The 144179-nt window shown below is 41.9% G+C and overlaps 7 protein-coding genes, 2 long non-coding RNA genes and 1 pseudogene across 9 annotated transcripts; 4 read left to right on the top strand and 6 right to left on the bottom strand.

Moving 5' to 3' along the window:
* Positions 1–11913: 11913 nt before the first annotated feature.
* Positions 11914–18839, bottom strand: LOC125787603 (protein ZBED8-like). The gene is made up of 2 exons (XM_049472021.1): positions 18668–18839; positions 11914–13367 (listed from the first exon to the last, which is right to left on the bottom strand). Exons 1-2 carry the CDS (start codon positions 18837–18839, stop codon positions 11914–11916), a joined length of 1626 nt encoding a protein of 541 aa, XP_049327978.1.
* Positions 18840–41728: 22889 nt separating this feature from the next.
* Positions 41729–43092, top strand: LOC125787680 (uncharacterized). Its single transcript, XR_007429472.1, has 2 exons — positions 41729–41937; positions 42448–43092. It is a non-coding gene; the product is annotated as an uncharacterized LOC125787680 (long non-coding RNA).
* A 5189-nt stretch (positions 43093–48281) lies between these two features.
* Positions 48282–51373, top strand: LOC125787667 (uncharacterized). Its single transcript, XM_049472236.1, has 2 exons — positions 48282–50218; positions 50729–51373. Exon 1 carries the CDS (start codon positions 48407–48409, stop codon positions 49688–49690), a length of 1284 nt encoding a protein of 427 aa, XP_049328193.1. The 5' UTR covers positions 48282–48406; the 3' UTR covers positions 49691–50218; positions 50729–51373.
* A 1276-nt stretch (positions 51374–52649) lies between these two features.
* LOC125787679 (CD209 antigen-like protein D) lies at positions 52650–58932 on the bottom strand. Its single transcript, XM_049472251.1, has 3 exons — positions 58698–58932; positions 52880–52989; positions 52650–52785 (listed from the first exon to the last, which is right to left on the bottom strand). Exons 1-3 carry the CDS (start codon positions 58866–58868, stop codon positions 52650–52652), a joined length of 417 nt encoding a protein of 138 aa, XP_049328208.1. The 5' UTR covers positions 58869–58932.
* A 10213-nt stretch (positions 58933–69145) lies between these two features.
* LOC125787602 (CD209 antigen-like) lies at positions 69146–112090 on the bottom strand. The gene is made up of 6 exons (XM_049472020.1): positions 111865–112090; positions 105591–105853; positions 70849–70972; positions 70144–70277; positions 69385–69491; positions 69146–69284 (listed from the first exon to the last, which is right to left on the bottom strand). The coding sequence occupies exons 1-6, from the start codon at positions 112034–112036 to the stop codon at positions 69146–69148; spliced, it is 939 nt and encodes a 312-aa protein (XP_049327977.1). The 5' UTR covers positions 112037–112090.
* On the top strand, positions 74978–86278 carry LOC125787671 (uncharacterized). The gene is made up of 2 exons (XM_049472242.1): positions 74978–75577; positions 84749–86278. Exons 1-2 carry the CDS (start codon positions 75025–75027, stop codon positions 85039–85041), a joined length of 846 nt encoding a protein of 281 aa, XP_049328199.1. The 5' UTR covers positions 74978–75024; the 3' UTR covers positions 85042–86278.
* LOC125787685 (uncharacterized) lies at positions 76703–84622 on the bottom strand. The gene is made up of 2 exons (XR_007429477.1): positions 84539–84622; positions 76703–77220 (listed from the first exon to the last, which is right to left on the bottom strand). It is a non-coding gene; the product is annotated as an uncharacterized LOC125787685 (long non-coding RNA).
* Positions 89624–89693, top strand: LOC125787896 (U6 spliceosomal RNA; annotated as a pseudogene).
* Positions 112091–113859: 1769 nt separating the features above from the next.
* On the bottom strand, positions 113860–119899 carry LOC125787601 (CD209 antigen-like). The gene is made up of 6 exons (XM_049472019.1): positions 119728–119899; positions 118178–118262; positions 115377–116164; positions 114867–115009; positions 114099–114205; positions 113860–113998 (listed from the first exon to the last, which is right to left on the bottom strand). The coding sequence occupies exons 1-6, from the start codon at positions 119897–119899 to the stop codon at positions 113860–113862; spliced, it is 1434 nt and encodes a 477-aa protein (XP_049327976.1).
* A 5419-nt stretch (positions 119900–125318) lies between these two features.
* On the bottom strand, positions 125319–139378 carry LOC125787668 (CD209 antigen-like protein E). Its single transcript, XM_049472238.1, has 5 exons — positions 139207–139378; positions 127032–127418; positions 126322–126458; positions 125830–125936; positions 125319–125472 (listed from the first exon to the last, which is right to left on the bottom strand). Exons 1-5 carry the CDS (start codon positions 139376–139378, stop codon positions 125334–125336), a joined length of 942 nt encoding a protein of 313 aa, XP_049328195.1. The 3' UTR covers positions 125319–125333.
* Positions 139379–144179: the final 4801 nt, after the last annotated feature.

Raw genomic sequence — 144179 nt, 5'->3', positions numbered from 1 at the left:
AAACGCACGCGATCACCACCGATCATTTCGTACAGAACTGAGAGGCAGATCCAGGGGCGAGGGTCAAAATTAATAGCCAACAGTCGGCAAATTATCGCCCTTGGAAATAAATACCCAAAACCGACAAACAGAGCGGCGCTCGCACCGAGCGCAGCCGAAGAAACGGCGCCGAGGAGAACAATGAGAAATACCGGACCACAACCAAGAAAGCGAGACTAGAAAAGCCACGAACGACACAGCAAACAGAGAACACACGAAAGCACCCAAGCGAAATCGCGAACCCAGAGACAGATAAAGATACAGATACATAGATATGAAATAGCCCTAAGGAAATGTAGACATCCAGCAGCAACAGCACGATTCATAAGAAATAAAGAACAGTAAGAATAAAGAAACACACTATATACGGATCAAAACACAGAAGAACAGAAAAGATAAGAAGATTAAATAGAAAAGAAAAGGTAAGAAGAAGATAAGCCGGGAAGCAGGTCAGCAGCAAACAGTTTTAAAACGCAGAGGAAGACATATTCCTTTAAACTAAGCTTTAACAACTCCATTTTACAGGTACAATAATTCGTAAGAGTATCAGCATTACCATTATTATTATTATTATCATTATGTATGGTTTATATAAATAAATATACCAATAAATAATATACTACAGTTGGACAATTCATTGTACATCAGTTCGTATTCTAGCATTATGTCTAATTAGTACTAGCACCACTAGCATTATTATGAACCATTACATAATTATTTTTCGTGCTTATTCCATGTACAGCACACGATGAGCTGCATTGAAACGTATGAAGGTGCTACAAAATAAAGAGTAACATCGGCATCATTATTATCAATATCACTATTATTAGTACTAATATTACTACCATTACCACTATTAGTACTATCAATATTATTACCATTATGAATACCGTAAACAAGGCAGAGCAGTAGATGTTGCCAACTGCCATCAATAATTTACGGAGCAAAGTGCAAGGAGCAATGACATGGAACGCAAGAGACTGAAAGCACTGAGAAACACGAACATGCACATGATACAAAATATGACGAAGAAGCGAATACGTGAAAACCCAATCATGAGTAACTGCACGTGACAGTAAGGGAGGCGAGGTCGGGGAAGAGACGACGGAAGAAGGAAGCAGTGAGCGGTAGAATGTTAGAATGTAGTCAAAAGTCCGGAAAATCAACAGAACAGCGAACAGAAGACAGAACAGAAAAAAGAAAAAGAAAAGAGGTAGAAGAGCGGCCAGCCATAAGGTCAAAAGACCGCGAAGAGGACCATCCACGCGCCGGGGGCAAACGGGCTTCGGAAGGAAGGCAAAAGAAGAATCTTACCTTGTAGGATGACAGCACGCAAGCGCGGGGAAAACCATAGCAGCATCAGCAGAAACAAACGGCCTACCAAAAGCCGGGCCAGGCACGGCAGTAGCTAAACAGGAGGAGGAAGAGGCCAAGCAGCAGAGGACCCAGGCAGAAACACACGCGGCAGCGCAGCAGCAGATCCAGCAGAAGCGCCAGGTAGGGCAGTAGCAGCAGCAGCAGCAGAGCTGGCAGAAGCGCCAGGTAGGGCAGTAGCAGCAGCAGCAGATCCGGCAGAAGCTCCAGGTAGGGCAGTAGCAGCAGCAGCAGCAGATCCGGCAGAAGCTCCAGGTAGGGCAGTAGCAGCAGCAGCAGCAGCAGCAGATCCGATAGAAGCGCACCAGCAGCGCAGTAGCAGCAGCAGCAGATCCGACAGAAGCGCACCAGCAGCGCAGTAGCGGCGAACGAACCAGGAGCGCGCTAGGCAGCACAGCAACATTAGAAGATCCAGGCAGGAGCGCGCCAGTCAGCTCAGCAAAAGTCAAAGTTCCAGGGAGAGCGCGCCAGAGGAGAAAGATACGGGCAGGTCCGCGCCAGCCGCAGCAGCAGCAGAGGCCAGGGGAGGCGGAGCGAAGGCAGAGGGGCCGGGTGAACCGGTGCTCAGTTACAACTTGCCACCCTATCGAACCGCGCTATTCTAGTACACAAATAAAGTAAAAACGCTAGAAAAAGCCCCATATTCAAACATGCTTCAGCAGGAATACAATAAAGTCGAAACAAAATATCGGAGGACAGTTAAGAGTAAGGAGGGGAGACCACAACTTAACAGAAAACCACGAAATAAGAAAACAAACAAAGGCCCCGCGCATGGGCACTGGCGTCGAGAAGCACATCACGACGGGTTGCACAATACGACAGAACACTGCGTTACAGGGAGAGGCAACCCGGAAGCAGATCCACAGCGCTCTTCGACAGCGACCAAACCAGAGTCCGAACTCCACGCCGAGACAGCGACCGCCTGAAGGACCGGGACAGCCGGGGCTTATCTCCGACAGTGGGCTGGGGCGGCGGCGGGACAGAGCAGGAGGGGGTAGAGTAGCGGGCCGCCAGCCAACGGCGCGGCGCGTGGCAAGCAGATTGCGTCTTCCGTGCACAGCCGACCGGACGTGGGGAGCAGCAGCCGTCAGTAGGAGCGGGAGGCGTCCGACGACAAAGCGGCCAGCAGTAGGAGGTTAGCAACAGGAGGCCAACACGAGACGCCGGTCGGACACACTAGAAGCGAGAACGGGACATAAGCGAGAGAACTGCGGACAACGTCAGGAAGAGCGACCAACAGCGTCTGAAATGCAGCAAGGTACTGAATGAGTGATCGTTATTTAAAGCAGAAGAGAATATCTGATTGGATAGGTAATTAGGTGACGTAGCATTGGAGTCTATAGTAGAACTTACGCTGCGCTTTCATTTCTCATCTCCTTTACTGTTGGGTTCTCCAGTTTTCCAGAACCTATCAGAGAGAAGGAGAGTATCAGAGTGTTTATCAGAGCAGTGAGGAGTGAGAGTCAGTAACTGCATCATGATCAGAGTTCAGTTCAGGAGTCTCTTACCCAGTGATCAGTTCTGATCCGTCCACCCATTTCCAGACCCCCTCTGTTTCACCGTCACTCAGACCAATCCAAACCCACTGACCTTTTCTCAATGTGTTAATGAAGTCCTGTTGAAGACATGTCATCATTTGAGCATTTAAAATTATTCTATAAGAACCAGCACTCTTCCACCTGTAGGAAACCTGTGAGATCAACAGCACTTAACTGTGCTCTTCTAACTGTGTTCAATTGTGTTCTTCTAATCATATTCTTCTAACTCAGTTCTTCTGACTGGACTCTTCTTCACTGAATTTGTGTTTTAAACACAGTCCACAGTCCGTCTTATTAGCTGCACTGATCATATAGGACACTGTAGTTCTATAATTACAGACAGTAGTCCCTCTATTTCTCTACATAATTTATTATCCTACTTTCACCCTGTTCTTCAATCTTCACAGAAAGTGGATGAGGCTATGATTTCAGTGGTTGTTTTTATTTTGTTCTCAACTAATTACACAATTTATATCAGTAAAGATTTTTAACTTCTCTTCTCAACCTTTCTTTCATCGAGATCCGGTGCGTGATTTACGTTTTCCCAGTGTTTATGATCAGTGGAGATAAAAAAATGAACAGAGGGAGTAGAAACAAAAAACTGTCAGAAAATGTATGTAGTTTTACAGTGCTTTACAGGTAAATAAACTCTTACTGCTGTGATAAACATTACTAAACAGTTTTAAACATATCTCTCTCTCTCTCTCTCTCTCTCTCTCTCTCTCTCTCTCTCTCTCTCACCTGTTCTTCTCTGCTGTTGATGATCACCAGGTCTGATCCTCTCTCTCTGCAGTCGTTTCTGCTCTCAGTCCAGCTCTTCCTCTCAGTAGAGACGTAGTAAAGACTGGAGCTGAAGTAGATCCACCCGTCTCTAACTGCTTTATCTATAGATAAAACACAAAAGAAATGCATTATGAGAAAACACCTGTGGTCACTTCTGGTCACGATTGCTTGATGCTCTTCACAGAAAAATACTTTTTAACTCTCTTCTCTGGTTTATATGATTACGATTCTGAGAGATGTGAAACAGAGCTGCCAGAAAGAAATGAGATGTAACAGATGTAAAAAAAAAAAAAAAAAAGATTCCTAAAATATTTTATTTGTTTATTATTATTATTTCATTTTATTTCATTTCATATAAATCTGCATCATGATTAGTAGTTCATAGTTTTTGTTCACAAATGTTTAAAAATGTCAAGGCAGAGAAAAAAAAAGAGAAATGTTAAAAACATTTAAAAACGGTGCTGCCCCTTTAAGAGAAGTGCGGGTAAAAAGAGCAGGGTCTCCGTTCCCTCCTTTAGTCTGCGCTGATGGCTGAAGTGAGAGGTACGTAGAGCAACTTGTGAAAAGCAAAACCCACATGAGGTCTAAAATAACGAGTGAAAGTGTTCTGTTTTAGTGTCAATTGATTATAGTAGTGCTGGAAAATATTAAAAATATGTTCTCTGTTGAGCTTGTAGTTGTAAAAGGGGATTTCTGTTGAGTGTTGGGGATGGGTGAAGCTAGTGTATTTGTAGGTCACAGCTAGCTAACTAAAGCACTGATTATATGGTCTAGCTACTGAAATGTTAAGATTTTTGCTCTCTTTATATTATTTTAGGAGTTTTGATGCTGTGTCCTCTCACTAACAAGAAATACTGATCTCTTTTGCAACTCAGGTATGTTGTAATTGTGCGTTACTAGTTTTGGACAGTAGGGGGTAGTGTTTAACTTATAATGTCACCTCTTTGTATAGTGCTTGTTTTATAGACTAGCTGATGCTCTGACTGCATGGTCAGATGTACTAAATATGGCTCCGTATGAGCTTTTATGTATTTTTGGTTTGAATATAACTATTTGGGAATTTGTTTTATTATTTGTTATTTTGAGAAATTTGATTTTTTTTATATATATATGAACAGAATCACTGATTGTTTGGAAATATTGAAAAATAGTTTTGTTTTCTTTTTTATTTTGCTATATATATGTAAATATGTAAACTGAGTCTGCGCTGATGGCTGAAGTGAGAGGAGTTTTGATGCTGTGTCCTCTCACTAACAAGAAATACTGATCTCTTTTGCAACTCAGAAAAATAAAGAGAAAGAGGTGACAGTTCCGACTCCTGTGACGTTATTGGAACACAACGCAGGGGGGTAGCTGGATCGGCAGTCCAGGGGTGGCGCGGAACCGTTCCAGTTACAGAGACACAAATGTGTGAGTTAACCTGAAAGAACGTACCATTCAGACTTTACAGGTAAGATACAGATTTAAAGGAACACTTAAGATTTAAGGCTGTGATTCTGGTTTCAGTGCAACAGCACTGATAAAAGTTTGAACGTAGAAAACTAAAAAATGATCGGAATGAATAAAAAGTGCAAGTGTAGACAAAAAACAAATTACTGCATCTGAATATGGAACTGAATGCACTTAGACTGTTTTTATATTTGCACTTGATGAACACCTTCAAATAGCTCTTTGTGAGTACAACACACTGTGGCTTAAATGTAACTCCATAGTGTAACGATGTGGAATGATTTAGTGGCACAACTCTGTACCAGTTTAACCTCAAACCAGTGTTAGAATGGTGTTCCTAATAAAATGATTAAAAACGGCAATTAATCACTAACCCAGTTCAGAAAACCTTCTCTGGAGCCCGTCTCTCTCTGCGTGTAACTGGTCTCTCTCTGCAGTCAGGTTGGTGTAACTGGTCTGTAACTGGTCTCTCTCTGCAGTCAGGTTGGTGTTACTGGTCTGTAACTGGTCTCTCTCTGCAGTCAGGTGGTTGAACTGGATCCACAGCACTGTGATGGCAGTCAGCAGGAGAACACACAGCAGACCCAGACCCACTGCAGCCAGTCTGTAGCGTCTGCTTCCTGCAGAGCGACTCTCTATGAGGAAACACAGATACATGAACTTTACTCATAGAAACAATAAGTACACTGAGTTGACAAAAGTCATGGGACAGCAGTATGTAAATTGATCATGAAGGGTTGTCTTAGGGAACAGTTTGGGAATGCCCACACCTGTATAAGTGGTGAAACTGAACACTGCTCAGTGTGCTCATGACAAGCTGATGTGAATTATGGGAGTTGGAGTGAAGTCTGATGAGGAATGGGACATTCCATATCTGAAGCTGTTTACAGACATTTAACACGTGTGTGCAGAGAATACATCATAGATGGCAGTAGGGTCGGCCAGTATCCATTTTATTTATATCGTCACAGCGTATCTCAGATTTTCCATTTCCATTTTACTAGACCTTTTAATGTGCATGTCTGGGAGGGACTGGCGACCAACACACTCCAACACATGAGGACGAGAGTGGCTGGCCAGGAGTCAGGTGTTCGCGTCACCCGGTCCAGCCTGAGACTCCTGCTAGCTTCAGAATCTGGACGAGGCTGAAGTTGGTTTGATATTCGCAGCTCCAGATTCGTTTGGCTCGATATTCGTAGCCTCGTATTCCCCGGCTGAAGTTGGTTTGATATTCGCAGCTCCCGCTTCACTGAACCACCGTGAACTAAAGGGAGCGTTCACAAACACCCGCTGTTTATATTAAACACCTCACAGATCAACACTGAAGGAGATAGAATGAAGAAAAGCAGTACAGCTGTTTATTAACAATGTAAATATACAATATCTTATTAAATGTAATTTTATATACACGACCTTTCATCACTTTTTTTCTCCAGTTTTACTTACAACATGAATTTGCTGTTCTAGTGTAATTCATTCATTTCCTGAGTCAAAAATATCTGAAATAGAGATTTAGCCTCCTACTTTCAAGAAAACCTGGCATTATCCTGTCCGGAGCTAATTGTATATTGTAAAATATTTACAGGATTAGAAACAGGTTGAGTTTGGGTGTGATGTCATGATAAATCCACTAGAGGGAGCCAATCAGCAGCTTAAATGCTGGATCTGAGAATGTGAGTGCTAAAGAATGCATTTATATTTAGTAACTGCATCACCCTCACAAAATTTGTAATTGAGATTTTTCACTAAAAGTAAAAACTGTGTATGACTAAGATTAATCAGAATGAATAACAGTGAAATGAGTCTTTATAGAACACTCCTGTTTTCAGCAGATTCTTGTTTTTGTCTTTATTTAATTAAACACTTTTAAAAAGAGAAGTTATTCAGGAGTAACAAAAAGGTAATATTACACACTTCTCACACAATATCTACTCTTTATATTCTCTTTTCACAGATCCAAACAAACTGACGATTACAAGGATAATCATTCCAGTTATTCACAGGATCAGAACTAATGTCAGTTGTAACACAGTCCTCCTCTCCGTAATTGTTGGGTTCTCCAGTTTTCCAGAACCTATCAGAGAGAAGGAGAGTATCAGAGTGTTTATCAGAGCAGTGAGGAGTGAGAGTCAGTAACTGCATCATGATCAGAGTTCAGTTCAGGAGTCTCTTACCCAGTGATCTGTTCTGATCCGTCCACCCATTTCCAGACTCCCTCTGTTTCACCGTCACTCAGACCAATCCAAACCCACTGATCTTTTCTCAATGTGTTAATGAAGACCTGTTGAAGAACAATAACTGCTTACACATTTCCAACAACCCACCTCTCACAAACACACACACACACTTACAACACACGTGATCATTTGATCATTTGAAACTATTCCATAACAAGAACCAGAACTCTTCCACCTGCAGGAAGCCTGTGAGATCAACAGCACTGAACTGTGCTCTTCTAACATATTCTTACAACTCTGTTCTTCTGACTGGACTCTTCAACTCAATACACTCAGTATATTATGACCAGCTCCTTGTCGCTGTCCACCCACTGATTATATAGGAACACTGTAATTCTATAATAGACTGTAGTCCTTCTGTTTCTCTTCATACTTTATTATACTACCTTGACCTTGTTCTTAAATGATCAGGACCACACAGGATAGACCTCCACAGAGCAGCTATTGTTGGTTGGTGGGTCATTTATTCTCAGCACTGCAGTGACTGTGCTGGTATGGTGGTGGTGTATGAGGTGTGTGTTGTGTTGAGTTGATATGAAAGGATCAGACGCAGCAGTGCTGCTGGAGTTTTTAAACCCCTTAGTGTTACTTCTGCACTGAAAATAGTTCATCAACCAGAAACAGATGGACTATTCAGGTCTAAGGAGCAGCTGTTTGAGCTGTCCCCACTTGCCTAAAGATTGCCACCATCATCTCGATCCCCAAGAGCTCCGCAGTGGGGGTCTGAATGACTACCGGCCAGTAGCCCTCACTCCGATAGTCACAAAGTGCTTTGAAAGACTGGTTCAGATCCACATCAAAGCCACCATCAACATCACTGTGGATCCACACCAGTACGCATACAGGAAGAACCAATCCACAGAGGATGCCATTTCCTCCGTGGTCCACACTGCCCTCACCCACCTGGAGCAGAAGGATTCCTACGTCCGTGGACTTTACATCTGTTTCAACACAATGATTCCTCAGACCCTGATAACTAAACTCTCCTCACTTGGAATGAGCTCTTCTTCCCTGTGCAACTGGGTCCTAGACTTCCTGACCAACAGGCCGCGGTCTGTGAGGATTCACAACATCTCCTCCCCCACCATAATCCTCAGCACTGGCTCCCCTCAGGGCTGTGTGTTAAGCCCCCTCCTGTTCACACTGCTCACATATGACTGCTCATCTATCCATCCAGGCTGTCATATTGTGAATCTTGCAGACGACATGGCAGTGGTTGGATGTATCACGAACAGAGATGAGTCCAGCTAAAGGCAGGAGGTGGAACACCTGGAGGGTTGGTGCAGAGAGAACAACCTCTGCATGAATGTAAAGAAGACGAAGGAGATGATTGTGGACTTGAGAAGGGGCCAGCATGCCCACCTCCCCCTGCACACTGGAGGATCCGCGGTGGAAGTGGTAGACAGCTACAGGTACTTGGGTGTGCACCTGAGCAGCAACCTCACACTTCCACTCTGGTCAGGAAGGCACATCAGCGGCTCTACTTCCTCAGGAGGCTGAGACGAGCTGGACTCGGGAGCACAGTCCTCACCTCCTTCTATAGATGTGTGGTGGAGAGCGTTGTTCTCCGGCACCAACATGTAGCATGGAAGCTGCTCTGCTGCAGACAGGAAAGCTCTGCAGAGGGTGGTCAAGGCTGCAAAGAGGATTGTTGGAGTCAGCCTCCCCAGCACCATTGACATCTACACCTCCAGATGCAGGAAAAGGGCCACCTGTATGAGGAAGGACCCCACCCACCCAGCACATGCACTTTTTGCCCCTCTCCTATCAGGCTGGAGTCTGCGGAGCATCAAGTGCAAAACAACCAGACTGAGAAACAGCTTCATTCCAGAAGCTGTAAGACTCTTAAACTCCACCTAAACAACACACTGCACTGTCACTTTACGAGGACAATTACTTTTTTAAATAAAAAATTATATTCTCCATCTTAATTGGGACACGTTGTCATTTTACATCATAATAACAAACCCAACTGCACCATTAAGATAAAACTGCTTTGGTGAGGAAGCTGAAGATAAAGGTGATGGACTGGTCAAGTATGTCTCTGGATCTAAACCCAGTTGAGCACCCGTGGGACATCCTCAAACAGACGGAGGAGGAGTACATGGTCTCTAACATACACCAGCTCCATGATGTCATCATGGAGGAGAGAAAGAGAATTCCTGTGGCAACTCTCTCTCTCTCTCTCGCTCACTCTCACCTGTTCTTCTCTGCTGTTGATGATCACCAGGTCTGATCCTCTCTTTCTGCAGTCGTTTCTGCTCTCAGTCCAGATCTTATTCTCAGTAGAGACGTAGTAAAGACTGGAGCTGAAGTAGATCCACCCGTCTCTAACTGCTTTATCTATGGATGAAACACAAAAGCAATGCATTATGAGAAAACACCTGTGGTCACTTCTGGGTCACAAATGTTTGATGCTCTTCACAGTAAAACATTTTAACTCTTTTCTCTGGTTTATATGATTACGATTCTGAGAGATGTGAAACAGAGCTGGCAGAAAGAAATGAGACACAAATGTGTGAGTTAACCTGAAAGAACGTACAATTCAGACTTTACAGGTAAGATACAGATTTAATGGAACACGTAAGAATTAAGGCAAAATACTGCATCTGAATATGGAACTGAATGCACTGTTTTTATATTTGCACTTGATGAACACCTTCAAATAGCTCCTTACGAGTACAACACGTTGTGGATTAAATGTAACTCCATAGTGTAACAATGTGGAATGATTTAGTGGCACAACTCTGTACCAGTTTAACCTGAAACCAGTGTTAGAATGATGTTCCTAATAAAGTGATTAAGAACTGCAATTAATCACTAACCCAGTTCAGAAAACCTTCTGTGGAGCCCGTCTCTCTCTGCAGTCAGGTTGGTGTAACTGGTCTGTAACTGGTCTCTCTCTGCAGTCAGCTTGGTGTAACTGGTCTGTAACTGGTCTCTCTCTGCAGTCAGGTGGTTGAACTGGATCCACAGCACTGTGATGGCAGTCAGCAGGAGAACACACAGCAGACCCAGACCCACTGCAGCCAGTCTGTAGCGTCTGCTTCCTGCAGAGCGACTCTCTATGAGGAAACACAGATACATGAACTTTACTCATAGAAACAGCAAGTACACTGTTATTGGATAGCATTATGTAAACTGATCATGAAGGGTTGTCTCAGGGAACAGCTTGGGCCCACACCTGTATAAGTGGTGAACCTGAACACTGGTCTGTGTGCTCATGACAAGGTGGTGTAAATTATGGGAGTTGGAGTGAGGTCTAATAGTAGTGCAGATGAATGGGACATTCCATATCTGAAGCTGTTTACAGACATTTAACATTCCTCAGTCCACAGTGTCACGTGTGTGCAGAGAATACATCAAAAAACGCTGCAGAGCTATAATGCTCTTTTAAGTTTGTTTGGGTGTGGTGGAGGGCAACTTGTGTGCCTCTCTACTGCTTCCTGATTATCAGATCCACAGGGGTGCACGCCTTTCCCCTTACAGAAAAAAAATAAATAAACTGTATAATTTAACAAGTTATCAAGTTCACCTTCCTCACACCAACATTTCACTGGTTTCTGACACAAGAACCCCTATTGGCTGAAATTCTTTCTTTTGTAGGCTTTTCTTAACCATGCACTGACACTGATACTGGTGTCTGATACACATGTTTCAGCACCACACACACACACACACACATACACACACATACACATTCTTACTCCACTACCATACATGTGTCACTGCTGTCAAGTACACTTTTATCAGTATGAGATACCTGAGTTTACTGAGAACTTCCCAAGAACCTGTGATTTACTGATATTCTCTACAACAGTGGTTCCCAACCTTTTTCTTCAGGGACCCATATTTTTACCATTGTAAGCTTTGGTGACCCAACATATCAAGCCCCCCCCCCCCCCCCCCCCCCAAAAAAAAATATATACACTTACGTCTTTTACATTTATTACTTTAATACATTTCAATAATTCACCCTAAAATGAACTTCATTATAACATTGCCTGCTCAGACAATACAGACCAATAAGAAAAACTTTGAAATTAGGCTTTTACATAAACTTAAGAAAATAGGCTATTTGTAAAACACATGTCTCTTCAAAAGTAATATAGGCCTACTTCCATATGAAAGAAGCAACAACAAAGAAAATGAGGAATAACTTATAAAATAAAATAAAAATAAATAAAATAAAAATAATATCAGAAAAACAGAATTTCACTGTTTTTCCTTCTTCACCTATTCATTTACCTATTGTAAACACTTCGGCAGGCAACAACACAAACTGAGTAGGCCTAATAATTTGTAATATTACCACAGTATTAATTTCACTGTTTTTTTTATCTCCTTGTTATTTGACTGTTGTAAACACAACTTAACCCAGGCAACAACACAAAAAATGAGGAACGTATGATATTACCAATTTCAGTTTTTTTTTTTTTTTTATCTCGTTTTCATTTGACTGTAAACACAACCTAAGCCAGGCAACCTAGCTTTTAATGAGAGCTCTGCCACTGTATTTCTTTAGCCAGTGATTCGATGTCTGGCGTGACTTTGGTAACAGCCAAACGAAAGTCGCTGTGCACATCCAGTCTGTTGCGTGCCTTTGTTTTGATGGTGACCAGAGCGCTGAAAGCCGTCTCTGACAGGTACGTTGTGGCGAATGGCAAGATTAATCTGGTGATCGCATGATTAGCAAGCCTAGGAGCGACACCTGGTCCTTTTGCCAACCAAAACTGCTTGAATCCATGCTCATCATAGAACCGCTTGCAGACGGAATTGGACTTTATATCCATGAGCTCATCCTCTGCCTGGAGGTGCTCCACATCATCTTCTTTTGCGAGAAATGGGTCCATCACCCATGCGTCTTTTGAGACAAGTTCATGAATATCCGAAAAGCGAGAGTGCATCTCTTCTTGAAGTCGATCCATGTGGCAGGCGAATTGTGTCGTCAAAGCATCAGGTAACACCCCGCCTGATTGTTGTAGTAACAAAGGAAAATGTTGTAGGTCCCCCTTTTTCAGTTTATTTCTTCTGAACTCCACTTTGCGCACAAACGCATCCACTGTTTCTTTGCACTCAATGACGGTTCCGTCTGCGCCCTGCATACGTTTGTTCGCCTCGTTGTACAGACTGAATATATCAGCAAGATATGCAGTCTTGATTAGAAACTCGTCTTTCATTTCGTCTGCTAATTTCTGGTTGTGAATGGCCAAGAATTCCTGTATTTGGTCTTTCAGTTCCATGAATCGCGTCAGCACTTTCCCCCGGGAAAGCCAGCGAACTTCGGTGTGAAGTAGGAGTGTCTGGTGCGTCTCGTCCTCACACAGCTGTGCAAAGATTCTTCTGTTGACCGGACGAGCTTTTATAAAGTTCACTATTTTGACCACAGTCTTTAATGTTTCGTTCAGGTCTTCGCAGAGATGTTTGCCTGCCAGTGCGTGCCTGTGTACCATGCAGTGAAACACCAAGCAGTGCGGGGCCTTTTCTTTCAAACGGCTATTGAAGCCCTTATTTTTCCCCATCATTGAGGCAGCTCCATCAGTGCAGCATGCCACTATATTTTTGTAGGGTATGTTGTGGCTTGTGATGTACGTGTCAACTGCACTGAAAATATCCTCTCCTCTTGGGGTGGATTTCAGATTGACAGACATAAGAATGTCCTGTTTTACCTCGGTCCCCGCGATGTATTGTGCGTAAACAATGAGGATTGCTTCCTCGGCCACAGTGGTGGTTTCATCCAGCTGGATGGAAAAGGGACTGGTCTTCAGTTTTTCGACTAGTGTGTTCTCGACGTTCCCTGCCATTCTGTCGATTTTGTCTTTCACTGTGTTGTTGGACAGTGGAACAATCTTAAATTTGTTAGCCACCTGAGGTCCACACATTCTCTCGGCCATTTTAATGCACGCAGGTTTAATCAGTGTCTCGCCAATGGTGTGTGGCTTTTTGTCTTTGGCAATTAGAAGAGAACATTCAAAAGATGCAATCGTTGCCTGCTTGTGGTCGCTGCCAGCCCTCAACAAGCTGTCTTTAATGTTCTGTGGCCTGTTAGCAACAAGGCGCTTTTTTTTCTTAGAAAAAACTCCTTCGGTTTTCCCACCGTCTCCGGATGTTTTGTGGTCTGGTGTCGCTTTAACTTGCATGGCTTCAAACTTTCGTTCGCTAGTTTGTCACGGCAAAATATACATTCAGCTCGAACTTTATCCATTGCTTCTATGAATCCATACTCTATAAAACTTTCTTGGTACCCCCTCTTTGACCTTTTCTTTTTGACACATTCCTCCTCTGTCTCTCCTACCTGTGGCGTAGCCATCTTTCCCTCCCTCAGGCCTACTCAGTAAGTCACAATGCAACAGCGCCCGCACGAGAGGGAGTCACGTGGTACGCTCTGTTTCCTGCGAAAACTCATTTTAGTTATCATTTTATTTCTCCGACTCGGAGATGGAGTGCATATAGCGCCAGATTATGATTACTGCATTACTCCAGTGACAGATGCTTTAGCAAACAAGTACGAAGCACTGGAACACCATTAAAAATATAAATATATTATTTGAAACGGAAAAATTTAAAATACACTTAAAACTAAAAACATTATTTGAAAGGGAGGATTATAAAATGCACTTAAAACAAAAAATATATATTATTTGAAAGGGTGAATTATAAAAAACACATAAAACGAATTATATTATTTGAAGGGAGAATTAGAAAATGCACTTAAAACTAAACATATTATTTGAAAGGGAGAATTAGAAAATACACTTAAAACGAAATATATTATTTGAAGGGAGAATTAGAAAATGCACTTAAAACTAAACATTATTTGAAGGGAGAATTAGAAAATGCGTTTAAAACGAAAAATATTATTTGAAAAGGAGAATTATAAAATGCACTTAAAACTAAAAATATTATTTGAAAGGGAGAATTATAAAATGCACTTAAAACAAAATGTATTATTTGAAGGGAGAATTAGAAAATGCGTTTAAAACGAAAAATATTATTTGAAAGGGAGAATTATAAAATGCACTTAAAACAAAATATATTATTTGAAGGGAGCATAGGCGTAGGAACCGGGGGGGATGGGTGGGACATGTCCCACCCAATATTAGAAACAGGTGGATTTGTCCCCCCCAAAAATGACATCTTTTCGCTCAGATCAGGTGTACTATTAATGAGAAGACAGACCGGACCAATCACGGAGCCGGTTCAGGTATTAAGTCCCGCCTCTCAGTAGAAACAGCCAATCAGCTTGCTGGTTTTGCGGCGCGCGGAGCAGAGGCAGTTTGCTGTTGGGGAAGCCCCTCCCCCTCGCTGTGAGATTTAGCAGCGGGATCGGGACGCAGCAGCTTCAGCTGATTTTAAAACAGATCTGGATATACGGAGATTTTTCTAAAAAGGTAACGATAGGTTAACCACGTAAACTGTGATGATATGTTTCTGCTAGCTGGTTAAAAATACACGTCTCTGAATTAGCCCACAGATTAAACACACTGTGATTAATAAACTGCAGCTGTGTGAGTGAGTTAGCTTAACTTTGGAATTAGCTAGATTGGGAGTCAAGGTTAAAGAAAAAAAATATATATATATGTAATGTTCAACTTGCCCTGTACCTGATCAGCTAATCACTGTTTCATTTTAAATTAATTTAGGATTACAGGATTTAGTGTGAGCTATAATGAACGAATATTCATTTAGCTAACTAGTTAACTAGAAGCCAGATGTAGTGGATAGCCAGAATTTAGTACAGTACTTTGTGTTTGTAGTTTAAAGCAGTTTCTTAACCCCGATCACTGCCCCAAAAATTTTCCACCTGATCCAGCTGATCAGCTAATAAACAGTAATTTACTGAGTTTACCTGTTAAAATCCTTTAAAGTCAAAGTCAAAGTGGTTTTTATTGTCATTTCAGCTATATACAGAGTACACAGTGAAACGAAACAACGTTCCTCCAGGGACCATGGTGCACATAAACACAGTGTAGACAGAACAATAGTGCAACAGTACAAAAGTGCAGACAGACAATACAACACAATACAGACAAAGAATAATAAATAACAAGACAGTGTGCAAATTTAGCCCCCTATGGAGCCTAAATTAATCATTATGTATATCCAGCAGTGTATTAGACACATCATACCACCACTAACTTTATTAAATGCCTTTAAACAGAGGAAGCTGTAGAATATGCAGAACAGTGTTAATATGCAGTAGAATATGTAAGAACAGGATTGATAAACACTGCTGTAACGTGACTTCTGTTCATTAGTTCACAGTAAGACCACATGTCCTGACGTTTATAAAAGTCTCTATGAAACTTAAAGTTACATTCTTTTACAAAAAAGGACACCATCTTAAGAAGAGCTCTCAGTAAAAAAAAAAGCGCAGGAGAAAATGTAAATATACGACAGAATTGACATGACATAATAATAATAATAATAATAATAATAATAATAATAATAATAATAATAATAATAATAATAATAAACAAATCTGTTATATTATTTTAAATATTAGGTGATAACTGATTATTTTTGTCGTATGTATATTATTCAGACATTGCATGCATAATTTTTTCTAACAACAGTAAATGTAACGTGGAGTAACATGTTTAGGTTGTTAAATCACCTTATAATAATAATTTACTTTTAGAGTGGGCTTGGGTTCATATTGGCAAATGTGTCCCACCCCAATATCAAGTCCGCTCCTACGCCCTTGGAAGGGAGTATTAGAAAATGCACTTAAAACGAAAAATATTATTTGAAAGGGGGAATTAGAAAATAGACTTTAAAAAATGTTATTTAAAAGAGAGAATTAGAAAATACACAAATTAAAAACAACGTTTATTATTAGACCAATAGGCATCCACATGCTGCAGCATTTCCCACCACCAGCGGAGTTTCATACAATGTTTTTATTTATTTTTTTACATGAGGAATGAATAATAATAACTATAATAATAATACATAATAATAATAACATCGTATGGAGCTCCAGCGGCCTGAAATGCTGCAGTGCGCGGCGTTATTCAGCGCGAAGATTCACAGATTCGATCTTGAAGCTCTTCTCTGGATTACTCCTGGGTGCTGCGGTGGAAGCTTGAATGATGTGCTGAATATTTATTATTATTTTATTGTTATTTTTTTAAATCCTGAAGACATCGCGTATAGAAAGCCATACTGCCTGCTGACCGGAGTCAGAAAGCAGAAATGCTTCTGCCATAGACGAAACCGGCAGCGTCGTCTTATACAACTATTAGTCTTCGTTCAAAAACAGAATAAATGTTTAATGTAGCACTTAAATTTTGTTGCTTCTATGCATATATTTAATTATTTAATAATTTTATAATTAAATGCTTTGTCATTTATTCAACATGGGCTATATATGGTATTAAAATCAAACCCCTCAAAATCAAGAGGTCTTCGCGACCCTCTGTGAATCTTTGGCGACCCATAGGTTGGGTCGCGACCCATAGGTTGGGAACCACTGCTATAGTGTATCTGTATTTCATACAATATCAGTAGTGCAATAAAAGAGAAGGTGTGTAGTTTGAGAAATGGGACGTAGCTGCCATCTCCTGGTTAAAATATTAATTTATCTGTCCTGTTGTTGAGACGTGGGTCTCTGCAGCTCGGAGTTGTGGGCGTGTCGAAAGGTGGTCGTCTATTGGTCTATTGGAGCTGGCGTGTCAGCGTGGCCGCCATTTTAGAGTCGGCAACCATGCGCCCCCCTGTGGATTTATTTACACTGAGGAAGGAGTTTAATAAACCTATAGACCGTTTCAGATGAATATTCATGAGCGTAGGAAGTGACGTAGCTGTTCCTGGGACACCTCCGTTTAGCGGTAAACAGCGTTCAAAACAGTGGACGTAATTTAATTTAAACCTTCCCTTACACACTGTTCCACAGCCACAATAACTGCTGCAACATGACTGCAAACTTCACCTAATCTGAGAGTCACAAACATTGAAAATCAGGTCATTAAGAAGCAGATTTTCAAATTGTTCTTCAAACAAGTAAACTATGGAGGACCAAAAATTACATAAGTATAAATAAATAAATGCACATATAAATAAATATATAATTAAATAAATAAATAAATAAATGTTGAAATAAAAAAATACATGCATAAATAATTGTATAGGTTAATAAATACATTTCTTAATTATGTATTTATTTATTTATATGTGCATTTATTTATTTCAACATTTATTTATTTATTCATTTATTTATTTTAACATTTCTACATTTATTTATTCATTTATTTCCACATTTCCACATATTTATTCATTTATTTATTTACCTATACAATTATTTACACGTGCATTTATTTATGTATATATTTATTTATTTCAACATTTATATATTTATTAATTCATTTATTTATTTCTACATTTATTGCATTTATTTATTTATAAATATGTCCTTTTTGGTTCTCCATAGTAAATACGCGTGCTTTCGTTTATCACACTGCTAACCTGCCATGCAGTTACAGTGTCCGCTCACAACTTCTCCCTCCTTCTGAGCTACAAACCATGCAGAGTGCGTGTTGGATAGCGTTTGACTTGCTACAACTTCACCATACACTCTAGTGATGCCTTTTCTTCTATAGGAACAAATATTCCCAACTTTTCCACTAAGAAGGTAATTATATGCGTCCAAAGTGCGGTACGCTTTCACTGCCTCCCTGGTGTAAACACACTCTGTTTCAGCAAGGTAGTGATACACATCTGGGTAGGTCACTTCCCTCTTCAATCCTTATCAAAATGATCAGGAGAAGAGGTTTGATCATTAATTATTCATTTCTGACCATAGCGTGTTTGCTCTGTGTTCTGGAGATTTGCGAAATATGCGTTCGTCATTTTGACAGCTGAATATTTGAAAACAGCTCCACCGCAAGCATCGAAGGAACAGACATGTGCAGTAGCTTTGCTAGTGTTTTCCCTCATCGAAACGGTCTATAATAATCACAACTCTACCAAAATTGCACACGGCTTTTTTTTTTTTTTTTTTTTTTACAAACAGCAGAGATGTAGTAATGATTCAGGACGCTGTGAAACATTACAAATACGTGCTTTCATGCTTAAATACTTTACATTATGCTCTTTAACAAAGACAGACATATGGTATGGCATAGTAATAAGTGCATATATATATATATATAGAGAGAGAGAGAGAGAGAGAGAGAGAGAGAGAGAGATTCTATAGAGTACAGCTCAGTCTTTTACTATTATACAAAATTCAATTAGTAATGGTACCTGCTTTTTGTCTCTTCAGGATCCTCATCATGTTGGCGTCCACCACCTCAGTGTCAGGGTCGAAGCCTCTAACAGAGTCTGAACTCTCATATATAACCACCGTTATCTCGTCTCGATCTGCTCTGTTCAGCTCCTCAAAGTAGATCAGATCCTCATAAACACTCAGAGACATGTCTAATCTCTAAAAGACTGAAACACTGAATTACTGCGTCTCTGTAGAAACACTACAGCAGTGCTGCACCGGTCGCCTACTTTAACTACAACAGTGGTTTTAATAAAGGAAGTGCCCAAGTGCCATCAAATATGTACAGTTTCCTGTCTGAGCTGAAGGTGAAGCTGATCTTAATCTCTCATACACTACTACATTTATGAGATTACCAAATAATCTGAATAGAAGTTCTTTATGTATGTTTACATGTGTTTATATTTCCATGCATGGTTCTAAACATCCAGGTGACTGGAATGGAAAAAACTGGAGGCAACGAGAGGTTCCGTCCCAAGGCTATTAAAGCAGTCCAGGTCAGCAGAGCTTTCCCTATGGTGGAGTTGGCAGGAACTGAAGGACCTCTGCTGGTCAATCGGTACTGGACTGATAATGACATTATGGATGCAGCCTCTGGCCAATCCGACCCAACAATTTGGAGAAAGAAAGTTTAGAGAACTTGAGGACTTTATGTCATGTCTTGTCGCCCAACCTTGAACGAAATGCGGGCAGACATGTTGGATTACACCATGTTGACGATGGTGGAGCAAGGGGTCAAGGCAGTGGCAGAGGCCCTGGGAGAGATAGATTTGCTGGCAATGGGCCAGCTTCCCAGCCAAGCCAGCAGCAGCAACAAGTCTTTGAAGAAGGAGAAGACTGTACTAACCGATGCTACACCTGTGGAAAATATGGACATTTTGCTTGGAACTGCCAAGATCAGGCCCAGGGCTCCGGAAAGACAACCGACCAGTATGTCAAGTGATCTCCCTGGCCAGAAGTAGATGCACCGTCCCATGGAAGGACCTTGGTCCATGGGCTAAACGGAGTGCCCTGACATGCAGTACAGGGCCTCCACCAGAACATGGAGGCACCCCTTTAATTACCATTTGAGGGCAGAGCCCACTGTGGAGCTTTTTTGGCCAGCTCCACTCGTGCAGGCAGCCTCACTCACAGAAGAAGAGGAACAAGACCTAGTTTCACTTCCTCCTCAGCGGTGGGCCACTAGCAAGCATGATGTGGGTCTAATAAAAGATTGTGAACCAGTGTCTATTTCACCAAAGTCTTCCTTTAGGACTAGACAAGCTCAGTATCCTTTAAAACCTGAGGCAATCGAAGGCATTGGACCCGTGTTTCCAGCTCTCCTTGAGGCAGGGGTCATAGTGCCATGCCCAGATTCACCAATCCGAACACCAATCTTCCCAGTAATAAAACCCGGCTATCTAAGGCTTATGCACCTGGAATCTATAATCTCACTCAAAATATTTCTAAAATCTATAATCTCACTCAAATTTTTTGTTCATCCTGCCTGATTTCTGCCCAAAACACACACAGACAGACCAAACCACGGTCTGACATACCAGTGGGACATCCCCCACCCACAGAACCAGTTCAACACTGGCAGATAAACTTCATAGAGCTTACACCAGCTGATAGGAAAAAAAGTTTCTCTTGGTCTTGCAGGTGTATGTTCAGCAAATGGATTGAAGCTTTCCTTACAGGTACACAGAATGGAGTAGCAGTAGCCAAGCTGTTCCTACAGGAAACTATCCCAAGATGGGGTCTGCCTTAACGAATCTCAAGCTAAAGTGGCAAGACAAACTGGGTTAAATTGGGTTAAGGTATTGCCTTTGGTTTTGAGGTAGAGCAGGACCAAAATCCAAGCCAGAACATGCCTGAGCGCTCTTGAGATTGTTTTTGGCAGACCACCAAATGTAGAGATAGGGCCCCCGCTCCTCGATAATCACCTCCTTGACCACCCACTTGTAACACAATTTGTCGATCTCCACGACACACTCTCTTTTGTGTCTAAACAGGTGGAAGCAGCACTTCCGGAAGCAGCCGACCAGGCTTTCCACGAGATCCCGCCAGGGGAGCTGGGTGCTGGTGAAGGACCACACCAAGTCCTCCTAACCACCCACACGGCGGTAAAAGACAGAGGGAAGAGGCACTTGCGTTCACCACACACTCCAAGCGACCTAGTATAGGGACCACACTCGTTTAAGGTATCCTCAAGCCTGACAGGTGTAGGACGAGTGCGATAGGGCGTGCTCGCACTCCAAATACCGAAGGGTCAAGAAAAGGCTAAGGTTACCTGCCCCGAGGTGTGGAAACCAGGGATTCTAGGCGAGTCTGTATGGCCTGGATCACACCCTAAGAAACAGCTCCAGCATGCGGATCATCATACTTCGTGCCTGCCTGGGTTCCTCGCTAGGAGCCTGGGAGGCTGCTGAAATGCAAGGTGACAGTGGCGATGGCAAACACCGTCCACCCAGACAGACACTGCTTGGTGTCTCATTCATTGCTATCCCATGGATTCCATTCCACACCACCCTCCCCCCCCCCACCCAGATAACACCACAGCTGTTCTACTGATATAGAATAGGTCAGACTGTGAATTGAATCTGGGGATAGAACATATGTTGAATTTTTCCCAAGAATATTTGTTAACAGGACAGCTGCCCCGATGGTATAGAAGCTTTCAAGTCTCTAAGCCCCATCGCCTGGATTGTGACCCATCGGGACCCAGGTTTAATCCAAAGATAAGCAATATGTATTTAACTGTAGTTTCTCCATCAGGATCTACTATGTGCTTGGTTCCTTGTGTTCTTAACTGCAGCAATACTTACACGTTCATTCACTGCTCAGTACCAGCTGTTACAGGTGAATTATAAAGATGACAGCTTCCTCTCTGTGGAAAGAGGAAGTGAGAGTAGTGGCAGACAGCCTAGGCCCTTTTCTTAGACAGGAAAACAGTTGTTGTTGAACTCAAACTATGTGTTGCAGTAGAAATAGTAAATGTGTTGAGTGCGATTGCCATATAAGGGAAGTCTATGATATATCTCTGAATGCTGATTCATGTTTGTAACCATGAAAGGATGCTGAGGGAAGATATAAAAAAAAAACTGCTACTCAGCTCACAGAGCTCTGAGCTAGGAATCACAGACCTTTGTATCTCTGTGTATCTAACTCTCAATAAAGCTTGTTACTCATTTCGACATACGACTCAGAGGTTTGATTTTATTCTGTCTATCACCAATTTTCACCACAATTGTAAATAATATTAAACTAGAATTATATACATACTGTACTATATATACTATATAGAGTTTTATATACTGGTCTAAGCTAGGGTGACCAGATGTCCTCTTTTTCCCGGACATGTCCTACTTTTGAGACCTACAAAAATGTTCCGGGGGGATTTCAATATTGTCCAGGATTTTGTTTGACTGCCCACTGTACAGTGCATTGTGATTAGAATTGCCACGCCGTTCCATTCCACTCCATTCCAGGTTTCTCTGTATCGCAAATTAGTCACGCCCTTCTCCTCAAATCTATCTACTTTGCATTGTGTGTGTGAAGAAGAAAGCGTGGGCTTGCCATTCTACCCCTAGTGTTTACAAGCGAAAGCACGTCTGTGTCCACTGGTTCTACACCTTTTCTCTGGGTGGTACTGTCAGTGTTGAGCATCAGACCAAGAGAGCAGGCTTGTGACAGAGAAACCGAGGGACAGACTGAGCAGGAATGTGTAGCACATAAACAGGTAGTAACGTTAGTAAAGTGTAAAAAATTTAAAAGTAATATTAGCAAAAGGTATGCCCACACTGAATAAGAGTAAAACAGTGTCAAATGCTTTTAAGACATAGTTGCATTGCATGAATTCATAAAGCAGCCCTGTTTGTAGCCTGATACAAATGCATGTTATAGCTGTTTAAAGGAGGAAGTACCTTTAAGATGAAGAATTAGAATTGAACTGTTATATTAGAGAAATTCAGAAAATACCAAAAAAAAGGTGTCCTCCTTTTCAGAAACCCAAATCTGGTCACCCTAATCTGAGCTAAATCATTAAAGAAATCCACAGTTATGATCAGTATTTGCTCAGAGTTTCATAATCCTGTCAGGATCTTCAGTCAGGATTAGAAACAGGTTGAGTTTGGGTGTGATGTCATGATAAATCCACTAGAGGGAGCCAATCAGCAGCTTAAATTCTGGATCTGAGGCTGTGAGGCTGATCAGTGATTTACAGTCTGCAGTAAAATTACAGATTAAAATATTTTATTAATCTTGGTGGTGTCTCTGGACAGGTCTAGATAATAAAAATAAAGGAGTAATTTATTGTAAAAATAATTAACATTGAAATATTGTAGAATTAAATACAGATTAGAGGGTGAATAAGTGTTTCTGCTGGTGGAGCCGCCACGATTCTCTGTGTAACAGTGAGAAAAACACAGTCTCAGATACGTCTCAGCTCCATCCTCTAACCAGCGCTGTTTACTCAGAAACTGAAAACTTCATAAAGCTTTGTCTCGATCGTTCAGTCTGAGACGCTTCATCTGAAAGAGGGTTCTCTGCTCTGCGTCTCTGAAAACCTGTTTATTATTATAATCACACATCCAGCACATGAGCACAGTTACAGTTTGTACAGTTTGGATATTGATGCTCTAATGAAGGTTTACAGAAGCTCCACCCTGAGATAAAGGCTGGGTTTGGGGTTTAGTGAGGACCTGGACCAGTTCAGCTGCAGAGAGACGGTAGGATAATGGTTTGTGCTGCTGCTGTGCTGAGTGTGTGGCTCCATGTTAATTAGCTTGTGTATAATAGGATGTTTTTGTAGTTGTTATTGGAAGTTATACAGGTTTTAAGGGTCTGACCTAAAGCAGAGTGTTAAGGAGGGTATTTACATTCAGTCGCTGTATCACCATCAGCTGCCGGAGTCCGAGAGAGGACAATTGTCTGTGTTTTCAGCTCAGGTGTCTGTTGGCTGATGTATCAGATCTGGGGATCTGGTGCTTTCTTCTGAGTGTGTTGACTGCCTAGTGATTGGGTATTGGACTTACAAATTGCGAAGAAATTGGAGTAAAATGTGGAATAAATTATTAAGTTCAGTTGCTGTGCACTTACCGAGTGTTTGCATTTGCACGTCTGTGTCAGCAGTTTAAAGTAAGTCAATGCATTCATTAGGAGGGATGTCCAAAAACATTTTAACATAACGGGTTGGTTTCCCAAAAAGAGGTTAAGCATATTCTTGTACTACACAACATTTGTGATTGAGATTTTTCACTAAAAGTAAAAACTGTGTATGACTAAGATTAATCAGAATGAATAACAGTGAAATGAGTCTTTATAGAACACTCCTGTTTTCAGCAGATTCTTGTTTTTGTCTTTATTTAATTAAACACTTTTAAAAAGAGAAGTTATTCAGGAGTAACAAAAAGGTAATATTACACACTTCTCACAAAATATCTACTCTTTATATTCTCTTTTCACAGATCCAAAAATACTGGTTATTACAGGGATAATCAGCCCAGTTTTTCACAGGATCAAACCCAAAGCCGTATAAACCACAGTCCTCATCTCCGTAACTGTTGGGTTCTCCAGGGTACCAGAACCTATCAGAGAGAAGGAGAGTATCAGAGTGTTTATCAGAGCAGTGAGGAGTGAGAGTCAGTAACTGCATCATGATCAGAGTTCAGTTCAGGAGTCTCTTACCCAGTGATCAGTTCTGATCCGTCCACCCATTTCCAGACCCCCTCTGTTTCACCGTCACTCAGACCAATCCAAACCCACTGACGTTTTCTCAATGTGTTAATGAAGACCTGTTGAAGTACAATAACTGCTTACACAATTCCAACAAGCCACCACACACACACACACACACACTTAAGACATGTCATCATTTGAGCATTTAAAATTATTCTATAAGAACCAGCACTCTTCCACCTGTAGGAAACCTGTGAGATCAACAGCACTTAACTGTGCTCTTCTAACTGTGTTCAATTGTGTTCTTCTAATCATATTCTTCTAACTCAGTTCTACTGACTGGACTCTTCTTCACTGAATTTGTGTTTTAAACACAGTCCACAGTCCGTCTTATTAGCTGCACTGATCATATAGGACACTGTAGTTCTATAATTACAGACAGTAGTCCCTCTATTTCTCTACATAATTTATTATCCTACTTTCACCCTGTTCTTCAATCTTCACAGAAAGTGGATGAGGCTATGATTTCAGTGGTTGTTTTTATTTTGTTCTCAACTAATTACACAATTTATATCAGTAAAGATTTTTAACTTCTCTTCTCAACCTTTCTTTCATCGAGATCCGATGCGTGATTTACGTTTTCCCAGTGTTTATGATCAGTGGAGCTAAAAAAATGAACAGAGGGAGTAGAAACAAAAAACTGTCAGAAAATGTATGTAGTTTTACTGTGCTTTACAGGTAAATAAACTCTTACTGCTGCGATAAACATTACTAAACAGTTTAATACATCTCTCTCTCTCTCTCTCTCTCTCTCTCTCTCTCTCTCTCTCTCTCTCTCTCTCTCTCACCTGTTCTTCTCTGCTGTTGATGATCACCAGGTCTGATCCTCTCTTTCTGCAGTCGTTTCTGCTCTCACTCCAGTTCTTCTTCTCAGTAGAGACGTAGTAAAGACTGGAGCTGAAGTAGATCCACCCGTCTCTAACTGCTTTATCTATAGATAAAACACAAAAGAAATGCATTATGAGAAAACACCTGTGGTCACTTCTGGGTCACAAATGTTTGATGCTTTTCACCATAAAACATTTTAACTCTTTTCTCTGGTTTATATGATTACAATTCTGAGAGATGTGAAACAGAGCAGCCAGAAAGAAATGAGACAGAAATGTGTGAGTTAACCTGAAAGAACGTACAATTCAGACTTTACAGGTAAGATACAGATTTAAAGGAACACTTAAGATTTAAGGCTGTGATTCTGGTTTCAGTGCAACAATACTGATAAAAGTTTGAACATAGAAAACTAAAAAATTATCCGAATGAATAAAAAGGGCAAGTGTAGACAAATTGCAAATTACTGCATCTGAATATGGAACTGAATGCACTTAGACTGTTTTTATATTTGCACTTGATGAACCTTCAAATAGCTCTTTACGAGTACAACACGTTGTGGCTTAAGTGTAACTCCATAGTGCCACAACTCTGTACCAGTTTAACCTCAAACCAGTGTTAGAATGGTGTTCCTAATAAAGTGATTAAAAACTGCAATTAATCACTAACCCAGTTCAGAACACCTTCTCTGGAGCCCGTCTCTCTCTGCAGTCAGGTTGGTGTTACTGGTCTGTAACTGGTCTCTCTCTGCAGTCAGGTTGGTGTAACTGGTCTGTAACTGGTCTCTCTCTGCAGTCAGGTTGGTGTAACTGGTCTGTAACTGGTCTCTCTCTGCAGTCAGGTGGTTGAACTGGATCCACAGCACTGTGATGGCAGTCAGCAGGAGAACACACAGCAGACCCAGACCCACTGCAGCCAGTCTGTAGCGTCTGCTTCCTGCAGAGCGACTCTCTATGAGGAAACACAGATACATGAACTTTAATCATAGAAGTAATAAGTACACTGAGTTGACAAAAGTCATGGGAAGGCAGTATGTAAATTGATCATGAAGGGTTGTCTCAGGGAACAGTTTGGGAATGCCCACACCTGTATAAGTGGTGAAACTGAACACTGGTAAGTGTGCTCATGACAAGGTGATGTGAATTATGGGAGTTGGAGTGAGGTCTAATAGTAGTGCAGATGAATGGGACATTCCATATCTAAAGCTGTTTACAGACATTTAACACGTGTGTGCAGAGAATACATCATAGATGGCAGTAGGGTTGGCCAGTATCCATTTTATTTATATCGTCATAGCGTATCTCTTACAGATTTTCCATTTTACTGGACCTTTTAATGTGCATGTCTGGGAGGGACTGGCGACCAACACAGTCCAACACATGAGGACGAGAGCAGCTAACCAGGAACCAGGTGTTCACTTCACCCGGTCCAGCCTGAGACTCCTGCTAGCTTTAGAATCTGGGACAAATGGGACAATAGGCTCAACCTGTGGTGTTTCAGCCAACAGCTTCCTAAGTCACTGCCCCTAGTGACCAATGACTAATTGGAGGCGTGTTACGTGCACCTGCATGTAGCGCTCTCTGTCTCTCTCTCTCTCTCTCTCTCTCTTTCTCTTGCTGACTACTAGGTCTGGTGGCGTCATGTTGGTGGGAGGAGCTTTGCCACGCTTTCCAGTCTGATGCCACGGCTGTCAGCCAATGACGTGCGGATGGGGCGGGCACTTCCGCTTAAAAGAGGCCCCATTCATTCAGTCGGCAGATGAGAGTCAGGAGAGAACTGATCAGAGTGTTTTGTTGTGCTGCTTCCCAGTGTGTGTAAATATATTGTGGCGTCTGTGTGTGTGTGTGTGTGCCAGCTCTTAGCGTGCCTGTGGGGGCGGGGTATGGTAATACGGGGCCAGCGGGGCATTATCGGGGTATGTTTTGGGTGGGTTAAGGGGACCTACCATCTTTGTGTTAGATAGCTGGGTTGGTGGCCTCAGGGCTGTTTGAGCTGTGGTGGCAGTGGGGTTTCGCTCTCCTAGCCTTGTTAAAGGCTATAAGCGAGTGGCAAGCCTGTTAAATAAAGAGCTGTTGAGTACTTGCAATGAGTCTCACGAGTCCTCCTTCCTCGTCCATGCCACATTTGGTGTCAGAAGTGGCCCTGCTGGATGATATGGAACTGCTGGCAGGGGAAAACGAACGGCTGGAGAGGATAACGGCGGACCAGCGGACGAGGGGCAAGACTCACCAGCGGAGTGGACCCAGACCGGACGGCGCTAGCAGGCTGTCCGAAGGTCGAGCCCGCAGAACGGATGGCGCGAGGACGGCGGCGCCGGCTCCCAGAGTGGACGGCGCGCTGACGGCGAGCTTGACGGCTCATCCCCGCCTGTCGTTCTATGACGGCAACGCTGACTGGACGACCTTCGAAGCCCAGCTGGAGATCGTGGCGGGCCGTGCGGGCTGGACGGATGCTGAGACGGCGGCCAACCTCTGTCTGGCGCTGCAGGGAGACACACTGAGGGTGCTGATCGAGCTCCCCGCGGAGTGCCGCTGCGAGCTGCCTGACTTGACGCGGGCGCTGAGAACCCGTTTCAGCCGTCAACCTTCCGAGGCGGCCGCCAAAATGCTAGTGGCGGACCGGCGCCGGCAGCGGGGAGAGACTTTGGGCGTGCTGGCATCTGAGATGGCTTTGCTAACCCGCCAAGCTTATCCGGCATTTCCGCGAGCGGCTCAGAGAAGTCTCGCGCTGGATAATTTCCTGCGCGCCAGACGAGCTGCGCAAACATGTGAGACTGGCCGACCCACAGACCCTGGAGGCCACGGTGGAGGTGGCTGAGCGGTCCGAACTCATCCTGTCCAGCCATCCGGAACCGTGGGGGGCGTCGCCCGGAGCCCATGATCCACTGAGATGGAGGCGGAGCCGGCCTGAGGTGCAACTGGAGTGCTGGCATTGCGGGGGGCGTGGGCACAAGCGAGCGCAGTGCGGCCGGCCGGGAAACGGAGCCGGGACCACCAAGTGAGGGTTACGGTGGCCCCAGGGATTCTAGACTTACCCTCGGAACCTGATCACGGAGCTGTCAGACCCGGCGGCTATTTTCTGAAGTGCACGCTGAATGGAGTGACTTTGGACGCCCTGGTGGACACGGGCTCGTCAGTCTCGCTGATTAAGCCTGAGCTCGCGAGGAGTGTGGCAGGCGAGTTTGTGGTGGACTACAGCCGGCGCACCGCGCTCTCTTCAGTCACCGGAGATCCTATCGCTCTCCTGGGATTAACGGAGCTGACAATTGATGTTGGCAATGGCCCCTTTCAGCAGGAGTTCTGGGTTGGGCACATCAATGATCCGTGCATTCTGGGCAAGGACCTGCTCGCACGCGTTGGAGCCGTCATTGATTGTGCACGGGGCTCGGTTCTGGTGACTGGACTCCCCGTAGAGGAACATGACGAGTGCGGGGTAAGTGAGCCGTTGGGGGGGATGCGTGTGACTCGGTGCACGTTATGTTCGAGGGTCCGTTAGATGCGGGGTTAATTATCAATCCGATAGAAGAGATGCTGGAGCGCAGTTGTGTGGGCTTATCAGAGCCCCAACAACTGCGCTTACGCGACCTGATTGAGCGTTTTCGCGCTAGCTTCGCTGTGTCTGAGCATGAGTGTACTAGGACTAGCCTGGCATTTCATTCTATAAACACCGGTGACGCCCAGCCCATCAGGCTGAGACCGCACCGTCTGGCATTAGCAAAACGCGTAGCGGCTGAGCAGTTAGTCCGTGATATGGCGAGTGTGGGCGTTATTGAGCCTTCGAGCAGCCTGTGGTCGGCCCCGGTGGTCCTTGCAAAAAAGAAGGACGGGAACTGGCGTTTTTGCGTCGATTATCGCCGACTTAACGCCGTCACGAAGCTCGACTCTTATCCGCTTCCCAGGAACGACGATACGCTAGATCAGCACGGTGCTCCCGTTTGGGTTGTGTAACTCACCGGCTACTTTCAAGCGTCTTATGGAGCGCGTGTTAAGCGGGATCCCGCGTTCGTGCTGCGTTGTTTACCTGGATGACGTCATGGCGCACGGGACCGACTTCGACTCCGCGCTCTCTCACCTCGAGGTGGTGCTCGGCGCGATTCAGGCGGCTAACCTGAAGCTCAACCCGGCAAAGCGTAACCTGCTGAGGCAGCGCGTGAACTTTCTGGGCCATGTCGTGAGCGGTGCTGGTGTGGAAACCGACCCTAAAAAGACGGAGGCTGTCCGTGACTGGCCTGTCCCACGTAACACGAAAATGGTTCGTAGTTTCGTGGGGCTCGCATCGTATTACAGGCGGTTTATTAGGGGGTTCGCGGACGTGGCGGCGCCGCTTCACAATTTAACTAGACCGGGTGTGACATTCCGCTGGTCTGACGAGGCAGAGCGAGCGTTCGAGGAGCTAAAAAGCCGTCTATGCAATGCTCCAGTTCTAGCGTATCCGAATATGTCGGAGAGTTTCATTGTGGATACTGATGCGAGCGATCGTGGCCTCGGAGCGGTCCTGTCACAGGTTCAGGATGGCTCAGAGCGCGTGATAGCGTACTATAGCCGCCGCCTGGACAAGGCGGAGCGTATCTATTGCGTAACGCGCCGGGAGCTACTCGCGGTGGTCGAGAGCCTTAAGCATTTCCGAACGTATGTGCATGGGGTCCCATTTCTGCTGCGCACCGACTACGCCTCGCTACAGTGGCTCATGCGTTTCCGCGAGCCCGAGGGCCAGCTTGCGCGCTGGATATCTAGACTCCAGGAGTTTAGCTTCGAGGTTGTGCACCGACCAGGCCGTAGCCATGGTAACGCGGACGCTTTGTCTCGCTGGCCGTGTGCGGCCATTGACTGTAAGCATTGCGCTCGTGCGGAGGAGAAATCCGCTGAGACTGCTCGTTGCGCTGCAGTCACAGCGGATGTGGCCGACAGTGTAGCGGTGGTCCAGGTGACCGTAGAACAGATCCGAGAAGCGCAAAACATCTACCGCTCGTGCTGCTGGCCTGCCGCTCGGCCGTGCAGGAGACGACAGGGTTCACGCCGGCCCTGCTTATGTTTGGTCGCGAGCTGAGGACGCCGGTGGCTCTGGCTTTCGGGGCACCTCCTGATGGGGGCGAGCACGCTAAGGACGCACCGACTTTCGTTTCGCATCTTCTGTCCTCACTGGATTTAGCGCACGGGCTCGCGTGCTCGAACCAGACGCGCGTGGGGAGCCTTTATCTGTGGGGGCGAGGGTTTGGCTGTACAACCCTCAGCGTAAAAAGGGACTGTGCCCGAAGCTTCAGTCGGCATGGGTGGGTCCGTGCTGGGTGCTGTCCAGGCTTGGGGAGGTGGTGTACAGGATCCAGTGGGGCAGGCGCAGAATGATTGTGCACCGGGACAGGCTGGCCCCATATAGGCCGAAACTGCTGGACACTGGGGACGGCGGTGCAGAACCTGCCGGCCCTGCACCTGAGCCTGACCAGAACTCTGACTCTGTGGGACCACTGGCGGGTGGCGCTTTGCCCGGCCCCTCCAGGCTGCCGCGGGTGAGGAGGCCGCCCGCCCGTCTTCAGGACTTTGTGTGTGACTGATTGTAAAAAAATTAAAAAATAAAATGTTTTGTTGTTCAGGGGGTTCTTGTTGGGTTTGTGGGGTCGCCGGGACGGCTGACCCTTAAGGGGGGGGCTATGTGGCGTCTGTGTGTGTGTGTGTGTGTGTGCCAGCTCTTAGCGTGCCTGTGGGGGCGGGGTATGGTAATACGGGGCCAGCGGGGCATTATGGGGGTATGTTTTGGGTGGGTTAAGGGGACCTACCATCTTTGTGTTAGATAGCTGGGTTGGTGGCCTCAGGGCTGTTTGAGCTGTGGTGGCAGTGGGGTTTCGCTCTCCTAGCCTTGTTAAAGGCTATAAGCGAGTGGCAAGCCTGTTAAATAAAGAGCTGTTGAGTACTTGCAATGAGTCTCAAGAGTCCTCGTCCACGCCACAATATTGTCTGTTGGTTGTGTGATTGGTAAAGGCTGGGAGAAGTATAGAGTTGAAGTTATTGTTTGTTGTGAGCGTGAGGTGTGTGTGTGTGTTCCTCCCGTCACCCTCGCCTGCTGCTCCCTCCTTATAGTCCTCTGTCACTGGGTTTCTGGTGGACAGCTAGTTGGGCCCATCACATTTTGCACCACGTAGGTATTTTTGCTTGTATTAGTGATGGGCAGATGAAGCCTCATTGGGTGTATGGCACATTTCCCAAACTGTATCGACACTGTGTTGAAACTGTGTTGCTGTATCACTTAATGGCGACATCTGCTGGACTAAGAAAGTCATTGCAAGCAATTGCGCGAGGAAATGCATCGGTCACGTGGTTTTCCTTAAAATGATACGCGGTCCGACACAGGGGTTCGCCTTGTTTGCTCGGTGCATGCGCTGAAGTTTCAGTGTCGTCAGACCCATCGCTACCAAACGATACAGGAAGTGTATCGGTCACGTGGTTTTCCTTAACTTGATACGCGCACCGACACGGGGTTTCGCCTTGACAGCTCGGCACATGTGTCGAGGTTTTAGGGTCGTCAGACCCATCACTAGCTTGTATATACACACTAGGTTAGGGGCGGGTGCCATTTTGTATGTTTGGTTAGTTTAGTTTGGGTTAGGCAGTTTAGTACACTTTTATTATTTTCCTTTCTTTGGCACCGTCCTTTGTCCACCTTAAACCTTTAAGTTAAAAGAGCAGCTGATTTATTTAATTATTGTTTTGTGGTTTTGTCATATTATTGTCCATTTGTGTTTGTAAATATGTTAATATATTGTTTTCTGAAAATTAAGTAAAAGCTCTGGCTTTTCTTTTCACCACATCCACTGTTTCCAGTCTTTCATTTTGTTAACGTCCTAATACTCCCTAGACCTAAAATATTTGGGAAATAATTGGGAACATAACAAGGCTGTATTGAGAACATTGGAGCCTCTCCATGTGCAGCACCATTGGCCATTGGCCATCCAAGAGTCTCATCCATGTCCCTGGTGGGTAAAATCCTAGAAGAGGGGAGTGTCATGGGGCAAGGCAAGAGGGCTTACCCTGACGCCACAGCCCTGGTCAGTGGTGCCCAGCAAAGCGAAATAGACTGAATACCCGAACTGGGCTCATTTATAGGCCGGGACTGTTTTACTTTCTGGTTAAAAAACGCTGAAGAGCTATAATGCTCTTTTAAGTTTGTTTGGGTGTGATGGAGGGCATCTTGTGTGCCTCTCTACTGCTTCCTGATTATCAGATCCACAGGGGTGCACGCCTTTCCCCTTACAGAACAAAATAAATTAAGTGTATAATTTAATAAGTTATCAAGTTCACCTTCCTCACACCAACATTTCACTGGTTTCTGACACAAGAACCCCTATTGGCTGGAATTCTTTCTTTTGTAGGCTTTTCTTAACCAAGCAGTGACACTGACACTGGTGTCTGATACACTTGTTCCAGCACCACACACACACACACACACACACACACACACTTACACCACTACCATACATGTGTCACTGCTATCAAGTACACTTTTATCAGTATGAGATACCTGAGTTTACTGAGAACTTCCCAAGAACCTGTGATTTACTGATATTCTCTACAACACAATACAGTGGTGATCTGATAGCTACAGTGTAGTAATTCTGCTGCTTGTTCTTTATTATCACCAGTAAAACACTTCTGTAAAAAGTACAGTTTCTACAGAGTTCAGCTCAGTTATTATACAACATTATACAACAAATTTAGTTACAGTACCTGCTTGTTGTGTCTTCAGGATCCTCATCATGTTGGCGTCCTCCACCTCAGTGTCGGGGTCGAGGCCTCTAACAGCGTCTGAACTCTCATATATAACCACCGTTATCTCGTCTCGATCTGCTCTGTTCAGCTCCTCAAAGTAGATCAGATCCTCATAAACACTCAGAGACATGTCTAATCTCTAAAAGACTGAAACACTGAATTACTGCGTCTCTGTAGAAACACTACAGCAGTGCTGCACCGCTCGGCTACTTTAACTAAAATAAAGGAAGTGCCCAAGTGGCTCGTATAGTTTCCTGTCTGAGCTGAAGGTGTGAAAACAGCAGAGCCCACCTGCTCTTTAGTAAAGGTGATCTTATTCTCTCATACACTACTGCATTTATGAGATCACAACACATAACTTCTTTATGTATGTTTGTGTTTATAGTTCCATACACAGTTCTGAATGTCCAGTTCATCCATCACTCCACATTTCTAATGAGTGTTTCTCACACTGATCAGCAGCAGTTTGATTCTCTCTCATAGATGAACTGAAGACATCAACTGTTCCATTCAGAAAACTGAGAGAAACATATTCACTAAACTGAGCTCTGAAAATCCAGTATTTGCTTAGAGTTTCATAATCCTGTCAGGATCTTCAGTCAGGATTAGAAACAGGTTGAGTTTGGGTGTGATGTCATGATAAATCCACTAGAGGGAGCCAATCAGCAGCTTAAATGCTGGATCTGAGAATGTATGGAGTGAATTTTGTGCCAAAAGTTTTACACAAAAAAAATAAATCCGCAATCAAAATGTTAGGAATCAAAAGCAAAAATTGTATGTTACAAATTCAAAAGAGAAAAAATATATAGCAAATATATATTTTTAAATATACTTGGTTATTTTATTATCCTTTGCAGTTATTTGAAAATTATTTCAGTTTGGTCTTTGCTTTTATTTTTGTGTTTTTGTGAATTTTCTGTGGATTTTTTTGGATTTTTCTGTTAAAGACTTTTGCTTCTGGAATCCCTCTTTTGCTTCTGCTTCAGTTTTTTGCTTCTGAGTTTTGGCACAGTTTTCACGGGTGGGCGGGGCTTAGAAGAAGGGGTTCCCCTTGAATCTCCATTGGTCAGCTGGTTCTGGACTGGCGGGTTCCCTGAACCCTCGTCTGAGACCACGCCCCCAAACACCCGCCAGCTTCAAGCGTTCTTCCAAACACGGAGTGAACAGCAGCTTCCAGCAAACAGCAACAGCAGCAGATACTTTTACAATTAAATATTATACAAACGTTATGTTTAATGTTATATTATGTTATATTATTCTCTGTTTCACTCCATTTAAAAGCTCACATTAGCAAGATGTGCTAAATATTCACGCGCAAATTATGATAGTTACCTAGTCAATGAGCTAGTGAGTTAGCTAATTACCTAATCAGTGAACTAGTCAGTTATCTTAGTCAATGAGCTAGTGAGTTAGCTAGTTACCTAATCAGTGAACTAGTCAGTTATCTTAGTCAATGAGCTAGTGAGTTAGCTAGTTACCTAATCAGTGAACTAGTCAGTTATCTTAGTCAATGAGCTAGTGAGTTAGCTAGTTACCTAATCAGTGAACTAGTCAGTTATCATAGTCAATGAGCTAGTGAGTTAGCTAGTTACCTAATCAGTGAACTAGTCAGTTATCATAGTCAATGAGCTAGTGAGTTAGCTTACCTAATCAGTGAACTAGTCAGTTATCATAGTCAATGAGCTAGTGAGTTAGCTAGTTACCTAATCAGTGAACTAGTCAGTTATCATAGTCAATGAGCTAGTGAGTTAGCTTACCTAATCAGTGAACTAGTCAGTTATCATAGTCAATGAGCTAGTGAGTTAGCTAGTTACCTACTCAGTGAGCTAGTGAGCAACCTAGCCAGCAAACTAGTGAGTTATCTAGCCAGTGAACTAGTGAGTTAGTTACCTACTCAGTGAGCTAGTGAATTACTTAGTCAGTGAACTAGTGAGTTACCTACTCAGTGAGCTAATGAGTTAGCAGGTTACTTACTCAGTGAGCAAGTGAGTTACCTAGTCAGTGAACCAGTGAGTTACATAGTAAGTGTGCTACTGAGTTAGCTACTTACCTACTGTAACCCAGGTTATAAAAGTCTGAATTATTTAAAAAGTACATTTTATTATTAAAAAGGGCACGTAATTAATATATAGTCTATTACAATTAAGAATAGCTAATTCTTAATAAAAACACAATAAATAAAATAAGTCAATTAAATAAGGAGCTGGGAAAATAATGTAAATAAATACAGACACAAATATTAGAGTAAAATAAACTTTATTTAATCCATAAATAATTATTTTTCATATTTTTGGGAATACTTTGTTGTTTTAGTAGCACGTCACCTATTGCAGCCAATAGGGTGATCGTATTACGCTGACATGAGTGGGAAATACTGTTGACCCTGACCCAGCACTTCTAGTCTAGATGGAAACAGGGGTCCACGAGCACATAGTGGATTTTTTTTCGCCACCTGTTTTTTCTTAATCTTTGAAGTGTCTATTTTAAGATTCTGACAGGTAACAGGATGAAATAATGTCCCATGACATTTATTTTTAACCCTTTAATGCATCTATGCTAATTCTGAACGGGAAAAAAAATATGAAGAAAATGGCATAGCTCCTTGAGTTAACAACCTATACAGACAAATGAGCACACTTTTCCATACAATTCTGGGCCAAGGAATTTAACCGAATGGTTATTTTTAAGTTTTTTACACATTTTGACTTGATTTTGGGACAAAAATATAAAAAAAATGCAAAAAAATGTAAATTTGCCTGTATGTTTTCACATTACACTAAAATCATGTGCATTAAATATAAACATCTTGGGGTTTTTCTTAAACTTTGAAGTGTCTACTTTAAGATTATGACAAGTAACAGGACAAAAAATGTCCTGTGGGGCTTATTTTTAACCCTTTACTACACCTGTCCCAATTTCGAACCTGAAAAAAATATTAATTAATTGGCATAGCTCCTTAAGTTAACAACCTATACAGACAAATGAGCACACTTTTCCACACAATTCTGGGCCAAGGAATTTAATGGAATGGTTATTTTTAAGTTTTTTACACATTTTGACTTAATTCTAGGACAAAAATATCAAAAATTAGCAGAAAATGTTAATTTGCCTGTATGTTTTCACATTACACTAAAATCATGCGCATTAAATAAAAACATCCTGATATTTTTCTTAATCATTAAAGTGTCTTCTTTAAGATTCTGACAGGTAACAGGACAAAAAATGTCCTGTGGGGCTTATTTTTAACTTTTTACTACATCTATCCCAATGCCGAACCTGAAAAATAATCAAGAAATTGGCATAGCTCCTTGAGTTTACAACCTATACAGACAAATGAGCACACTTTTCCATACAATTCTGGGCCAAGGAATTCAATAAAATGGTTATTTTTAAGATTTTGACACATTTTGACTTAATTCTGGGACAAAGAGATAAAAAAAATAGCAGAAAATGTTAAGGTCGCATGTAGGTTTTTACATTATACTAAAATCCTGTGCACTGGATAAAAACATTCTGAGATTTTTCTTAATCCTTGAAGTGTCTACTTTAAGATTCTGACAGGTAACAGGACAAAAAATGTCCCGTGGGGCTTATTTTTAACCCTTTACTACACCTATACCAAATCCGAACCTAAAAAAATATGTAGAAATTGGCATAGCTCCTTCAGCTAAAGCCCTATACAGTCAAATGAGCACACTTTTCCATACAATTATGGGCCAATGAATTCCATAGAATGGTTATTTTGAAGTTTTTGACACACTTTGATTCAATTCTGGGACAAAAAGATAAAAAAAAAATAGCAGAAAATGTTATGGTCGCCTGTATGTTTTTTTACATTATACATTATATTTACATTAAGAAAAGTCTACTTTTAGATCCTGACAGGTACTAGGATGAAAAATGTAATAAGCTGCAGAACTAATTGATGATAAAATCCAACAATGTACTAAAAATAAAGTATTAGTATAGTGTGGTACTAATAATTTTAATCCTCATTATCACCATTGAAGAGATCATAAAATCTCTGTCCCTTCCTCCTGAACATCTGTCCCCTCTACAATCAATCCTGTCTCTTCTGCTCTTGCAAAAATGTCAAGAGAAGGAGGGAAGATGGGGCAAACTGACCAGACCGGCTCCAACACCCCCTCTTCCATTGTCTTCTCCCAACCCGTGCCCTGATCGTAAGGGTTTGGCCTTTCAGATTTTGGCTGATCTGTCCTTTTTTAGCTGGAAACCCTGTAGTTTACTCTGTCTACTTTAAAACCTGCATCCAGGGCTCTGTTAACACCCACCATCTTTTGCAGCATCTTGGTTCTCACGGCATTAATGGAGGTCAGTTGGCTAATAGACATACATAACATTATCTCCTGCTGGAGCTCATTGCTGTCCTGCCACAATGTACCAAGCTGCAGCTTCTTCAAGGGAGCTACTTCGACTTTGCTCTTAAAAGAACACTGGTGCAGCATAGTGTCCCAGAAGAGTGCTCCAGTATTTAGATCCCAGAGCTCCAGCTAGCTCAGAGACATTCACTAGCTCACTATGCAAGCCAGTTCTGTGGTCAAGAAACATGGTAAGGTTGACACTGCTGACATGGTAAAGGAGGTTCAGTAATGTGTCGGTGTTCAGGGTCCTCATCACACTAGACTTGTACCCCCACTTTACAGCTTGGTGGAGGTACAGGACAACATGGGTCTCCTGGTTTGACTGCAGGGCGTGGATCTCTGAACCCTGAACCCTTAACAAAATGTAAAAAAAAATTACACATACCTGTATATTGAAGACTCCATTCAAATGTTTTTATAGCATTTGGATATGTGATGACTAATGTTAAGCACCGATAACTATAGTCAACTTACTTGGACATTTGTTAAAGTTAGGCAATTGGATCTCATATACCCATACCACTGCCCTCACTTCTCTAGCCCAGATGCTGCCTCATTGCTCCCCCAGACCTTGAGAAGCAGATCACATAGCTGCTTCTTATTTACCTTATTACTAAGAAAGCATTTAAAGTCACAAGATTTGTGGGTGTATGGGCCACCAATTATGACTTTCTCAGTGGAGAATCATCTGACCCTCTCCTGGGCTTTAACAGAGTCTGTCTGGTAGCAATCTGTGGAGATTAAGTCCTGCTTGAGAATCAAATGGTTTAAGAGCTGCATACAAATCTCTCCACATGTTGGCTGAAGGTTAGTCATCATATGGAAAAGAGCATTGACATCTAGTATGAAGAGTGCATCCTTAGGGTAGGTGACCTCCTCATCTCTATCTTGAAGGAGACGGTGGCCTTGATTGCTTTGTGTGCACACATTAGTGCCAGAAGACTTCAGAAAACTTCATGAAAGTTTTCTCCATGATCTTGTCCAGTACTGAGAGAGCCCCTGGGATTAGAGATAGCTCCTAGCTTGATGTAGGTGGGAGAGGTCAATGTTGGCAAGAAATGCCTCAAACCATGTTAGGTATCTGTATGGATATGGCTTTAAGCCAGCTTTACATAGTGGCAGGTCAACAATGAGCTCCAACAGGAGATAATGTTATGTATGTCCATGGTCAACTGACCTCCATTGATGCTGGAAACTTTCATGAAGTTTGTGAAGTCTTCTAGCACTAATGTGTGCACACAAAGCAATCAAGGCCACCACTGAGGCAGCATCTGGGCTAGAGAAGTGAGGGCAGTGGTATGGGTATATGAGATCCTATTGCCTAACTTTAACAAATGTAAGTAAGTTGAAAAAGGCTCAGACCTTAGTTATCGGTGCTTAACATTAGCTGTCATCACATATCCAAATGCTATAAAAACATTTGAATGGAACGCTAGAATTGTAGAGTCTTCAATATACAGGTATGTGTAAAAAAAAAATACATTTTGTTAAGGGTTCAGGGTTCAGAGATCCACACCCTGCAGTCAAACCAGGAGGAGACAGACACCCGTGTTGTCCTGTACCTCCACCAAGCTGTAAAGTGGGGGTACAAGTACAGTGTGATGAGGACCCTGAACACCGACACATTACTGAACCTCCTTTACCATGTCAGCAGTGTCAACCTTACCATGATTCTTGACCACGGAACTGGCTTGCATAGTGAGCTAGTGAATGTCTCTGATCTCAATACAGTTTTACATTGTACTCAGATTTGATTAAAAAAAACAGTAATAGTTTACTAAATACAGAAAAGCTTAAAGCTCACCTTCCGCGAAAATCCGATTTTTCTTGTTTTTTGTGGAATACAGTAGGTCTCTCCGAGTTGAATGTGTACACCTGCACATTAAACTGTTTTGCAGCCCCCATTGTCTGCAGGAGCTAAGCAAAGAAATCCCCCCTCCCCCCCTCCGAAAAACGGGTGAATTTTGAATTATCTTTCTGCCTACATAGGCAGAAACTCACAGACCAGCCCACCTTGGCTCGAGAAACTCCCAGAGGCGGAGCTGAAGCGACGCAACATCACCGCTCATCAGTTAGGAGGTGGGAGGCAGTGAGCGGCAGAGCGGTGGAGGGGCGTCGCAGTGCTCCTAGCCAATCAGAGGAGAGATATTTGCATGCTGTTTGCATGTATGAATATTCATGAGCAAAGCTGGAATCCGGTCATTTTGGACACACGCCTAAAACAGTCCATTAAAAAAGAGCTATACAGAGACACCTGAGCACTTTTTTTTTTACAAAAACGGCTCACATGTCATTCATTCATACTAGAGACCACAACTAGACATTTTAAAATGAAAGAAAAAACGACATTGTGGCAGGACAGCAATGAGCTCCAGCAGGAGATAATGTTATGTATGTCTATTAGCCAACTGACCTCCATTGATGCTGTGAGAACCAAGATGCTGCAAAAGATGGTGGGTGTTAACAGAGCCCTGGATGCACGTTTTAAAGTAGACAGAGTAAACTACAGGGTTTCCAGCTAAAAAAGGACAGATCAGCCAAAATCTGAAAGGCCAAACCCTTACGATCAGGGCACGGGTTGGGAGAAGACAATGGAAGAGGGGGTGTTGGAGCCGGTCTGGTCAGTTTGCCCCATCTTCCCTCCTTCTCTTGACATTTTTGCAAGAGCAGAAGAGACAGGATTGATTGTAGAGGGGACAGATGTTCAGGAGGAAGGGACAGAGGGACAGAGATTTTATGATCTCTTCAATGGTGATAATGAGGATTAAAATTATTAGTACCACACTATACTAATACTTTATTTTTAGTACATTGTTGGATTTTATCATCAATTAGTTCTGCAGCTTATTACATTTTTCATCCTAGTACCTGTCAGGATCTAAAAGTAGACTTTTCTTAATGTAAATATAATGTATAATGTAAAAAAACATACAGGCGACCATAACATTTTCTGCTATTTTTTTTTATCTTTTTGTCCCAGAATTGAATCAAAGTGTGTCAAAAACTTCAAAATAACCATTCTATGGAATTCACTGGCCCATAATTGTATGGAAAAGTGTGCTCATTTGACTGTATAGGGCTTTAGCTGAAGGAGCTATGCCAATTTCTACATATTTTTTTAGGTTCGGATTTTGTATAGGTGTAGTAAAGGGTTAAAAATAAGCCCCACGGGACATTTTTTGTCCTGTTACCTGTCAGAATCTTAAAGTAGACACTTCAAGGATTAAGAAAAATCTCAGAATGTTTTTATCCAGTGCACAGGATTTTAGTATAATGTAAAAACCTACATGCGACCTTAACATTTTCTGCTATTTTTTTTATCTCTTTGTCCCAGAATTAAGTCAAAATGTGTCAAAATCTTAAAAATAACCATTTTATTGAATTCCTTGGCCCAGAATTGTATGGAAAAGTGTGCTCATTTGTCTGTATAGGTTGTAAACTCAAGGAGCTATGCCAATTTCTTGATTATTTTTCAGGTTCGGCATTGGGATAGATGTAGTAAAAAGTTAAAAATAAGCCCCACAGGAAATTTTTTGTCCTGTTACCTGTCAGAATCTTAAAGAAGACACTTTAATGATTAAGAAAAATATCAGGATGTTTTTATTTAATGCGCATGATTTTAGTGTAATGTGAAAACATACAGGCAAATTAACATTTTCTGCTAATTTTTGATATTTTTGTCCTAGAATTAAGTCAAAATGTGTAAAAAACTTAAAAATAACCATTCCATTAAATTCCTTGGCCCAGAATTGTGTGGAAAAGTGTGCTCATTTGTCTGTATAGGTTGTTAACTTAAGGAGCTATGCCAATTAATTAATATTTTTTTCAGGTTCGAAATTGGGACAGGTGTAGTAAAGGGTTAAAAATAAGCCCCACAGGACATTTTTTGTCCTGTTACTTGTCATAATCTTAAAGTAGACACTTCAAAGTTTAAGAAAAACCCCAAGATGTTTATATTTAATGCACATGATTTTAGTGTAATGTGAAAACATACAGGCAAATTTACATTTTTTTGCATTTTTTTTATATTTTTGTCCCAAAATCAAGTCAAAATGTGTAAAAAACTTAAAAATAACCATTCGGTTAAATTCCTTGGCCCAGAATTGTATGGAAAAGTGTGCTCATTTGTCTGTATAGGTTGTTAACTCAAGGAGCTATGCCATTTTCTTCATATTTTTTTTCCCGTTCAGAATTAGCATAGATGCATTAAAGGGTTAAAAATAAATGTCATGGGACATTATTTCATCCTGTTACCTGTCAGAATCTTAAAATAGACACTTCAAAGATTAAGAAAAAACAGGTGGCGAAAAAAAATCCACTATGTGCTCGTGGACCCCTGTTTCCATCTAGACTATTCCTTTTGGGTCAAGCAGCCGTCAGGAGCAGGTGAATGCTGGAAGAAAGTTGACAGAAAGCTAGATACAAGCCAAACTTAGGTGATAGAAACCTTATTATTATCAGTAATAACTCTCATCTACTCTAAAACGCTGAGCTGGTGGAGCCAAGACGCAGTTTGTGGTGAATGAGGAGCTTATTAGCCTGATACACAGAGGTTTTTCTGCATCGGTGAGTTACTTTAATACTTACGGCGCTAGCCGACTATGCTAAGCTAACGACTATGCTAAGCTAACGACTATGCTAAGCTAACAATGTATTTTCTATGGAATTCTAGCGATGCCAGCGCTTAAACGAGTCAATATAACTGTTTAAAATTATCTTTGACTCTTATAACTGAAACTATGCAAGGAGTGGGATCTGTAGAGGTAGAGAGTGCGTATTTATACACTTTTCGGGTATTTTTCAGCCTGTTTAGCCACAGGCTGGGCCGTGTGTGGCCGAGAGAAGTGGGCGCCACAAATTCGCGCGCAGTACAGACCCGCGCTGCAGAAATTTAACCCCTTGTGTGACAAGCGGTGCATTTATCTTTATTTCTCTGTACATAAATCCTAAAATGTTGTAAATGTGTTCAGTTATATTGTGAATGTGTAGTTAAGTGTGAATTATTGTGTTTAGAGCTGATATCTGTTCATATAGAGCTAAACTTTGATATTGACTGAGTTTTATGACCTATTATAGGTCAGGTTTTTTGACTAGAGTTCGAATTGGATTCCCTCGTTCCTACGTTTGATGGCGAGCCTCCCTGGACTTCGACCCTGAAAGCTGTTTGCAAGTACTGTGGACAACTCTGATCTGTGAAACCCCTTTTTTCCTTTATTGCTGAACCTTTATTCATCTTCAGAGCGGTAGGAGAAATACTCACCATGCCATAGACTGGACTCTTTGCACATACCCACACTTCAACTCCAACTCCCACCTGTGAAACAAAAGAAAAAAAAGAACTTTATATTGTTGTGGTTTTGATATATGTATATTGTGTTATTATTTTAATTGAACTTAATTCTTGAATTTACACAATCTAACTAATATTCTTGTTATTTTATTTTGGTATTCTGGTGAAAAAGGGATATTCTGATATTGATACTGAGGTTGATATTGATATTTTGCATATATAAATATATTATTATTATAGATTTTCCTACCCGGGTAGTAGTAATATAAATAGTATCACATACAACAACATCAGGGAAAGTTAATATTGGTATTATTCATATTGAATTCTATATCTTTTGTTTATTATTTTCTTTTATTATAATAGTATTATAATAGTATTCGTACTTACCTTTTCAATAAATGGAGGCTTCCATTAAGCTCCAAATTCCAGAGACGTGGTGCAGTGTTGTTTCTCACGTGGTGTTGTCCTGGGCTCCGTAGACGATCCTGGTATCTTCTGACCGGCCTATAGTTATCCTTTCTATTGCTCAGCATATTAGTGCTTGATATTAAAATATTGAAAACTAGCTAACACATTACTACTCTGTAGTAATCGTTACAAAAAACTTGGCGAGCTCAGCCAGGAGCCTATCTCCATTAAACACACACTCGAGAGCCACACTGCACAACTGTCTAATCAAGCTAAGTTGATTCACACCCTAAAAATGGAGTTCATTGAACGTAATGGTGTAAAAGTTCCTAATTCTGTGGTCGTTAGTGGATTAACTGGGTCAGACTGTGATGAAGAGATGTTTACATTCTTGAGAGAAAATGGTGCCATAAATAGGACACTAAAAGTAGATGACACTAGTTCTGAATTACATTCACAAGTAATTGTAGAATACAGTTCCGGTTCTGCTTTGCAGACATTACAACCCCTTCTACCCTACCGTTGTACGCTTGCCAACGATTCAAATACTGTATGCTGCGTAAGAGCATTAGCGGACGTTTACTGTCAGGGGGCGGGTAGTAAGATCACTCACACTTATGTAGGTGAGCTACAGAGAGTAGCTAAACTAAGTGGGAGGGATTTAGAAGCAGTCCTGAAAGAAGCCCTGGATCACATTGGTGAAATCATTGACTCATCTGAGCCTGTTGAACAGAAAAGTCCTGCAGCAAGCCCCGACCAAACGTCAGAGCTAAACCTGTCTGCATCTCAATCCCAAGCCCTATTTGGTGCTCACCTGAAACCTACCTCTGATGACAGCAGGAGCCATCATTCTGCAAATTCCTTGTCGCCCCCTAAGCACAGATCAGTTCCACTGCTTGATTCTAGGACACTCAATCCACCTGAAGTGCAGAAAGTAATAGTGGAGCACATCGTGAGAAGTGAAGATAAATCTCCCTTCGCTGGTTCATCTGTGAGATTGAGAATCTTTTCTGGCAAAGTTCCAAAGCCATACAGCGAGGTCGACTACGACACATGGCGTTCTCAGGTCGGGCTGATGCTCAGCGATCCATCAGTCCATGATAGAGAAGTAACACGCAGGATTCTTGAAAGTCTTCTGTCCCCTGCTGCTGACATAATCAAGCACATCAGTCCAGAGTCTGCAGCCACAACATACTTGCAGCTATTAGATTCAGCCTATGGTATTGTAGAGGATGGAGAAGAATTGTTTGCACAGTTCATGAGTACTCTTCAAGATGCAGGAGAAAAGCCTTCAGCGTACCTGCAGCGTCTTCAGTCTGCACTGAGTCAAGCTGAAAGAGCAGGTGGTGTTTTGGCTCGTGACATGAACCAGCATCTCCTCAAGCAGTTTTGTAGGGGCTGCTGGAATGATAGTTTACTGGCAGACCTGCAGTTAGAACACAAGATAAAACACCCCCCGCCATTCGCTGAGTTGCTGCTGTTACTGCGCACAGCGGAAAACAAGCATGAAGCTAAAGTTGCAAGAAGGAAACAGCACTTAAGCGTAGCTAAACAGAAAACTTCAGTGCACTCACACACTATGTGCAACCGTGGTGTAGTCAGTAGTGTAGTTCCAGTTGAGCCAGTTTCCACTGAAATGAGCGAACTGAGGAAAGAACTAGCTCAAATTAAAAGCCAACTAACCTCCATTCTGAAACTGAAAAGTGAAAGAAAAACCTGTGTGAAGCCTGAATCTTCATCAGAACCACTGAGACAACCTAGACCTACAAAACCTGACCATGCACAGAAGAAAGAGAGAAAGACTTTGGCTAAGAAAAACACCAGTGAAAAGCCCAAGCCCTGGTATTGTTTTCGCTGTGGAGAAGATGGACACATTGTGGCTAATTGTGAGGCTGAAGCTAACCCTGCTCTAGTCGCTGCCAAGAGAAGAGAGTTAAGAGAGAAACAAAGAGCATGGGAAGATGAACAAAACCCTTTAAACTGAAGCCAGTTTCTGTCATGGGACAGCCAGGAACTGAAGATCATTCTCGTCCCACCACCAAGAAAGCTGAAAAACCACATACTCAGCGAGCTTCACTAAAATGTGCACAAACAAGACAACCCTGTTTTATACCTAAAGGATTGATAGGAACCAAATGCACAGCTCAAGTGAAAATTGGAAAAATTCAGACAAACTGTCTACTTGATACTGGTTCCCAGGTAACCACAATCTCCCAATCATTCTTCAACCAACAACTACCAGCACACCAGATGAACCCACTTGGTGACCTGTTGGAAGTGGAAGGAGCTAATGGACAGACGGTGCCTTACCTGGGGTATGTAGACCTGAGTATCACTTTTCCTGAAGAATTTGCTGGAGCAGAGGTGGAAGTACCAACACTAGCCTTGGTTGTTCCAGACCTAAATTCTGACACTCAACCCCAAGTCCTCATTGGCACAAACACTTTGGATGTCTTGTATATGACCATCAATGAAAAGAATGTGAGAGAGTACAATTCCAGTTCGTACGGTTATAAAGCCGTATTGAAAATACTCAAAGCAAGACTTGAACAACAACAAAACCTCACTCATGGGTTAGTCAAACTCCACAGCAAGAACTCTCAAGTCATTGCTGCTGGAGAAGATGTGGTCTTAGAAGGCTGTATTTCAGTCAAGCAGCAGATGTTTGGAACTATGGCTGTTTTAGAACATCCCACATGTTCCACTTTGCCTGGAGGACTATTAGTAAAGCCCTGTTTGATGAGCATCCCTAGTAGGTCATACCAAAAAGTACCTGTGATGTTAAAGAATGAGTCTGGACATGATATAGTAATGCCCCAGAAATGCATCATTGCTGAACTTAATGCAGTTCAGGCTTTATTACCCCAGCCGTCCAGGTCAGCTGAATCTGAATCAGTCAGTCCTGAATTGAGCTTTAACTTTGAAGGTTCTCCTATCTCTACTGAGTGGAAAGAGCGTGTCACACAAAAGCTGAGCAGCTTGCCTGAAGTCTTTGCGCATAATGACCTAGATTATGGAAGAACTAATAGAGTCAAGCATCACATAAAACTCTCTGATGAGACTCCATTCAAGCATCGAGCTCGACCTATTCACCCACAAGATCTAGAAGCTGTCCGCAAACATCTTCAAGAGCTCCTGCAGGCTGGTATAATCAGAGAGTCTGAATCACCTTTCTCATCTCCCATAGTAGTGGTGCGGAAGAAGAATGGAGATGTTCGCTTATGCATAGACTACAGGAAGCTGAACCTTCAGACAGTTAAAGACGCGTATGCTCTTCCAAACTTAGAGGAGACCTTTTCCACACTCACAGGGTCAAAATGGTTCTCGGTGTTGGACTTAAAATCTGGGTACTACCAAATTGAGGTTGAAGAGACTGACAAACCAAAGACTGCCTTTGTGTGTCCCCTTGGATTCTGGGAATTCAATCGAATGCCACAAGGGATCACAAACGCACCAAGCACATTCCAACGCTTGATGGAAAAATGTATGAGCGGCATGAACCTGAAAGAAGTCCTTGTATTTCTTGACGACTTGATTGTTTTCTCCAAGACTCTAGAGGAGCATGAAGTGAGGTTGCTGAAAGTCCTAAATCGTCTCAAAGAATATGGTTTGAAGCTTTCTCCAACTAAATGTAAGTTTTTTCAAACTTCTGTCCGATACTTAGGCCACATAGTATCGCAGGATGGAGTTGAGACTGATCCCAACAAAGTAGAAGCCCTAAAAACATGGCCAAGACCCAAAGGATTAAAAGAATTGAGATCCTTCCTTGGTTTTTCAGGCTACTACAGACGTTTCATAAAAAACTACTCTAGTGTTGTCAGACCACTCACCAACCTAACTGTTGGATACCCACCTTTGAGGAGAAGTAGCCAACTCAAGAAGGAGCCAAAACAGTATCATGATCCGAAACAACCATTTGGTAGCCGCTGGACTCCTGAGTGTGAATGCTCATTCCAGGCAATCATTGAAAAACTCACCTCAGCACCTGTCCTAGGATTTGCGAACCCCCAGCTTCCATATGTCCTTCACACTGACGCCAGTACTACTGGACTGGGAGCCGCATTGTACCAAGAGCAAGAAGGAAAAATGAGGGTTATCTCCTATGCAAGCAGAGGGTTATCAAGAAGTGAATCTAAGTACCCTGCACACAAGCTTGAATTTTTGGCACTCAAGTGGGCGGTCACCGAAAAATTCAATGACTATTTGTATGGAAGTCCATTTACTGTCGTGACTGATAGTAACCCACTTACATACATCCTCACTACTGCTAAGATGGATGCCACAAGCTACCGGTGGCTAGCTACGCTGTCAACCTTCAACTTCAAGCTTAAATACAGGGCTGGGAAACAAAATGGAGATGCTGATGGTCTTTCCAGAAGGCCCCATGGTGAGTTGACCAATGATGCTGTTTCCAGGAAAGAGCAAGAACGAATCCAGCAGTTTGCTAATACTCACCTGGAGGGTTCAGATGTTTGCGTGAGCCAAGATGTCGTGAAAGCTATCTGTGAAAAGCATTTTGTCAGACATACATTGGACGAATGTCAGCAAGACAATGACATGGTGGCACATATACATTCTCTGGTCGTTTCTTCAGGTTCCATTCCAGATGGTTTCGTTGACGAAGAACAAAGTGGGTTGCCCGTAATTCCACAAATGTCCGAAGAAGAGATCCAGAACCAACAAAGAGCCGATCCATGTTTGAGGGAAATCATTCACCAGATGGAGACAGGAGAGACAATTTCTCCAGCGGTCAGAAAAGAGCTGCCACAAGTCACCCATTTCCTAAAACAATGGAAAAAGCTAAGATTGTACAACAAAATCTTATATCGTCAGCGCTTGGACGGAGACAACCCTACTTACCAACTGGTCTTACCTGAACCATCAAGAGCTGTTGTTCTCAAAAGTCTACACGATGACATGGGTCACATGGGAATGGAACGGACACTTAATTTGGCAAGGTCTAGATTCTACTGGCCGAAAATGTCTGATGATGTAGAGAGAAAAATCAAGACCTGTGACAGATGTGTCCGAAGGAAGACTTTACCAGAAAGAGCAGCACCCTTGATGAACATCACTTCGACTAGACCCCTTGAACTTGTGTGTATGGACTTCTTGTCCATAGAGCCTGACCGAAGCAACACCAAGGATGTTCTCGTGATTACAGACCATTTCACGAAGTACGCGGTAGCAATTCCCACACCAAACCAAAAAGCTCAGACTGTTGCGAAATGCCTCTGGGAAAACTTTATAGTTCATTATGGCATCCCTGAATGTCTACATAGTGACCAAGGTCCAGATTTTGAATCACATGTCATTAAGGAATTATGTCAGATTATGGGAATTCGCAAGTCACGTACTACGCCATATCACCCTCGCGGGAATCCTGTGGAACGCTTCAACCGAACTCTGCTAAATCTCCTTGGAGTTCTTAGCGAGGAAGACAAGTCAAAGTGGAAACAATTCGTCAAGCCCTTGGTGCACGCATACAACTGCACAAAGAATGATGTGACTGGGCATACCCCATATGAATTAATGTTTGGAAGACAGCCAAAACTACCTGTAGACCTAGCATTTGGTTTGCCCTTGAGGGATAAGCGTTATAAGTCACATTCCCAGTACGTCCAAGATCTCAAGTCACGTCTTGACGAAAGCTTCAAGTTAGCCCAGCAAAGTGCAGAGAAAATTGCAAAAGCTAACAAGACCAGATTTGACCGGCATGTCACTGCCTCTAAACTAGAAGTTGGTGACCGAGTCCTTGTAAGGGCAGTCAGACTCCGTGGAAAGCACAAACTTGCTGATAAGTGGGAGCCAGACATCCACATAGTGGTTAAACAGGCCGAAAACTTCCCAGTCTACACAGTCAAGCCGGAAACTACAGATGGTCCGCTGAGAACTCTGCATAGAGATCTGCTTCTTCCTTGCAATTTCTTGCCAGATGCTGCTGCGGAGCCACCTGTTCCGAAACCCCAACAAAAACCCAGAACACGACAATCTGTTGAACAAGAACCAGTAGACCAAGATTTGGCCTTTGATGATGAATTTCTACACTACAGAGTCACAGATCGACCAGTAGTCAGACCCACCAGTTTCACTACTATTTATGAGGTACCTGTGAGAAGAGAAACACAAGAAAACTCACCTGAAAAGAACTCACCTGAAGAAAACTCACCTGAAAAGAACTCTCCTGATGAGAACTTTTCTGTTAATAACTTACCTGCAAATGATGTACCTGTAATGTCATTCCAATTCCTAGACCAAGATTCAAGTACACAAATGGAAGCTGAAAGAGAAACTGAAGATGTTCTGCCTGGAGCTGAGCAAAGTGAATCGAGTGAAGACACTGACTCTGGCGAATCAGATTGTGTCAGACGGTCTAACCGTAAAAGAGAGCAACCTGAGCGCCTGCACTATGCTCAGTTTGGAAACCCAGTTGTCTCCATGGTTCAGTCTTTATTCCATGGCCTAAGCACAGCTTTTACCGAAGCTTTGAGAGACATTCCAGAACCTGATTACTTACCTTGTTCCCATTCCAAACCTGTTACTGCACAGCCATACAGATGCACCGGGACGTGCATACGTTCAAGCGGGGAGGGTGTAACCCAGGTTATAAAAGTCTGAATTATTTAAAAAGTACATTTTATTATTAAAAAGGGCACGTAATTAATATATAGTCTATTACAATTAAGAATAGCTAATTCTTAATAAAAACACAATAAATAAAATAAGTCAATTAAATAAGGAGCTGGGAAAATAATGTAAATAAATACAGACACAAATATTAGAGTAAAATAAACTTTATTTAATCCATAAATAATTATTTTTCATATTTTTGGGAATACTTTGTTGTTTTAGTAGCACGTCACCTATTGCAGCCAATAGGGTGATCGTATTACGCTGACATGAGTGGGAAATACTGTTGACCCTGACCCAGCACTTCCTTTTGGGTCAAGCAGCCGTCAGGAGCAGGTGAATGCTGGAAGAAAGTTGACAGAAAGCTAGATACAAGCCAAACTTAGGTGATAGAAACCTTATTATTATCAGTAATAACTCTCATCTACTCTAAAACGCTGAGCTGGTGGAGCCAAGACGCAGTTTGTGGTGAATGAGGAGCTTATTAGCCTGATACACAGAGGTTTTTCTGCATCGGTGAGTTACTTTAATACTTACGGCGCTAGCCGACTATGCTAAGCTAACGACTATGCTAAGCTAACGACTATGCTAAGCTAACAATGTATTTTCTATGGAATTCTAGCGATGCCAGCGCTTAAACGAGTCAATATAACTGTTTAAAATTATCTTTGACTCTTATAACTGAAACTATGCAAGGAGTGGGATCTGTAGAGGTAGAGAGTGCGTATTTATACACTTTTCGGGTATTTTTCAGCCTGTTTAGCCACAGGCTGGGCCGTGTGTGGCCGAGAGAAGTGGGCGCCACAAATTCGCGCGCAGTACAGACCCGCGCTGCAGAAATTTAACCCCTTGTGTGACAAGCGGTGCATTTATCTTTATTTCTCTGTACATAAATCCTAAAATGTTGTAAATGTGTTCAGTTATATTGTGAATGTGTAGTTAAGTGTGAATTATTGTGTTTAGAGCTGATATCTGTTCATATAGAGCTAAACTTTGATATTGACTGAGTTTTATGACCTATTATAGGTCAGGTTTTTTGACTAGAGTTCGAATTGGATTCCCTCGTTCCTACGTTTGATGGCGAGCCTCCCTGGACTTCGACCCTGAAAGCTGTTTGCAAGTACTGTGGACAACTCTGATCTGTGAAACCCCTTTTTTCCTTTATTGCTGAACCTTTATTCATCTTCAGAGCGGTAGGAGAAATACTCACCATGCCATAGACTGGACTCTTTGCACATACCCACACTTCAACTCCAACTCCCACCTGTGAAACAAAAGAAAAAAAAGAACTTTATATTGTTGTGGTTTTGATATATGTATATTGTGTTATTATTTTAATTGAACTTAATTCTTGAATTTACACAATCTAACTAATATTCTTGTTATTTTATTTTGGTATTCTGGTGAAAAAGGGATATTCTGATATTGATACTGAGGTTGATATTGATATTTTGCATATATAAATATATTATTATTATAGATTTTCCTACCCGGGTAGTAGTAATATAAATAGTATCACATACAACAACATCAGGGAAAGTTAATATTGGTATTATTCATATTGAATTCTATATCTTTTGTTTATTATTTTCTTTTATTATAATAGTATTATAATAGTATTCGTACTTACCTTTTCAATAAATGGAGGCTTCCATTAAGCTCCAAATTCCAGAGACGTGGTGCAGTGTTGTTTCTCACGTGGTGTTGTCCTGGGCTCCGTAGACGATCCTGGTATCTTCTGACCGGCCTATAGTTATCCTTTCTATTGCTCAGCATATTAGTGCTTGATATTAAAATATTGAAAACTAGCTAACACATTACTACTCTGTAGTAATCGTTACACTACTCAATGAGCTAATGAATTAGAATGCTACCTAGTCAGTGAACTAGTGAGTTACATAGTCAGAGAACTAGTGAGTTAGCTAGTCAGTGAACTAGTGGGTTAGCTATTCAGTGAACTAGTGAGTTACCTAGTCAGAGAACTAGTGAGTTAGCTAGTCAGTGAACTAGTGAGTTACCTAGTCAGTGAACTAGTGAGTTACCTACTCAGTGAGCTAGTGAGTTACCTAGTCATTGAGCTAGTGAGTTAGGTAGTTACCTACTTTCAGCATGAATATTTAGCACTCTCGCTAATGTGACTTGTGAACATAACGTTTGTATAATATTTAATTGTAAAAGTATCTGTTGCTGTTTGCTGGAAGCTGCTGTTCACTCCGTGTTTGGAAGGACGCTTGAAGCTGGCGGGTGTTTGGGGGCGTGGTCAGTCTCAGACGAGGGTTCAGGGAACCCGCCAGTTCAGAACCAGCTGACCAATGGAGATTCAAGGGAAACCCCTTCTTCTAAGCCCCGCCCACCCGTGAAAACTGTGCCAAAACTCAGAAGCAAAAAACTGAAGCAGAAGCAAAAGAGGGATTCCAGAAGCAAAAGTCTTTAACAGAAAAATCCAAAAAATCCACAGAAAATTCACAAAAACACAAAAATAAAAGCAAAGACCAAACTGAAATAATTTTCAAATAACTGCAAAGGATAATAAAATAACCAAGTATATTTAAAAATATATATTCGCTATATATTTTTTCTCTTGAATTTGTAACATACAATTTTTGCTTTTGATTCCTAACATTTTGATTGGGGATTTATTTTTTTTGTGTAAAACTTTTGGCACAAAATTCACTCCATAAGAATGTGAGTGCTAAAGAATGCATTTATATTTAGTAACTGCATCACCCTCACAAAATTTGTAATTGAGATTTTTCACTAAAAGTAAAAACTGTGTATGACTAAGATTAATCAGAATGAATAACAGTGAAATGAGTCTTTATAGAACACTCCTGTTTTCAGCAGATTGTTGTTTTTGTCTTTATTTAATTAAACACTTTTAAAAAGAGAAGTTATTCAGGAGTAACAAAAAGGTAATATTACACACTTTTCACACAATATCTACTCTTTATATTCTCTTTTCACAGATCCAAAAGAACTGACGATTACAGGGATAGTCATTCCAGTTATTCACAGGATCAGAACCAATGTCAGTTATAACACAGTCCTCCTCTCCATTGCTGTTGGGTTCTCCTGGTCCCCAGAAAGAGAGAAGGAGAGTATCAGAGTGTTTATCAGAGCAGTGAGGAGTGAGAGTCAGTAACTGCATCATGATCAGAGTTCAGTTCAGGAGTCTCTTACCCAGTGATCAGTTCTGATCCGTCCACCCATTTCCAGACCCCCTCTGTTTCAGCATCACTCAGACCAATCCAAACCCGCTGACCTTTTCTCAATGTGTTAATGAAGACCTGTTGAAGTACAATAACTGTTTACACATTTCCAACAACCCACCTCTCTCCCCTCTGTAAACTATTTTATAAGAACCAGAACTCTGTTAGGTCAACAGCACTGAACTGTGCTCTTCTAGCTGTGTTCAACTTTGTTCTTCTAAACATATTCTTTTAACTATGTTCTTCTCACTGGACTCTTCTTCACTGTGTGTATGATCAATAGAGCTAATAAAATTAACAGTGGTGAAACAAGGAACTGTCATATTATTTTGACAGGACTAAGAAGTCATACAGTGCTTTAGAGGTAAATACACTCTTACTGCTGAGATAAACAGTATTGAACATCTCTCTCTCTCTCTCTCTCTCTCTCTCTCTCTCTCTCTCTCTCTCTCTCTCTCTCTCCTGTTATTCTCTGCTGTTGATGATCACCAGGTCTGCTCCTCTCTCTCTGCAGTCGTTTCTGCTCTCAGTCCAAAAAACTGAAAAATGATCTGAATAAATGAAAAGTGCAAGCGTAGACAAAATGCTAATTTCTGTTGCTGAATATGGAACTGAATGCACTATTGACTATTTTTATATTTGCACTTGATGAACACCTTCAAATAAACTATGAGTACAACACGTTGTGGCCTAAATATAACTCCATAGTGTAACGATGTGGAATGATTTAGATGTACAATTCTGTACCAGTTTAACCTCAAACCAGTGTTAGAATGGTGTTCCTAATAAAGTGATTAAGAACTGCAATTAATCACTAACCCAGTTCAGAAAACCTTCTGTGGAGCCCGTCTCTCTCTGCCTGTAACTGGTCTCTCTCTGCAGTCAGGTTGGTGTAACTGGTCTGTAACTGGTCTCTCTCTGCAGTCAGGTGGGTGTTACTGGTCTGTAACTGGTCTCTCTCTGCAGTCAGGTGGTTGAACTGGATCCACAGCACTGTGATGGCAGTCAGCAGGAGAACACACAGCAGACCCAGACCCACTGCAGCCAGTCTGTAGCGTCTGCTTCCTGCAGAGCGACTCTCTATGAGGAAAACACAGATACATAACTCATTTAAACAATAAGGATACTAAAATGGCAAGTCATAGGACAGAAATATGTAAACTGATCATGAAGGTGTGCCTCAAGGAAAGGCTTCAGTACGCCCACACTTGTATAAGTTGTGAAGTTGAACACTGGTCAGTGTTCTCATGGCAAGGTGAAATGAATTTATGCGAGTTGGCATGAGGTCTGGTAGTAGTGCAGATGGATGGAAACATCCTTCCATTTCTGTAGATCTCTATACAGATATTTAACATTCCTCAGTCCACAGTGTCACAAGTGTAAATTAAAGTCGGGGGGAGTTTGGAAAGGACAAGAGAAGGATATAACTGGAGAAGGGACCAGTGTGGCATCACATCAATGTCAAATGTTGGGGGCGCAAAAAAGGTGAAAAAATCTATCCTGCGAAAAAATTATTGAAAAAAAAAATTGCCTGTGTAAATTTCTGGTGAACAGCTCGTTCCAGGCGCTAAAGCCGGTCTGACGATCCTCGCGAGTGGCTCGTTCCACTTGCTGAAGCTGGGCTGACAGTGTTTGGCTTTTAGCATAGCTAGCTAACTGTCCTGCTGTCCTTCTTCCTCGCCCTCCTCTGGCTTTGCTTCTAAAAGAGGTTATTCGTAGAAGGCAGTGACTCACAAAACCTGAAGATATCAATCAATAGTAATGGCTGAGGAAGTTGACCATGACCCTGCTCCCAAGCTGTCAAAACCACCCCTTTCTACACTTGTGCACAAAAGCTTCACTTGAAATTGTTCAGGTGTGCCTGTCTAATTCCCAAACAACAGAATGCTTAAATCTGCTGTGTTTTTTTGCTTGGGGCACCCACATGCCTAAAACCACCCTGGATAGAGGCTTGGTGGAAAGTGGGCTGTTTAAAAGACAACAAATGCTGCCCCAAATGCCGGCTCAACGCCACTGGCCACATGTGCAACCACTTTTCCTCCACCCAACAGCCTCTGTGAACATGCAGTCAAATTAACGTCCCAGGCTGCACGGGAGAGTGGACCAGGACTAACGAATAGGAACAGGAATAACGAGAGAACCGCAGACCCACTTCCACACCACTCCACCAGCTAAGCAAAATGAACTGATTAACCCAGCTGGGCACATTTATAAGCTGTGATATTATGCAGATCAGTCAATCAATAATACTACCCCTGCTGACATTCAACCATCTGCATGCCCTGCCTCTATAACCATACATCACCCAGTGCCCGTCACAAACTACCCCTCCCATTTTTAGTCTTTTTCAAATATGAGCTTAGGGCTAAGTCAACTGAACTCAGGGAGGTTAGTTACCCTATAAATTTGCTTGGGTGTGGTGGAGGGCAACTTTATTCAATAAACGTATGTTTTAGTCTACAGCTTCCTGTTTATCAGGTCCACAGGGATGCACATCTATCCCCATAAGGTACAAAATAAACAATGCTAAAGTATATAATTTAACAAGTTAATAGGTCCAACTTTCTCACACCCACATTTCACTGGTTTCTGACCTAAGAAGGCCTCTTGGTTGGAAACCTTTCTTTTGTAGGCTTTTCTTAACCAAGCAGTGACACTGGTGTCTGACACACTTGTTCCAGCACCACACACACTCTTACACCACTACCATACATACCTGCTGTCAAGTACACTTATCAGTAATCAGTAATTAGTAATGGTACCTGCTTGTTGTGTCTTCAGGATCCTCATTGTGTTGGTGTCCTCCATCTCTGTGTTGGGGTCATGACCTCTAACAGCGTCTGCACTCTCGTAGATATCCACCACCATCTCCACTTTATCTCCTCTGTTCATCTCCCCAAATCCAATCACATCATCATAAACACTCAGAGACATGTCTAATCTCTAAAAGACTGAAACACTGAATTACTGCGTCTCTGTAGAAACACTACAGCAGTGCTGCACCGCTCGGCTACTTTAACTAAAATAGTGCTGTTAATAAAGGAAGTGTCCAAGTGCCATCAACAATATACAGTTTCTTGTCTGAGCTGAAGGTGTGAAAACAGCAGAGCTCTCATGCTCTTTATTAAAGCTGATCCTAATCTCTCATACACGACTACATTTATGAGATTACAATATAAACTGAGTATAAATTCTTTATGTATGTTTATATGTTTATATGTCCATGCACAGTTCTGAACATCCATTTAATCTATTACTTCAACATTTCTAATGAGTGTTTTATCCACAGTTTTTTATAAACTGATCAGCAGCAGCAGTTTGATTCTCTCTCATAGATGAACTGAAGACATCAACTGTTCCATTCAGAAAACTGAGAGAAATATATTCACTAAACTGAGCTCTGAAAATCCAGTATTTGCTCAGAGTTTCATAATCCTGTCAGGATCTTCAGTCAGGATTAGAAACAGGTTGAGTTTGGGTGTGACGCCATGATAAATCCACTAGAGGGAGCCAATCAGCAGCTTAAATGCTGGATCTGAGAATGTGAGGCTGATCAGTGATTTACAGTCTGCAGTAAAATTACAGATTAAAATATTTTATTAATCTTTGTGGTGTCTCTGGACAGGTCTAGATAATAAAAATAAAGGAGTAATTTATTGTAAAAATAATTAACATTGAAATATTGTAGAATTAAATACAGATTAGAGGGTGAATAAGTGTTTCTGCTGGTGGAGCCGCCACGATTCTCTGTGTAACAGTGAGAAAAACACAGTCTCAGATACGTCTCAGCTCCATCCTCTAACCAGCGCTGTTTACTCAGAAACTGAAAACTTCATAAAGCTTTGTCTCGATCGTTCAGTCTGAGACGCTTCATCTGAAAGAGGGTTCTCTGCTCTGCGTCTCTGAAAACCTGTTTATTATTTTAATCACACATCCAGCACATGAGCACAGTTACAGTTTGTACAGTTTGGATATTGATGCTCTAATGAAGGTTTTCAGAAGCTCCACCCTGAGATAAAGGCTGGGTTTGGGGTTTAGTGAGGACCTGGACCAGTTCAGCTGCAGAGAGACGGTAGGAGAATGGTTTGTGCTGCTGCTGTGCTGAGTGTGTGGCTCCATGTTAATTAGCTTGTGTATAATAGGATGTTTTTGTAGTTGTTATTGGAAGTTATACAGGTTTTAAGGGTCTGACCTAAAGCAGAGTGTTAAGGAGGGTATTTACATTCAGTAGCTGTATCACCATCAGCAGCCGGAGTCCGAGAGAGGACAATTGTCTGTGTTTTCAGCTCAGGTGTCTGTTGGCTGATGTATCAGATCTGGGGATCTGGTGCTTTCTTCTGAGTGTGTTGACTGCCTAGTGATTGGGTATTGGACTTACAAATTGCAAAGAAATTGGAGTAAAATTTGGAATAAATTATTAAATTCAGTTGCTGTGCACTTACCGAGTGTGTGCATTTGCACGCCTGTGTCAGCAGTTTAAAGTAAGTCAATGCATTCATTAGGAGGGATGTCCAAAAACATTTTAACATAACAGGTTGGTTTCCCAAAAAGAGGTTAAGCATATTCTTGTACTACACAAAATGTATAATTGAGATTTTTCACTAAAAGTAAAAACTGTGTATGACTAAGATTAATCAGAATAAATAACAGTGAAATGAGTCTTTGTAGAACACTCCTGTTTTCAGCAGATTCTTGTTTTTGTCTTTATTTAATTAAACACTTTTAAAAAGAGAAGTTATTCAGGAGTAACAAAAAGGTAATATTACACACTTCTCCCACAAATTCTACTCTTTATATTCTCTTTTCACAGATCCAAAACAACTGACGATTACAGGGATAGTCATTCCAGTTATTCACAAGATCAGAACTAATGTCATTTGTTACACAGTCCTCATCTCCCTTAATGTTGGGTTGTCCAGGGTACCAGAACCTATCAGAGAGAAGGAGAGTATCAGAGTGTTTATCAGAGCAGTGAGGAGTGAGAGTCAGTAACTGCATCATGATCAGAGTTCAGTTCAGGAGTCTCTTACCCAGTGATCAGTTCTGATCCGTCCACCCATTTCCAGACCCCCTCTGTTTCAACGTCACTCAGACCAATCCAAACCAGCTGACCTTTTCTCAATGTGTTAATGAAGACCTGTTGAAGACATGTCATCATTTGAGCATTTAAAATTATTCTATAAGAACCAGCACTCTTCCACCTGTAGGAAACCTGTGAGATCAACAGCACTTAACTGTGCTCTTCTAACTGTGTTCAATTGTGTTCTTCTAATCATATTCTTCTAACTCAGTTCTTCTGACTGGACTCTTCTTCACTGAATTTGTGTTTTAAACACAGTCCACAGTCCGTCTTATTAGCTGCACTGATCATATAGGACACTGTAGTTCTATAATTACAGACAGTAGTCCCTCTATTTCTCTACATAATTTATTATCCTACTTTCACCCTGTTCTTCAATCTTCACAGAAAGTGGATGAGGCTATGATTTCAGTGGTTGTTTTTATTTTGTTCACAACTAATTACACAATTTATATCAGAGAAGATTTTTAACTTCTCTTCTCAACCTTTCTTTCATTGAGATCCGGTGCGTGATTTACGTTTTCCCAGTGTTTATGATCAGTGGAGATAAAAAAAATGAACAGAGGGAGTAGAAACAAAAAACTGTCAGAAAATTTAAACAGGACTATGTAGTTTTACAGTGCTTTACAGGTAAATAAACTCTTACTGCTGCGATAAACATTACTAAACAGTTTAATACATCTCTCTCTCTCTCTCTCTTTCTCACCTGTTCTTCTCTGCTGTTGATGATCACCAGGTCTGATCCTCTCTTTCTGCAGTCGTTTCTGCTCTCACTCCAGCTCTTGTACTCACTAGAAATGTAGTAAAGACTGGAGCTGAAGTAGATCCACCCGTCTCTAACTGCTTTATCTATGGATGAAACACAAAAGAAATGCATTATGAGAAAACACCTGTGGTCACTTCTGGGTCACAAGTGTTTGATGCTCTTCACAGTAAAACATTTTAACTCTTTTCTCTGGTTTATATGATTACAATTCTGAGAGATGTGAAACAGAGCTGCCAGAAAGAAATGAGACACAAACGTGTGAGTTAACCTGAAAGAACGTACAATTCAGACTTTACAGGTAAGATACAGATTTAATGGAACATTTTACGGTAGTGATGTACGGTTATGGTTTCAGTGCAAACAACACTGATAAAAGTTTGGAAGACTGGTGATAAAACTGTTAGACTGGTGTTCCTAATAAAGTGATTAAGAAGTGTAAGAATTACTAACCCAGTTCAGAAAACCTTCTCGGGAGATCATCTCTCTCTGCCTGTAACTGGTCTCTCTCTGCAGTCAGTTTGGTGGTTCTGGTCTGTAACTGGTCTCTCTCTGCAGCCAGGTTGGTGGTTCTGGTCTGTAACTGGTCTCTCTCTGCAGCCAGGTTGGTGGTTCTGGTCTGTAACTGGTCTCTCTCTGCAGCCAGGTTGGTGGTTCTGGTCTGTAACTGGTCTCTCTCTGCAGCCAGGTTGGTGGTTCTGGTCTGTAACTGGTCTCTCTCTGCAGTCAGCTTGGTGTAACTGGTCTGTAACTGGTCTCTCTCTGCAGCCAGGTTGGTGTAACTGGTCTGTAACTGGTCTCTCTGTGCAGTCAGCTTGGTGTAACTGGTCTGTAACTGGTCTCTCTCTGCAGTCAGGTTGGGGTTACTGGTCTGTAACTGGTCTCTCTCTGCAGTCAGCTTGGTGTAACTGGTCTGTAACTGGTCTCTCTCTGCAGTCAGGTTGGTGTAACTGGTCTGTAGCTGGTCTCTCTCTGCAGTCAGGTTGGTGTTACTGGTCTGTAACTGGTCTCTCTCTGCAGTCAGGTGGTTGAACTGGATCCAGAGCACTGTGCTGGCAGTCAGCAGGAGAACACACAGCAGACACAGACCCACTGCAGCCAGTCTGTAGCGTCTGCTTCCTGCAGAGCGACTCTCTATGAGGAAACACAGATACAAGAACTTTACTCATAGAAATAATAAATACACTGATATGCCAAAAGTCATGGGATATCATTATATAAATTGATCATGAAGGGTTGCCTCAGGGAACAGCTTGGGAACATCCACACCTGTGTAAGTGGTGAAACTGAACACTGGTCAGTGTGCTCATGGCAAGGTGATGTGAATTGTGGGTTATTTTTACACTAAAGAATGATCAGATACAAAGTTCAGTTTGTTTACAGACTAAGTCAAGTCTGCACACACAGTTAATTTAGTCCTCCAGTAAATGTTAAACCATCAGTCTGATGATTAAAACATGTTTAACACAGAGATTTGGAGGAATTCTCTTAGTTAACATAAGAGGTAACATTCTGTTCACCACAGAACATACTCTCGTCTATCTCTAACTGAAACTCCATTCATAAACTTTTAGACGAGAATGATGGAGAGACTGGACGGACAGAAGTTTTTTTCGGTGGTGTTGGTTCTGAAGCTCGCTTGCTAAGCTAACTTCTAGTACAGATACATTGAGTATCAGACAGATGAGCTCAGTACAGCAGTTTCTGAATTAAACCAAGTATTGATGATAAAGTACTTGACGGACGTCTAAGTTAGTTAATGTTAGCTAACGGGCTAACAGCACAGACTATGTTCCAACTACTACACGTCTAGAAGATGAAGCTTTGACCCTGCACACACAGTCGGGTGTCAGTTAGTTAGATTAAGAGATTGTAGCCATTTTAATAAATATAACAAGGCGTCCTATAGTGTATCTGAATTTCATACAATATCAGTAGTGCAATAAAAGAGAAGGTGTGTAGTTTGAGAAATGGGACGTAGCTGCCATCTCCTGGTTAAAATATTAATTTATCTGTCCTGTTGTTGAGACGTGGGTCTCTGCAGCTCGGAGTTGTGGGCGTGTCGAAAGGTGGTGTCTATTGGTCTATTGGAGCTGGCGTGTCAGCGTGGCCGCCATTTTAGAGTCGGCAACCATGCGCCCCCCTGTGGATTTATTTACACTGAGGAAGGAGTTTAATAAACCTATAGACCGTTTCAGATGAATATTCATGAGCGTAGGAAGTGACGTAGCTGTTCCTGGGACACCTCCGTTTAGCGGTAAACAGCGTTCAAAACAGTGGACGTAATTTAATTTAAACCTTCCCTTACACACTGTTCCACAGCCACAATAACTGCTGCAACATGACTGCAAACGTCACCTAATCTGAGAGTCACAAACATTGAAAATCAGGTCATTAAGAAGCAGATTTTCAAATTGTTCTTCAAACAAGTAAACTATGGAGGACCAAAAATTACATAAGTATAAATAAATAAATGCACATATAAATAAATATATAATTAAATAAATGAATAAATAAATAAATGTTGAAATAAAACAAATACATGCATAAATAATTGTATACAATTATTTATGCATGTATTTTTTTATTTCAACATTTATTTATTTATTCATTTATTTATTTACCTATACAATTATTTATTTTTTCATTCATTTATTTTAACATTTCTACATTTATTTATTCATTTATTTCCACATTTCCACATATTTATTTATTTACCTATACAATTATTTATACGTGCATTTATTTATGTATATATTTATTTATTTCAACATTTATATATTTATTAATTCATTTATTTATTTCTACATTTATTGCATTTATTTATTTATACTTATGTCCTTTTTGGTTCTCCATAGTAAATACGCGTGCTTTCGTTTATCACACTGCTAACCTGCCATGCAGTTACAGTGTCCGCTCACAACTTCTCCCTCCTTCTGAGCTACAAACCATGCAGAGTGCGTGTTGGATAGCGTTTGACTTGCTACAACTTCACCATACACTCTAGTGATGCCTTTTCTTCTATAGGAACAAATATTCCCAACTTTTCCACTAAGAAGGTAATTATATGCGTCCAAAGTGCGGTTCGCTTTCACTGCCTCTCTGGTGTAAACACACTCTGTTTCAGCAAGGTAGTGATACACATCTGGGTAGGTCACTTCCCTCTTCAATCCTTATCAAAATGATCAGGAGAAGAGGTTTGATCATTAATTATTAATTTCTGACCATAGCGTGTTTGCTCTGTGTTCTGGAGATTTGCGAAATATGCGTTCGTCATTTTGACAGCTGAATATTTGAAAACAGCTCCACCGCAAGCATCGAAGGAACAGACATGTGCAGTAGCTTTGCTAGTGTTTTCCCTCATCGAAACGGTCTATAATAATCACAACTCCACCAAATTTTCACACGTTTTTTTTTTACAAACAGCAGAGATGTAGTAATGATTCAGGACGCTGTGAAACATTACAAATACGTGCTTTCATGCTTAAATAATTTATATTATGCTCTTTAACAAAGACAGACATATGGTATGGCATATTAATAAGTGCATAAATTAAAGAACATAATATAAAGTATTTCAGCACGTATTTGTAAGGTGTGACAGCGTCCTGAATCATTACTACATCTCTGCTGTTTGTAACAAATGAAACGGTGTGAAAATCAGGTAGAAATTGGTGGAGTTGTGATTATTATAAGTGTATTAATCCTTTTCGGGAGTAAAGTTTTGACACGCCCACTCTATTGCGTACACCACATTTCGACACGCCCATACCCTTCAACACGCCCACCTTTCGACACGCCCACTACTAAGATAACAGGAAACATGGTTCCCCACTATGTATGAATGAGGAATATGAGTAATATTGAACATAGGCTCATAGCAACTACATATCAAATACATAGTTTCAATGTTTTTAATATATTTAAATATTTTTTTAACCGCACCCTGTCATCTGTAAAATGACAGATTCAGTCAGACTCCATGTTTGTTTTGTACATTTCTGTCTCACAGCCAGAAAATACATTCAGACAGTGCAAAGATACATTACCTCAATATATGTTTGTGTGTAAATAGGTCACATTATATGTCATACATATATATAAATATATAAATATATACATATATATATATAATTTTTATAATAATAATAATAATTATTATTATTATTACTTTGTTTTTATTTATTATTATCACCATATATATTTTTTTTTATACAGTACAATACATACAATTTAATAAGTGCTAAATGCTACAAACAAAATACCTCGTTGGCTGCTTGTTGAGAAAAGAGGTTCTTGAGTCTTTGAGAACTTTTGGAAAGTCACCCTTTACACAGTATTTTAAACACAAAAAACAATGAATTTACAGTATATTAAATTAATGCAATTTTAATCTAACATTAAAAACTGAGCATATTATTTATTAATTATTTACTTAATGAAAATAAATTGATTATGAAATGAAATAAAATGTGCTTTATGCATGAACATCAGCAGTTACACTAGCAGTAACACTGGTGTCTGATACACTTGTTCCAGCACCACACACACGCACTCTTACACCACTACCATACATGTGTCACTGCTGTCAAGTACACTTAACAGTAACCAGTACTTAGTAATGGTACCTGCTTGTTGTGTCTTCAGGATCCTCATTGTGTTGGTGTCCTCCATCTCTGTGTTGGGGTCATGACCTCTAACAGCGTCTGCACTCTCGTAGATATCCTCCACCATCTCCACTGTATCTCCTCTGTTCATCTCCTCAGATCCAATCACATCATCATAAACACTCAGAGACATGTCTAATCTCTAAAAGACTGAAACACTGAATTACTGCGTCTCTGTAGGAACACTACAGCAGTGCTGCACCGGTCGCCTACTTTAACTACAACAGTGGTTTTAATAAAGGAAGTGCCCAAGTGCCATCAAATATATACAGTTTCCTGTCTGAGCTGAAGGTGAAGCTGATCTTAATCTCTCATACACTACTACATTTATGAGATTACAATATAATCTGAATAAAATTTATTTATGTATGTTTACATGTGTTTATATTTCCATGCATGGTTCTGAACATCCAGGTGACTGGAATGGAAAAAACTGGAGGCAATAAGAGGTTCCGTCCCAAGGCTATTAAAGCAGTCCAGGTCAGCAGAGCTTTCCCTATGGTGGAGTTGGCAGGAACTGAAGGACCTCTGCTGGTCAATCGGTACTGGACTGATAATGACATTATGGATGCAGCCTCTGGCCTATCTGACCCCCAACAATTTGGAGAAAGAAAGTTTAGAGAACTTGAGGACTTTATGTCATGTCGCCCAACCTTGAACGAAATGCGGGCAGACATGTTGGATTACACCATGTTGACGATGGTAGAGCAAGGAGGGGTCAAGGCAGTGGCAGAGGCACTGGGAGAGATAGATTTGCTGGCAATTGGCCAGCTTCCCAGCCAAGCCAGCAGCAGCAACAAGTCTTCGAAGAAGGAGAAGACTGGACTAACCGATGCTACACCTGTGGAAAATATGAACATTTTGCTTGGAACTGCCAAGATCAGGCCCAGGGCTCCGGAAAGACAACCGACCAGTATGTCAAATGATCTCCCTGGCCAGAAGTAGATGCACCGTCCCATGGAAGGACCTTGGTCCATGGGCTTAACGGGTGGCCAGGGCTAAAGATTGGGTGAACACGGAGTGCCCTGACATGCAGTACAGGGCCTCCACCAGAACATGGAGGCACCCCTTTAATTACCATTTGAGGGCAGAGCCCACTGTGGAGCTTTTTTGGCCAGCTCCACTCGTGCAGGCAGTCTCACTCACAGAAGAAGAGGAACAAGAACTAGTTTCACTTCCTCCTCAGCGGTGGGCCACTAGTAAGCATGATGTGGGTCTAATAAAAGATTGTGAACCAGTGTCCATTTCACCAAAGTCTTCCTATAGGACTAGACAAGCTCAATATACTTTACAACTTGAGCAATCGAAGGCATTGGACCCGTGTTTCAAGCTCTCCTTGAGGCAGGGGTCATAGTGCCATGCCCAGATTCACCAATCCGAACACCAATCTTCCCAGTAATAAAACCCGGCTATCAAAGGCTTATGCACCTGGAATCTATAATCTCACTCAAAATATTTCTAAAATCTATAATCTCACTCAAATTTTTTGTTCATCCTGCCTGATTTCTGCCCAAAACACACACAGACAGACCAAACCACGGTCTGACATACCAGTGGGACACCCCCCACCCACAGAACCAGTTCAACACTGGCAGATAAACTTCATACAGCTTACACCAGCTGATAGGAAAAAAAAGTTTCTCTTGGTCTTGCAGGTGTATGTTCAGCAAATGGATTGAAGCTTTCCTTACAGGTACACAGGATGGAGTAGCAGTAGCCAAGCTGTTCCTACAGGAAACTATCCCAAGATGGGGTCTGCCTTAACGAATCTCAAGCTAAAGTGGCAAGACAAACTGGGTTAAATTGGGTTAAGGTATTGCCTTTGGTTTTGAGGTAGAGCAGGACCAAAATCCAAGCCAGAACATGCCTGAGCGCTCTTGAGATTGTTTTTGGCAGACCACCAAATGTAGAGATAGGGCCCCCGCCCCTCGATAATCACCTCCTTGACCACCCACTTGTAACACATTTTGCCGATCTCCACGACACACTCTCTTTTGTGTCTAAACAGGTGGAAGCAGCACTTCCGGAAGCAGCCGACCAGGCTTTCCACGAGATCCCGCCACGGGAGCTGGGTGCTGGTGAAGGACCACACCAAGTCCTCCTAACCACCCACATGGCGGTAAAGACAGAGGGAAGAGGCACTTGCGTTCACCACACACTCCAAGCGACCTAGTATAGGGACCACACTCGTTTAAGGTATCCTCAAGCCTGACAGGTGTAGGACGAGTGCGATAGGGCGTGCTCGCACTCCAAATACCGAAGGGTCAAGAAAAGGCTAAGGTTACCTGCCCCGAGGTGTGGAAACCAGGGATTCTAGGCGAGTCTGTATGGCCTGGATCACACCCTAAGAAACAGCTCCAGCATGCGGATCATCATACTTCTTGCCTGCCTGGGTTCCTCGCTAGGAGCCTGGGAGGCCGCTGAAAAACAGTGCCAAGGGAACAAGGCCTGCAAGGTGACAGTGGTGACGGCAAACGCCGTCTCATTCATTGCTATCCCATGGATTCCCACCCACCCCCACCTAGATAACACCACAGCTGTTCCACTGATACAGAATAGGTCAGACTGTGAATTGAATCTGGGGATAGAACATATGTTGAATTTTTCCCAAGAATATTTGCTAACAGGACAGCTGCCCCGATGTTATAGAAGCTTTCAAGCCTCTAAGCCCCATCGCCCGGATTGTGACCCATCGGGACCCAGGTTTAATCCAAAGTTAAGCAATATGTATTTAACTGTAGTTTCTCCATCAGGATCTACTATGTGCTTGGGTCCTTGTATTTTTAACTGCATTTCAGCAATACTTACACGTTCATTCACTGCTCAGTACCAGCTGTTACAGGTGAATTATAAAGATGACAGCTTCCTCTCTGTGGAAAGAGGAAGTGAGAGTAGTGGCAGACAGCCTAGGCCCTTTTCTTAGACAGGAAAACAGTTGTTGTTGAACTCAAACTATGTGTTGCGGTAGAAATAGTAAATGTGTTGAGTGCGATTGCCATATAAGGGAAGTCTATGATATATCTCTGAATGCTGATTCATGTTTGTAACCATGAAAGGATGCTGAGGGAAGATATAAAAAAAAACTGCTACTCAGCTCACAGAGCTCTGAGCTAGGAATCACAGACCTTTGTATCTCTGTGTATCTAACTCTCAATAAAGCTTGTTACTCATTTCGACATACGACTCAGAGGTTTGATTTTATTCTGTCTATCAACAATTTCCACCACAATTGTAAATAATATTAAACTAGAATTATATACATACTGTACTATATATACTATATAGAGTTTTATATACTGGTCTGAGCTAGGGTGACCAGATGTCCTCTTTTTCCCGGACATGTCCTACTTTTGAGACCTACAAAAATGTTCCGGGGGGATTTCAAAATCGTCCGGGATTTTGTTTGACTGCCCACTGTACAGTGCATTGTGATTAGAATTGCCACGCTGTTCCATTCCACTCCATTACAGGTTTCTCTGTATCGCAAATTAGTCACGCCCTTCTCCTCAAATCTATCTACTTTGCATTGTGTGTGTGAAGAAGAAAGCGTGGGCTTGCCATTCTACCCCCTAGTGTTTACAAGCGAAAGTACGTCTGTGTCCACTGGTTCTACACCTTTTCTCTGGGTGGTACTTTCAGTGTTGAGCATCAGACCAAGAGAGCAGGCTTGTGACAGAGAAACCGAGGGACTGAGCAGGAATGTGTAGCACATAAACAGTTAGTAACGTTAGTAAAGTTAGTTACACAGAGACTTTGAGGTGATGGAGGTAATGTTAGCTCTATTACATGAGAATGATGAGCAATGGTTGATGAAACAGCAAACGGTCAAGACTGAGAAGTGTTGGATGAGCAGCAAGTGTGTATTTTAGGCTATATCATTTTATTTTAGATATTTAGGTTTAAGGTGTGTTAAAAGGCTGCATAGTTTCAGTTTTGTAGCCTCTATGCTGTGGATCAGCATGTTTTAAAAAGCACTGAAACAAGTGAAATAACAGATTTTAAAACTGATAAATGATCAGTTAACTTAAAAAGTAAGTGTAAAAAATATAAAAGTAATATTAGCAAAAGGTATACCCACACTGAATAGGAGTAAAACAGTGTCAAATGCTTTTAAGACATAGTTGCATTTCATGAATTCATAAAGCAGCCCTGTTTGTAGCCTGATACAAATACATGTTATAGCTGTTTAAAGGAGGAAGTACCTTTAAGCTGAAGAATTAGAATTTAGCTGTTATATTAGAGAAATTCAGAAAATACCAAAAAAAGGTGTCCTCCTTTTCAGAAACCCAAATCTGGTCACCCTAATCTGAGCTAAATCATTAAAGAAATCCACAGTTATGATCAGTATTTGCTCAGAGTTTCATAATCCTGTCAGGATCTTCAGTCTGGATTAGAAACAGGTTGAGTTTGGGTGTGACGTCATGATAAATCCACTAGAGGGAGCCAATCAGCAGCTTAAATGCTGGATCTGAGGCTGTGAGGCTGATCAGTGATTTACAGTCTGCAGTAAAATTACAGATTAAAATATTTTATTAATCTTTGTGGTGTCTCTGGACAGTTCTAGATAATAAAAATAAAGGAGTAATTTATTGTAAAAATAATTAACAGTAAAATATCTTAGAATTAAATACAGATTAGAGGGTGAATAAGGGTTTCTGCTGGTGGAGCCGCCACGATTCTCTGTGTAACAGTGAGAAAGACACAGTCTCAGATACGTCTCAGCTCCATCCTCTAACCAGCGCTGTTTACTCAGAAACTGAAAACTTCATAAAGCTTTGTCTCGATCGTTCAGTCTGAGACGCTTCATCTGAAAGAGGGTTCTCTGCTCTGCGTCTCTGAAAACCTGTTTATTATTATAATCACACATCCAGCACATGAGCACAGTTACAGTTTGTACAGTTTGGATATTGATGCTCTAATGAAGGTTTTCAGAAGCTCCACCCTGAGATAAAAGCTGGGTTTGGGGTTAAGTGAGGATCTGGACCAGTTCAGCTGCAGAGAGACGGTAGGAGAATGGTTTGTGCTGCTGCTGTGCTGAGTGTGTACCTTCATGTTAATTAGCTTGTGTATAATTGGATGTTTTTGTAGTTGTTATTGGAAGTTATACAGGTTTTAAGGGTCTGACCTAAAGCAGAGTGTTAAGGAGGGTATTTACATTCAGTCGCTGTATCACCATCAGCAGCCGGAGTCCGAGAGAGGACAATTGTCTGTGTTTTCAGCTCAGGTGTCTGTTGGCTGATGTATCAGATCTGGGGATCTGGTGCTTTCTTCTGAGTGTGTTGACTGCCTAGTGATTGGGTATTGGACTTACAAATTGCGTAGAAATTGGAGTAAAATTTGGAATAAATTATTAAGTTCAGTTGCTGTGCACTTACGGAGTGTTTGCATTTGCACGTCTGTGTCAGCAGTTTAAAGGAACTGAATGCATTCATTAGGAGGGATGTCCAAAAACATTTTAACATAACGGGTTGGTTTCCCAAAAAGAGGTTAAGCATATTCTTGTACTGCACAAAATTTGTGATTGAGATTTTTCACTAAAAGTAAAAACTGTGTATGACTAAAATTAATCAGAATGAATAACAGTGAAATGAGTCTTTATAGAACACTCCTGTTTTCAGCAGATTCTTGTTTTTGTCTTTATTTAATTAAACACTTTTAAAAAGAGAAGTTATTCAGGAGTAACAAAAAGGGAATATTACACACTTCTCCCACAATATCTACTCTTTATATTCTCTTTTCACAGATCCAAAAAAACTGGTTATTACAGGGATAATCAGCCCAGTTCTTCACAGGATCAGACCCATAGCCGTATAAACCACAGTCCTCCTCTCCGTAATTGTTGGGTTCTCCAGCTCCCCAGAACCTATCAGAGAGAAGGAGAGTATCAGAGTGTTTATCAGAGCAGTGAGGAGTGAGAGTCAGTAACTGCATCATGATCAGAGTTCAGTTCAGGAGTCTCTTACCCAGTGATCAGTTCTGATCCGTCCACCCATTTCCAGACCCCCTCTGTTTCACCGTCACTCAGACCAATCCAAACCCACTGACCTTTTCTTAATGTGTTAATGAAGACCTGTTGAAGACATGTCATCATTTGAGCATTTAAAATTATTCTATAAGAACCAGCACTCTTCCACCTGTAGGAAACCTGTGAGATCAACAGCACTTAACTGTGCTCTTCTAACTGTGTTCAATTGTGTTCTTCTAATCATATTCTTCTAACTCAGTTCTTCTGACTGGACTCTTCTTCACTGAATTTGTGTTTTAAACACAGTCCACAGTCCGTCTTATTAGCTGCACTGATCATATAGGACACTGTAGTTCTATAATTACAGACAGTAGTCCCTCTATTTCTCTACATAATTTATTATCCTACTTTCACCCTGTTCTTCAATCTTCACAGAAAGTGGATGAGGCTATGATTTCAGTGGTTGTTTTTATTTTGTTCACAACTAATTACACAATTTATATCAGTAAAGATTTTTAACTTCTCTTCTCAACCTTTCTTTCATCGAGATCCGGTGCGTGATTTACGTTTTCCCAGTGTATATAATCAGTGGAGCTAATAAAATAAACAGTGGGAGTAGAAACAAAAAACTGAAACAAAAAATTTAAACAGGACTATGTAGTTTTACAGTGCTTTACAGGTAAATAAACTCTTACTGCTGCGATAAACATTACTAAACAGTTTAATACATCTCTCTCTCTCTCTCTCTCTCTCTCACCTGTTCTTCTCTGCTGTTGATGATCACCAGGTCTGATCCTCTCTTTCTGCAGTCGTTTCTGCTCTCACTCCAGTTCTTCTTCTCAGTAGAGACGTAGTAAAGACTGGAGCTGAAGTAGAACCACCCGTCCCTAACTGCTTTATCTATGGATGAAACACAAAAGCAATGCATTATGAGAAAACACCTGTGGTCACTTCTGGTCACGATTGCTTGATGCTCTTCACAGAAAAATACTTTTTAACTCTCTTCTCTGGTCTATATGATTACGATTCTGAGAGATGTGAAACAGAGCTGCCAGAAAGAAATGAGACACAAATGTGTGAGTTAACCTGAAAGAACGTACAATTCAGACTTTACAGGTAAGATACAGATTTAATGGAACACTTAAGATTTAAGGCTGTGATTCTGGTTTCAGTGCAACAACACTGATAAAAGTTTGAACGTAGAAAACTAAAAAATGACCAGAATGAATAAAAAGTGCATCTGAATATGGAACTGAATGCACTTAGACTGTTTTTATATTTGCACTTGATGAACACCTTCAAATAGCTCTTTACGAGTACAACACAATGTGGCTTAAATCAAACTCCATAGTTTAACAATGTGGAATGATTTAGTGGCACAACTCTGTACCAGTTTAACCTCAAACCAGTGTTAGAATGGTGTTCCTAATAAAGTGATTACGAATGTCAATTAATCACTAACCCAGTTCAGAAACCCTTCTCTGGAGCCCGTCTCTCTCTGCCTGTAACTGGTCTCTCTCTGCAGTCAGGTTGGTGTAACTGGTCTGTAACTGGTCTCTCTCTGCAGTCAGGTTGGTGTAACTGGTCTGTAACTGGTCTCTCTCTGCAGTCAGGTTGGTGTTACTGGTCTGTAACTGGTCTCTCTCTCTGCAGTCAGGTTGGTGTAACTGGTCTGTAACTGGTCTCTCTCTGCAGTCAGGTTGGTGTTACTGGTCTGTAACTGGTCTCTCTCTGCAGTCAGGTGGTTGAACTGGATCCACAGCACTGTGATGGCAGTCAGCAGGAGAACACACAGCAGACCCTGACCCACTGCAGCCAGTCTGTAGCGTCTGCTTCCTGCAGAGCGACTCTCTATGAGGAAAAAAAAACAGATACATGAACTTTACTCAGGTGTTCACGTCACCCTGTCCAGCCTGAGACTCCTGCTAGCTTCAGAATCTGGGACAAATGGGACAATGTGCTCAACCACTGTTTCAGCCAACAGCTTCCTTGGTCACTGCCCCTAGTGACCAATGATTAATTGGAGGCTGTATTGAGAACATTGGAACCTCTCCATGTGCAGCACCATTGGCCATCCAAGAGTATGACCCAGGTCTGGCCAGCCCTGCATTAACCTCAGGTTTGATGGTGAAAACCGCTGACCCAAATGCCTGCTCAATGTCTTTCACTGCACCACAGCCACTTTTCCACCACCCAACAGCACCTGTGAACAGCCGCATTGCTGCCCCGGGCTGTATGGAAAGGAGGACCAGAACCATCACTCCTTCATCTTCAGCTCTGGCTTTCAGCTCCAGACACCAGGGCCCGCCTCATCCATGTCCCTGATGGGTAAAATCCTAGAAGAGGGGAATGTCATCGGGCAAGGCAAGAGGGCTTACCCTGACGCCACGGCCCTGGTCAGGGGTGCCCAGCAAAGCGAAATAGACTGAATAGCCAAACTCGGCTCATTTATAGGCTGGGACTGTTTTACTTTCTAGCTAAAAAATGCTAAAGAGATACAGATACAGGCCACTTACATCTGTGTACGTGAACCATCTATAAAGCCAAATCCAATCGGAGCAAAAAATCGGATTAGAGCAATGAGCAATGTGGTAATGTGAATGTAGTCTCAGACGACTATCATACATCTGTCACTGCTGTCAAGTACACATTTATCAGTATGAGATACCTGTGTTCACTGTTTAACTTCCCAAGAACCGGTAATTCACTGATATTCTCTACAACACAATACAGTGGTGAACTGCTTGTTCCTTATTATCACCAGAAAAGTTACATTTTCACAAAGAGTAGACTTCTACAGTGTAGAGCTCAGTCTTTAACTATTTTACAAAATTCAGTCAGTAATAGTACCTGCTCGTTGTGTCTTCCGTATTCTCATCTTATTGGTGTCCTCCATCTCTATGTTGGGGTCATGACCTCTAACAGCGTCTGCACTCTCCTCAGATCCAATCACATTATCATAAACATTCAGAGACATGTCTAATCTCTAAAAGACTGAAACACTGAATTACTGCGTCTTTGTAGGAACACTACAGCAGTGCTGCACCGATCACCCACTTCAACTACAATAGTGCTGTTAAGGAAGGAAGTTCCCAAGTGCCATCAACAATATACCGTTTCCTGTCTGAGCTGAAGGTGTAAAAACAGCAGAGCTCTCATGCTCTTTATTAAAGCTGATCTTAGTCTCTCATACACTACTACATTTATGAGATCACAACACAACTTCTTCTATGTATGTTTATGTGTTTACATTTCCATACACGGTTCTGTACATCCAGTTCATCCATCACTCCACATTTCTAATGAGTGTTTTATCCACTGTTTCTCACACTGATCAGCAGCAGCAGTTTGATTCTCTCTCATAGATGAACTGAAGACATCAACTGTTCCATTCAGAAAACTGAGAGAAACATATTCACTAAACTGAGCTCTGAAAATCCAGTACTGCTGACTGATATTCAGTGATTGAGCTGCTCTTGGTTTCCTCTAGAGGGCAGTAGAGAAGTGTGTGTGCTGTGGAAAAGCTCAATAGTGCTGCTTCTCTTCTCAGTCAGACCAGTGAAAACAGTTCCAGCTCTACTTTAGCACTCATGCTAAACTGCACTAAAAGCTACAGACACTCTGCTTCACTTTAACTCACTTTCAGGTTGAGTTTGGATGTGACGTCATGATTAATCCACTAGAGGGAGCCAATCAGCAGCTTAAATGCTGGATCTGAGGCTGTGAGGCTGATCATTGATTTACAGTCTGCAGTAAAATTACAGATTAAAATATTTTATTAATCTTTGTGGTGTCTCTGGACAGGTCTGGATAATAAAAATAAAAATGTATTGTAAAAGTAATTAACAGTAAAATATCGTAGACTTAAATACAGATTAGAGGGTGAATAAGGGTTTCTGCTGGTGGAGCCGCCACGATTCTCTGTGTAACAGTGAGAAAGACACAGTCTCAGATGCGTCTCAGCTCCATCCTCTAACCAGCGCTGTTTGTCTTTGTCTCGATCGTTCAGTCTGAGACGCTTCATCTGAAAGAGGGTTCTCTGCTCTGCGTCTCTGAAAACCTGTTTATTATTATAATCACACATCCAGCACATAAGCACAGTCACAGTTTGCACAGTTTGGATATTGAGGCTCTAATGAAGGCTTACAGAAGCTCCACCCTGAGATAAAGGCTGGGTTTGGGGTTTAGTGAGGACCTGCACCAGTTCAGCTGCAGAGACACGGTAGGAGAATGGTTTGTGCTGCTGCTGTGCTGAGTGTGTGACTTCATGTTAATTAGCTTGTGTATAATTGGATAATTTTACTTGTCATAGGAAGTTATACAGGTTTAAAGGGTCTGACCTAAAGCAGAGTGTTAAGGAGTGCATTTACATTCAGTAACTGCATCACCCTCAGCAACCGGAGTCCAAGAGAGAACAATTGTCTGTGTTTTCAGCTCGGGTGTCTGTTGGCTGATGTATCAGATCTGGGGATCTGGTGCTTTCTTCTGAGTGTGTTGACTGCCTAGTGATTGTGTATTTGGACTTACAAATTGAGTAGAAATTGGGTTAAAATTTGGAACAAATACTTAAGTATAGTATCTGTCCATTTAGAGTGTTTGCATTTGCACGTCTGTGTCAGCAGTTTAAAGTAAGTCAATGCATTCATTTGGAGGGATGTCCAAACAAATTTAAACACAATGGGTTGATTTCCCAAAAAGGGATTAAGCATATTCTTGTACTACACAAAATTTGTAATTGAGATTTTTCACTAAAAGTAAAAACTGTGTATGTGTTGGACAGGTCAAAAAGTGGTTATTTGATTTATTTTATTTATATTATAATATGATTTTGTGTGGCATTATTGTGAGATTTATTTTGGACTTCTGTTTATTTGCTGTGATTATTGTGGAGTGTATTTTGGATTTTTTGTCTATTTGCTGTGATGTGTGCTGTGTTTTGAGGTGGTTCGTCACTGATTAGTTCTTTAAGGCTGTCTAATTACCTGAACAGCTGACTGTTTCTGACAGCTGTCTGTTTCTTGCCATTCTTTTTCTTTCGCCAATCAGAGCAGCGGGAGAGCGCGGGCATGTCGGGACTTTTATTTTAAAAGGTGGACTCTTATCGTGTGGAGGAGAGCAGCAACAGGGCAGGAAGCAGGAAGTGGGGTTCGTGCAGGGGACACGCGCGAGTCGGAACTGACTCAGGAGCGGCAGCGGTGGACTCGGCGTGCGGCGGGGTGAGAACGCCGAGAGAGAGTTGGAGTACGGGGTGGGTTAGGACTGAGCTGTGACTGAAGTGAGGATGGACGGAAGTGATGACGGATCTGGCAGTGAGCCAGACTCGTTTGGTTGTAGGAGCAGGAATAGGGCCGGTGAGGGAGGAGAATGGCAGGTTGTGCGGTCTAAGAAGAGCAGACGTTTGTCTGAGGATAGAGATTCTAGTGGCAGTGGAGTGCGTGGAGAGACTGTGAAGCGTCGTAAGGAGGAATACCTCATTTTGATCCAGTTTGAATCTGAATCTGCTGGCGTGCTGAATCCGGTCAGGTTGACATCTGAAATTAAATCAGCTCTAGGGGATGTGGCCGGAGCTAAGGTGTTGAGAGGAGGTAAGCTTCTGATAACATGTAAGGATGAGCGTCAACGGGATAAAGCACTTAAAATGAAGTTTCTAGGGGGTAAGAAAGTGATACCGAGATTGTTTAAGGATAAGCAGAGGCTGCAAGGGGTTGTCACAGGGGTGTCATTGGATGTATCTATGGATCAGCTCAAACGTAATCTGTCTGGAGGTACTGTGATTGAGGCCGTCAGGCTTAAAGGCTTCAGGAATGGAGTTAAAGGTGATAGCCTTTCTGTAATGATTCTGTTTGATGGTGACATTTTACCGGATAGGGTTTACCTGGGATATATTAGCTTTCCAGTACGGGCTTACATCCCTCCACCTATTAGATGTTTTAACTGCCAGAGGTATGGACATGTAGCTGCAGCGTGTAGAGGAAAGAAGCGGTGTGGTGTATATGGGGGAGATCATGAGTACGGACACTGTGCAGAGGGGGTTAAACCCAAATGTTGCAATTGTGGGGGAGATCATAAGGCTGCATATGGCGGATGTGAAGTGCGGAAAAGAGCTGCTAAAGTCCAGGAAGTTCGAGTTACGCAGGGGCTAACCTATGCTGCAGCTCTAAAGGAGGTTAATACGGTTGCTCCTCCTGAAGGTGTGACAGGCAGAGCTGTTACTGGGCTCTGGGTTAACCATTTTGGGCTTGGATGGCCACCGTAGTGGAGGAGCAGCGGCTCCCCCTCCCCTCTGTGTTGTGCTAGAAATGCTAGTTAGCTCAGTATAAAAGCATGGATAGCATGCTGCTGTGTTGAGCTCGTGGTTTCCTTTGTTGCTGGGTCGTGTTACTGCAGGACTTGCTGCTGGGTGGTTTCCTAAGGTACGTGTCTTTTGTGCAGTGGGGTTTTTGTTGATTTTGATCCACTCTAAAATAACACAAACGCCTTGATATACAGGGGTGGCCTGCCGGAAAACGGGTGTGAATGCGGTTAGCGGTTAGCCGTTAGCATCAGCCGGCTCTGAGCATCGTCGCATAAAACTGCAGCTTGGTGTGGATTCGGAGCTGTATTGGATGTAAGGTAGGCATTTGGGGTGCAGCAATGCTTATCTAGGTGGGGTTTTAACCATATTATGGCTGATATTTATGGTAAATGCCTCTTTAGGTGTATGCTCTGGCGTGCCGGAAAACGGGTGTGAACGCGGTTAGCCGTTAGCATCAGCTAACTCTGGGCATCGTCGCATAAAACTGCAGCTTGGTGTGGATGTGGAGCTGTATTGGATGCAAGGTAGGCATTTGGGGTGCAGCAACGCTTATCTAGGTGGGGTTTTAACCATATGGCTGATATTTATGGTAAATGCCTCTTATTTAGGTGTATGCTCTGGCGTGCCGGAAAACAGGTGTGTTTTGACCGGAACAACGGTAGGAGTTTTTTTTAGTATTTTCCGGTTGGAGGGAATTTTAGGCTTTGTTTAAATATATTTGGGATTTCATTTGTAGATTGGAGCAGGAACCCTGGATGTATTCTAGCCCAAGCAAGTGATAATTCAAGCCTACAGGTGTTCAGCTGAAGTGTCGCCATCGGAGAAGGCTGAGGTGGCACCAAGCCGAGCAGTCCCTAGTCTTCTGCTGTTTTGCCTATGCTGTTTTGTTGGGGTTGAATTAATTTAAGATTTATTCATTTATTTTGTTCTTTTTATTTCTGGGTGTTTATTATTTGTATTAAAAAGACTGTTTTGTTTTCTTTTCTTTTTTTCCTTTTTTTTTGTTTCTGTTGGAAATTGATTTTGTTATTTGTATTTTTGTTAACTTGACCCCACCTTGTGTCAATGGTGGCAGACCTCTTTGGGCCCTCCTATAGGAAGCTGGCTGTTTATTTGTTAGTGATACTGGCCGTAAACTAAATGGAAAATTAATAAGTATAACATTTATTGTTACTAATCTGTTTCTCTTTCTTGTAGAACAACTTGGTGCACGTGGTGTCCCCCTTGGGCCGACTGGTTACCTCCTCCTTGGGAAATCTTTCCTTTTGCACTTGGTTTGCTGTGTTGGACTCACCCTTGGTTTGAGGTGTTGCGACGTGTGTGGGTGTGTGTGAGTACTCTGTGTGTGCTTGCAGAGGTTGTATTTCTCCTTGGGAGGGAGGGCCCGGGCACAAGAATTGTCCAGCACCAGTTAGCTACAGAAAGATGATAATGCTATGTTAAGACTCTAAACAGCCAGTATCTCTAATATCCTTTTTTTTAAGCGCATTTTGTCCCAAGGCTCAGTGTATACTTTTAAAGTTGTTTTTTTAAAAAAAACTTTAATTGCTTAATAAAGTGTTCTTATGTATTTCATGTATCTACTATTTCAAACTTGAATAAGTAAAGATTTTATGCTGAACCTCATCTCACGTCTCCTGAGTATCTCTGAATGCACCTGTGTGCTTTGGGTATTATTTATATTTATTTCCTGGGGTGAAACTCCCCAGGTGGCGTAGTCTACCTTCATTGAATCATAAGGGTCACATTTGTGGCGTAGTCGGCAGGATCGTGAGAATTTGAGACGTGTTTTGAGGTTCAGATTTTGGTAATAGTGATATAATTGTGTGTTTTAGTATTAAAGGCAAAACAGCAGTTGGCGTGTTGGTCCCCAAATTTTAGTTGGGTGCTCACAGGGAACAGTTTAATTTACCCCTTTTGTTTTCTCTTTTTCTTATTTCCCTTTTATCATGGCCAACGAGCTCCAGGAAATGAGAGACCTGGTGAGACAGCTCCAGGCAGATAATGAGCGTCTTTTACAAGAGCGTGTATCTCAGCCCCAACCAGGCCCTAGTGGTATTGATGGACATCCAGAGGCTGTGAGTTATCGGGCCCCAGTGGACAGGCTCTTGTACATCCCCCGTGAGCGTAAATGCCCAGTGTTCAGAGGTAGGTCTGGGATAAGTATAGAGGAGTGGAGAGAAGAAGTAGAAGCTAGCATCCGGGCACGCCACTTGGCACCCCTTGACCAGGCTTATTTTATGATGGATCATTTGGATGGGGAAGCTAAGGACGAAATACGGTATAGACCTAGAATGCAAAGGGAGGATCCACAGAAAATTTTGTCTATTCTTCAAGAGTTATATGGTTGTTCAAAGTCATATGTTGCTTTGCAGGAGAACTTTTTTTGTCGTAAACAACTTGAAGGAGAGTCATTACAGGAGTACTCACATGCTCTGTTAGCACTTATGGATAAAATAAAGCAGTGTGCCTCACATGTAGTGCCTAATGCTGATGTCTTGGTTCGTGATCAATTTGTAGAGAATGTTCAAGATCCTGCTCTCCGCAGGGAACTGAAGCAGTTGATCCGCCAGACACCAGAGTTGTCCATGTTACAGGTGCGTGCAGCAGCGATTCAATGGGAGCGTGAGAGTAGGCCAGATGATCCCGGTCGAGGTAGGAGTTATTCTGTCCCCTCTGTGTGTGCTATGCACATGTCTAGGGAGCCATATGCAGCTCAATCTTCTGTGGGTAATTCTACATCTCTAGAGATGACAGAACTCAGGGCGATGTTACTTAAACAACAAGAGCAGATTAATCAGCTAACACAGAGCATTGCTAAATTTCATGCTTCACCTCAGACTTTTGGTCCAAGTCGGTCTAACATAATTTGTAGACGGTGCCAAAAACCCGGACACTATGCGAGGGATTGTGAAAATGAAAGGGTCCCTGTACGTCCAGTAGCAGCTGCCCCTCATAGTCGAATGGGTGCTAACACTCAGCCGTCGGAAAACTAGCTCCCACCATTGTGCAGAGCCACGCATTGGACGGGGACAGTATTGGCTCTACCCATAAGAGTTTTGTGAATCCGTCAACTGTTTCATTGTTAGTTGGCCAGTGCCCAAAGGTAGCTATTCGGTTGGGGGGAGTGGTGGTTAATTGCCTGCTTGATACTGGGTCTATGGTTTCGACTATAGCGGAAAGTTTCTTCCGTCAACACATTCAGGGTGACTTGCAATCTTGCCGGTGGCTGCAGCTCTGTGCTGCTAATGGGTTGGCTATACCTTATGTGGGCTATGTTGAACTAACGGTAGAGCTACTTGGCAAGTCGATTCCGAATCGTGGCTGGTTGGTAGTTAAGGACCTTCCGGGGCAAAGTACCTCCACTGTAGTTCCAGGCGTGCTGGGGATGAATGTAATTAGAGAGTGTTATCGGGAGCTGTTTGGCCAACATGGCCCTGCGTTGTTTGATCTTCCTCCAGTGGTACATGCGTCACCACCCTGGCAGCAAGCCCTGCAGTACTGTCACCAGGGTTTAGACGAGCCTTCTAGCTTAACAGGGGTTGCTAAAGTTAGGGGTGGGAGACCTATTCGGATACCTGCTGGTACATTTAAAATGATTGCGGCTACGTGTTCTAGCCAGCTCAGTGAGCATGCTAATGGGGTGCTAATTGAACCTTCTGACACAGTGGGTGTTTTGCCTGACGGACTGTTGGTTGCTGTTTCGCTAGTCAAGGTGGTTCGAGGGACTGTATATGTGCCAGTGGTAAATGTGGGTTGTGTTAGTGTTGCTTTACCTCCACATTGTCCCTTAGGAGTATTGACCAGTGTGCAGGTTGTGAGTCTGCCTGATGGAGTTACAGAAGAGGTGAGTCAGCCTTCGGTGTATGCCCGGGTTCAGACCCAGGTAGCCCAGCCCAGTTCAGTTTTGGAGCAGATTGGGGCATTAGATCTGTCTGTTCTGTCCCAAGTAGACCAAGAGAAGGTTCGGTCCCTGCTTTATAAACATTCTGCTGTATTCTCATCATTTGAGGGAGATATTGGGTGTACAAACTTAATTTCTCATGACATCCCTTTGTTAGATGATGTACCGGTAAGACAGAGGTACAGGCGTATTCCCCCCTCAGACTATGATGCGGTTAAAGCTCATATTCATCAACTCCTGGAGAACCAGGTAATTCAGGAAAGCTGTAGCCCATATGCCTCACCCATTGTTCTGGTGAAAAAGAAAGATGGCACCCTTCGTATGTGCGTCGATTACCGTCAGCTTAATGCCAAGACTAGAAAGGATGCATTCCCACTCCCTAGGATAGAGGAGACCTTGGATGCACTGTCAGGGGCCCAGTGGTTTTCAACAATGGACCTGGCTAGCGGGTACAATCAGATTCCAGTTACAGAGAGTGACCGCCCAAAGACTGCTTTTTGTACTCCCTTCGGTCTATTCCATTTTACTCGTATGCCTTTTGGGTTATGTAACGCCCCTAGTACCTTTCAAAGGCTCATGGAGAGGATGTTTGGGGATCAAAATTGCCAATCATTATTGTTGTACCTTGATGACATCATTGTGTTTTCTTCTGACTTAGATCAGCACTTGAGCCGCTTGGAGTTGGTGCTGAATCGACTAGGACAAGCTGGGCTAAAGGCTAAGTTGGAGAAGTGCTGTTTCTTTCGTCGCCAGGTTCGTTATTTGGGTCATCTTGTATCTGACAAGGGGGTATCCACAGACCCAGAGAAGGTATCTGCTGTCTCTAATTGGCCTCGTCCAACCATAGTTTCTGAGCTACGGTCATTCCTTGGCTTTGCTAGTTACTATCGTCGTTTTATCGAAGGGTTTGCGAAGTTGGCTGCTCCGTTGCATCAGTTGGTAGCTGAGGCAGGTGGGACAAAGGCTCGCAAAGGCCGTGGGCCCCCATTATTAGAATTATGGTCAGAACAGTGTGAAACCAGTTTTCAGGCACTTAAGCATAGGCTTGTGGATGCACCTACACTTGCTTTTGCTAACTTTGCTCTCCCATTTATTTTAGAGGTTGATGCTAGTCACCAAGGCTTGGGAGCTGTACTTTCCCAGGAGCAGGATGGTCGGGTGCGTCCTGTTGCTTACGCAAGCCGTAGTCTCAACCCTAATGAGAAGTTGTATAGCTCCATGAAGCTGGAGTTTCTGGGTTTGAAGTGGGCTATGACAGAAAAATTCCGGGAGTATCTGTGGGGCCAGGAGTGTATTGTCTGGACAGACAACAACCCCTTGAGCCATTTAAGTACCGCTAAATTGGGTGCTACTGAGCAGCGCTGGGTTTCCCAGTTGTCGGCATTCCATTACACCGTCCGCTATCGGTCGGGCCGCACAAATAAAAATGCTGATTCCCTATCACGACAGAGAATGTGCGTTCCCGAAGATTTGCACAATTCTGCTATGGGGGGTGTGACTTTGCCTCTTATTTTGCAGCAGCAAGCCAGGGAAGGCGCCCCTGTACCACCGGTAGCTCAGTGTTCCATCTCTGCTTTTCCTTCCCATAATCATGACGAATTGAGGGCTCTACAGGAAGCTGACCCAGGCATTCAAGGTTTTATTTCTTTCTGGCAGGCAGGCAGACTCCCGGGGCGAAGTGTGAGGGTAGACCTACCCATTCGGACCCAAGGGTTCTTGCGCCAATGGGATAGAATTGTGGTGCATAAGGGGCTACTATACCGTAGAATTCTGAAGCCAGATGGGGGGGAGGAAGTATTGCAGTTATTGCTTCCAGAGTGTTTGCAGGAGGAAGTTTTGCGGCAACTGCATGACCATCACGGCCATCAGGGTATAGAGCGTACCATAGCATTGATAAGGGAACGGTGTTATTGGCCTGGGATGACTAACGATATTGAGCAGTGGTGTCAGCAATGTGTGAGGTGTACCCTGGCTAAACCCCCTCAGCCACGCTTGCGTGCCCCTATGGGGCATCTTTTGGCCTCAAGACCTAATGAGGTAGTGGCTATAGACTTTTCTTTTCTAGAGCCTGCTAGAGATGGCACGGAACAAGTTCTGGTAATAACTGACGTGTTCTCTAAATTCACTCAGGTAATCCCTACTCGAGATCAAAGGGCTTCTACAGTGGCCAAGGCACTAGTTCAGCATTGGTTTTATCGATATGGTGTCCCGGCACGGTTACATTCAGACTGTGGTGCAAGCTTCGAGAGTTCCCTGGTTCGCCAGCTTTGTGACTTGTATGGCATCCAGAAAACACGGACCACCCCATACCACCCTCAAGGTAACGGCCAGTGCGAGAGATTTAATCGAACCATGCATAACCTGCTGCGTACATTGTCTCAGGAACAGAAGAACCATTGGCCAGACTACCTGCCCCAGTTGGTCTTTAATTATAATTCTTCCATCCATCAGTCGACAGGGGAATCGCCACACTTTCTGCTGTTTGGGCAGGAACCTCAACTCCCAGTAGATTTTTTGTTGGGTAGGGTTCAGGAGACTGAGGGCAGAACCGTTTGTGACTGGGTCCAGGAACATCAGCGGCGTCTCCAGGTTGCTTTTAAAGGGGCAAGGGAGAGGTTACAGGTGGCAGCACAACGGCGAAAGGAGCGGCATGATCAGGGTTCTTTAGCTGATCCGTTGCAGATAGGCCAGCTGGTTTACCTTCGTGATCATTCAGTGCGTGGACGCAAGAAAATCCAGGATGCCTGGAGCGCTGTTGTCCACAAGGTGTTAAAGGTACCTGAACCGGGGGGTGTAGTGTACTCTGTGGCTCCAGTGCGAGATTTAGAGCAAGTTCGGCAGGTACACAGGGTAATGATGAAGCTAGTCCCACAAAAGTTGTCAGTAGCGACCCCTCCAGCAGAATGTCCAAGTTTAGAACAGGGGGTAGAACAGAGGGAGGACGAGTTGGGGCGATGGTTGGTCTTGGGGGTTCCTGAAGCCCCACCTCAGGGGTCCTTACCTGTGGCTGCTCCGGAGGTGATCAGTCCTGAGGACACTCATGCCCCCATAAGCACTGAACCAAGTTCTGTTCCGGATGTTGATACTGGGGATAGGGATTTAGTTAGTCTTCGGCGTACAACTAGAGTGACTGCAGGCCGGCATAGAAACCCTCATCGTCTGCCAACACCCATGGTGAGAGTAGCTGATGACCCTGCACCATTGGTATCCGGTTCAAGCAGTATGGCTATAGCGTATTTTAGACCTTGGGACTAGTAAACAGTATTCTGTCGACGGGACGCCGACACAAAATGTGGTGGTATATGTGACAGGCAGAGCTGTTACTGGGCTCTGGGTTAACCATTTTGGGCTTGGATGGCCACCGTAGTGGAGGAGCAGCGGCTCCCCCTCCCCTCTGTGTTGTGCTAGAAATGCTAGTTAGCTCAGTATAAAAGCATGGATAGCATGCTGCTGTGTTGAGCTCGTGGTTTCCTTTGTTGCTGGGTCGTGTTACTGCAGGACTTGCTGCTGGGTGGTTTCCTAAGGTACGTGTCTTTTGTGCAGTGGGGTTTTTGTTGATTTTGATCCACTCTAAAATAACACAAACGCCTTGATATACAGGGGTGGCCTGCCGGAAAACGGGTGTGAATGCGGTTAGCGGTTAGCCGTTAGCATCAGCCGGCTCTGAGCATCGTCGCATAAAACTGCAGCTTGGTGTGGATTCGGAGCTGTATTGGATGTAAGGTAGGCATTTGGGGTGCAGCAATGCTTATCTAGGTGGGGTTTTAACCATATTATGGCTGATATTTATGGTAAATGCCTCTTTAGGTGTATGCTCTGGCGTGCCGGAAAACGGGTGTGAACGCGGTTAGCGGTTAGCCGTTAGCATCAGCTAACTCTGGGCATCGTCGCATAAAACTGCAGCTTGGTGTGGATGTGGAGCTGTATTGGATGCAAGGTAGGCATTTGGGGTGCAGCAACGCTTATCTAGGTGGGGTTTTAACCATATGGCTGATATTTATGGTAAATGCCTCTTATTTAGGTGTATGCTCTGGCGTGCCGGAAAACAGGTGTGTTTTGACCGGAACAACGGTAGGAGTTTTTTTTAGTATTTTCCGGTTGGAGGGAATTTTAGGCTTTGTTTAAATATATTTGGGATTTCATTTGTAGATTGGAGCAGGAACCCTGGATGTATTCTAGCCCAAGCAAGTGATAATTCAAGCCTACAGGTGTTCAGCTGAAGTGTCGCCATCGGAGAAGGCTGAGGTGGCACCAAGCCGAGCAGTCCCTAGTCTTCTGCTGTTTTGCCTATGCTGTTTTGTTGGGGTTGAATTAATTTAAGATTTATTCATTTATTTTGTTCTTTTTATTTCTGGGTGTTTATTATTTGTATTAAAAAGACTGTTTTGTTTTCTTTTCTTTTTTTCCTTTTTTTTTGTTTCTGTTGGAAATTGATTTTGTTATTTGTATTTTTGTTAACTTGACCCCACCTTGTGTCAATGGTGGCAGACCTCTTTGGGCCCTCCTATAGGAAGCTGGCTGTTTATTTGTTAGTGATACTGGCCGTAAACTAAATGGAAAATTAATAAGTATAACATTTATTGTTACTAATCTGTTTCTCTTTCTTGTAGAACAACTTGGTGCACGTGGTGTCCCCCTTGGGCCGACTGGTTACCTCCTCCTTGGGAAATCTTTCCTTTTGCACTTGGTTTGCTGTGTTGGACTCACCCTTGGTTTGAGGTGTTGCGACGTGTGTGGGTGTGTGTGAGTACTCTGTGTGTGCTTGCAGAGGTTGTATTTCTCCTTGGGAGGGAGGGCCCGGGCACAAGAATTGTCCAGCACCAGTTAGCTACAGAAAGATGATAATGCTATGTTAAGACTCTAAACAGCCAGTATCTCTAATATCCTTTTTTTTAAGCGCATTTTGTCCCAAGGCTCAGTGTATACTTTTAAAGTTGTTTTTTTAAAAAAAACTTTAATTGCTTAATAAAGTGTTCTTATGTATTTCATGTATCTACTATTTCAAACTTGAATAAGTAAAGATTTTATGCTGAACCTCATCTCACGTCTCCTGAGTATCTCTGAATGCACCTGTGTGCTTTGGGTATTATTTATATTTATTTCCTGGGGTGAAACTCCCCAGGTGGCGTAGTCTACCTTCATTGAATCATAAGGGTCACAAAGGCAGTGCTGTAAGATCAGCGCGCACAGTTACTGATGTTCCTAGAACCGCCCTGAGCCACCAAACGCACTGTCCTATCACTCGAGATACTCTGGTAGTTGATAAGATAAAGTTTGTTATGTTTATGGCCGATGTGGTCAACTGTACTGCCCAGACTAATAGTAGGACCGAAAGAATTAAAATCATTGTTAGATCTGCAGAAAAGTTTCTGGATATTAAAAGTTTGACTTGGGAAGTGATTAGCTCGAGTCTTGCTGGGAGGGTTCAACCTTCGCAGTCTAGTGATGGCCCGTAATGGGAATTTTAATATTACAGTGGAATGCAAGGAGTTTGATTGCTAATGGACAAGATTTTAAGAAATTTGTGATTAGTAGAAAATGTGTACCTGATATTGTGTGTGTGCAAGAGACCTGGCTTAAACCCCATTTAAGTTTTACTTTGTCAGGTTATGTAGTCATTCGAAGGGATAGGGATAAGGGTAATGGTGGAGGTGTAGCTACTTTTATTAGGGAAGGAATTGGGTTTAAAGTTAAGCACTTAAGCAGTGAGTTTGAGTCATTGGTGGTGGAGGTATGGGGCACGAGTGGGAAATTCAAGATTGTCAATATGTATAACCCGTGTGATAAACTTTCTGTAGACGTTCTGTCGAAAATGGCAGGACCAGGACAGGGTAAGGCATTGTGGTGTGGAGATTTTAATGCGCACAGCTCACTATGGGGTAGTTCTGTTACTGATGGAAATGGTCTGGCTGTTGAGGAGTTTTTAATGGAAGAGGGCCTGGTATGCTTAAATGATGGTAGGGCTACTAGGTTTAGTATGAATAGTCATACCAAGTCTGCTATTGATTTAACACTAGCTTCTTCTGATTTGGCTGGCATGAGTACTTGGGATGTGGTGCATTTTACTTCTCTGGGTAGTGACCATTATCCTATTTTTTGTGAGTTGGGTACAGAGGTTGTTACAGAACCAAGAGGATACTTGCATAGGTGGAATTTTGATAAGGCTGATTGGAACAAATTCTCTGAACTGTGTGAACTTAGATTGTTGGACTGGTCTATGTCTGGAGATGTAAATAAATGTAATGAGGAGCTGTGTGGAATTCTGTATAGAGCTGCTGAGGAATCCATACCTGTAAAGAAGTTTGGTGGTAAGAAGGCAGCAGTTCCCTGGTGGACTCCAGAATGCTCTTTAGCAGTCAGAAGGCGTAATACTGCCCTCCGTGTGGTGCGAAGAACCTTGTTGGCATCTGATCTAATTATTTATAAACAAGCTCAAGCTGTGGTCAGGAAAACTGTAAAATCTTCAAAGAAGGAGTACTGGAGGTCCTTTTGTAGTAGTATTGGGACTGACATTCCTGTGACTGAAATTTGGACTATGATTAGGAAAATGAGGGGCATTAGAAAAACTGGGACGATTCCTGTTTTACAGAAGGGAGACTGGGAAGCTGTGACTGAGGTGGACAAGGCAGAAGTTCTGGCTCAAGCTTTTGTACAGGTTCATGGATCTGCAAATTTAAGTAGTGAGCTGGTGGCCTGCAGGGGTAGAGTCCTTGTACAAAACCCTGAGGTATTAAATAAGAAATTGGTGTTTGATAGTGTTTTAGATAGTGATCTTACTTTACTAGAACTCAAACAAGCCATAGAGAGATCTGGCCGAACATCCCCTGGTAAAGATAATATCTGTTATGATATGTTTAAACATCTCACAGACAAATCTCTTAGTATAATTTTGGACTTTTATAATGAAGTTTGGACAGCAGGGCAACTTCCGTCAGCTTGGAAATTGGCCATAGTGGTACCAGTAGGAAAGCCAGGAAAGGACTTGTCTGATACAGCTGGTTATAGGCCTATTTCTTTAACTTCACATTTAAGTAAGCTTATGGAACGCATGATAACAGAAAGGTTGTCCTACTTTCTTGAGCGTCAGAATAGCTTTTCTCCTTATCAGAGTGGTTTTCGTAGGGGCAGAATGACAATGGACTCAATCCTAGGTTTAGAAGCGGATATCAGGAGGGCACAGCTTTATAAAGAAGTGGTTGTTGCTGTATTTTTTGATATTGAAAAGGCTTATGATATGCTATGGCGAGAAGGTCTGCTAATTAAGCTGTCTATGCTCGGAATCGGAGGGAGGATGTACAACTGGGTAATGGATTTTTTAATGAATAGGTCCATACAGGTCAGGGTGGGTATAGCTGCTCCCAACTTTTTCTTAACTGGTTGATAAAAGTGCCGCACTCCGACTGATGGTTCAAACGTTTTATTACAGGTATGTTCTGCCTTACAACGCCCAAGACCACCGTGAACACTGAAATAGAATACACAGTGGCAAATACACATCAGTAACACCGCCATGTTACAGTCTATGAATTATGAAAATTACTACACAAAATTTTAATGCTCTCAAACGTAATTGACACACATACAACACAAGAATATTTAACTTAAATGACTATACCGTGTGCACCTCCAACCAGAAGGTTAGGCATTGCTAGAAGTCCATTTTGTCCTATTTCACAGCCCTTTGTCCTTTTCGACTCCTTGCACTCACCGACTGACTAAAAACGAAACTTAATTTTTTACCCAAGTGCACCATGTGACCAACTGATGAACTGCTGACGTGGTCAGACAATGTTATTAGTTAAACAATTTTCTGAAATATACACATACTAATCAAGAAATGTACAAATATAAAATGTACATCAAATAATAAAATAAAATAAATAAATAAATTCACACAAAATAAATGCTTATATTACTGCATTCGCTACAGTGGGTACTTCATGTTCTAAAGTGTATTCTATTGAAAATGGGACTCCGCAAGGCAGTGTCTGTAGCCCTACTTTATTTAACATTATGATCAATGATATCTTTTCTGGGGTTAGTCCTGACATAGCAAAATCTTTGTATGCAGATGATGGGGCTCTGTGGAAGAGAGGGAGGAATCTATCCTTTGTTAAGCGAAAGATGCAGGAGGCAATTGTTGGGGTTGAACACTGGGCAAATGAATGGGGATTCAAGTTATCTGTGGCTAAATCCCAGGTCATCTATTTTTCTAAGAGATCAAAAACAAATGAACTTGGGCTTAAATTGTATGGTCAGACTCTGGAACAGGCGAAGGTAATCAAGTTTCTTGGTTTGTGGATGGACTCGAAATTGACCTGGAAGCATCACATTATGAAGATCATAGACAAATGCAAAAAAGGATTAAATGTCCTTAAATGCTTGGCGGGAAGTGACTGGGGGGCTGACCGTTCCTCTCTCCTGTGCATTTATGATGCTCTAATTAGATCGTGAAATGGTTAGACTCATTACTTTTATAAATTACTTGATGTAATTCAAGCACAAGCTCTGAGATTGTGTTGTGGTGCAGTTAGATCCTCCCCAGTGGCTTCTCTACAGGTTGAAACAGGAGAAATGCCTTTGCATTTAAGAAGACTTGCATTGTCTACTGTATATTGGTCCAACCTGAAGGGGCACATAGAGAGCCATCCAGCTGTGTCTGTTCTACATGATTGCAGTGCTCCTCTTCATGGTCCCTCAAGGAGTTTTGGGTGTCTGAGCAACTCAGAAGCAGGCGAAATGGGATTGCAGGCTCGTGCTTTCAGCAGTACTGTTCCTATATCAGTGGTACCACCTTGGATGTTCCCATTGCCTAGGGTTGATTTTTCCCTCCTTAATAAAAAATGGAGTGATGCAGGAAGTACAGCTGTTAATGGTAGAACAACATCTGGCACTTAATTATTATGGTACTCTGCAGGTGTATACTGATGGGTCAAAGGATCCTACTGTGGGTTCCACATCAGCAGCGTTTTTTGTGCCAGAATTTCATGTGGTTGTTGGTAGGCGACTGTCTGATAACCTATCTGTATTTTCCTCCGAGCTTGTCGCCATTCTTTTAGCATTGCAGTGGGCTGAGGATGTTTGCCCAATGAGGATGGTGATTTGTTCAGATTCTTTGTCTGCTTTACAAAGCATCCAGTCTGGCAAATCTAAATGTAGACAAGACCTAATTTTAGAAATATCTCAGGCATTATTTCGTTTACACATGCAGACTATTTTAGTTCAGTTTTTATGGGTTCCAGCACATGTAGGGGTGGACGGTAATGAGACTGCTGACAAAGCTGCTAAACAATGCCTGAAGCAAAATAGAAGTGATCTCGATATCCCTCTTAGCAAAGCTGAGGCAAGAGTGGTTGTAAAGCAACATGTTAGAACATTATGGCAGACTAATTGGGAACATGAACCGAAGGGGAGGCATTTGTTTGCAATACAACCGAGAGTTGGTTTTGGAGGGAGTGGAGGGTACGGTCGGAGGCAGGAAATTGTACTAACAAGGCTCCGAATAGGTCACAGTATGCTGAATGCCTCTTTGCAAATTATACAGAAACACTCCACAGGGCTTTGTCGCCACTGTCCGCAGAGGGAAACCGTGGACCATGTTCTTTTTTGTTGCAATAAATATGCTGTACAAAGGAAGATTTTGTTTTCTTCTCTTAAAGACAAGGGTCACAAAGAATTTTCTTTGACAGGATTGCTTTCTTATGGGGCAGGGATGGGTTCGGTTCATAAACTGTTTTTTCAATATTTGAAAGCTATTGGTATATTTTGCTTTATTTAGTTTTTTTTTTTTTCTCTCTTTTTTTTCTCCTCTCTCGTTTACTTTCTTTTAGTTTTATGTACTTATTTATGAATTTCCTTTCACCTACATTTTGTTTATTATTGGCCATGTCACTTCCCGAAATCACACTTCACACTCCTGCTCAGTAGGTGGCGGTAATGCACCTTCAGTTGGTCTGCCATCTGCCATAAACCTGAAAGAAGAAGAAGAAGAAGAGTTGGAGTATGGACCGCGAGACTGGCTGGACAAACAGGCTCGAGGTGCTTGCTACGGCAGCACATATACTAAAATTGGATCGATACAGAGAAGATTAGCATGGCCCCTGCGAAAAAAATGGGGCCCAATCTTCTCGGTTGGGCGCCCGCGGGCCGTGCGGGAACCTCCGGGAACGAACACTGACCCGGTGGCCTCGGGGCTCCCCCCTGGCTCGGCCGTGAACGGGGATCGCCCCGACGCGGTCTCAGACAGCGGGGTGGGGAGGAGTTGTTTCGTTTGGGGAGGAATTGTTTCATTTGGAGGCGGGGAGAGCTGTGAATCTCCACGAGCCAACCGGAACGAAAGGCGGGGAAAAAGAGGGGCGGGCTCTCGTGTACCGGGAGTTATGAAAACACAGGCCCATTAGATTAGAACTATAATAGATTAGAACTATAATCTATATTTACAAAAATAACCAGGCCAAAAAACAAGACTAATCCTGCTCTCATGTGATAACAGTTCTTTAAACAGACAGAAAAAACATTTATTTAAGTTTAAGTTCAAATAGTCTGGCAACATATCATAATAATACTATTATAACAATTATCAAACTCACATATAATAACCAAATCACAGCCCTGATGTTTAACACTCCCTGTAGTATTTTATTGCTAAATTCTTCAACATACTGTTATAATATTAATTACAAATAAAAAGAATTACAGTATTCATTAGAGAAAATTACAAAAAGAGATTTAATAGCATTTACATATTCCTTCAGGTAAATAAACGTGGAAAATATGGTAGTTATTAAAGAAACACACAACAAAACTGAAGAATTGTACACTAAATTTTACCTTTAAATAGCTGCTATATAAACGTGTAAAATATGAAAGACAAATACGACAAAACGGGGGAATTTTTCCGCGACAAAATCATAACACTGTAAGTTAGTTGGTTAAACTAGCTAAAATCTTCTATTAACTGGAGAAAATTACGCTTATATTTCGAATCAAAACCCCAGCTTTTACGACGCTATAAAACACGGAGATATATGTATCTAGCCAGCCAGTGACCTGTACATTAATACAATAATAACGTCTTTCCAACGAGACAAAATGTACATATATATAATATAAAATCCCGCAATCGAAAGTTATTTAAGAAACTGATGACTTAAGTGTTACAGTGCTGAGACTGAAAAGATCCGTCCGCTTCGAAGTGCTCTGAAACGCTCAGGTCTCAATAATGCCGCCTCAGAGCCCGGGCAAAATGTGGAAAACAGTCTGAAACACTTCGTCAGCAGAACACGCCCACTGGCCAATCGCGGGGGCTCAGCATATAGAAACCTATCAGCGCCGTCCGCCGTGAAACACTTCGTCAGCAGACGACGCGCCCACTCTGGCCAATCGCGGGGCTCTAGTCCGCATAACAACCTATCAGCGCCGTCCGCCGTGAAACACTTCGTGTGAAACACTTCTTCCAGCGACCAATCAGGAGGTGAAACACTTCGTCATGGTTCGCCCGAAGATTGTTCCACCGTAGGCGCAAAAAATGGGGCCCAATCTTCTCGGTTGGGCGCCCGCGGGCCGTGCGGGAACCTCCGGGAACGAACACTGACCCGGTGGCCTCGGGGCTCCCCCCTGGCTCGGCCGTGAACGGGGATCGCCCCGACGCGGTCTCAGACAGCGGGGTGGGGAGGAGTTGTTTCGTTTGGGGAGGAATTGTTTCATTTGGAGGCGGGGAGAGCTGTGAATCTCCACGAGCCAACCGGAACGAAAGGCGGGGAAAAAGAGGGGCGGGCTCTCGTGTACCGGGAGTTATGAAAACACAGGCCCATTAGATTAGAACTATAATAGATTAGAACTATAATCTATATTTACAAAAATAACCAGGCCAAAAAACAAGACTAATCCTGCTCTCATGTGATAACAGTTCTTTAAACAGACAGAAAAAACATTTATTTAAGTTTAAGTTCAAATAGTCTGGCAACATATCATAATAATACTATTATAACAATTATCAAACTCACATATAATAACCAAATCACAGCCCTGATGTTTAACACTCCCTGTAGTATTTTATTGCTAAATTCTTCAACATACTGTTATAATATTAATTACAAATAAAAAGAATTACAGTATTCATTAGAGAAAATTACAAAAAGAGATTTAATAGCATTTACATATTCCTTCAGGTAAATAAACGTGGAAAATATGGTAGTTATTAAAGAAACACACAACAAAACTGAAGAATTGTACACTAAATTTTACCTTTAAATAGCTGCTATATAAACGTGTAAAATATGAAAGACAAATACGACAAAACGGGGGAATTTTTCCGCGACAAAATCATAACACTGTAAGTTAGTTGGTTAAACTAGCTAAAATCTTCTATTAACTGGAGAAAATTACGCTTATATTTCGAATCAAAACCCCAGCTTTTACGACGCTATAAAACACGGAGATATATGTATCTAGCCAGCCAGTGACCTGTACATTAATACAATAATAACGTCTTTCCAACGAGACAAAATGTACATATATATAATATAAAATCCCGCAATCGAAAGTTATTTAAGAAACTGATGACTTAAGTGTTACAGTGCTGAGACTGAAAAGATCCGTCCGCTTCGAAGTGCTCTGAAACGCTCAGGTCTCAATAATGCCGCCTCAGAGCCCGGGCAAAATGTGGAAAACAGTCTGAAACACTTCGTCAGCAGAACACGCCCACTGGCCAATCGCGGGGGCTCAGCATATAGAAACCTATCAGCGCCGTCCGCCGTGAAACACTTCGTCAGCAGACGACGCGCCCACTCTGGCCAATCGCGGGGCTCTAGTCCGCATAACAACCAATCAGCGCCGTCCGCCGTGAAACACTTCGTGTGAAACACTTCTTCCAGCGACCAATCAGGAGGTGAAACACTTCGTCATGGTTCGCCCGAAGATTGTTCCACCGTAGGCGCAAAAAATGGGGCCCAATCTTCTCGGTTGGGCGCCCGCGGGCCATGCGGGAACCTCCGGGAACGAACACTGACCCGGTGGCCTCGGGGCTCCCCCCTGGCTCGGCCGTGAACGGGGATCGCCCCGACGCGGTCTCAGACAGCGGGGTGGGGAGGAGTTGTTTCGTTTGGGGAGGAATTGTTTCATTTGGAGGCGGGGAGAGCTGTGAATCTCCACGAGCCAACCGGAACGAAAGGCGGGGAAAAAGAGGGGCGGGCTCTCGTGTACCGGGAGTTATGAAAACACAGGCCCATTAGATTAGAACTATAATAGATTAGAACTATAATCTATATTTACAAAAATAACCAGGCCAAAAAACAAGACTAATCCTGCTCTCATGTGATAACAGTTCTTTAAACAGACAGAAAAAACATTTATTTAAGTTTAAGTTCAAATAGTCTGGCAACATATCATAATAATACTATTATAACAATTATCAAACTCACATATAATAACCAAATCACAGCCCTGATGTTTAACACTCCCTGTAGTATTTTATTGCTAAATTCTTCAACATACTGTTATAATATTAATTACAAATAAAAAGAATTACAGTATTCATTAGAGAAAATTACAAAAAGAGATTTAATAGCATTTACATATTCCTTCAGGTAAATAAACGTGGAAAATATGGTAGTTATTAAAGAAACACACAACAAAACTGAAGAATTGTACACTAAATTTTACCTTTAAATAGCTGCTATATAAACGTGTAAAATATGAAAGACAAATACGACAAAACGGGGGAATTTTTCCGCGACAAAATCATAACACTGTAAGTTAGTTGGTTAAACTAGCTAAAATCTTCTATTAACTGGAGAAAATTACGCTTATATTTCGAATCAAAACCCCAGCTTTTACGACGCTATAAAACACGGAGATATATGTATCTAGCCAGCCAGTGACCTGTACATTAATACAATAATAATGTCTTTCCAACGAGACAAAATGTACATATATATAATATAAAATCCCGCAATCGAAAGTTATTTAAGAAACTGATGACTTAAGTGTTACAGTGCTGAGACTGAAAAGATCCGTCCGCTTCGAAGTGCTCTGAAACGCTCAGGTCTCAATAATGCCGCCTCAGAGCCCGGGCAAAATGTGGAAAACAGTCTGAAACACTTCGTCAGCAGAACACGCCCACTGGCCAATCGCGGGGGCTCAGCATATAGAAACCTATCAGCGCCGTCCGCCGTGAAACACTTCGTCAGCAGACGACGCGCCCACTCTGGCCAATCGCGGGGCTCTAGTCCGCATAACAACCTATCAGCGCCGTCCGCCGTGAAACACTTCGTGTGAAACACTTCTTCCAGCGACCAATCAGGAGGTGAAACACTTCGTCATGGTTCGCCCGAAGATTGTTCCACCGTAGGCGCAAAAAATGGGGCCCAATCTTCTCGGTTGGGCGCCCGCGGGCCGTGCGGGAACCTCCGGGAACGAACACTGACCCGGTGGCCTCGGGGCTCCCCCCTGGCTCGGCCGTGAACGGGGATCGCCCCGACGCGGTCTCAGACAGCGGGGTGGGGAGGAGTTGTTTCGTTTGGGGAGGAATTGTTTCATTTGGAGGCGGGGAGAGCTGTGAATCTCCACGAGCCAACCGGAACGAAAGGCGGGGAAAAAGAGGGGCGGGCTCTCGTGTACCGGGAGTTATGAAAACACAGGCCCATTAGATTAGAACTATAATAGATTAGAACTATAATCTATATTTACAAAAATAACCAGGCCAAAAAACAAGACTAATCCTGCTCTCATGTGATAACAGTTCTTTAAACAGACAGAAAAAACATTTATTTAAGTTTAAGTTCAAATAGTCTGGCAACATATCATAATAATACTATTATAACAATTATCAAACTCACATATAATAACCAAATCACAGCCCTGATGTTTAACACTCCCTGTAGTATTTTATTGCTAAATTCTTCAACATACTGTTATAATATTAATTACAAATAAAAAGAATTACAGTATTCATTAGAGAAAATTACAAAAAGAGATTTAATAGCATTTACATATTCCTTCAGGTAAATAAACGTGGAAAATATGGTAGTTATTAAAGAAACACACAACAAAACTGAAGAATTGTACACTAAATTTTACCTTTAAATAGCTGCTATATAAACGTGTAAAATATGAAAGACAAATACGACAAAACGGGGGAATTTTTCCGCGACAAAATCATAACACTGTAAGTTAGTTGGTTAAACTAGCTAAAATCTTCTATTAACTGGAGAAAATTACGCTTATATTTCGAATCAAAACCCCAGCTTTTACGACGCTATAAAACACGGAGATATATGTATCTAGCCAGCCAGTGACCTGTACATTAATACAATAATAACGTCTTTCCAACGAGACAAAATGTACATATATATAATATAAAATCCCGCAATCGAAAGTTATTTAAGAAACTGATGACTTAAGTGTTACAGTGCTGAGACTGAAAAGATCCGTCCGCTTCGAAGTGCTCTGAAACGCTCAGGTCTCAATAATGCCGCCTCAGAGCCCGGGCAAAATGTGGAAAACAGTCTGAAACACTTCGTCAGCAGAACACGCCCACTGGCCAATCGCGGGGGCTCAGCATATAGAAACCTATCAGCGCCGTCCGCCGTGAAACACTTCGTCAGCAGACGACGCGCCCACTCTGGCCAATCGCGGGGCTCTAGTCCGCATAACAACCTATCAGCGCCGTCCGCCGTGAAACACTTCGTGTGAAACACTTCTTCCAGCGACCAATCAGGAGGTGAAACACTTCGTCATGGTTCGCCCGAAGATTGTTCCACCGTAGGCGCAAAAAATGGGGCCCAATCTTCTCGGTTGGGCGCCCGCGGGCCGTGCGGGAACCTCCGGGAACGAACACTGACCCGGTGGCCTCGGGGCTCCCCCCTGGCTCGGCCGTGAACGGGGATCGCCCCGACGCGGTCTCAGACAGCGGGGTGGGGAGGAGTTGTTTCGTTTGGGGAGGAATTGTTTCATTTGGAGGCGGGGAGAGCTGTGAATCTCCACGAGCCAACCGGAACGAAAGGCGGGGAAAAAGAGGGGCGGGCTCTCGTGTACCGGGAGTTATGAAAACACAGGCCCATTAGATTAGAACTATAATAGATTAGAACTATAATCTATATTTACAAAAATAACCAGGCCAAAAAACAAGACTAATCCTGCTCTCATGTGATAACAGTTCTTTAAACAGACAGAAAAAACATTTATTTAAGTTTAAGTTCAAATAGTCTGGCAACATATCATAATAATACTATTATAACAATTATCAAACTCACATATAATAACCAAATCACAGCCCTGATGTTTAACACTCCCTGTAGTATTTTATTGCTAAATTCTTCAACATACTGTTATAATATTAATTACAAATAAAAAGAATTACAGTATTCATTAGAGAAAATTACAAAAAGAGATTTAATAGCATTTACATATTCCTTCAGGTAAATAAACGTGGAAAATATGGTAGTTATTAAAGAAACACACAACAAAACTGAAGAATTGTACACTAAATTTTACCTTTAAATAGCTGCTATATAAACGTGTAAAATATGAAAGACAAATACGACAAAACGGGGGAATTTTTCCGCGACAAAATCATAACACTGTAAGTTAGTTGGTTAAACTAGCTAAAATCTTCTATTAACTGGAGAAAATTACGCTTATATTTCGAATCAAAACCCCAGCTTTTACGACGCTATAAAACACGGAGATATATGTATCTAGCCAGCCAGTGACCTGTACATTAATACAATAATAACGTCTTTCCAACGAGACAAAATGTACATATATATAATATAAAATCCCGCAATCGAAAGTTATTTAAGAAACTGATGACTTAAGTGTTACAGTGCTGAGACTGAAAAGATCCGTCCGCTTCGAAGTGCTCTGAAACGCTCAGGTCTCAATAATGCCGCCTCAGAGCCCGGGCAAAATGTGGAAAACAGTCTGAAACACTTCGTCAGCAGAACACGCCCACTGGCCAATCGCGGGGGCTCAGCATATAGAAACCTATCAGCGCCGTCCGCCGTGAAACACTTCGTCAGCAGACGACGCGCCCACTCTGGCCAATCGCGGGGCTCTAGTCCGCATAACAACCAATCAGCGCCGTCCGCCGTGAAACACTTCGTGTGAAACACTTCTTCCAGCGACCAATCAGGAGGTGAAACACTTCGTCATGGTTCGCCCGAAGATTGTTCCACCGTAGGCGCAAAAAATGGGGCCCAATCTTCTCGGTTGGGCGCCCGCGGGCCATGCGGGAACCTCCGGGAACGAACACTGACCCGGTGGCCTCGGGGCTCCCCCCTGGCTCGGCCGTGAACGGGGATCGCCCCGACGCGGTCTCAGACAGCGGGGTGGGGAGGAGTTGTTTCGTTTGGGGAGGAATTGTTTCATTTGGAGGCGGGGAGAGCTGTGAATCTCCACGAGCCAACCGGAACGAAAGGCGGGGAAAAAGAGGGGCGGGCTCTCGTGTACCGGGAGTTATGAAAACACAGGCCCATTAGATTAGAACTATAATAGATTAGAACTATAATCTATATTTACAAAAATAACCAGGCCAAAAAACAAGACTAATCCTGCTCTCATGTGATAACAGTTCTTTAAACAGACAGAAAAAACATTTATTTAAGTTTAAGTTCAAATAGTCTGGCAACATATCATAATAATACTATTATAACAATTATCAAACTCACATATAATAACCAAATCACAGCCCTGATGTTTAACACTCCCTGTAGTATTTTATTGCTAAATTCTTCAACATACTGTTATAATATTAATTACAAATAAAAAGAATTACAGTATTCATTAGAGAAAATTACAAAAAGAGATTTAATAGCATTTACATATTCCTTCAGGTAAATAAACGTGGAAAATATGGTAGTTATTAAAGAAACACACAACAAAACTGAAGAATTGTACACTAAATTTTACCTTTAAATAGCTGCTATATAAACGTGTAAAATATGAAAGACAAATACGACAAAACGGGGGAATTTTTCCGCGACAAAATCATAACACTGTAAGTTAGTTGGTTAAACTAGCTAAAATCTTCTATTAACTGGAGAAAATTACGCTTATATTTCGAATCAAAACCCCAGCTTTTACGACGCTATAAAACACGGAGATATATGTATCTAGCCAGCCAGTGACCTGTACATTAATACAATAATAACGTCTTTCCAACGAGACAAAATGTACATATATATAATATAAAATCCCGCAATCGAAAGTTATTTAAGAAACTGATGACTTAAGTGTTACAGTGCTGAGACTGAAAAGATCCGTCCGCTTCGAAGTGCTCTGAAACGCTCAGGTCTCAATAATGCCGCCTCAGAGCCCGGGCAAAATGTGGAAAACAGTCTGAAACACTTCGTCAGCAGAACACGCCCACTGGCCAATCGCGGGGGCTCAGCATATAGAAACCTATCAGCGCCGTCCGCCGTGAAACACTTCGTCAGCAGACGACGCGCCCACTCTGGCCAATCGCGGGGCTCTAGTCCGCATAACAACCTATCAGCGCCGTCCGCCGTGAAACACTTCGTGTGAAACACTTCTTCCAGCGACCAATCAGGAGGTGAAACACTTCGTCATGGTTCGCCCGAAGATTGTTCCACCGTAGGCGCAAGGATGACACGCAAATCCGTGAGGCGCTCCTTGTTTTTTCTCTCGTTTCCTTTCTTTTAGTTTTATGTACTTATTTATGAATTTCCTTTCACCTACATTTTGTTTATTATTGGCCATGTCACTTCCCGAAATCACACTTCACACTCCTGCTCAGTAGGTGGCGGTAATGCACCTTCAGTTGGTCTGCCATCCGCCATAAACCTGAAAGAAGAAGAAGAAGAAACAGGCTCGAGTGGGACACTTGCAGCACACCTGGGAGGTCGTCGGGAGCGCGTTGGACTGGTGACCGAGGGTCGAGCCATACACTGTGGGCAAGCGGCTGCTGGTTCTGAGTAAAGTTTTGACTATTGTATTTTACTTGTGTATGTGGCTGTAGAGTGATAGTTGGCTTGCTGTTTAATTCAGTTTAAGTTTAATTTAGTAAACTGCATAAGTTAAGCTTTTGTTGTATTGTTCACCCCTGCATTATATATTAGAGGCTGGTTAGTTTAAAGCAACTTGTTACTGTTCAGCCTTTCCTGTGCCCTCTTAGATACGTGAGTGGACCCTGTGGATCGAAAAGAGCTGCATTTGCCTGCCCTGGAAGCTGTTCATCTAAGAGTTTGGGACATTTTGTTTATCTTGTGTTTTGTTTGTTAATTTTGGTCTTTTTGTTTATTGGTTATCCATTCTGGTCTTTTCAGCTGGTTTATTTTCTAGATATAATAATTTAATAAAAGGTTTTGTTTCTTATTTTTGTTGTCTCCTTCTGTAATTCTACTGCTATAGGCTATATTCCCTCCCAAACTGAATCATATTTTAATAATTAAGCTAGGTTAGTTCTAGGGGTTACTTAGAGTGTGCAATATTGGTGTCCATTGTTAAATTTAAGGATTGGGTTGTGAGTGGGATAATTAAGTCCCCTTGTGGATAAACTTACTGGGTAAAATTTGTGATCCCTCATTAACAAGAGGTTCTTCCTGATTTTCACCGCTCAATCTGGGTTCTTGTAGGTTTAGGACCTTAACACACGCACCCTTGTATTTTGTCCCTGGGACATATGACTAAGATTAATCAGAATGAATAATAGTGAAATGATTCAATTTCTTGTTTTTGTCTTTATTTAATTAAACACTTTTAAAAAGAGAAGTTATTCAGGAGTAACAAAAAGGTAATATTACACACTTCTCACACAATATCTACTCTTTATATTCTCTTTTCACAGATCCAAAAGAACTGGCTATTACAGGCATAATCAGCCCAGTTCTTCACAGGATCAGACCCATAGCCGTATAAACCACAGTCCTCATCTCCGTAATTGTTGGGTTCTCCAGTTCTCCAGAACCTATCAGAGAGAAGGAGAGTATCAGAGTGTTTATCAGAGCAGTGAGGAGTGAGAGTCAGTAACTGCATCATGATCAGAGTTCAGTTCAGGAGTCTCTTACCCAGTGATCAGTTCTGATCCGTCCACCCATTTCCAGACCCCCTCTGTTTCACAGTCACTCAGACCCATCCAAACCGTATTAAGTCTTCTTAATGTGTTAATGAAGCCCTGTTGAAGTACAATAACTGCTTACTCATTTCCAACAAGACATTTTTTTTCTCAACATATTACACAATTTATATCAGTAAAGATTTTTAACTTCTCTTCTCAACCTTTCTTTCATCGAGGTCTGATGCGTGATTTAGGTTTTCTCAGTGTATATAACAGGGGTGATAGTGAAAAAAAAATCCTGAGCCTGAACTTTTTTTTCCTGTTCCAACAGGGTGAGGAAGGGGGGGGGAGGGGGGGGCCGGGTTGTTGGGGAGGGACCACAGTTTTTTTTAAGTTCATCTGTGTAGGAAAAGGTTTTAAAAACGGATAATACAGCTCTCTACAGTTCACCTTTCAGCCAAAGCAGCTAACAGCAGCAGTTGTCACGGAGGCACTGCTCGGATTACATTATAAACAGGTCAGTTAGCGCGCTGCTAACCTCATGATGTTTATAACTACGGAGTTTAGTGGACACACCACGGCTGCAAGGTTAGACTGTTGAAGGCTACTGAAGACTATTAAAGGCTATTGGAGGTTATTGAAAGGGTTATTGGGGGCAGAAATCAGTAAAGGCTGGTTAGATAAGTGATTCACCTCCTCGTCCTTTACTGCGGTGAAACGGCGACTAGCGCTGTCACAGTGATGTTTATTTAACGTCATTAACACTGATTTTGTCAGGTATTGTCTTATAAATATTTACACAGAACTTATATCTCTCCTAAAAAGCGTTTATTTTGGTCAGTAACATTCATGTTTATTTACTAGCAGCGTAAATTACCAGTGTTTGCTTTGGTGTGGATGTAATTAGGGGAATCTGTACCAGCCAGGTTTGCCAGGCACCTGTGTGGCATTAATGTGGCATTTGGCCCCGCCCAAGATCGGTATCGGCGATCGGCCCATCGTGGTGAAAGACGACCGGCGATCGGAATCGGCCCCAAAAACACTGATCGGTTCAGGAGGTGTAAAAAAGGAGGTGAATTTTGGCAGTGCATCTGCGATTCTTTTGCTCTCTGCCCGTTTCTTTTGTTTAGCACAACCACTTTCATAACTCCGCTTCATTTTCACTGTGACAGCTGTCACTCTAGGTGAAAATCATGATCAGGTGAAAATCTATGTGAAATGAAGATCAGGTGGAAAACACAATTTTAGTTCAGTGATCAGGGTTAAGAAACTGCTTTAAACTACAAACATAAAGTACTGTACTAAATTCTGACTATCCACTACATCTGACTTCTAGCTAATTAGCTATATTCATTTTCTCCTGTAATCCTAAACTAATAACGACAGTGAAATATGTGAAATAGTGATTAGCTGATCAGGTACAGGGCAAGTTGAACATTACATATATAGTTTATTTATTTTCTAAAACCTTGACTCCCTATCTAGCTAATTCCAAACTCAAGCTAACTCACTAACACAGCTGCAGTTTATTAATCACAGTGGGTTTAATCTGTGTGCTGATACAAGAAGTGTATTTTTAACCAGCTATCAGAAACATATCATCACAGTTTACGTGTTTAGCCTACCGTTATCTTTTTTTGAGAAAAATCTCCGTATATCCAGATCTGTTTTTAAATCAGCTGAAGCTGCTGCGCCCGATCCCGCTGCTAAATCTCACAGCAAGGGAGGGGCTTCCCCCGCTCCTCCGCGCGCCGCAAAAACAGCAAGCTGATTGGCTGTTTCTACTGAGAGGCGGGACTTAATACCTGAACCGGCTCTATTTATTTATTTATTTATTTATTTATTTTATTTATATATATATATATTTTTTTTATAGAGCCACGCTACGCTGCGTTTATAAGATCTGTTTTCAGAACGCTCTCTGAAATATACAGTAACTTTAGTCAGGCTTTAATTTTCTGTGAATATAAATCAGACATTATTCAGACACTAATAATTCCATTTCAACGTTTTCTGACAACAGAAATCAGTACCATGTAATATGAAGTAATAAGTTCACTTTGTAATATGACCTGTAAATGGATTTATCTAACAAATAAAGAGATGCACAGAAAATGTTGCATTTAGTTTTTTTTTTTTTTTGCAGTTTACTGTAATTCCACAAATGTTGTAAGTCACTATACATACAGTGATGTACTACTTTACAGTGGAATCAGTTTACAGCTAATAACCATCTAAAGCTAAAAGAAAGAGTTCATCAAAGCAAATACACTTAAAACAACTTTAAACAATCTAACACCCCAAACTGTAACACTACAAAGTTATCTACTGGTGGAAGAGAAACGCAAATCAAAAAAGAAGTCCCAGTCTTTCTTAAAAAGGCACCAGATAGAAAATAGTGGGTAAAAGAATATTCTGGAACTATTTAATTTAGTTGACATTTAAAATCTACTTTAAGGCAGAGCAAAAAAAAAAAAAATAATCAAAGAGAGAAAGAAAAACAGTGGCAATTATCACTAACTGTACCTGTGAATCCTAAAATACAGATAAACATATTAGCCCCATTATCTTGTCTAGTTTCTTACCAACTATGACCTAGACTTCACTCAGATGATACAGTATCAGGCAAACGTTTGGACACACCTACTAATTGTTTTTGAAGAAGGGAGTTTATATGAATGGTGATTGGGTAATTGGACTTACATATTGTTTAGACAATGGGTTTAAAAAGTTCAGTAGCTCTGCATTTAGAGCACTATTGTCATTCTCTACAGGGACTAGACAAGCTTAATGTGTGCATTTGCACATCTGTGTCTAAAATATCTAAATGCATTCATTAGAAGGGATGGGTTGGTTTTCCAGACTGGCATAAAGCCTAGTCTTGTACTACACAGATTTTTTTACGGAGATTTTCCACTAAAAGTAAAAACTGTCTATGACTAGAATTAATAATAGCGAAACAAATCTTTATATAGCACACCTGTAAAAAGAGTGTAAAATGTAATGTAAATGTAAAATGTAAAATGTAAAAATATATAATTACACACTTCTCCCACAATATCTACTCTTTATATTCTCTTTTCACAGATCCAAACAAACTTATCATTACAAGGATAATCATTCCAGTTATTCACAGGATCAGAACTAATGTCATTTGTTACACAGTCCTCATCTCCCTTATTGTTGGGTTCTCCAGGTCTCCAGAACCTATCAGAGAGAAGGAGAGTATCAGAGTGTTTATCAGAGCAGTGAGGAGTGAGAGTCAGTAACTGCATCATGATCAGAGTTCAGTTCAGGAGTCTCTTACCCAGTGATCAGTTCTGATCCGTCCACCCATTTCCAGACCCCCTCTCTTTCACCGTCACTCAGACCAATCCAAACCTCCTGACGTTTTCTCAATGTGTTAATGAAGTCCTGTTGAAGCACAATAACTGCTTACACATTTCCAACAACCCACCTCTCACAAACACACACACACACTTACAACACACGTGATCATTTGATCATTTTAAATTATTCCAGAACCAGAACTCTTCCACCTGCAGGAAGCCTGTGAGATCAACAGCACTGAACTGTGCTCTTCTAACATATTCTTACAACTCTGTTCTTCTGACTGGACTCTTCGACTCAATACACTCAGTATATTATGACCAGCTCCTTGTTTTTACACTCGCTGTCCACCCACTGATTATAAAGGAACAATGTAATTCTATAACAGACTGTAGTCCTTCTGTTTCTCTTCATACTTTATTATCCTACCTTGACCTTGTTCTTAAATTATCAGGAACCCACAAGATAGACCACCACAGAGCAGCTATTGTTGGTTGGTGGGTCATTTATTCTCAGCACTGCAGTGACTGTACAGGTATGGTGGTGGTGTATGAGGTGTGTGGTGTGTTGAGTTGATATGAGTAGATCAGAGGCAGCAGTGCTGCTGGAGTTTTTAAACACCTCAGAGTCACTACTGCACTGAAAATAGTTCATCAACCAGAAACAGATGGACTATTCAGGTCTAAGAAGCAGCTGTTTGAAGAAAATGACGGGAGCCCCTGATTGTAAGACCATTTTTATCGATTAAAGCCACACGTGATTGGTCAAGTATCTCACAAAAGTGATTACACCCCTCACATTTTTGTCATTCTTGTATTATATCTGTTCATGGGACAACACCACAGATATGACATATATATATTATATGATATATAATGTAAATTAGGCAGTGTACAGCTTGTACAGCAGTGTACATTTACTGTTCCCTCAAATAACTTTACACACAGTCATTAATATCTAAACCTTTGGCAGCAAAAGCAACTACTCCACTAATTTAAAACTGACAAATTGTGCCCCATCAGCCATTTCCCTCCCTGGAAACACTTGTTAGTGTTACAATGTCTCAAGTGTGAATGTGGAGAAGTCCTGTTAAATTTGGGCTTTTGGGTACAATTCTCTAATACTGGACACTGGATATTCAGCATGGCACTTTTTTGCCAAAAAAACTTTTGAGGATGTTCTGAAACAGAAACAGATTGAAGATGGGACCAAAATTGAACTTTTGGCCTAAATGCAAAGCGCTAAGTGCAAAATGCTATGTGTGATGGAAAAGGAACACTGCTCAACACACTGAACACACCATCCTTACTGTGAAACATGGTGGTGGCAGCATCATGCTGTGAGGATGCTTATCTTCAGCAGGGACAAGGAAGCTGGTCAGAGTTAATGGGAAGATGAATAGAGCTAAATTTAGAGCAATCCAGGATAAAAGGAGAAGATAGAATATGTTCATTTGTAATTCAACACTAGGTATTTATATAGAGGGGCTGAAAACTTTTGCATTTCAAATGTTTCATTTTTATCTTTTTGATATTTGAAAAAACGTATCATTTTAATTTCACTTCACAATTATGTGTTACTTTGTGTTGGTCTATCATTTAAAATCTCAATAAAATACGTATAAGTTTGTGGCGACAAAATGTGAAGGGGTATGAGTACTTTTGCAAGACACTGTATAAAGCCATGTAAATAAAAAATATTTAATATGATGTATGTTTTTACATTAGTAACTTAATTTTTACACATAATTTGGTAATACATTAATGTAAGTAACAAAACTCGGGAGCGGAAAGAGACGAGCCAAAAGAACTGACTCACTAAAGTCTTTCCAGGAGCTCCCTGATCCCCTGATCCAAGTCTAGGAGAAAATCCCCTATCCTACCATCCATCATACCACCAGGAGCATACCCAGACATTACAATCCAATCTTCTCTCTCTCTCTCTCTCTCTCTCTCTCTCTCTCTCTCTCTCTCTCTCTCTCTCTCACCTGTTCTTCTCTGCTGTTGATGATCACCAGGTCTGCTCCTCTCTCTCTGCAGTCGTTTCTGCTCTCTCTCCAGATCTTCTTCTTAGTAGAGACGTAGTAAAGACTGGAGCTGAAGTAGATCCACACTTCCCTAACTGCTTTATCTATGGATGAAACACAAAAGCAATGTATTATGAGAAAACACCTGTGGTCACTTCTGGGTCACAAATGTTTGATGCTCTTCACAGTAAAACATTTTAACTCTTTTCTCTGGTTTATATGATTACGATTCTGAGAGATGTGAAACAGAGCTGCCAGAAAGAAATGAGACACAAATGTGTGAGTTAACCTGAAAGAACGTATAATTCAGACTTTACAGGTAAGATACAGATTTAATGAAACACTTAAGATTTAAGGCAAATTACTGTATCTGAATATGGAACTGAATGCACTTAGACTGTTTTTATATTTGCACTTCAAGAACACCTTCTAATAGCTCTTTACGAGTACAACACGTTGTGGCTTAAATGTAACTCCATAGTGTAACGATGTGGAATGATTTAGTGGCACAACTCTGTACCAGTTTAACCTCAAACCAGTGTTAGAATGGTGTTCCTAATAAAGTGATTAAAAACTGCAATTAATCACTAACCCAGTTCAGAAAGCCTTCTCTGGAACCCGTCTCTCTCTGCCTGTAACTGGTCTCTCTCTGCAGTCAGGTTGGTGTAACTGGTCTGTAACTGGTCTCTCTCTGCAGTCAGGTTGGTGTAACTGGTCTGTAACTGGTCTCTCTCTGCAGTCAGGTTGGTGTTACTGGTCTGTAACTGGTCTCTCTCTGCAGTCAGGTGGTTGAGCTGGATCCACAGCACTGTGATGGCAGTCAGCAGTAGAACACACAGCAGACCCAGACCCACTGCAGCCAGTCTGTAGCGTCTGCTTCCTGCAGAGCGACTCTCTATGAGGAAACACAGATACAAGAACTTTACTCATAGAAACAGCAAGTATATTGTTATGGGATAGCATTATGTAAATTGATCATGAAGGGTTGCCTCAGGGAACAGCTTGGGAATGCCCACACCTGTATAAGTGGTGAAACTGAACACTGGTCAGTGTGCTCATGACAAGGTGATGTGAATTATGGGAGTTGGAGTGAGGTCTGATGGTAGTGCAGATGAATGGGACATTCCATATCTGAAGCTGTTTACAGACATTTAACATTCCTCAGTCCACAGTGTCACGTGTGTGCAGAGAATACATCATAGACGGCAGTAGGGTTGGCCAGTATCCATTTGATTTATATTGTCATAGCGTATCTCAGATTTTCCATTTTTCCATTTCCATTTTACTAGACCTTTTAATGTGCATGTCTGGGAGGGACTGGTGACCAACACAGTCCAACACATGAGGACGAGAGTAGCTAACCAGGAACCAGGTGTTCGCATCACCCGGTCCAGCCTGAGACTCCTGCTAGCTTCAGAATCTGGGACAAATGGGACAATAGACTCAACCTGCGCTGTTTCAGCCAACAGCTTCCTTGGTCACTGCCCCTAGTGACCAATGACTAAATGGAGGCTGTACTTAGAACATTGGAGCCTCTCCATGTGCAGCACCATTGGCCATTGGCCATCCAAGAGTATGACCCAGGTCTGGCCAGCCCTGCAGTACCCTCAGGTTTTGATGTTGAAAACCGCTGACCCGAATGCCTGCTCAATGCCTTGACTGCACTAGAGGTCTGCACTCCCGCGGGAGTCCCGCGGGACCCGCGGGACCCGTCAGAATATGTTGCGGCGCGGGACAAAACTGAATTGTTATTGGCGGGAGCGGTAATTTAATCAATACAGGCCATGCGGGAGCGGGACCACATTAACATGTGGTCCCGCTCCCGCAAATTGATAAATAGTTAAGAAAATTATAATAATCACGCTATGATTCCCATGCAAGCAACAAAAAAACACAAGAAAAATCTCTCGGAGGATGGACACACACACACACATTTTCAGCATCTCCAGCAGGCGTGTGCAGAGGAGGGGGGGGGGGGGGGGTGTGTGTAATTTAAAGGACGACATTTACTATACTGGTGCAAAATAATAATAATAATAATAATAATAATAATAACAATAATAATAATAACAATAACAATAACATTGTTATTGTTATTATTATTATTGTTATTATTATTATTATTATTATTATTATTATTATTATTATTAATAATAATAATACAAATATTAATTAAACTAATTGAATTTAATTTTATATATTTTTACATTTATTATTTTATATAATATAGATCCACTTCTAATCCACTTCTAGGATTCTTGATGCACCTGATGGCATGTGTTTGGACTGCGAACTGAATTGCTGTTTTAATAAATACATATGTAAATTTGAAGCACTAAATGTAATTAATTCAATTCATATTAGGACTGCGGGACGGGAGCGGCGGGAATGTGTATGTGGCGGGCGGGAGCGGGATTAAAAGAAGTGATTTTTTTGCGGGAGCGGGCGGGAGCGGGACAAAAAGACGCGGGAGCGGGCGGGAGCGGGTTTAAAAAAACAGTCCCGCGCAGACCTCTAGACTGCACCACAACCACTTTTCCACCACCCAACAGCACCTGTGAACAGCCGCATTGCTGCCCCAGGCTGTATGGAAAGGAGGACTGGAACCATCACTCCTTCACCTTCAGCTCTGTCTTTCAGCTCCAGACACCAGGGGACGCCTCATCCATGTCCCTGGTGGGTAAAATCCTAGAAGAGGGGAGTGTCATGGGGCAAGGCGAGAGTGTCATGGGGCAAAGCGAAATAGACTGAATAGCTGAACTGGGCTCATTTATAGGCCGGGACTGTTTTACTTTCTGGTTAAAAAACACTGAAGAGCTATAATGCTCTTTTAAGTTTGTTTGGGTGTGGTGGAGGGCATCTTGTGTGCCTCTCTACTGCTTCCTGATTATCAGATCCACAGGGGTGCACGCCTTTCCCCTTACAGAACAAAATAAATAAAGTGTATGATTTAATAAGTTATCAAGTTCACCTTCCTCACACCAACATTTCACTGGTTTCTGACACAAGAACCCCTATTGGCTGGAATTCTTTCTTTTGTAGGCTTTTCTTAAACATGCAGTGACACTGACACTGTTGTCTGATACACTTGTTCCAGCACCACACACACACACACACACACACACTTACACCACTACTATACATGTGTAACTGCTGTCAAGTACACTTTTATCAGTATGAGATACCTGAGTTTAATGAGAACTTCCCAAGATCCTGTGATTTACTGATATTCTCTACAACACAATACAGTGGTGATCTGATAGCTACAGTGTAGTAATTCTGCTGCTTGTTCTTTATTATCACCAGAAAAACACTTCCTTAAAGAGTAGAGTTTCTACAGAGTACAGCTCAGCCTTTTACTATTATACAACAAATTTAGTTACAGTACCTGCTTGTTGTGTCTTCAGTATCCTCATCATGTTGGCGTCCTCCATCTCAGTGTCGGGGTCGAGGCCTCTAACAGCGTCTGAACTCTCATATATAACCACCGTTATCTCGTCTCGATCTGCTCTGTTCAGCTCCTCAAAGTAGATCAGATCCTCATAAACACTCAGAGACATGTCTAATCTCTAAAAGACTGAAACACTGAATTACTGCGTCTCTGTAGGAACACTACAGCAGTGCTGCACCGCTCGGCTACTTTAACTACAGTAGTGGTTTTAATACAGGAAATGACCACGTACCAAATGCCGTGTTCTTCAGACAGTGTGTTTGGGGTGTGAATGCTGTTCTCACGCTCATGAACAAAGCTGCTTCAGACGCTCATACACTGTTATATTTTTAATAAAATATAATATAATCTGACTATAACTACTTTATTTATGTTTACATGTTTATATTTCCATGCACGGTTCTGAAAGTCCAGTTCATCCATCACTCAACATTTCTAATGAGTGTTTTATCCACTGTTTCTCACACTGATCAGCAGCAGCAGTTTGATTCTCTCTCATAGATGAACTGAAGACATCAACTGTTCCATTCAGAAAACTGAGAGAAACATACTCACTAAACCGAGCTCTAAAAAGAAATCCAGCACTGCTGACTCATATTCAGTGATTGAGTTGCTCTTGGTTTCCTCTAGAGGGCAGTAGAGAAGTGTGTGTGCTGTGGAAAAGCTCAATAGTGCTGCTTCTCTTCTCAGTCAGACCAGTGAAAACAGTTCCAGCTCTACTTTAGCACTCATGCTAAACTGCACTAAAAGCTACAGACACTCTGCTTCACTTTAACTCACATTCAGTGTACAGTTTCTCACACTGAGATTCTCTGAAACTGTATTTTATCTGTATTTTATTAAAGTACTCTCACTATTACTGTGGTGTTATTCTCACACAGCTGCTTATTTCAGATTACAGAGACGAGCTGCACAGCTGTGATAAACACAGACTCTCTTAAAGTGTTTATATTAGCACTGTAAATAATATTAAACTAGAATAATATTAAACTAGACTGTACTATATATATTATACCATATCACACATCAAGTCCAGATTGTAGAGTTTTATATACTGGTCTGAGATAAATCATTAAAGAAATCCACAGTTATGATCAGTATTTGCTCAGAGTTTCATAATCCTGTCAGGATCTTCAGTCAGGATTAGAAACAACTTGATTTTGGGTGTGACGTCATGATAAATCCACTAGAGGGAGCCAATCAGCATCTTAAATGCTGGATCTGAGGCTGATCAGTGATTAACAGTCTGCAGTAAAATTGCAGATTAAAATATTTTATTAATCTTTGTGGTGTCTCTGGACAGATCTGGATAATAAAAATAAAAATTTATTGTAAAAATAATTAACAGTAAAATATTGTGGAATTAAATACAGAGTAGAGGGTGAATAAGTGTTTCTGCCGGTGGAGCCGCCACGATTCTCTGTGTAACAGTGAAAAAAACAGTCTCAGATACGTCTCAGCTCCATCCTCTAACCAGCGCTGTTTACTCAGAAACTGAAAACTTCATAAAGCTTTGTCTCGATCGTTCAGTCTGAGACGCTTCATCTGAAAGAGGGATCTCTGCTCTGCGTCTCTGAAAACCTGTTTATTATTATAATCACACATCCAGCACATGAGCACAGTCACAGTTTGCACAGTTTGGATATTGATGCTCTAATGAAGGCTTACAGAAGCTCCACCCTGAGATAAAGGCTGGGTTTGGGGTTTAGTGAGGACCTGGACCAGTTCAGCTGTAGAGAGACAGAGATACATAACTCTCTGCAGACAGAGATACATAACTCATTTAAACAATAAGGATACTAAAATGGCAAAAGTCATAGGACAGAAATATGTAAACTGATCATGAAGGTGTGCCTCAAGGAAAGGCTTCAGTACGCCCACACTTGTATAAGTTGTGAAGTTGAACACTGGTCAGTGTTCTCATGGCAAGGTGAAATGAATTTATGCGAGTTGGCATGAGGTCTGGTAGTGGTGCAGATGGATGGAAACATCCTTCCATTTCTGTAGCTCTCTATACAGATATTTAACATTCCTCAGTCCACAGTGTCACAAATGTAAATGAAAAGGTCCAATAAAACTGAGTCGGGGGGAGTTTGGAAAGGACAAGAGAAGGATATAACCGGAGAAGGGACCAGTGTGGCATCACATCAATGTCAAATGTTGGGGGCGCAAAAAAGGTGAAAAAATCTATCCTGCGAAAAAATTATTGAAAAAAAAAATTGCCTGTGTAAATTTCTGGTGAACAGCTCGTTCCAGGCGCTAAAGCCGGTCTGACGATCCTGGCGAGTGGCTTGTTCCACTTGCTGAAGCTGGGCTGACAGTGTTTGGCTTTTAGCATAGCTAGCTAACTGTCCTGCTGTCCTTCTTCCTCGCCCTCCTCTGTCTTTGCTTCTAAAACAGGTTATTCGTAGAAGGCAGTGACTCACAAAACCTGAAGATATCAATCAATAGTAATGGCTGAGGAAGTTGACCATGACCCTGCTCCCAAGCTGTCAAAACCACCCCTTTCTACACTTGTGCACAAAAGCTTCACTTGAAATTGTTCAGGTGTGCCTGTCTAATTCCCAAACAACAGAATGCTTAAATCTGCTGTGTTTTTTTGCTTGGGGCACCCACATGCCTAAAACCACCCTGGATAGAGGCTTGGTGGAAAGTGGGCTGTTTAAAAGGCAACAAATGCTGCCCCAAATGCCGACTCAACGCCACTGGCCACATGTGCAACCACTTTTCCTCCACCCAACAGCCTCTGTGAACATGCAGCCAAATTAACGTCCCAGGCTGCACGGGAAAGTGGACCAGGACTAACGAATAGGAACAGGAATAAAGAGAGAACCGCAGACCCACTTCTACACCACTCCACCAGCTAAGCAAAATGAACTGATTAACCCAGCTGGGCACATTTATAAGCTGTGATATTATGCAGATCAGTCAATCAATAATACTACCCCTGCTGACATTCAACCATCTGCATGCCCTGCCTCTATAACCATACATCACCCAGTGCCCGTCACAAACTACCCCTCCCATTTTTAGTCTTTTTCAAATATGAGCTTAGGGCGAAGTCAACTGAACTCAGGGAGGTTAGTTACCCTTTAAATTTGCTTGGGTGTGGTGGAGGGCAACTTTATTCAATAAACGTATGTTTTAGTCTACAGCTTCCTGTTTATCAGGTCCACAGGGGTGCACATCTATCCCCATAAGGTACAAAATAAACAATGCTAATGTATATAATTGAACAAGTTAATAGGGTCCAACTTTCTCACACCCACATTTCACTGGTTTCTGACCTAAGAAGGCCTCTTGGTTGGAAACCTTTCTTTTGTAGGCTTTTCTTAACCAAGCAGTAACACTGGTGTCTGATACACTTGCTCCAGCACCCTGCACACTCTTACACCACTACCATACATAACTGCTGTCAAGTACACTTATCAGTAATCAGTAATTAGTAATGGTACCTGCTTGTTGTGTCTTCAGGATCCTCATTGTGTTGGTGTCCTCCATCTCTGTGTTGGGGTCATGACCTCTAACAGCGTCTGCACTCTCGTAGATATCCACCACCATCTCCACTTTATCTCCTCTGTTCATCTCCTCAGATCCAATCACATCATCATAAACACTCAGAGACATGTCTAATCTCTAAAAGACTGAAACACTGAATTACTGCGTCTCTGTAGAAACACTACAGCAGTGCTGCACCGCTCACCTACTTTAACTACAATAGTGCTGTTAATAAAGGAAGTTTCCAAGTGCCATCAAATATATACAGTTTCTTGTCTGAGCTGAAGGTGTGAAAACAGCAGAGCTCTCATGCTCTTTATTAAAGCTGATCTTAAATCTCTCATACACGACTACATTTATGAGATTACAATATAAACTGAGCATAACTTCTTTATGTATGTTTATGTGTTTATATTTCCATGCACAGTTCTGAACATCCATTTAATCTATTACTTCAACATTTCTAATGAGTGTTTTATCCACTGTTTCTCACACTGATCAGCAGCAGCAGTTTGATTCTCTCTCATAGATGAACTTGTAGACATCAACTGTTCCATTCAGAAAACTGAGAGAAACATATTCACTAAACTGAGCTCTGAAAATCCAGTATTTGCTTAAAGTTTCATAATCCTGTCAGGATCTTCAGTCAGGATTAGAAACAGGTTGAGTTTGGGTGTGACGCCATAATAAATCCACTAGAGGGAACCAATCAGCAGCTTAAATGCTGGATCTGAGACTGTGAGGCTGATCAGTGATTTACAGTCTGCAGTAAAATTACAGATTAAAATATTTTTTAAAAAACTAAAGGAGTAATTTATTGTAAAAATAATTAACAGTAAAATATTGTAGAATTAAATACAGATTAGAGGGTGAATAAGTGTTTCTGCTGGTGGAGCCGCCACGATTCTCTGTGTAACAGTGAGAAAGACACAGTCTCAGATACGTCTCAGCTCCATCCTCTAACCAGCGCTGTTTACTCAGAAACTGAAAACTTCATAAAGCTTTGTCTCGATCGTTCAGTCTGAGACGCTTCATCTGAAAGAGGGTTCTCTGCTCTGCGTCTCTGAAAACCTGTTTATTATTATAATCACACATCCAGCACATGAGCACAGTCACAGTTTGTACAGTTTGGATATTGATGCTCTAATGAAGGTTTTCAGAAGCTCCACCCTGAGATAAAGGCTGGGTTTGGGGTTTAGTGAGGATCTGGACCAGTTCAGCTGCAGAGAGACGGTAGGAGAATGGTTTGTGCTGCTGCTGTGCTGAGTGTGTGGCTCCATGTTAATTAGCTTGTGTATAATTGGATGTTTTTGTAGTTGTTATTGGAAGTTATACAGGTTTTAAGGGTCTGACCTAAAGCAGAGTGTTAAGGAGGGTATTTACATTCAGTCGCTGTATCACCATCAGCAGCCGGAGTCCGAGAGAGGACAATTGTATGTGTTTTCAGCTCAGGTGTCTGTTGGCTGATGTATCAGATCTGGGGATCTGGTGCTTTCTTCTGAGTGTGTTGACTGCCTAGTGATTGGGTATTGGACTTACAAATTGCGAAGAAATTGGAGTAAAATTTGGAATAAATTATTAAGTTCAGTTGCTGTGCACTTACCGAGTGTGTGCATTTGCACGTCTGTGTCAGCAGTTTAAAGGAACTGAATGCATTCATTAGGAGGGATGTCCAAAAACATTTTAACATAATGGGTTGGTTTCCCAAAAAGAGGTTAAGCATATTCTTGTACTACACAAAATTTGTGATTGAGATTTTTCACTAAAAGTAAAAACTGTGTATGACTAAAATTAATCAGAATGAATAACAGTGAAATGAGTCTTTATAGAACACTCCTGTTTTCATCAGATTCTTGTTTTTGTCTTTATTTAATTAAACACTTTTAAAAAGAGAAGTTATTCAGGAGTAACAAAAAGGTAATATTACACACTTCTCACACAATATCTACTCTTTATATTCTCTTTTCACACATCCAAAACAACTGACGATTACAGGGATAGTCATTCCAGTTATTCACAAGATCAGAACTAATGTCATTTGTTACACAGTCCTCATCTCCCTTAATGTTGGGTTGTCCAGGGTACCAGAACCTATCAGAGAGATGGAGAGTATCAGAGTGTTTATCAGAGCAGTGAGGAGTGAGAGTCAGTAACTGCATCATGATCAGAGTTCAGTTCAGGAGTCTCTTACCCAGTGATCAGTTCTGATCCGTCCACCCATTTCCAGACCCCCTCTGTTTCACCGTCACTCAGACCAATCCAAACCAGCTGACCTTTTCTCAATGTGTTAATGAAGTCCTGTTGAAGACATGTCATCATTTGAGCATTTAAAATTATTCTATAAGAACCAGCACTCTTCCACCTGTAGGAAACCTGTGAGATCAACAGCACTTAACTGTGCTCTTCTAACTGTGTTCAATTGTGTTCTTCTAATCATATTCTTCTAACTCAGTTCTTCTGACTGGACTCTTCTTCACTGAATTTGTGTTTTAAACACAGTCCACAGTCCGTCTTATTAGCTGCACTGATCATATAGGACACTGTAGTTCTATAATTACAGACAGTAGTCCCTCTATTTCTCTACATAATTTATTATCCTACTTTCACCCTGTTCTTCAATCTTCACAGAAAGTGGATGAGGCTATGATTTCAGTGGTTGTTTTTATTTTGTTCACAACTAATTAAACAATTTATATCAGTAAAGATTTTTAACTTCTCTTCTCAACCTTTCTTTCATTGAGATCCGGTGCGTGATTTACGTTTTCCCAGTGTTTATGATCAGTGGAGATAAAAAAAATGAACAGAGGGAGTAGAAACAAAAAACTGTCAGAAAATTTAAACAGGACTATGTAGTTTTACAGTGCTTTACAGGTAAATAAACTCTTACTGCTGCGATAAACATTACTAAACAGTTTAATACCTCTCTCTCTCTCTCTCTCTCTCTCTCTCTCTTTCTCACCTGTTCTTCTCTGCTGTTGATGATCACCAGGTCTGATCCTCTCTTTCTGCAGTCGTTTCTGCTCTCACTCCAGATCTTGTACTCACTAGAAATGTAGTAAAGACTGGAGCTGAAGTAGATCCACCCGTCTCTAACTGCTTTATCTATGGATGAAACACAAAAGAAATGCATTATGAGAAAACACCTGTGGTCACTTCTGGGTCACAAGTGTTTGATGCTCTTCACAGTAAAACATTTTAACTCTTTTCTCTGGTTTATATGATTACAATTCTGAGAGATGTGAAACAGAGCTGCCAGAAAGAAATGAGACACAAATGTGTGAGTTAACCTGAAAGAACGTATAATTCAGACTTTACAGGTAAGATACAGATTTAATGGAACATTTTACGGTAGTGATGTACGGTTATGGTTTCAGTGCAAACAACACTGATAAAAGTTTGGAAGACTGGTGATAAAACTGTTAGACTGGTGTTCCTAATAAAGTGATTAAGAAGTGTAAGAATTACTAACCCAGTTCAGAAAACCTTCTCGGGAGATCATCTCTCTCTGCCTGTAACTGGTCTCTCTCTGCAGTCAGTTTGGTGGTTCTGGTCTGTAACTGGTCTCTCTCTGCAGCCAGGTTGGTGGTTCTGGTCTGTAACTGGTCTCTCTCTGCAGCCAGGTTGGTGGTTCTGGTCTGTAACTGGTCTCTCTCTGCAGCCAGGTTGGTGGTTCTGGTCTGTAACTGGTCTCTCTCTGCAGCCAGGTTGGTGGTTCTGGTCTGTAACTGGTCTCTCTCTGCAGTCAGCTTGGTGGTTCTGGTCTGTAACTGGTCTCTCTCTGCAGTCAGCTTGGTGTAACTGGTCTGTAACTGGTCTCTCTCTGCAGCCAGGTTGGTGTAACTGGTCTGTAACTGGTCTCTCTGTGCAGTCAGCTTGGTGTAACTGGTCTGTAACTGGTCTCTCTCTGCAGCCAGGTTGGTGGTTCTGGTCTGTAACTGGTCTCTCTCTGCAGTCAGCTTGGTGTAACTGGTCTGTAACTGGTCTCTCTGTGCAGTCAGCTTGGTGTAACTGGTCTGTAACTGGTCTCTCTCTGCAGTCAGGTTGGGGTTACTGGTCTGTAACTGGTCTCTCTCTGCAGTCAGGTTGGTGTTACTGGTCTGTAACTGGTCTCTCTCTGCAGTCAGGTTGGTGTAACTAGTCTGTAAATGGTCTCTCTCTGCAGTCAGGTGGTTGAACTGGATCCACAGCACTGTGATGGCAGTCAGCAGGAGAACACACAGCAGACCCAGACCCACTGCAGCCAGTCTGTAGCGTCTGCTTCCTGCAGAGCGACTCTCTATGAGGAAACACAGATACAAGAACTTTACTCATAGAAATAATAAATACACTGATATGCCAAAAGTCATGGGATATCATTATATAAATTGATCATGAAGGGTTGCCTCAGGGAACAGCTTGGGAACATCCACACCTGTGTAAGTGGTGAAACTGAACACTGGTCAGTGTGCTCATGGCAAGGTGATGTGAATTGTGGGTTATTTTTACACTAAAGAATGATCAGATACAAAGTTCAGTTTGTTTACAGACTAAGTCAAGTCTGCACACACAGTTAATTTAGTCCTCCAGTAAATGTTAAACCATCAGTCTGATGATTAAAACATGTTTAACACAGAGATTTGGAGGAATTCTCTTAGTTAACATAAGAGGTAACATTCTGTTCACCACAGAACATACTCTCGTCTATCTCTAACTGAAACTCCATTCATAAACTTTTAGACGAGAATGATGGAGAGACTGGACGGACAGAAGTTTTTTTCGGTGGTGTTGGTTCTGAAGCTCGCTTGCTAAGCTAACTTCTAGTACAGATACATTGAGTATCAGACAGATGAGCTCAGTACAGCAGTTTCTGAATTAAACCAAGTATTGATGATAAAGTACTTGACGGACGTCTAAGTTAGTTAATGTTAGCTAACGGGCTAACAGCACAGACTATGTTCCAACTACTACACGTCTAGAAGATGAAGCTTTGACCCTGCACACACAGTCGGTTGTCAGTTAGTTAGATTAAGAGATTGTAGCTATTTTAATAAATATAACAAGGCGTCCTATAGTGTATCTGAATTTCATACAATATCAGTAGTGCAGTAAAAGAGAAGGTGTGTAGTTTGAGAAATGGGACGTAGCTGCCATCTCCTGGTTAAAATATTAATTTATCTGTCCTGTTGTTGAGACGTGGGTCTCTGCAGCTCGGAGTTGTGGGCGTGTCGAAAGGTGGTCGTCTATTGGTCTATTGGAGCTGGCGTGTCAGCGTGGCCGCCATTTTAGAGTCGGCAACCATGCGCCCCCCTGTGGATCTATTTACACTGAGGAAGGAGTTTAATAAACCTATAGACCGTTTCAGATGAATATTCATGAGCGTAGGAAGTGACGTAGCTGTTCCTGGGACACCTCTGTTTAGCGGTAAACAGCGTTCAAAACAGTGGACGTAATTTAATTTAAACCTTCCCTTACACACTGTTCCACAGCCACAATAACTGCTGCAACATGACTGCAAACTTCACCTAATCTGAGAGTCACAAACATTGAAAATCAGGTCATTAAGAAGCAGATTTTCAAATTGTTCTTCAAACAAGTAAACTATGGAGGACCAAAAATTACATAAGTATAAATAAATAAATGCACATATAAATAAATATATAATTAAATAAATGAATAAATAAATAAATGTTGAAATAAAAAAATACATGCATAAATAATTGTATAGGTTAATAAATACATTTCTTAATTATGTATTTATTTATTTATATGTGCATTTATTTATTTCAACATTTATTTATTTATTCATTTATTTATTTACCTATACAATTATTTATTTTTTCATTCATTTATTTTAACATTTCTACATTTATTTATTCATTTATTTCCACATTTCCACATATTTATTCATTTATTTATTTACCTATACAATTATTTATACGTGCATTTATTTATGTATATATTTATTTATTTCAACATTAATATATATTTATTAATTCATTTATTTATTTCTACATTTATTGCATTTATTTATTTATACTTATGTCCTTTTTGGTTCTCCAGAGTAAATACGCGTGCTTTCGTTTTTCACACTGCTAACCTGCCATGCAGTTACAGTGTCCGCTCACAACTTCTCCCTCCTTCTGAGCTACAAACCATGCAGAGTGCGTGTTGGATAGCGTTTGACTTGCTACAACTTCACCATACACTCTAGTGATGCCTTTTCTTCTATAGGAACAAATATTCCCAACTTTTCCACTAAGAAGGTAATTATATGCGTCCAAAGTGCGGTACGCTTTCACTGCCTCTCTGGTGTAAACACACTCCGTTTCAGCAAGGTAGTGATACACATCTGGGTAGGTCACTTCCCTCTTCAATCCTTATCAAAATGATCAGGAGAAGAGGTTTGATCATTAATTATTCATTTCTGACCATAGCGTGTTTGCTCTGTGTTCTGGAGATTTGCGAAATATGCCTTCGTCATTTTGACAGCTGAATATTTGAAAACAGCTCCACCGCAAGCATCGAAGGAACAGACATGTGCAGTAGCTTTGCTAGTGTTTTCCCTCATCGAAACGGTCTATAATAATCACAACTCCACCAAATTTTCACACGTTTTTTTTTTACAAACAGCAGAGATGTAGTAATGATTCAGGATGCTGTGACACATTACAAATACGTGCTTTCATGCTTAAATACTTTATATTATGCTCTTTAACAAAGACAGACATATGGTATGGCATATTAATAAGTGCATAAATTAATAATTAAAGAACATAATATAAAGTATTTCAGCACGTATTTGTAAGGTGTGACAGCGTCCTGAATCATTACTACATCTCTGCTGTTTGTAACAAATGAAACGGTGTGAAAATCAGGTAGAAATTGGTGGAGTTGTGATTATTATAAGTGTATTAATCCTTTTCGGGAGTAAAGTTTTGACACGCCCACTCTATTGCGTACACCACATTTCGACACGCCCATACCCTTCAACACGCCCACCTTTCGACACGCCCACTACTAAGATAACAGGAAACATGGTTCCCCACTATGTATGAATGAGGAATATGAGTAATATTGAACATAGGCTCATAGCAACTACATATCAAATACATAGTTTCAATGTTTTTAATATATTTAAATATTTTTTTAACCGCACCCTGTCATCTGTAAAATGACAGATTCAGTCAGACTCCATGTTTGTTTTGTACATTTCTGTCTCACAGCCAGAAAATACATTCAGACAGTGCAAAGATACATTACCTCAATATATGTTTGTGTGTAAATAGGTCACATTATATGTCATACATATATATAAATATATAAATATATACATATATATATACAATTTTTATAATAATAATAATTATTATTATTATTATTACTTTGTTTTTATTTATTATTATCACCATATATATATTTTTTTATACAGTACAATACATACAATTTAATAAGGGCTAAATGCTACAAACAAAATACCTCGTTGGCTGCTTGTTGAGAAAAGAGGTTCTTGAGTCTTTGAGAACTTTTGGAAAGTCACCCTTTACACAGTATTTTAAACACAAAAAACAATGAATTTACAGTATATTAAATTAATGCAATTTTAATCTAACATTAAAAACTGAGCATCTTATTTATTAATTATTTACTTAATGAAAATAAATTGATTATGAAATGAAATAAAATGTGCTTTATGCATGAACATCAGCAGTTACACTAGCAGTGACACTGGTGTCTGATACACTTGTTCCAGCACCACACACACACACACTCTTACACCACTACCATACATGTGTCACTGCTGTCAAGTACACTTAACAGTAACCAGTACTTAGTAATGGTACCTGCTTGTTGTGTCTTCAGGATCCTCATTGTGCTGGTGTCCTCCATCTCTGTGTTGGGGTCATGACCTCTAACAGCGTCTGCACTCTCGTAGATATCCTCCACCATCTCCACTGTATCTCCTCTGTTCATCTCCTCAGATCCAATCACATCATCATAAACACTCAGAGACATGTCTAATCTCTAAAAGACTGAAACACTGAATTACTGCGTCTCTGTAGGAACACTACAGCAGTGCTGCACCGGTCGCCTACTTTAACTACAACAGTGGTTTTAATAAAGGAAGTGCCCAAGTGCCATCAAATATATACAGTTTCCTGTCTGAGCTGAAGGTGAAGCTGATCTTAATCTCTCATACACTACTACATTTATGAGATTACAATATAATCTGAATAAAATTTATTTATGTATGTTTACATGTGTTTATATTTCCATGCATGGTTCTGAACATCCAGGTGACTGGAATGGAAAAAACTGGAGGCAATAAGAGGTTCCGTCCCAAGGCTATTAAAGCAGCCCAGGTCAGCAGAGCTTTCCCTATGGTGGAGTTGGCAGGAACTGAAGGACCTCTGCTGGTCAATCGGTACTGGACTGATAATGACATTATGGATGCAGCCTCTGGCCTATCTGACCCCCAACAATTTGGAGAAAGAAAGTTTAGAGAACTTGAGGACTTTATGTCATGTCGCCCAACCTTGAACGAAATGCGGGCAGACATGTTGGATTACACCATGTTGACGATGGTAGAGCAAGGAGGGGTCAAGGCAGTGGCAGAGGCACTGGGAGAGATAGATTTGCTGGCAATTGGCCAGCTTCCCAGCCAAGCCAGCAGCAGCAACAAGTCTTCGAAGAAGGAGAAGACTGGACTAACCGATGCTACACCTGTGGAAAATATGAACATTTTGCTTGGAACTGCCAAGATCAGGCCCAGGGCTCCGGAAAGACAACCGACCAGTATGTCAAATGATCTCCCTGGCCAGAAGTAGATGCACCGTCCCATGGAAGGACCTTGGTCCATGGGCTTAACGGGTGGCCAGGGCTAAAGATTGGGTGAACACGGAGTGCCCTGACATGCAGTACAGGGCCTCCACCAGAACATGGAGGCACCCCTTTAATTACCATTTGAGGGCAGAGCCCACTGTGGAGCTTTTTTGGCCAGCTCCACTCGTGCAGGCAGTCTCACTCACAGAAGAAGAGGAACAAGAACTAGTTTCACTTCCTCCTCAGCGGTGGGCCACTAGTAAGCATGATGTGGGTCTAATAAAAGATTGTGAACCAGTGTCCATTTCACCAAAGTCTTCCTATAGGACTAGACAAGCTCAATATACTTTACAACTTGAGCAATCGAAGGCATTGGACCCGTGTTTCAAGCTCTCCTTGAGGCAGGGGTCATAGTGCCATGCCCAGATTCACCAATCCGAACACCAATCTTCCCAGTAATAAAACCCGGCTATCAAAGGCTTATGCACCTGGAATCTATAATCTCACTCAAAATTTTTGTTCATCCTGCATGATTTGTGCCCAAAACACACACAGACAGACCAAACCACCGTCTGACACACCAGTGGGACACCCCCCACCCACAGAACCAGTTCAACACTGGCAGATAGACTTCAAAGAGCTTAAACCAGCTGATAGGAAAAAGGTTTCTCTTGGTCTACATATGTATGTTCAGCAAATGGGTTAAAGCTTTCCCTACAGGTACACAGGATGGAGTAGCAGTAGCCAAGCTGTTCCTACAGGAAACTATCCCGATATGGGGGCTGCCTTAACGAATCTCAAGCTAAATTGGCACAACAAACTGGGTTAAATTGGGTTAAGGTATTACCTCTGGTTTTGAAGTAGAGCAGGACCAAAATCCAAGCCAGAACCCATGCCTGAGCGCTCTTGAGATTGTTTTTGGCAGACCACCAAACGTAGGGATAGGGCCCCCGCCCCTCGATAATCACCTTCTTGATCACCCACTTGCACCCACCGACAAACTCTCTTTTGTGTCTAAACAGGTGGAAGCAGCACTTCCGGAAGCAGCACTTCCGGAAGCAGCCGACCAGGCTTTCCACGAGATCCCGCCAGGGGAGCTGGGTGCTGGTGAAGGACCACACCAAGTCCTCCTAACCACCCACACGGCGGTAAAAGACAAAGGGAAGAGGCACTTGCGTTCACCACACACTCCAAGCGACCTAGTATAGGGACCACACTCGTTTAAGGTATCCTCAAGCCTGACAGGTGTAGGACGAGTGCGATAGGGTGTGCTCGCACTCCAAATACCGAAGGGTCAAGAAAAGGCTAAGGTTACCTGCCCCGAGGTGTGGAAACCAGGGATTCTAGGCGAGTCTGTATGGCCTGGATCACACCCTAAGAAACAGCTCCAGCATGCGGATCATCATACTTCGTGCCCCCCTGGGTTCCTCGCTAGGAGCCTGGGAGGCCGCTGAAATGCAAGGTGACAGTGGCGACGGCAAACACCGTCCACCCAGACAGACACTGCTTGGTGTCTCATTCATTGCTATCCCATGGATTCCATTCCACACCACCCCCCCAGATAACACCACAGCTGTTCTACTGATATAGAATAGGTCAGACTGTGAATTGAATCTGGGGATAGAACATATGTTGAATTTTTCCCAAGAATATTTGCTAACAGGACAGCTGCCCCAATGGAATAGAAGCTTTCAAGCCTCTAAGCCCCATCGCCCGGATTGTGACCCATCGGGACCCAGGTTTAATCCAAAGTTAAGCAATATGTATTTAACTGTAGTTTCTCCATCAGGATCTACTATGTGCTTGGTTCCTTGTATTTTTAACTGCATTTCGGCAATACTTACACGTTCATTCACTGCTCAGTACCAGCTGTTACAGGTGAATTAAGAAGATAACAGCTTCCTCTCTGTGGAAAGAAGAAGTGAGAGTAGTGGCAGACAGCCTAGACCCTTTTCTTAGACAGGAAAACAGTTGTTGTTGAACTCAAACTATGTGTTGCGGTAGAAATAGTAAATGTGTTAAGTGCAATTGCCATATAAGGGAAGTCTATGATATATCTCTGAATGCTGATTCATGTTTGTAACCATGAAAGGATGCTGAGGGAAGATATAAAAAAACTGCTACTCAGCTCATAGAGCTCTGAGCTAGGAATCACAGACCTTTGTATCTCTGTGTATCTAACTCTCAATAAAGCTTGTTACTCATTTCGACATACGACTCAGAGGTTTGATTTTATTCTGTCTATCACCAATTTCCACCACAATTGTAAATAATATTAAACTAGAGTTATATACATACTGTACTATATATACTATATAGAGTTTTATATACTGGTCTGAGCTAGGGTGACCAGATGTCCTCTTTTCCCGGACATGTCCTACTTTTGAGACCTACAAAAATGTTCCGGGGGGGGGATTTCAAAATCGTCCGGGATTTTGTTTGACTGCCCACTGTACAGTGCATTGTGATTAGAATTGCCACGCCATTCCATTCCACTCCATTCCAGGTTTCTCTGTATCGCAAATTAGTCACGCCCTTCTCCTCAAATCTGTCTACTTTGCATTGTGTGTGTGAAGAAGAAAGCGTGGGCTTGCCATTCTACCCCCTAGTGTTTACAAGCGAAAGTACGTGTGTGTCCAATGGTTCTACACCTTTTCTCTGGGTGGTACTTTCAGTGTTGAGCATCAGACCAAGAGAGCAGGCTTGTGACAGAGAAACCGAGGGACTGAGCAGGAATGTGTAGCACATAAACAGGTAGTAACGTTAGTAAAGTTAGTTACACAGGGACTTTGAGGTGATGGAGGTAATGTTAGCTCTATTACATGAGAGTGATGAGCAATGGTTGATGAAACAGCAAACGGTCAAGACTGAGAAGTGTTGGATGAGCAGCAAGTGTGTATTTTAGGCTACATCATTTTATTTTAGATATTTAGGTTAAAGGTGTGTTAAAAGGCTGCATAGTTTCAGTTTTGTAGCCTCTATGCTGTGGATCAACATGTTTTAAAAAGCACTGAAACAAGTGAAATAACAGATTTTAAAACTGATAAATGATCAGTTAACTTAAAAAGTAAGTGTAAAAAATATAAAAGTAATATTAGCAAAAGGTATACCCACACTGAATAGGAGTAAAACAGTGTCAAATGCTTTTAAGACATAGTTGCATTGCATGAATTCATAAAGCAGCCCTGTTTGTAGCCTGATACAAATACATGTTATAGCTGTTTAAAGGAGGAAGCACCTTTAACCTAAAGAATTCGAATTTAGCTGTTATATTAGAGAAATTCAGAAAATACCAAAAAAAAAAAAGGTGTCCTCCTTTTCAGAAACCCAAATCTGGTCACCCTAATCTGAGCTAAATCATTAAAGAAATCCACAGTTATGATCAGTATTTGCTCAGAGTTTCATAATCCTGTCAGGATCTTCAGTCTGGATTAGAAACAGGTTGAGTTTGGGTGTGACGTCATGATAAATCCACTAGAGGGAGCCAATCAGCAGCTTAAATGCTGGATCTGAGGCTGTGAGGCTGATCAGTGATTTACAGTCTGCAGTAAAATTACAGATTCAAATATTTTATTAATCTCTGTGGTGTCTCTGGACAGGTCTAGATAATAAAAATAAAGGAGTAATTTATTGTAAAAAATAATTAAATATGTAAAAAAACAGTAAAATATCGTAGAATTAAATACAGAGTAGAGGGTGAATAAGGGTTTCTGCTGGTGGAGCCGCCACGATTCTCTGTGTAACAGTGAGAAAAACACAGTCTCAGATACGTCTCAGCTCCATCCTCTAACCAGCGCTGTTTACTCAGAAACTGAAAACTTCATAAAGCTTTGTCTCGATCGTTCAGTCTGAGACGCTTCATCTGAAAGAGGGTTCTCTGCTCTGCGTCTCTGAAAACCTGTTTATTATTATAATCACACATCCAGCACATGAGCACAGTCACAGTTTGTACAGTTTGGATATTGAGGCTCTAATGAAGGTTTTCAGAAGCTCCACCCTGAGATAAAGGCTGGGTTTGGGGTTTAGTGAGGACCTGGACCAGTTCAGCTGCAGAGAGACGGTAGGAGAATGGTTTGAGCTGCTGCTGTGCTGAGTATGTGACTTCATGTTAATTAGCTTGTGTATAATTGGATGCTTTTACTTGTCACTGGAAGTTATACAGATTTAAAGGGTTTAAACTAAAGCAGAGCGCTAAAGAATGCATTTACATTTAGTAGCTGCATCATCATCAGCAGAGCGTTTTCTGAGTGTGTTGGCTGCCTAGTGATTGTTTTTGATTGGGTAATCAATTTTTAAGTTCTGTGTGCATTTGCACGTCTGTGTCAGCAGTTAAAAGGAACTGAATGCATTTATTAGGAGGGATGTCGAAAAATATTTTAACATAATGGGTTGATTTCCCAAAAAAGGATTAAGCATATTCTTGTTCTACACAGAATTTTGTAATTGAGATTTTCTACTAAAAGTAAAAACTATCTATGAATAGGATGAATCAGGCTTAATAATAGTGAAATAAATCTTCATAGAACACTCCTGATTTTGTTTAATTAAACCATTTTAAATAGAGAAGATATTCAAAAGTACCAAGAAAAGTAAGATAATGACACAATTCTCACACAATACAGACTCTTTATATTCTCTTTTCACAGATCCAAAACAACTGACGATTGCAGAGATAATCAGCCCAGTTCTTCACAGGATCAGACCCATAGCCGCATAAACCACAGTCCTCATATCTGTAATTATTGGGTTGTCCATTTCCCCAGAACCTATCAGAGAGAAGGTATCAGAGTGTTTGTGAGCAGGGAGGAGTAAAGCCCAATTTAAACATCTTCTTCAAACCTACGCTGTAACTCAAGGCGCACCTCTCTGCAACTACACATGGCGCGATGCAGACAGACGCAGCTGTGATTGGTCCGCCGGGCATCACATCCTCTCCCACACAATCCCGCCGTCGCAGTTTAAACTGCAGAGCGACGCAGAGCTGCTGATATTCACACGATGAAATTTAAATGTGCTCCACTACTCTCCACTAGGATACAGCATAGGTTCAATGCAGAAGTATAAATTGGGCTTAAGAGTCAGTAACTGCATCATGATCAGAGTTCAGTTCAGGAGTCTCTTACCCAGTGATCAGTTCTGATCCGTCCACCCATTTCCAGACCTCCTCTGATTCAGCGTCACACAGACCAATCCAAACCCTCTGACCTTTTCTCAATGTGTTAATGAAGACCTGTTGAAGTACAATAACTGCTTACACATTTCCAACAACCCAGATGTCTCTCACACAATACACACACACACACACACACACACACACGATGATTTCAGCATTTTAGATTATTCCATAAGAACCAGAACTGTTCCACAGAACTGACAGAAGTGTCCTTTTGTGTTTAACAAATTACACAATTTATATCAGTAAAGATTTTCAACTTCTCAACCTTTCAGTGGAGCTGATATAATTAACAGTGAGTGTAGAAACAAGGAGGAGATTACCTGTTTTACACTTTTACTGCTGAGATAAACAGTATTAAACAGATTTCTATGATTATTGCACAGATATTTCACCAAAAGAAATATTTAAACAATGTAGACCCCCCCCCCCCCTCTCTCACCTGTTCTTCTCTGCTGTTGATGATCACCAGGTCTGATCCTCTCTTTCTGCAGTCGTTTCTGCTCTCAGTCCAGTTCTTCTCCTCAGTAGAGACGTAGTAAAGACTGGAGCTGAAGTAGATCCACCCGTCTCTAGGTGCTTTATCTATGGATGAAACACAAAAGCAATGCATTATGAGAAAACACCTGTGGTCACTTCTGGGTCGCAAATGTTTGATGCTCTTCACAGTAAAACATTTTAACTCTTTTCTCTGGTTTATATGATTACGATTCTGAGAGATGTGAAACAGAGCTGGCAGAAAGAAATGAGACACAAAGAACGTACATTTCAGACTTTACAGGTAAGATACAGATTTAAAGGAACACTTAAGATTTAAGGCTGTGATTCTGGTTTCAGTGCAACAACGCTGATAAAAGTTTGAACGTAGAAATCTAAAAAATGATCCAAATGAATAAAAAGTGCAATTGTAGACAAAAAGCAAATTACTGCATCTGGATATGGAACTGAATGCACTTAGACTGTTTTTATATTTGCACTTGATGAACCTTCAAATAGCTCTTTACGAGTACAACGCGTTGTGGCTTAAATGTAACTCCATAGTGTAACGATGTGGAATGATTTGGTGGCTCAACTCTGTACCAGTTTACCCTCAAACCAGTGTTAGAATGATGTTCCTAATAAAGTGATTAAGAACTGCAATTAATCACTAACCCAGTTCAGAACACCTTCTCTGGAGCCCGTCTCTCTCTGCCTGTAACTGGTCTCTCTCTGCAGTCAGGTTGGTGTTACTGGTCTGTAAGTGGTCTCTCTCTGCAGCCAGGTTGGAGTTACTGGTCTGTAACTGGTCTCTCTCTGCAGTCAGGTTGGTGTTACTGGTCTGTAACTGGTCTCTCTCTGCAGTCAGGTTGGTGTAACTGGTCTGTAACTGGTCTCTCTCTGCAGTCAGGTTGGTGTTACTGGTCTGTAACTGGTCTCTCTCTGCAGTCAGGTGGTTGAACTGGATCCACAGCACTGTGATGGCAGTCAGCAGGAGAACACACAGCAGACCCAAACCCACTGCAGCCAGTCTGTAGCGTCTGCTTCCTGCAGAGCGACTCTCTATGAGGAAACACAGATACAAGAACTTTACTCATTTAAACAATAAGATGCCAAAAGTCATAGGACAGCAGTATGTAAATTGATAATGAAGGGTTGCCTCAGGGAAGAGCTTAGGTACACCCACACTTGTATAAGTTGTAAAGCTGAACACTGATCAGTGTGCTCATGGCAAGGTGAAATTAATTATGGGAGTTGAGATGAAGTCTGATAGTAGTGCAGATGGACGAAAACAACATTCATTTTCTGAAACTGTATGCAGATATTTAACATTCTTCAGTCAACAGTGTCACGTCGAGGTGAGGGGAGTCTGGAAAGGACAAGGGATGGATAGAACTGGAGGAGGGACAAGTAAGGCATCACATCAGTGTCAAAAGTTATTTCGAACTTCATTTTACTCCTTTTCAAGTGTTTTTTTTTTCATCTTGAATTTACAGCTGTCCTTTACATTATGTGCATTGCCTGGGGCTGCTCTTTTTGCTCCAGTGAAAGTTTCGCGTCTAAGTGTAGAAAAGGGGGGTTTTGACAGTTTAGTGGTGGGGTCAGGGTCATCTCCCTCAGCAAATGCTGTTGGCTGATAGCTCCAGGTTTTGTGATAGACGGCTTACTACCAATAGTCTGTTTCAGAAAGTAAAGATGGAGGAGGGTGAAAAAAGGACAACAGTAGAGTTAATTTCTGTGATGGTCAATAAATGAAAGTTCAACAAGACTTTTATCAGAATCCCCCTCAAGCGGGACCCTCACAGCCAGGTTTGTGATTCCTGCAACCAACAAAATATGAACCCTCAGCAACCAGGAAGCAGAGTTTCAGTCATGAATCCAGAAAAAAAGGATTCCTTTGGTTTTAATAAAGGTGGCATGTCTTTTCTGCTATGCTAGCTATTCTACCATGATAATCTTTCCACCAAATGGAAGGTAGGAATAACCTCTGATAATTAAGGGCATTATATAACAGCTGTTCACTTTCTTCAAATCATTAGGTGTGTCTGTCTAATTTGCAAACTGCAGAAGGTTTAAGTCTGTTATGTTTTTGCTTGGGGCATCCAAATGCCTTGAAACAACCCTGGATGGAGACCGCACTGAGAACATGGGGGCCAGTCAGGTGGTTGAACTGGATCCACAGCACTGTGATTGTAGTCAGCAGGAGAACACACAGCAGACCCAGACCATCTGCAGTCAGCCAGGTTTTGCGGCCCTGCAGCACCATCAGTCTTGGTGGAGATGGGGCTGTTTGAAGGGCAACCACTGCTGCCCCAAATGCCTGCGCAATGCCGCTGGCCACATGTGCAACCATTTTTCTGCCCCCCAACAGCCTCTGTGAACATGTGGCCGCATCCCAGTATGCACAGGAGAGTGGACCAGGACAGGACATTCATTACCTCATCACGTTTGCCTCTAGCTTTCAGCTCCAGAGACCAGACACCAGGCTGAAATCTTAGAAAAGGGTAGTGCAACAGGGAAAAGCGAGAGATTTCACAGCACATATTGGAGTGCATGTGTCCCTCAATGAAATGTAACTCCCCAACAACCGCTGCACTCATGCAGCCTCAGACCATGGCATTCCCACCACCATGCTTGACTGTAGGCTTGAGATACTTATCTTTGTACTCCTTACTTGATTGCCGCCACACATGCTTGAGACCATTTGACCAACCAAATGAATTAATCTTGGTCTCATCAGACCACAGGACATGGTTCCAGTAATCCATGTCCTTTGTTGACATGTATTCAGCAAACTGTTTGCAAGATTTCTTGTGTACAGACTTCAGAACAGGTTTTCTTCTGGGGTGAAAACCCTGTAGACCGATTTGGTATACTGTGCAGCGTATGATCTGAATACTGACAGGCTGAACCCCCACCTCTTCAATCTCTGCAGCAAAGCTGACGGCACTCCTACACCTATCTTTCAAAGACAGCATTAGGAGATGATGCTGAGCATGTGCTTCTTTGGACGACCAACACAAGGTCTGTTCTGAATGGACCCTGCTCTTTTTGCTCAATTAGGACATTTTGGGGTGTAGTCTCTTAGGGGTGTACTCACTTGTGTTGCCGGTATTTTAGACTTTAATGGCTATATATTGAGTTATCTTGAAGAAAGTATAAATTTACACTGTTATATAACCACAGACTATTTTTCATTGTTCCAAAGTGTCCTTTTGTCAGTGTTGTCCCATTAAAAGATATATTTAAGTATCTGCAGAAATGCATCTCCTGCATCTCACCGCTATCAGAGGCAAACTGCTGCAGCTCTGCCAATTGGCTCTCCCTCCTGCCCTGTCTCTAAACCCATACATCACCCAGCACCCCTCCCAAAGTACTCCTCACATTTTTAGCCTTTTCCAAATTTGAGTCACCTAAAATCAGGGGGGTTAGCCCTTTAAGATTATTTTGGCGTGGTGGAGGTCAACTTAACTTAATGCAATAAACGTACATTTGAGTCTCTGTGTTCGTGTCTCTCTCTACTACTTCCTGTTTATCAGGTCTAAATGGGTGCATGCTTATCCCCATACAGTACAAAATAAACAATGCTAAAGTATATAATTTAACAAGTTAATAGAGTCTTACTTTCTCACACCCACATTTCACTGGTTTCTGACCTAAGAAGGCCTCTTGGTTGGAAACCTTTCTTTTGTAGGCTTTTCTTAACCAAGCAGTAACACTGGTGTCTGATACACTTGTTCCAACACCCTGTGTGACTAGTTAAAAATAATACATGATTTGTTGCATAGTACTTTAAAAACAGAATGTTAAAAACAATTATCTGTGGTAAAAGCTGAGCTAAAAAATTATTAAGAATTAATTTACAAATTCATGTATGAAAAGAGTAAAAACTATGGTGAAATCATGCTGAAGAAAAAAAAGGTATTTACAAAAACAAAAGAATTTATAAACATTAAGTCTAGCTGTTTTTAAATTGGAAATCAGCTAATAGTACTTGCTAGAGTGATTTGTGATTGTGTGGCTATGCCTTGATTCAGACAGTAGGGGGCGACCACAGCGTTTTCCTCATTCTAGATAAAACTATCACTGAGGAAACAGCACTGTTTACTGTGGTCTTTTTCACTCCCTATATTCAGGTAAGAAACCAACAAAATAGGGTTTTATATTGTCTAAAATGCCACTGGGAAGTCATATGAAGTCAACAGCATAAGCTTAATGGTTATAAATACAAGTTAACTCAGTAAATAGTTGATGTATTTTTGGAAAGTTCCAGAGCAGACTTGCTGAGTGAGCTAGTGTGTAATGGCCATAGCTAGCATTGTTTTAGGACCACATAAGAAAAGATATATGTCAAATGTGGATGAAATTCCAGTAGAAAATATATATTTTTGTGGTTAGAGTGTGTTTATACATTTTCAAATGTGATTTATGTGTATCTTTGAGTTTGTTAGTAAAGTAGGTCACCGCGGCCATTTTAAAATGCTTTTGTTTATATAAAATGTGCGTGCTTAGTTAGATAAATGTGACCAGTACTAGTCTATGTAATTCATCTGTTTTAAAAACAAAGTAGTTAATTTATACATAATAGAGGATCTCTCAGATGTGTTGTTCATTTTGTTAGAAAACTGTTAAAGAGATAATGTGAGTTATGGCTTGAGATAAATTTTGAGAAGAGAAAAAGTATACATATACCTAGTGGAAAATTGAGTTTGAGTTTGAATATTTCATTCTATATTTTTGTGTTGTCAGAAAAGGAATTTCTTTGTTTTTTATTATTATCTCACTGTTCTTAAGTTGTAGCTATTGCAGTGACACTGGGCGCTGGAAATCATTCATGTATTGAAATGTGTCTAAATTCTATTTCTCTGTAAAAAGACTGAATTGAAGAGAATGTAAACAAGCCTTGTTTTATAATATATTTTTGTGAAATTCTAGATAAAACTATCACTGAGGAAACAGCACTGTTTACTGTGGTCTTTTTCACTCCCTATATTCAGGGGCGTAACAGTAATTTTGGAGGCACCGCTGGGATGGTTGTCCTGATGCCAGCTGCCCACAGCCAGTCAGATGACGTCTGAGTCAACTAATCCCCTATACAAGTAACCCAGAGCAAGCATCAGTGAGTGATATGTCACAGCAATGAGGAGAGCAAGAAGCTGGTGGTTGAGTATATGACTTGAGGCCATTCAGAGATCCCAAAGTCCAAATAAAGTCCATTCAGTTAAGCCTAGTCCTCACGTGACAGACATCTCATTGTGCTATCAAGATGGCTACTGATATAGAGACCCTACACGAAGAGATAGCAGGCGAGTTAAATGCTATGACAAAAGACAATTTACTGAAGATCACTGATTATCTGAAAATTGCAGGACACCAAAGATCTGATGTGATAGGAAAGTCCCGTATCTCGCTGATCACACACATATTAAAGTACCTAGAACGGGAAGGTGTTGAAGAATTAGAGGATGGAGGTATGTCTGAACTACTGGCATTAAAAGACAAGATTTCTGAGCTGACTACTGGTGTCGAAGAAGAAGGAGTGGGGCAGAGTGAGAAATTACAGCGAGAAATGGATGAGTTAAAGATAATGTTAAGGCAAAAGGAAGCAGAAATTGAACGATTGTCTGTTTCAGGAACTGAAATTGAAACTCAGCCACAACCTCAGGTTGCAACCACACAAGTTCACCTACCATCACAAATGCCAAGCCCTGCATGGCGTAAAGACTTTAAAATAGCTGGACAGATAGGTGAACCAGGGCAAAGGGATAAACTAACCTTTACTAGCCTAGCTCATCAAATAGAAAATGGCTTAAATAGAGGGTACCCAGAAACCGAAATCATAGATGCGGTGATCAGAGCCATTGTTCCAGGTTCACAGTTACGGAGCTACCTGGAGGGCAAACCCAATCTCACCCTTCCCGTACTCAGACGTATACTCCGCTCTCATTTCCAAGAACGAAGTGCAACAGAACTATACAAACAGCTAACCTCTGAAGCACAGCACAGTAAAGAGACTCCCCAGAGTTTTTTAATGCGTGTTTTGGATCTGAAACAGAAAGTGCTGTTTGCATCTCAGGAGTCAGAATCAGGACTAAGTTATGACCCAGTTCTGGTTCAGAGTATGTTTCTACACACCATACTCACTGGTCTTCTGAACGACAACATTAAAACTGATATGCAACCACTCTTAGTAAATACTGCCACTCCAGATGAGCTGTTGCTGGAGCGATTAAATATTGCATGTGCAACAGAGGCAGAAAGAAGAAATAAAAAGAAAACGCATGCGTCTTCAGCTGCTGCTGTACACGTGGTTCAGCCACAAGATCCACAGCCTTGTAAGTGCTCTGCCAAAGAGAAAACACCGAAAATGTCACCTGACATGCAAAAAGAGTTGGAGGAGTTGAGAGCAAGTGTAGCTTCCCTTAGTAATCTGGGTGTAGAGATAGCCCAAATTAAAGAAAGAATACAGCAACCACCATTTTATGGGCAGCAGTCCCATATTCCCCCTGTGCACAGAGAGCTAACGAACAATGGGTCAAACAATCAGACACTTGCTGCATCCCAACAAAACAGTTCAACTCGACACAACCCACGCCCACCTGAAACTTCTATGACGATGCGACCTCAACGTGAGTCAAACTGGCAATTCAAGAGTTCTGTTCATACTCCAAGGCGATGCTTTGCCTGCCACCAGAGTGGGACTGAAGAAAGATGCACACATTGTTATCGTTGTGGAAGCAATGAGCATTTTCAAGCTGGATGCAAGATCAGAGGAAATGTGGCATCAACAAGGGGAGTATCAAATCCCACAGGACGAGTATTAACAATATCTAGCAGGCAGTCCACTAAGTTAGCAAAGCATCGAAAAGCAGCTTCATCTGGAAAGCCTCTAGACAGTGCTCTGAGTCCACCATTGCCACCTCACACAGATCCTCCCAGTAAAATAACTCCACTGGTTGGTCGTCAGTGTCTCATTGAATGCTACCTAAATGGCCATAGGACCCAAGCTCTCTGGGACACTGGTTCCCAAGTTTGTATCATTGACGAACAGGGAAAGGAGAAATACTTGCCAAGTGCAGAGATGAGAGATGTATCAGAGCTGCTTGAGTCACCTAATAGCCTGACACTAACAGCAGCAAATGGAACCAGCATGCCATACTTAGGATGGGTAGAGACATCTTTCAGACTCATATCGGAAGAAGACCACATGAATGAGCTAACCATCCCGATACTAGTAATGAGGGGTCAACAATTGTCTCATCCCATCATAGGATTTAACGTAATTGAGCACATCCTCAGTAATACTGACAAAACAAAGCAGTATAGTACAGTCAAAACAGCTTTTCCTAACTTTAGAAAGAGCAGAGTTAGAGCACTCATTCAAGCAGTTAGTGCTGGACAGGCAAGTGAGTATGTCGTAAAAACAAAGAGATTGGGAGTAGTGATTCCAAAGCTCAGTGTTGTTCAGACGGAGCGTCGTATAGCTTCTCAGTCACCCAGAGAGGACACCTTCATGATCTTTGAACCAGATCTAAATCCTCAGTGGCCAGAAGGCCTTGAGCTCAGTGACGCATTAGTTAACATTAGAAAGGGAGCTGATCCAGTCATTAAGATTGGTATTGCAAACAAAACTGACAGAGACATCACATTAGCAGGGCGCACACAGATTGGTACAGTGCAGCCAATAATGACAGTGTTACCATGGCATGCTACTGAAGATGTCACCACCACTGCCACCATCAGCCAAGCTGTGACTTCAGAGAATGACAAAGAAAAGGATGGAATGTGGGACCCACCCATAGATCTAAGCCACCTTGATGAGGACAAGCGACAGATTGTACAACAAATGCTGAGAGAGGAGTGTCACTCTTTCTCATGCTCAGACAATGATATTGGATGTATTGAGAGTTTACAAATGAACATAGCTCTTAAAGATCTGGAGCCAGTTCAGCGCACATATATGTCAGTCCCAAAACCTTTATACCAAGAGATGAAGGGGTATCTCCATGATTTAATTGCACAAGGCTGGATTCGAAAGTCAAACTCTCCTTACTCCTCACCTGTAGTTTGTGTTAGAAAAAAAGACGGCACTCTACGCTTATGTGTCGACTACAGGGACCTGAATATGAAAACCCATCAAGATCGCCAGCCTATCCCCCGTGTCCAAGACATTCTGGACAGTCTAGGTGGAAATTCCTGGTTTTCCCTCTTGGACCAGGGGAAGGCGTATCACCAAGGATTCATCACTGAAGAAAGTAGACCACTCACTGCATTTGTGACGCCATGGGGCCTATATGAGTGGGTGCGTATCCCTTTTGGGCTCACTAACGCCCCAGCAGCGTTTCAACGCTGTATGGAAGAGTGCTTAGAGGGACTGAGAGATGATATCTGCATCCCCTACTTAGATGATACCCTTGTCTTCAGTCGGACATTTGAAGATCATGTGAATGATGTGCGCAAAGTTCTGCAGAGGCTCAGACAGCATGGCATCAAACTCAAGCCCAGCAAATGTGACTTATTTAAATCTGAAATACGCTACCTAGGGAGAATTGTTTCTGCAGAAGGTAGTCGAATCGATCCTGCTGACTTTGAAGCTGTAAGAGCACTAAAAGCCATCAAGCCAAAAAATGTTGGACAACTCAGGAAGGTGCTTGGTCTACTGACCTATTATCGACAGTACATTAAAGACTTCTCTAGAATAGCAAGTCCCCTTTATGACTTACTCAAGGCAGATACTGAAGATGGTCCCATTACCTGCAGCAAAAAAAGAACAAAAGCAAAACCAAGAAAAAGCTGTGTAGTGCCTTCTAACCAGCTGATCTCTTGGAATGATCTTCATCAGCAGACCCTTGAACAGTTGATTGACTGTTTACTTAACCCACCTGTTCTAGGCTTCCCAGATTTCACCCAGCCTTTTGTTTTGCATACAGATGCATCACAGCAGGGCCTGGGAGCTGTTTTATATCAAAAGCAGAATGAGAAACTGAGAGTTATAGCCTATGGATCACGCACCTTGACAGCAGCAGAGAAAAACTATAATTTGCATGCAGGTAAATTAGAATTTCTCGCTCTAAAATGGGCCATTACTGAAAAATTCAGGGATTATCTGTACTATTCCCCAACTTTCACTGTGTACAGTGATAATAATCCACTGACCTACGTCCTATCTACTGCAAAACTGAATGCCACAACTTCAAGGTGGGTTGCAGAGTTGGCCGATTTTCACTTCACTATTAAGTATCGGCCTGGGAGGGAGAACAGAGATGCGGATGCTTTGTCCAGAATGCCGCTTGATGTAGAGTCAATAATGAAAGAATGTTCTGAAGATCTGTCTCCTGATGTTGTTATGGCTGCCATTCAGTCTGTTGAGGTCCAAAAGGAGATTGGAGTAAGCTGGTCAACCGCACTGGTGACCCAAACTCCACCAGAACACAGTGCAGTTGGGTCTGTTGTCCCCATAACAAAAGCTGAGTTGAGAGAAGCACAAAAATCCGATCCATCCATTAATCCAGTGCTTGAGTATAAATTACAGGGTTGCAAACCACCAACTCAAACCCTAAAAACATTCAACTCAAAGACAAAATGCCTGTTTCGTGAATGGGACAAACTAACAGTAGATGATGATGGCATTATGTATCGAATCACAGCAACCCGCAAACAACTAGTGCTGCCTGAAGAGTATAAGGCCAGAGTGCTAAAAGAACTACATAATAACATGGGACATCAGGGTGCTGAACGTACAGTATCACTTGTGCGTGACCGTTTTTTCTGGCCCTATCTGCAATCTGATGTTGAGCACTATGTGACCAGAACCTGTGTCTGCCTGAAACAAAAGAAACCCAGCCGTGAGAGCAGAGCTCCTCTCACCAACATTGTGACAACACATCCCTTTGAATTGGTCTCTATTGATTTCCTTCACCTGGATCAATGCAAAGGTGGTTATCAATATATACTTCTGATTGTAGACCACTTTACCCGTTTTGGCCAGGCTTATGCTACAACCTCTAAATCAGGTAAAGTAGCTGCAAACCTCATATTCAATGATTATGCCTTGAAATTTGGGTTCCCAGCCAGAATTCACCACGACCAAGGTGGAGAATTTGAAAATCAGCTCTTCACCCAGTTGAAAAAGCTTGCTGGTGTGTCTGGGTCACGAACTAGCCCCTACCATCCCATGGGAAATGGGCAGGTGGAAAGGATGAACAGAACGTTATTACAGATGTTGAAGACCCTAACCGAAACACAGAAGTCAAACTGGAAGGAACATCTGAATAAACTGATGTATGCCTACAATTGTACACGTAGTGAAGTGACGGGATATGCTCCTTTTCATCTCCTTTATGGTAGATCACCTAGACTTCCAGTCGACCTGTTGTTTGGATTGCACTCACAATCAGACCCCGAAGAACTCCGAGACTTTGTTCAGACCTGGAAACAAGGTATGGAAGAGGCTTACACCATTGCAAGGAAAAATATCCAGAAATCAGCTGAAAGGGGTAAGCGATTTTATGACACAAAAGTTAGGAGTTCAGTACTACAGCCTGGAGATCGTGTACTAGTGAAAAACCTCTCACCTAGGGGAGGGCCTGGCAAGCTCCGCAACTACTGGGAGGATAGTATTCAGACAGTGGTTCGGCAAATGGGGTCAGATCTTCCCATCTACGAAGTGAGACCAGAGCAAGGGAAAGGGCGTTCCAGAATCCTACATAGGAACTTGCTCATGCCATGTGACCATCTCCCATTTGAGAAGTTAGATCCAAATTCTACTTCCAAAAAGAAACAAGAAAGGAGGCCAAAGCCTGTTCCTCAACCCCTGCAAGTGGACACAGATAGTGAAGATGAGAGTGATTACAATTATGTGGTTCCTCAAGCTAACATGAGACAAGAAGACAGACAGCTTCAATCGGATGCAAGAGTTGAACCTACTGATCAAGAAAGGGAACAAGAGGATGAGATGTTGGAAGATGAGGTGCTTGCTGTTCCTGATGAGACTCATAGTCATGAAGATGCTGAAGATAATTCTATGGCATTCCATGAATCTCTGGAACATCCAACTGATGAGAAGGATGAAATCTCCTTGATGAGTAGTAAAGCAGAGTCAGATGATCAAGTCTACCAGCGACCACAAAGAGATAGACACCCGCCAAGGCGAACCACATATGATCAGTTGGGGATTCCCTCATGCTACCAAGTTGAACAAACATGTAGTGGTCAGTCACACTTACAACCAGTACCAACGTACCCTTTTCCAGGACTGATTGCATTCCAGCCACCTTATTACTGGCCCACATACATGTACAAACCCCAACCAGCACAAACATAGTCATGGACAATTTATGGACTGTTCATTCAGGTTATTGCCATGAATAATACAACGACTATGTACTATGGACCATGCCCTCAAGCATTAAGTGGACGTTACTATCATGCAAAAGGAAGTAGGCATGTAATGTTTTTTGCGTGTGAACTGAGGACAGTTAAAATGTCGAGACGACATTTATTTTGCAGGGAAGCATGTGACTAGTTAAAAATAATACATGATTTGTTGCATAGTACTTTAAAAACAGAATGTTAAAAACAATTATCTGTGGTAAAAGCTGAGCTAAAAAATTATTAAGAATTAATTTACAAATTCATGTATGAAAAGAGTAAAAACTATGGTGAAATCATGCTGAAGAAAAAAAAGGTATTTACAAAAACAAAAGAATTTATAAACATTAAGTCTAGCTGTTTTTAAATTGGAAATCAGCTAATAGTACTTGCTAGAGTGATTTGTGATTGTGTGGCTATGCCTTGATTCAGACAGTAGGGGGCGACCACAGCGTTTTCCTCATTCTAGATAAAACTATCACTGAGGAAACAGCACTGTTTACTGTGGTCTTTTTCACTCCCTATATTCAGGTAAGAAACCAACAAAATAGGGTTTTATATTGTCTAAAATGCCACTGGGAAGTCATATGAAGTCAACAGCATAAGCTTAATGGTTATAAATACAAGTTAACTCAGTAAATAGTTGATGTATTTTTGGAAAGTTCCAGAGCAGACTTGCTGAGTGAGCTAGTGTGTAATGGCCATAGCTAGCATTGTTTTAGGACCACATAAGAAAAGATATATGTCAAATGTGGATGAAATTCCAGTAGAAAATATATATTTTTGTGGTTAGAGTGTGTTTATACATTTTCAAATGTGATTTATGTGTATCTTTGAGTTTGTTAGTAAAGTAGGTCACCGCGGCCATTTTAAAATGCTTTTGTTTATATAAAATGTGCGTGCTTAGTTAGATAAATGTGACCAGTACTAGTCTATGTAATTCATCTGTTTTAAAAACAAAGTAGTTAATTTATACATAATAGAGGATCTCTCAGATGTGTTGTTCATTTTGTTAGAAAACTGTTAAAGAGATAATGTGAGTTATGGCTTGAGATAAATTTTGAGAAGAGAAAAAGTATACATATACCTAGTGGAAAATTGAGTTTGAGTTTGAATATTTCATTCTATATTTTTGTGTTGTCAGAAAAGGAATTTCTTTGTTTTTTATTATTATCTCACTGTTCTTAAGTTGTAGCTATTGCAGTGACACTGGGCGCTGGAAATCATTCATGTATTGAAATGTGTCTAAATTCTATTTCTCTGTAAAAAGACTGAATTGAAGAGAATGTAAACAAGCCTTGTTTTATAATATATTTTTGTGAAATTCTAGATAAAACTATCACTCAGGAAACAGCACTGTTTACTGTGGTCTTTTTCACTCCCTATATTCAGGGGCGTAACACCTGCACACTCTTACACCACTACCACACATAACTACTGTCAAGTACACTTATCAGTAACCAGTCATTAGTAATGGTACCTGCTTGTTGTGTCTTCAGGATCCTCATTGTGTTGGTGTCCTCCATCTCTGTGCTGGGGTCATGACCTCTAACAGCGTCTGCACTCTCGTAGATATCCACCACCATCTCCACTTTATCTCCTCTGTTCATCTCCCCAAATCCAATCACGTCATCATAAACACTCAGAGACATGTCTAATCTCTAAAAAACTGAAACACTGAATTACTGCGTCTCTGTAGAAACACTACAGCAGTGCTGCACCGCTCGCCTACTTTAACTACAATAAAGGAAGTGGTCAAGTGGCTCATATAGTTTCCTGTGTGAGCTTAAGGTGTGAAAACAGCAGAGCCCACCTGCTCTTTATTAAGCTGATCTTAATCTTTCATACACTACTACATTTATGAGATCACAACACATAACTTCTTTATGTATGTTTGTGTTTATATTTCCATACACAGTTCTGAACGTCCAGTTCATCCATCACTCCACATTTCTAATGAGTGTTTTATCCACTGTTTCTCACACTGATCAGCAGCAGCAGTTTGATTCTCTCTCATAGATGAACTGAAGACATCAACTGTTCCATTCAGAAAACTGAGAGAAACATATTCACTAAACTGAGCTCTGAAAATCCAGTATTTGCTCAGAGTTTCATAATCCTGTCAGGATCTTCAGTCTGGATTAGAAACAGGTTGAGTTTGGGTGTGATGTCATGATAAATCCACTAGAGGGAGCCAATCAGCAGCTTAAATGCTGGATCTGAGAATGTGAGTGCTAAAGAATGCATTTATATTTAGTAACTGCATCACCCTCACAAAATGTGTGATTGAGATTTTTCACTAAAAGTAAAAACTGTGTATGACTAAGATTAATCAGAATGAATAACAGTGAAATGAGTCTTTATAGAACACTCCTGTTTTCAGCAGATTCTTGTTTTTGTCTTTATTTAATTAAACACTTTTAAAAAGAGAAGTTATTCAGGAGTAGCAAAAAGGTAATATTACACACTTCTCCCACAATATCTACTCTTTAAATTCTCTTTTCACAGATCCAAACCAACTGACGATTACAGGGATAGTCATTCCAGTTATTCACAGGATCAGACCAATAGCCGTATAAACCACAGTCCTCATCTCCATTACTGTTGGGTTCTCCAGTTCTCCAGAACCTATCAGAGAGAAGGAGAGTATCAGAGTGTTTATCAGAGCAGTGAGGAGTGAGAGTCAGTAACTGCATCATGATCAGAGTTCAGTTCAGGAGTCTCTTACCCAGTGATCAGTTCTGATCCGTCCACCCATTTCCAGACCCCCTCTGTTTCACCGTCACTCAGACCAATCCAAATCCACTGACCTTTTCTCAATCTGTTAATGAAGACCTGTTGAAGTACAATAACTGCTTACACATTTCTAACAACCCACCTCTCACAAAAATGTTTGCTGTGTCTCCCAGCATAGTCTCAAGAGAATGGAAGAGATAACAGAACCCACGAAGAGCTGGTAGCTGCTCCTTTATCTGAGGAGGACCATGAGGAGCACTGCCAGAGCCCTATAAATGGACAGTGTGGGGCCTCAGGTGGACAGAGTGTGTGGGCAGTTCCTGAATAATAAAGGCATAGATGGCATTAACTGTTCCCCAGACCTCAATCCAACTGAGACCTTCTGGGAATGTACAGTGGTATAAAAAAGTTTGGGCACCCCTGACCATTTTCATGATTTTCCTTTATAAATTATTCAAATGTTCAGATCAGCAACTAGTTAAATATATCATATAGCAGACGAACACGGCGATATTTAAGAAGTGAAATTAAGTTTATAGGATTTACAGAAAGTGTGCAATAGTTATTTAAACAAAAATAGGCAAGTGCATACATTTGGGCACCCTTGTAATTTTATTGATTTGAGTACTTTTATCACTAATTATTGGAACACAAAAAATTGTTTGGAAAGCCCATTGACCCTTGACCTACATAGACAAGTGAATCCAAATATGAGAAAGGCATAAGGTGCCAATTTCAAAGACAAACACTTAAAGCTACACACAGTAAAATATGTAAAATATCATGCTGTAGTGTTGTGTGGTTAGTGCAGGTACTGGCAATCTAGTTCAAGTTGAAGGTCTCATGGATTTCAGTCAATATCAGAAGATTCTTGAGAACCATGTTTAAGAATCAGTGAGAAAGTTGAAGTTAAAGCGCCGGGGCTGGATACTTCAACAAGACAATGACCCTAAACACGAAACACTGCTCACAATCTACTAAATCATTCATGCAGAGGAACAAGTACAACGTTCTGGAATGATCATCTCAGTCCCGAGACCTGAATATTACTGAAAATCTGTGGTGTGATATATGCTTAGAAACCATCAAACCTGAATGAACTAGAGATGATCAACCAGAAGCCAGACTCTCATTGGAAGCTATATGAAGCGTTTAGAGACTGTTATTTCTGCAAAAGGAGGCTCTACTAAATGTTGATGTAATTTTTTCTGTTGGGGTGCCCAAATTTATACACCTGCCTAATTTTATTTAAAAAATTTATGCACACTTTCTGTAAATCCCATAACATCCATTTCTCTTCTCCAATATCACTGCGTTCTTTTGCTATACGATATAATTAACTTCAATTGCTGATCCAAACAACCAACAATTATATAGGATAATCATAAAAATGATCAGGGCTGCCCAAACTTTTTCATACCACTCTATATATCAGCTCATCTGACGACACCAAGTTGCATCTCGGACTGTCCAGGAGCTCCCTGATTGCCTAAAAAGGACATCACCCAGGACACCATTCATCATCCCATCAGGAGCATGCCCAGATGTTGCTGGGAGTGAATACAGGAGCTTAGGGCCCACACACACTTCTGAGTAACTGTTCACAGAAATTCAGATTTCAGTGGGTTAATGATTTTGGTTTCCATTTACTGTTATGTCATGTTTCTCAACCAATTAAACAATTTATATCAGTAAGAATTTTTTTTCCTACTTCTCTTCTTAACCTTTTTTTCGTTGAGATCCAATGAGTTACCAATTTATATGACGAGTGGAGCAAATAAAATGAACAGTGAGTGTAGAAACAAGGAGGTGGTCATAATATGTAAGTAGTTATACAGTGTTTTACAGGTAAATACACACTTACTCTCTCTCTCTCTCTCTCACCTGTTCTTCTCTGCTGTTGATGATCACCAGGTCTGATCCTCTCTTTCTGCAGTCGTTTCTGCTCTTAGTCCAGCTCTTCTCCTCAGTAGAGACGTAGTAAAGACTGGAGTTAATGTCGATCCACCCGTCCCTAACTGCTTTATCTATAGATGAAACACATATGGTCACTTCTGGGTCACGACTGCTTTTTAACATTCTTCTCTGGTCTATATGATTACGATTCTGAGAGATGTAATACAGAGCTGCCAAAACTCATAAAGAAATGAAACACAACACAGAGTTAACCTGAAAGAACGTATCTACAATTCAGACTTTACAGGTAAGATACAGATTTAATGGAACATTTTACGGTTGTGATTCTGGTTTCAGAGATGAAAAACATTACTGGTGTAATAACAATGGTAATCCAGTAGATGGAGGACAGAGCAAATCGGTTTAATCATTTTTACAACAGGTTTGACTGTCCAGCTCCTGCTGCCCCCTCCTCCTACCCTTCTGCAGCATCCACCGCCCTGTCACCACCAACGCCACCCCCCTACACCTCCTCTCTTCCTGCAGCAGTTACCACACCATCATCACCACCACCATCTCCGTCATCGCCACCATCACCCTCACCTCCACCATCTCCGTCATCACCACCACCATCACCTCCACTATCACCGTCATCACCACCACCACCACCCTCACCTCCACCATCTCCGTCATCGCCACCATCACCCTCACCTCCACCACCAGGACCTCCAGCCAATCAGCCATCACCCTCACCTCCACCATCTGTCATCACTACCATTACTTTCACCTCCATCTTCATCATGTCCACCATCACCCTCACCTCCACCATCACCGTCATCACCACCACCATCACCCTGACCTCCACTATCTCTGTCATCAACAACATAACCCTCAACTCCACCATCCTCCTCATCATCACCACTATCACCCTCACTTCCACCATCTTCATCAACACCACCATCAGCTGGCAGACAAATCAGCTCCCCCAGTTCATCAACCTTTACTGCAGACCAAGTCAGGAGACAGCTGAGGAGACGTCACCTCAGGAAGGCAGCTGGCCCGGACAGAGTGTGCCCCAGAATGCTCAAGGCATGTGCTGTCCAACAGGGTGAGCTCCTCCAACATGTGTTTAACCTGAGTCTGCGTCTGGGGAGGGTTCCTGCCACAGGGAAGACCACCTGCCTCACTCCTGTTCCCAAGAAGGCACACCCAAAGGAGCTGAATGACTACAGGCCGATCACTTTAACATTTCACGTGATGAAGACCATGGAGCGACTGCTGCTGCACCACCTCAGACCTCAGGTCCACCATGCTGAGGACCCACTGCAGTTTGCGTACTGCGAGAAGGTAGGAGGGGAAGACGCCATCCTCTATTTTCTGCACAGAGCTCACTCTCATCTGGACAAGAGGGGTGGTGCCTCCAGTGCCTTGAACACCATCCAGCCCCTACTACTTAGAGACAAGCTGCTCAAGATGGAGTTGGATATGCACCTGGTCACCTGGATCACTGACTTACTGGGACACCACAACATCCATCCATCCATCCATCCATTCATCCATCTATCCATCTATCTATCTATCCCAGTTCAACCTCAAAACCTTCTCTGGAGCCCGTCTCTCTCTGCCTGTAACTGGTCTCTCTCTGCCTGTAACTGGTCTCTCTCTGCAGTCAGGTTGGTGTTACTGGTCTGTAACTGGTCTCTCTCTGCAGTCAGGTGGTTGAACTGGATCCACAGCACTGTGATGGCAGTCAGCAGGAGAACACACAGCAGACCCAGACCCACTGCAGCCAGTCTGTAGCGTCTGCTTCCTGCAGAGCGA

Source organism: Astyanax mexicanus, chromosome 25 (genome assembly GCF_023375975.1).
Source record: "Astyanax mexicanus isolate ESR-SI-001 chromosome 25, AstMex3_surface, whole genome shotgun sequence".
Classification (NCBI taxonomy): domain Eukaryota; kingdom Metazoa; phylum Chordata; class Actinopteri; order Characiformes; family Acestrorhamphidae; genus Astyanax; species Astyanax mexicanus.
This window is presented reverse-complemented; position numbering and strand designations above follow the sequence as displayed.

Coding starts and splice junctions, on each gene's coding strand:
- LOC125787668 (XM_049472238.1), bottom strand. CDS start 139,378: ATGTCTCTGAGTGTTTATGATGACGTGATTGGATTTGGGGAGATGAAC. Junction 126,459..127,031: donor GAGAAGGTGTTCTGAACTGG/GTTAGTGATTAA, acceptor CCATAGATAAAG/CACCTAGAGACGGGTGGATC. Junction 125,937..126,321: donor TCAACAGCAGAGAAGAACAG/GTGAGAGAGGGG, acceptor GTACTTCAACAG/GTCTTCATTAACACATTGAG.
- LOC125787602 (XM_049472020.1), bottom strand. CDS start 112,036: ATGTCTCTGAGTGTTTATGATGATGTGATTGGATCTGAGGAGATGAAC. Junction 105,854..111,864: donor CCTGAAGACACAACAAGCAG/GTACCATTACTA, acceptor GTTTCCTCATAG/AGAGTCGCTCTGCAGGAAGC. Junction 70,973..105,590: donor CAGAGAGAGACCAGTTACAG/GCAGAGAGAGAC, acceptor GACCAGTTACAG/ACCAGTTACACCAACCTGAC.
- LOC125787667 (XM_049472236.1), top strand. CDS start 48,407: ATGGGAATTCGCAAGTCACGTACTACGCCATATCACCCTCGCGGGAAT.
- LOC125787671 (XM_049472242.1), top strand. CDS start 75,025: ATGAAGTTTCTAGGGGGTAAGAAAGTGATACCGAGATTGTTTAAGGAT. Junction 75,578..84,748: donor TACGGTTGCTCCTCCTGAAG/GTGTGACAGGCA, acceptor AGGGTCACAAAG/GCAGTGCTGTAAGATCAGCG.
- LOC125787601 (XM_049472019.1), bottom strand. CDS start 119,899: ATGTCTCTGAGTGTTTATGATGATGTGATTGGATCTGAGGAGATGAAC. Junction 118,263..119,727: donor CCTGAAGACACAACAAGCAG/GTACCATTACTA, acceptor CATTTTGATAAG/GATTGAAGAGGGAAGTGACC. Junction 115,010..115,376: donor GAGAAGGTTTTCTGAACTGG/GTTAGTAATTCT, acceptor TTTCATCCATAG/ATAAAGCAGTTAGAGACGGG.
- LOC125787679 (XM_049472251.1), bottom strand. CDS start 58,868: ATGCATTTCTTTTGTGTTTCATCCATAGATAAAGCAGTTAGAGACGGG. Junction 52,990..58,697: donor TCAACAGCAGAGAAGAACAG/GTGAGAAAGAGA, acceptor GTACTTCAACAG/GTCTTCATTAACACATTGAG. Junction 52,786..52,879: donor TCAGAACTGATCACTGGGTA/AGAGACTCCTGA, acceptor CCTTCTCTCTTT/CTGGGGACCAGGAGAACCCA.
- LOC125787603 (XM_049472021.1), bottom strand. CDS start 18,839: ATGTCTCTGAGTGTTTATGAGGATCTGATCTACTTTGAGGAGCTGAAC. Junction 13,368..18,667: donor CCTGAAGAGACAAAAAGCAG/GTACCATTACTA, acceptor TAATTGCCAAAG/ACAAAAAGCCACACACCATT.